The 124,855-nt window shown below is 35.4% G+C and overlaps 13 protein-coding genes and 1 non-coding gene across 15 annotated transcripts; 8 read left to right on the top strand and 6 right to left on the bottom strand.

Annotated features, from left to right (window-relative positions):
- Positions 1 to 17,901: 17,901 nt before the first annotated feature.
- Positions 17,902 to 23,128, top strand: LOC147298940 (Lecithin:cholesterol acyltransferase family protein). Its single transcript, XM_086240685.1, has 6 exons — positions 17,902 to 18,818; positions 18,944 to 19,166; positions 19,716 to 19,999; positions 20,471 to 20,810; positions 21,758 to 22,023; positions 22,264 to 23,128. The coding sequence occupies exons 1-6, from the start codon at positions 18,373 to 18,375 to the stop codon at positions 22,745 to 22,747; spliced, it is 2,043 nt and encodes a 680-aa protein (XP_086096811.1). The 5' UTR covers positions 17,902 to 18,372; the 3' UTR covers positions 22,748 to 23,128.
- An 11,137-nt stretch (positions 23,129 to 34,265) lies between these two features.
- Positions 34,266 to 39,950, top strand: LOC147298939 (threonine dehydratase 1 biosynthetic, chloroplastic-like). The gene is made up of 9 exons (XM_086229033.1): positions 34,266 to 34,775; positions 36,926 to 37,105; positions 37,218 to 37,487; positions 38,357 to 38,563; positions 38,695 to 38,943; positions 39,037 to 39,110; positions 39,256 to 39,373; positions 39,584 to 39,718; positions 39,810 to 39,950. Exons 1-9 carry the CDS (start codon positions 34,266 to 34,268, stop codon positions 39,948 to 39,950), a joined length of 1,884 nt encoding a protein of 627 aa, XP_086085159.1.
- A 1,897-nt stretch (positions 39,951 to 41,847) lies between these two features.
- LOC147298938 (GDSL-like lipase/acylhydrolase superfamily protein) lies at positions 41,848 to 44,751 on the top strand. The gene is made up of 5 exons (XM_086229023.1): positions 41,848 to 42,103; positions 42,239 to 42,369; positions 42,461 to 42,694; positions 43,245 to 43,500; positions 44,508 to 44,751. The coding sequence occupies exons 1-5, from the start codon at positions 41,848 to 41,850 to the stop codon at positions 44,699 to 44,701; spliced, it is 1,071 nt and encodes a 356-aa protein (XP_086085149.1). The 3' UTR covers positions 44,702 to 44,751.
- Positions 44,752 to 45,454: 703 nt separating this feature from the next.
- Positions 45,455 to 45,527, top strand: TRNAE-CUC (transfer RNA glutamic acid (anticodon CUC)). Its single transcript has one exon. It is a non-coding gene; the product is annotated as a tRNA-Glu (tRNA).
- A 103-nt stretch (positions 45,528 to 45,630) lies between these two features.
- On the top strand, positions 45,631 to 47,145 carry LOC147298936 (recQ-mediated instability-like protein). Its single transcript, XM_086229692.1, has 4 exons — positions 45,631 to 45,850; positions 45,936 to 46,047; positions 46,156 to 46,217; positions 46,793 to 47,145. Exons 1-4 carry the CDS (start codon positions 45,731 to 45,733, stop codon positions 46,904 to 46,906), a joined length of 408 nt encoding a protein of 135 aa, XP_086085818.1. The 5' UTR covers positions 45,631 to 45,730; the 3' UTR covers positions 46,907 to 47,145.
- A 429-nt stretch (positions 47,146 to 47,574) lies between these two features.
- LOC147298935 (ARM repeat superfamily protein) lies at positions 47,575 to 54,284 on the bottom strand. 2 transcript variants are annotated; one of them, XM_086256551.1, is made up of 11 exons: positions 54,080 to 54,284; positions 53,170 to 53,553; positions 52,625 to 52,690; positions 52,328 to 52,467; positions 51,769 to 51,895; positions 50,880 to 51,031; positions 50,330 to 50,465; positions 49,141 to 49,225; positions 48,790 to 49,028; positions 48,503 to 48,639; positions 47,575 to 48,388 (listed from the first exon to the last, which is right to left on the bottom strand). In XM_086256551.1, the coding sequence occupies exons 1-11, from the start codon at positions 54,179 to 54,181 to the stop codon at positions 48,382 to 48,384; spliced, it is 1,575 nt and encodes a 524-aa protein (XP_086112677.1). In that variant the 5' UTR covers positions 54,182 to 54,284; the 3' UTR covers positions 47,575 to 48,381. The 2 variants fall into 2 exon arrangements, with proteins under 2 accessions (XP_086112677.1, XP_086112685.1); XM_086256559.1 differs by lacking the exon at positions 47,575 to 48,388 and having other exon boundaries at positions 48,499 to 48,639.
- A 2,003-nt stretch (positions 54,285 to 56,287) lies between these two features.
- MGT10 (magnesium (Mg) transporter 10) lies at positions 56,288 to 60,898 on the top strand. Its single transcript, XM_086240356.1, has 14 exons — positions 56,288 to 56,741; positions 56,859 to 56,931; positions 57,149 to 57,219; positions 57,429 to 57,514; positions 57,622 to 57,712; positions 57,784 to 57,852; positions 58,263 to 58,343; positions 58,448 to 58,613; positions 58,716 to 58,761; positions 58,945 to 59,025; positions 59,302 to 59,384; positions 60,133 to 60,176; positions 60,273 to 60,390; positions 60,616 to 60,898. Exons 1-13 carry the CDS (start codon positions 56,379 to 56,381, stop codon positions 60,366 to 60,368), a joined length of 1,350 nt encoding a protein of 449 aa, XP_086096482.1. The 5' UTR covers positions 56,288 to 56,378; the 3' UTR covers positions 60,369 to 60,390; positions 60,616 to 60,898.
- Positions 60,899 to 61,046: 148 nt separating this feature from the next.
- Positions 61,047 to 65,295, bottom strand: LOC147298933 (uncharacterized). Its single transcript, XM_086240344.1, has 4 exons — positions 65,011 to 65,295; positions 63,439 to 64,422; positions 62,050 to 62,097; positions 61,047 to 61,899 (listed from the first exon to the last, which is right to left on the bottom strand). Exons 1-4 carry the CDS (start codon positions 65,200 to 65,202, stop codon positions 61,483 to 61,485), a joined length of 1,641 nt encoding a protein of 546 aa, XP_086096470.1. The 5' UTR covers positions 65,203 to 65,295; the 3' UTR covers positions 61,047 to 61,482.
- A 1,807-nt stretch (positions 65,296 to 67,102) lies between these two features.
- On the bottom strand, positions 67,103 to 70,346 carry LOC147298932 (E3 ubiquitin-protein ligase RSL1-like). Its single transcript, XM_086228849.1, has 3 exons — positions 70,052 to 70,346; positions 68,084 to 68,851; positions 67,103 to 67,294 (listed from the first exon to the last, which is right to left on the bottom strand). Exons 2-3 carry the CDS (start codon positions 68,698 to 68,700, stop codon positions 67,192 to 67,194), a joined length of 720 nt encoding a protein of 239 aa, XP_086084975.1. The 5' UTR covers positions 68,701 to 68,851; positions 70,052 to 70,346; the 3' UTR covers positions 67,103 to 67,191.
- Positions 70,347 to 75,742: 5,396 nt separating this feature from the next.
- Positions 75,743 to 85,783, bottom strand: LOC147298931 (E3 ubiquitin-protein ligase RSL1-like). Its single transcript, XM_086229011.1, has 5 exons — positions 85,427 to 85,783; positions 83,590 to 83,614; positions 80,051 to 80,230; positions 76,515 to 77,088; positions 75,743 to 75,845 (listed from the first exon to the last, which is right to left on the bottom strand). The coding sequence occupies exons 1-5, from the start codon at positions 85,781 to 85,783 to the stop codon at positions 75,743 to 75,745; spliced, it is 1,239 nt and encodes a 412-aa protein (XP_086085137.1).
- Positions 85,784 to 88,029: 2,246 nt separating this feature from the next.
- LOC147298930 (vesicle-associated protein 2-2-like) lies at positions 88,030 to 88,473 on the top strand. Its single transcript, XM_086229001.1, has one exon. The coding sequence runs from the start codon at positions 88,030 to 88,032 to the stop codon at positions 88,471 to 88,473; it is 444 nt and encodes a 147-aa protein (XP_086085127.1).
- A 377-nt stretch (positions 88,474 to 88,850) lies between these two features.
- On the bottom strand, positions 88,851 to 91,744 carry LOC147298929 (E3 ubiquitin-protein ligase RSL1-like). Its single transcript, XM_086228989.1, has 3 exons — positions 91,304 to 91,744; positions 89,628 to 90,391; positions 88,851 to 88,971 (listed from the first exon to the last, which is right to left on the bottom strand). Exons 1-3 carry the CDS (start codon positions 91,742 to 91,744, stop codon positions 88,869 to 88,871), a joined length of 1,308 nt encoding a protein of 435 aa, XP_086085115.1. The 3' UTR covers positions 88,851 to 88,868.
- Positions 91,745 to 101,695: 9,951 nt separating this feature from the next.
- On the top strand, positions 101,696 to 105,369 carry LOC147298928 (aspartic proteinase 36-like). The gene is made up of 10 exons (XM_086239554.1): positions 101,696 to 102,148; positions 102,628 to 102,757; positions 102,875 to 103,125; positions 103,226 to 103,453; positions 103,564 to 103,726; positions 103,916 to 103,989; positions 104,090 to 104,186; positions 104,566 to 104,632; positions 104,770 to 104,841; positions 104,927 to 105,369. The coding sequence occupies exons 1-10, from the start codon at positions 101,916 to 101,918 to the stop codon at positions 105,100 to 105,102; spliced, it is 1,491 nt and encodes a 496-aa protein (XP_086095680.1). The 5' UTR covers positions 101,696 to 101,915; the 3' UTR covers positions 105,103 to 105,369.
- A 1,156-nt stretch (positions 105,370 to 106,525) lies between these two features.
- On the bottom strand, positions 106,526 to 113,283 carry AGO5 (Argonaute family protein). The gene is made up of 22 exons (XM_086234874.1): positions 112,541 to 113,283; positions 111,888 to 112,105; positions 111,606 to 111,755; positions 111,372 to 111,505; positions 111,169 to 111,278; positions 110,691 to 110,791; positions 110,260 to 110,398; positions 110,054 to 110,170; positions 109,839 to 109,949; positions 109,676 to 109,747; positions 109,382 to 109,501; positions 109,130 to 109,301; positions 108,927 to 109,048; positions 108,708 to 108,845; positions 108,490 to 108,632; positions 108,336 to 108,398; positions 108,171 to 108,234; positions 107,728 to 107,863; positions 107,570 to 107,643; positions 107,318 to 107,412; positions 107,184 to 107,215; positions 106,526 to 107,071 (listed from the first exon to the last, which is right to left on the bottom strand). Exons 1-22 carry the CDS (start codon positions 113,189 to 113,191, stop codon positions 106,905 to 106,907), a joined length of 3,129 nt encoding a protein of 1,042 aa, XP_086091000.1. The 5' UTR covers positions 113,192 to 113,283; the 3' UTR covers positions 106,526 to 106,904.
- Between the last annotated feature and the right edge of the window lie 11,572 nt (positions 113,284 to 124,855).

Here is a 124,855-nt window from a genome sequence, read left to right as displayed (position 1 = left end):
CACTGCAACTTTAGCAAATATGACTATTACTCTCATGTCACAGAATCATTTTTTAGATCACTGTTGGGTCCTTAAATGTTTGCATTTTAGGCCCTCTATCTTCATGTATTTAGTACTTAGTCCCTATATTTTATGTTATTTATTTGTGTTTTTCTCTTTTGTAGGTGGAAAGCCCATAGGAATTAAATGGATGCAAATCAGCCCATTTTGAGCTTAAATGAATATTTGCTGTTTAAATGGAAGCCCAAGATCAAGAGAGGCTCCAAGAGCATGAAGAAATGGAAGCCCAGCCCAAACCACATAGGAAGTGGCGTGGTTGCTAGAAGAAAAGGGCTGGCCGCACCTTGCAAGGCTTTCCTTTCCTAATTGGGCTCTAAAAATCAGATTAGATATAACCGGCCTGATTTATTTCATTTTAATTCCTGATTTATTGGAGGCCCATTAGGGGAGGAAATCAGCTACATGCAAGCCCATAGGGGTCAGCTACACCATGCGCAAGAGAGGGAAACCCTAGGGCCTTGCGCAAGTCACTTAAGCCCAAAAAGCCAAGCCCATGCCGCATCTTCCTAGCTTGGAAACTCTGGCTGGCCGCACATCCTTCCTTCCCAAAACCCTAGCTGCTGCACACCCTTATATATACATCTCTTTCTATCATTTTAGGGGTTCAGACACTTGGAAAAATCAGAAAATAGAGGGAGAGAGGCTGCTGGAGGCGTGAGCTCTCCTTTGGGGTGTTTTCTCTTCTTCTTCTTCTTTTCTTGTAATTGTTAGATGAAAGACATGATTTCGTGGCTGTTCTTGTTTTCTAGCATGAACTAATCACGTTTTCTAGGGCCTAGGATTCAGCCCTAGGCCGAATTTTCAATGGATTGGTGATGTAGTTGCTGTTTCTTTAATTCCATGGATTTGATGATTTTGATTTCACTTTTATCATTGTTCTCTATGTGTTTATGATCCTTGATTGATCACCTAGGGTTATTGCATCTAGAATTTAATCAATTTAGGGTGAGGACAACCAATCAGCCCCTAATACAAGTGATAAACAACTTAGGATTTAGTAATTGGCTGAATTCTAATTGTGTGAAATCGATACTAAAGCACCTAAGGTAGACGCCATGCCTTAGGATTTTATTTGCATTCATAATCTCATTTGTGTGTTAATGGACCTTGCTGCGTTCTTAGGTAGATGCCATGCCTAGGTTGCATTTAGGGTACCAAACTAGGGTAGACGCCATGCACTAGTTTGTACATTTGGGGAATCATGCATTTCATGCTATGCCATAGGTGAATATGCGAATGCATTCATCAATAGAAATTAAAGGTTTCAGAAATTGCACCATGACATTGGATATGAGGTCTAGTGGTAAAGTCCTAGAGTCCTAGTTTCATCATCTATCTATTTTCACAAGATAATTTGCTGTTTTCATACTCTTTGCTAGTTGCGCATCTTAGTCTTTAAGTAGGTTTAATTTGCTGTTCTGAAGTCATACAAACCCCCTCCAATTTGTGTGTGCGTGTGTGTGTTTCATTTCAGTAAGTAGCTGCCCTAGGCGTGACAACTTGGGCAGCCACTTGTGTCTTATTTTCTTGTTTCTTTTTAGCATTTGGATTATCATTTAAAGATCAACAATAGTCCTCGTGGGATCGACCTTGCTTGCCATCTATATTATATATAGATTCGTGCACTGCGAGTATTAAAATTTAAAACGAACAATCACAAAATTACTTTCCATGCCACTTACGACTCTCAAATCAAATGACTATCACACTTACAAAATCACTGTAGATGGCCTTACAATGCCAATTATCAATTTGGCAGAAAATCAACCACACAAGCAAGTCCCACACAACCTTTTTGTGTACCAGTATTGTAACAAAAATTTGAATTTGTTTTTTTAATTGCAAAACCTTATACAATTATAAGTGTATTATGGTTGAATGAAAACCGAAAAGAGGAAAGTAAAATAAGTGTCAAAAACATAGATATATAGAGACGAAAATCATTTAAACATTTTTATCTAACTTTTTGTCTCCCTCATGTATCCATACCATTTATAGGATTTACGCGAACGAAAAAATTGACATTGATAGCATATCCCAAGTTCATTTTTTGACCAATTGGATAGCATATCCCAAGTTCAATTGAAACATCATCATCTTCTCTTCTCTTCTCTCTGCCCCATCCACATCACCTCCTCCATTATTGTTTGATCCATGGAACATGAAAATGTCTATATCATGCACTTTATAAACAATTAAAACATATGCTTTGCAAAAAAGAAAAATTAAAAAACATTTTCTGTAAATAAAACATGTTCTTTGTCCAGTAGTAGGTGAAATGTGAAGACTAAAAATGATAAAAATTAAATCATTCCTCAAAGAGTAAATCAATTAAAAATAGTTGAAAGAAGGAAGGACTAATAGTTAATAATAGACTAAATGGTAGTTTCCACTTTAGTAGTTGGTAGTAGTCCGCTTGTTTCTTTTACCCACGGGGCCCATACCCAATTACGGTCTGCATCGACACCGAAGGAAAGTGGTGCCACGCGATTGTCGAGCGCGTCGGAGAAATTTTGATTCTTCTTTTCCGGTGCATATTGATATTACATTATTACTGCATGCATGGCTGGCGCGCGTGGGTGTCGGGTATTTGGCAGCTTTCGGATATACGCGGAGTGTTGGGGTGGCAATCCAGTGGACCTTATGGATTGGGTATTTGTTTCGCTCTGAGTTTGTTGTAGGGTCAGGTGCTGGGCGGGTTTTTTTTTTTTTTTTTTTTTTCGGTTAAAAGTTAAAAGTTAAAACTATTGAATAATTCCGAGGGTAACTAAATATTAGAATAAATGTGATCTAAATAATTGTTCTTTTGTATTGTTTTATTCATTTTTCAAATGTATATATAACTAAAAAGACTAATACCTTTGAATAAATATTATTTTTTTATGATTTCAGTGTTAAAACTGTTCAATAGTTTCATAAAAAAAAACAAGCGTCGAGCGCTCGATTCATTAAAAGAAACCGACTTATAATTTTTTAACACTACCTCTTCAAAATCTCAAATCCTCAAACCTCTTGAGCAGAAATCAAAATCGATCATGAGTAAGAGAAATTATTATGTGTAACCGATACACTATCACGTAGTGTAACCAATTCAACGTGTCATAATATGAGTGAATGTTATTAATATTATATCCTACTAATATAAATATATCGTTCATTAATACATTTACACATTGAATTAATTACACTACATAATGATGTATCGGATACACCTAATAATTTTTCTAGAGTGCTTACTAAGTAACTAACTCGTGCTCTTAATTTTAACTTCAAATCAAGTTTTCAATTCAGCTCCCATTTAATTCAGCCACGAGTGAAGTAATTGCCTCGGAGTCTAAATTTCAAGCATTTACATAAAGTTCCCAACTTAGCTCCACTTTATTGTTATTTTAGGGCCCAAAAAAAGTGATCCACGTATCAAACTCCAACCCAAATATAAGTAAGGGGGGCTATTCAAACCATCCAAAACCACTCAGTTGACCACCCCATCATTTTCTTACCCATTTTTTTCCTATTTTGCCCCTGCATTAAAAAAAAACTCATTTCTCTAATTTTGGCCGACCACCCCTCCCCACCGCCAGCGCAACCCCATCGCCTCCCCACCGCCGGCGCGACCCACCAACCCCGATCTCTTTCTCTTTCTCTCTTCACTATCTCTGCCTTCTTCCCTTTCTCTCCCCTCTCTCTGCCTCCCTCTCTCATCGGACCACCCTGGGTGGCCGGCGTAACCCTCGATCTGGAGGTCTATGGGGTTGCGCCAGCCACCCATGGTGGTCCGGTGAGGGAGGGAGGTAGAGAGAAGGGAGATATAAGGAAGAAGGTAGTGAGAGGGAAGAGAGAGAGAGAAGGGAGATCGGGGGTGGGTGGGTCATGCCGGCGATGGGAGGGATGGGAGGGCTGGGGTCACACCGGCCACCCATGGTGGTCCGGTGAGGGAGGGAGGCAGAGAGAGGAGAGAGAAAGAGAGAGGGAAGAAGGCAGAGAGAGGGAAGAGAGAGAAAGAAGGGAGATCGGGGTGGGTGGGACGCGCCGGCGATGGGGAGGGGTAGGGTTGACTGGCGAAGGGGAGGGGTGGGGTCGCGCCGGCGGTAGGGAAGGGGTGGGGTTGCGCCAGCGGTGGGGATGGGTGGCCGGCCAAAATTGGCAAAATGTGTTTTTTTTTAATACAGGGGCAAAATAGGAAAAAAATGGGTAAAAATATGAGGGGGTGGTCAACTCAGTGATTTTGGGTGGTCTGAATACCCCCCCCCCCCCCAATAAGTAAATGCACATAGAGGTCTATTTTGATGGTTTGTTTTGGACTGTTGGGCCAGCCCAAATGTAAATGTCTCTACAAATGTCCAAATTAGATAAGGAGAAGTTTGTATAATTAAGGAAGTAATAAATACCCAGTGACTTATTTGGGCAAGAAAAGGTCCAAAAGTAAGGAGTTCTCAGTTCTTACCCTCTTTGAATCTCTGATATTAAATACAACACAATTTCTAGTTGTATGCACACCTTGTTTTTGGTCACCTTGTTTTATAGTCATGGGAACCATTACCACTGTCCATATGGCTTGGAGTACATGAGCCACATATACCATTGGATTGAAAGATGAGCCCTGAATTAATACATATGCAGACACCAAACCAAGGACCATCTACCCACTGTCCACCACTACAAGGTTAAAAGGTTCCTGGGCCATTTCCATTAAATTGAGGACAAGCCCTGAATAATTCGCTGGATCTTGCTTTTTCTGCACTTGTTTGTCAATGTTGGTCAATAATAAAAATGAAAACGACCTAAGATTATCATTCTGTTTGTTATAAAAATCCACGTGTCAAATTGTCAAAATTTTCCAAGGGTCATGACCTCCTTTAGTCTCCCACTTGGGTCCTCGCCTGTGACCATGTGTACGTCATGCATGTCAGGGGACTAAAGTGGAAAATACTCCAAATGAAAAATGATTCAAATGAAAATATATGGTCCAGATTACAGGGACCAAGTGGAAAATAGTCTAAATTATAGGGACCTTATTTAAAAAAAATTAAAAAGCCAATATTTCCTTCCATGTACAAGGCACGTGGTCATTCTATTTTCAAACAAGTTCTTTATTAATAAGTTACAGCATATAATTTTTTTTTTTGGTCATAAACCCAAAATTCTAATTTATTTACTTTTAAGCCACAAAAATGTTTCTAAACCACAATTCAGAAAAATCAAGTATGAAGCATTCAGTGAATCAGTGCTATTCAAACTCAAGCATACCTAAAGAAGGTATTTAAGCATATCCAAGTTTTAGTTAAATTAATTTTTAAATTCTTTTGAGAGCTTAGAGTTTATGGTATAGTCTTTAGAATTTAGGGCTAAAGCTCTAAAACCCTAATTATGAAATCATAAAATCTAAACTTTAAATGCTTAAAACCTTAAAACAGTACTACATCATTCAACAAAGTGTAATTATACGAAATTATGAATTACATACTGCATCATCTCAAAATAAAGTATAACTTTACAACATAATGCATCATAACAAAATAAAGTATAAATTTGTAATAATTACATATGGCGTCAGGAAAAAAATTTAGTTTTACAAAATTTAGTTTCAAAAGTACATAGATCTCTTATATGAGATTATGAGTACGTGAAACATAAATTTTTTTTGTGGCTTACTAATTTACTTCAAATTTAGACATAATTGCTAATTTGTCCTAAAAAAAAATTTAGTATAAAATACAATTGTGAAACCAAATAAACTAAAGTAGAAAATGATCCAAACCTTTGGGATGAAAATTGTAATTAGGCCTATTAAATATTGACATAAATTCAATTTAGACACATAACTATATATGCTATTTCAACGGAGTCCACAAATTTTCAAATATTTTAAATATACACCTGATTTATTATGTAAATTGAAAAATGAAAAATGAAATTTCGTCCATCAATTTATTGAGAGATCAGTTAAATGTCAGTTTGGCTTTTGCTAACGGAGATTAATTGGCGACGTGGCACCAACTTAGCATACATTTCCCGCCAAATGAGCAACACATATCCACTTGACACGGGCCCACACACCCATCACCTCTTTCCCGCTCGTTGAACGCTCTCCTGACTATTTAGTCTTCCAAAAACATCACATTTTTCCCTAAATTCAAATATAAATCTCTCACTTGTGTTCAACGAGCGAGAAAAAGATGATGAGTTTGTGGACCCGTATCAGGGGTTAGGTGGACTCGTGTCGCTCATTTCCCGCGGGTCCACCTAACCCCTGACACGGGCCGACAAACTCTCTCTCTCTCTCTCTATTATTATTAAATTGTGGGCCCGTATCGCTCATTTGGCGGGAAATGTTTGTTGAGATAGCACTATATAGCCAAGTAATCTTGGTCAGCAAAAGCCAAACTGTCATTTAATTGATCTCTCAACGAATCAATGGACATAAATTCATTTTTCAATTTAGATAATAGATCGGGTGTATATTTGAAATATTTGAAAGTTCATAAAACCCATTGAAATAACATATATAGTTATGTATCTAAATTGAATTTATGCCTTAAATATTTATTAAACCTTTTGATAAACAAATTTATTGAATCCAATGTGTTGTCTGTCTGCCTACTTTAAACTTTTTAGAGCTTCATAAATATTAGAGATTTCCATCACTTCATTTCAGTTGTGACGTTTTTGAGTAATGAAAGTTTCAATGATAACTAGGAGAAAAACTTCCCTACTTCTTAATAGTATGACATCACACATGTGAAAAAGAAGATTTGGGACATTAAAATTTGGAAAACAAATTTGGTCACTGCCTTATTTAGGTGGTAAGCATCACAACCTAGTTAACTTTTTTATAAAATTACTCACGAGTCATATTTTTGAAAGATTTTTAACTAAAAATACAGCCAAATAAAAAATTAAATTTAAGTCCAATTTATTTGCATATATGCGCTCGGAATGAACAAAGACACTAACGAGTACTCGGTGGATGCAGATGCATCTTGCATCTGCACATTTTTAGGTTTCAACTGCATCTTTTTAAGTTACAAATGACATGTTTTAAGTTGTAGATGTAAGTTTTAGATTGAAGATGCAACTTGCTGATAGAGATTTCAGATGCACGTTATGTTATAGATGCATCTACTTAGTGCTTGAGTTTTACTTAATTTTTGAGCCGCCTAAAATTTGAGTTAGATTTTTTTTTCTCATTTTAGATTTATAATTAAAGGCACCCTAACTTTTTAGTGAAGCTGGTGGAAAGATGAAGGGGCTATTAGAAAGATGAAGGGGTGGAGTTTCCTGTAGATAATTTGGGAAGCTGATGAGTTTTTTTTTTAATTATATTTATATATTAAATTAAATAATTAACTATAGTTAACTTTGATTACTCTACTAGCCACATGAAAGATTTATACTAGGGTAGCCATCCTCACCACTTAAGTAAGGTGGGAAGCAAATTTGCCCTATAAAATTTGGGTCCAATTATTCCCTCTCCCATGTATAATGCCATGTCACTATATAGGGATAAGAGAGTTTTTCTCCACACCACAAGTCCCATTTCACTGGTGGCACTTGAAGGCTGGGCCAATTCCCAAGCACTTTTCTCATCCTTTAATTACTCAATGGTCAAATGAACAATGGTGGTGGAAACTCATCCAAGTGTTATTTTGCTCTTCAATCTTGAATTCCACATACTGACTACACACTGTTCAAAAAAATGGCCTCTAAGATCCTTCTAGTTCTTCTTAACTTCATCAATTCAATTCCCAACATTTGGAAGGTGGGGAATATAGAGAAGACTTAGTTGATTCACATAATCTTCACAATGTTCAATTTGATTAGGCTCAGCATTCTAAATGACTTTTCCAATAAATTTAGGCCAACGTTATTAACACTTAGCTTCTATCACTCTACATTGTAAGTGTATAAAAATTATTAATATTAAATTGGAAGTGCTAGCTAGAAGCTTAATTTAGAATGCTAATAGCATCAACCTAAGTTTATGGATTTATAATTGGTATATTCATGGAAGTGATTGAAGGGGTTTGGATTTCATGCACTTCCTTGGGGGCTAGCAAATTAATGAAGTGCTTTATTTACAAGAAATCAATTGTGATTTATATGGTTTGCACACAAGCTAACCTATTAGGATTTTGTTATGCTAGTGTCAATATGCCACAAATTCTATTTTGTTTTTGGAATGGAACTTTTATCAAACACTTTTCTAAGAAATGTAGTCTTATTCCTAATGGAAGTGGTTTATACCAAAATATATATATATATATAGAGGAAATTACAGATTTGGTCCACTTATTTTATACCTAGTTCAATTTTGGTCCACGATCTTTTTTAAGTTCTGTTTTGGTCCACTAATTGTTTCATTTGTTCAATAAAGGTCCAGATTTGTGACTTTAAATCTTTTGGGTTGTGTTTTCTTCAATTATAATTGAAGTATAAGTTATATTTCATCATTTCTTAGTCATAAAAACAAATTTGGAGTATTATAATCTAAGAGAATTGAGATTTGGTGAAATTTGAAAAATTGGCAGTTTTGGGTACCCTACTTTAGGGTCAATTATCTTGAGTTTTAGAACTCCAATTTGAATGATCTTTATATGGTTGTAAAGAAGAAATGCATAGCTTTAAAACAAGTATATATTTGCTGAATTTGGGTGAGATTTGATAGAGTAAAAAGCAGACCAAATTTGAGAAAACAAATCTGGACCTTTATTGAACAAATCAAACAATTAGTGGACCAAAACAGAACTTAAAAAAGATTGTGGACCAAAATTGAACTAGGTATAAAATAACTGGACTAAATCTGTAATTTTCTCTATATATATATATATATATATATAGATTGGTTTGTTAGCTGTCTTCATATATATTGTTGATTTATTTTCTAACTATTTAAATTTTTAGACTTTGGTTATTCTTTAATATAGTATGGTTCCAGAAAATTCTAATTTCAAAATCTCCAACCACCATCTCCACTTATCATTTGTCATGTTAGCGAATATGGTAAAGTTACTCCTATACTGTTAATTTCTAGATGTGAGATTATACGTCACTTTCTCGATTGCTCATTCTCTAAAGAAGTTAAAGTGGGAAAAGATCAAAGAGAGAAAATTGGCCACACAACCAATTCAAAAGTAATTTGCTTTCTCCAAAATCAAAGAGAATCAAAATTTTGTTCCCTGGGATGTTGACATTCTAATACTCTCCATTCTTCCTTCTTCTTAGCCATGGCATTTTCATAAACTCATCTTTCTTGAAGTGCGTGAAAGGAAAAAGAAGGGAATAATTCATCTGTAAACTCCAAAGGGATTGGCAGTTCCTTCAAGAACCTTACTACAATTACATGCATCATGCATAATGCATTCTGATGCCCACTCGAATTTCTAGATCACTCTCTCCCTTATGATTGTCAAATTCTCTAATACATTCTAATGATCATGATAGTGAATAACTAGACTTCAAAACCTTATATGGTTAGAAAATAGATTAACAATATATATCAAATAGAGGTGACAAATGCATATGTAAACAGTATAGGAGTAACTTTACCATATTTGCTAATATGACAAATGATAAGTGGAGATGGTGGTTAGAGATTTTGAAATTAGAATTTTCTAGCACCATACTATATTAAAGAATAACCAAACTCAAAATTTAAACAGTTAGAAAATAAATCAACAATCTATATTAAGACAGCTAACAAACCAGTCTATATATATATATATTTTGGTATAAACCACTTCCATTAGGAATAAGACTACATTTCTTAGAAAAGTGTTTGATAAAAGTTCCATTCCAAAAACAAAATAGAATTTGTTGCATATTGACACTAGTATAACAAAATCCTAATTGGTTAGCTTGTGTGCAAACCATATAAATCACAATTGATTTCTTGTAAATAAAGCACTTCATTAATTTGCTAGCCCCCAAGGAAGTGCATGAAATCCAAACCCTTTCATCAATTCACAAACTGGTGCATTGTTTTGTCTTTGGCACAAGTAAAGAGAGTAAGGGCATGTTTGCAGGTAGACAGTATAAGGGGAAGGATAGGATAATATAGTACTTTAAAAATTAGCCACATGATTAAATTATCCACTCAACCCCTCTTATACAGTAAATACATGTTTAATTAATACACATTCAGCTCACTGTTTTATTTTATTATATTCATGTCTTTGTTTTCTTTTGTGTCATGAAATTCTGTTTATTGTCCATGATGCATGGTGTAGGAGAAAGTTCTTTTTATCCTTTGTGGATACTGAAAAATAAGTTTAGAGAATGAGAGGAAGATCACTGTATTTAGCTCATGAATAGAAGCTAGCAAAAGTAAAAATAATTAAGTTTAGAGTAACACGTACTCTTTGTAACTGTAGTTCGAGTAATGAACTGTTGATTGATTAACGTGTAATGGCATGTAGTTGAGTACAATCTATATTGTTTTTAGACACCAGGTTTGGAGAAGACAAACTTACTTCCTTCTTTCTTTGTTCCTTATAATTGACAGACTTCAAAAAGAGGGGGCACTAAAAGTTCGTGTATCCAAAACAAAAAGAGGAATGGCTTTGTTTTGGGTTGTGTCATTTTTGTTTTGTGGATGTCTAGCTAGCTTTAATTAATATATTGTAGGAAGAGAAGGACATGGGCTAATATATTGTGTGGGTACGTTGGCCTGGCTTTCATAACTAGCTTGCCAAAAGCTAGAGAATAAAGAGAGCAGCTAGCTTTAATTAATTAGTGAGTTTGTGTGTTTGTTTTAGAATCTCGAATATATATTGGTTTTGCTAGCTTGCATTGAAACTTTTGCTGATAGACCTGCCTTTGATTTGGTAAATAAACTTTTGCTAACATGTTTAAGAAATTTTAGCAATATGGATATGTTTTAGTAAAACTAGAGAAATTAGAATGACAACAAGATCAGCTCTAAACATGCATTCTACTGTACGTACAACTTGGATATAATGTAGTAATTAAAATATTTAGCACTTGATTGATTAATGAAGCTAGGTAAGTAGGGTGGGAATAAAGGAAAAGGCCAAGACATGAGCATTAAGACAAATATATTGTTCACTGTTGGGATTGAAAGAGTTAAAAGGTGCATAGGAGGCAGGTGGGGGCTAGCTAAGCTAGCTAAGTGCTAGACATGATATACTCATTGAAATGAGCTTGCAGATTGTTTATTAGAGTAATTATTGAAAAGGATTAAAATTGAAAAGGATTGATGTTCAAGAGTAGGTCGAGAGTAGCATCAAAATTGTGTAAACTTATTTTTAGAACAGGGTATTAGTGTGAACTGTGAAGTTGTTTGTTTGTTTGTTTGTATCATTCCAGAAAGGAAAAAGGAGTGGTTTCTTTTCTTTTGTGCAATGAGTAACAAATTCCAGAATTTTCTATGGTGTTGCACTTGTCATGCATTTTGGCCAAAAGACACATATGGTATCTATTGTTTGGTCCAATTTGCACTCATGCATCAGTTTTGGTCTAATAAAATGGTAGTGATATTATTCCTGATTACTTTTTCTTATCATGAGTTTTTTGTTTGCTATCTACACTAGCTACCACAGTACTTATGTCAATTTCATGGTTTTTTTTTCTTCTTATGATTAGATATGGATCAAAGAGAAATAGTGGCATACTTTATCATTCGAATGTGGCACTTGCATATTATGAGTTGGTGTATGATGTGGTACATGATGAATGTTGATTGGGAACAAAGGCGCAATGAAAGGCGTGCACTTAATTAGGAATTGTATATTTAAGGAAGTGGTCACATAATGGTTCAAACGAAATGACTAAGGTGTTTAAATAAGCCGTTGCTAAATCTATTGAACAACTCAAAGCCATCACATCTAGCTTTGTTAAGGGACCGAAAGATGGGCATAAAATACTTGCTGAGTTGGGAAAGATAATTTGATGCTTTGAATCTAATTTTGGAGAATCCACATAATGAGAGGACCTTCATGACATTGGAAGGTCTGATGAGAGAGGAGTTTTGTGATATGTTGCTTGCACGAAGGAGCCATATTGGTTGACTATGTTGATGTTTTAATTTACTGTTTTGGATTATTTTTTTTAACTTAGTTTTGGGGATTGAGACTATGTAAATGGTGTGTTATGGGTTGCGGTACCCTCTCATTGAGAACAAAGTTTGTTTCTAATATTAGTTTTTGGCTTTCTTATGGACGGCCAGGATAAAGATTATTCCCCTAGTTTTCACCTTTCAATCTTTCTTGGATTTTTTAGTCTTTGTATTTTTTGTTTTAGAAAGTATATTGATTGTTTGTAAGGGTTTTAGTCTCTGCAAGATTTGGGCAAGTGATGTTTCCTGAGAATGTTTATGAGCCAGCCTTAGAATGTGCAGAACTTTTGCTTGGAGGTGTTGGAAAAGGTTGGTTTATGTATATTCCTTTACCTTTTAGTTTTTTTTTTTTTTCTTGGATGTTACTGTCTTTGGTTTGAAAACACACTTACATTAGCTATAGTTTTGCAATGCTTTATCTTGTTTCTAATGAATATGTTAATTGAGGATGTGACTCCCTCTTTGATGCCAAAGGTACATCTATATTTTAAATTTTAAATATAGATTATAACAAAATATTGTGATTTATTTAAAAATATTTAAAATTTTTTATCCATATTCTAACATTTTCCCTTGGGTATTTTCCCATTTATATTTGGTTGGTCAATTTTTTTTTTTTTTTTTTTTTTAAAAAAGGATCTACAACAATTGAGATTGCATAAAAAAAAAAAAAAAATAGTTTAGTTGTGTGAACCAAAATTTTGCCTATAGGCCAAAATATATTTAGGCTACAATCTGACGGCTGGAGGGAGTTTGGGCTGCGATCATATGAAAGAGTGTAGCATAGATTGAAATGTATTTAGGCCACGATTTCAGGCCATCAGGCCACAATCTTAGGTCGTCACTAAGTTTAGGCCACAATTTTAGGGACGAGTTCTCGTACTCAGATAGCACTACATTTAGAATGTAGCCCGACAGCCAGATAAAGTCAGAAAATGGGCTATGAGATGATTTTTATAATTATTTTGATTCTAGTTAGACCGATCTCTATTTCGGCTAATTTAAGAAGTAAATTAATATTTAGGTTGAATGTTTTTACGGTCATCGATCGCATGTACGTATACGCATTACAAGCTCACCTAATTGATGGCCATAGCCAAACTAGATTGTGGTCGAGCTAGATTACGACCGAGTTATTCCAACTAAGCAGGGAAGCATCATGTGTTGACAAGGAGGCTTCGACCGCGATTTGTAGAAGTGATTCAAGAACATCATGGAAGTCCATTCAAAGCCTAAGGACGATGAGCCACGGTCGACAACCTAATTGTGGACTTCCATATTCTTTCAGTCTTTTACCAAGGCAAGAGTCCACTCAAGTTTAGAACTAGAAGCAAAGAGAAAGTCTTAATTTGAGGGAATCACATTAATTGCCAATATCAAGACTTACTCAAGAAAGATTTCCAAAATTTAATGCTAGAGATTTTATCTTCAAGCCCAAGTTTACTCCAATCCCATCATAGGAAGAGTTTGAAAATTTTTGGAGACCAAGTTGAAGATAAAGATCTTATCCCATCAAATCCCTAAGATTGGCTAGAAGTTTTCTTTGAGGCCAAGTAATGACCTGGCTCATTGGGGTTGTCTATAAACCCAATACAAGCATTTAGAAAAGCACAAAAACAACAAGAAGACCCCCCCCCCCCCAAAATTATCACCAAATATCATTCAAGCTTTTCAAGTTTCCTAGTTATCATGATTTATTTTTATTTTCTCTTTTGTAATAGTTGTGCTTGAGGGATTGAGGTTAATCTAGGCCTCACCAAAAAGCCCAAAGCCCGAAGCCCTATTTGGCCCGAAATTTGGGCCGGCCCAGCCCGGCCCGAAAGTTTCTTGGCTTGGGCTTGGGCCATTTCTTTGAAGCCCATGGGCCGTCCGAAGCTCGGCCCGTTTAGGCCCGCCCAAAGCCCAATTTGGGAATCATAACATATTTAATAGGTTTTTCGTTTGTTTACTCTAATAAATTATTAATATGCTTATTAAGTTATTATATAATACTATAATGTTAGTAAATAGTAATAGTGTAAGCTATGTAATACCATAAATAATAAAGTAATTAACTTTTAAAATTATATACAACATTACAACTATAATAAAACATAAATGTATATGTGTATATACAACTATAATTAAAGTTATTAAACCACGATCGTCAATTCATTAATTCAATGATCTGAACCGTTCATTTTCTATTTTCATAGTCAAATATCATACTTACAAAAAATCGGCTAAATCGGAATTCATTTACCCATTTAATTATCATTATAAAAACCATGATTGTTCATTAATTCGACTACCGTTACGTCACTTTTACATTTCCGATTAAGCTAATTTTTTACAAGAATTCTCTTTGAGTGGGAAACAAAAACTTGAACGGTTCGGATCGTTGAAAATACGATCGATATGTGAGCTTCTACATATAAATACACTTGAAGAGTATAATTCTAATAACTTTCTCGTTGAAACCTTGTTGTTTCCATAATTATGAAGACCACAACGTGATTTCAACAATCTAACCCGTTCATTTTCTATGTTCATAGTCAAAGATCATCCGTACAAAAAATCAGCTAAATCGAAATTCATCTACCCATTCGATTATCATTAGAAAAACCATGATCGTTCATTAATTCGACCACCATTATGTCACTTTTACATCTCCGATTGAGCTAATTTTTTGCACAAATTATCTTTGAGTGAGGAACTAAAATTTGAACGGTTCGGATCGTTGACAACACAATTACATCGTTTGTTTATAAAAATATGTAATAAAATATATAATAAAACATATGTACATTTATCTTTTATTATAGTTGTAATGTTGTATATAATTTTAAAAGTTTATTATTTATGGTATTACACTACTACTAACATAATAGTATTATATAATAACTTAATAAACATATTAATAATTTATTGAAGTAAACAAATGAAAGAGCTATTAAATATGTTATGATTCACAAACTTGACAAATAAACTAGTAAGCTTAGTTGGTTGAGGGTTAAACTTTGTTATGTAAGGTCCCATGTTCAAATCACAACATAGCCAAAATCCTTTATTTTTTTTGAAGATATATATGTGTCTAAACAAGCTTTGGGCCCATTTTGGGCCGCCCTAGCCCGATCCGGCCCTCCAAGCCCGCAAGCCAAAACCCGATGGGCGGGCCTTGGGCTTGTGTATTAAAGCCCAAGCCCGGCCCGGCCCGGCCCAAAAGCCCTATTGGGCTTCTATAATTCAAGCCCGAGCCCGGCCTGAACTCGAAAAATGCCCGGCTCGGCCCATTGCCGACCCCTAGGTTAATCCCATGATTAATCTCATGAACTTATTAGGATTTTAGTTTTCTTTTTAAGTAGTTTGTAGATCATTCTTGAGGAGATCTCATTGTTTTCCTCAATGGTTTAGTGTTCAAAACATTTGGTTTTTCTACAGATTTCTTAGTTTTAATATGAGTATGATATTTAATTTGCATATTGTTAGTTTAAGTTTTATTTTTCGCACGTAAATTAGGTTTATTGCTTTATTTATTTTCTGTACGTAATTAGGTTTATTGCTTTCTTTATCACTTTCATAGTTTAGAGTAGTATTAGGTTATACACTTTTATTGTTCACACTCATATTATTTCTATTAAATCTTCAGGATTACCTTTGTTTTAATTGCACTTTACTTTTTCTGCATCTACTTGTTTATTTTACTTTTTATTTTATTTTTATTTTCATCAATTTTACGCTCATCATCTATACATCCATAATCACCCACCAAATCACTTATATTCTATCACGCCCTCCCAAAAGTCCTTGCATCATCAAGGCAGTGAGAACCCTTGCGACTGAGATCGGTTCCTTCCTTGGTCCACGGTCGTTTGACCGGAAGTCAAATTTACGCTCATATCATCACTATTGTATGCTCGGCTCGCGGCCGTGTACTGGCACGGTCAATGCACACAAGAAGGACGCAGTTTTCTTGATCCGCGGCCTAGTCGACATGTGGCCGTAGAGATTTTGAGGCAAACAGCAGTACTACACTATATATTACAACATCAAACATAGTATAATTTTGTCTCTTAGTCATGTATAATACCAAACACTTAATAGTATTAAAGGTAATACTATACAATACAATAATATGTAACTATACAATGCTATACAATCATATACCATATTATACTATCTTATACGGCGTACCAAAAACGTGGCCTAACAAACACAATCCCCGTCAATAGGATTTTTTTCAAGCCTTCTACGGCTCTTCCAGTATGATTCAGCACAACCTTGGCGACCCCTCTCCAAAAGAAGGATGTGACTAGGGGTGTGATTTGGATTGGAAAATCCGAATCCGACCGATTCCAATCTGAAATTTTTTAATTTTGGAATGTCCGAATCAAATCCGAAATTCGAAAAAATACTGAATTCCAAAAATTCCGAAAAAAATTGGATTGGAATTGAAATTTATCTGTAAATTTTGATTTGATCCAAAATTTTCCAAAGACATTCCGATTTGATATTTTCGAAATTATGCTAATTTATTCCGTATTTATATTAATATTATATCATTTATTTAGTTTTTTATTATATGTTTCATTAATTTATTATTTGTTTCAAACATACACATACATATATATTAAAAAAAAATAACTAATACTATTAATATAAACATATGTATATTATAAATATACGTGTTTCATAATAACGTAAATGTTAACAAAAACACCCACATTTTTTGTACGTGTAATCACTAATTTTGTTTTTGTTTTTACTAATAACAGAAAGTAACGTAAATATTCTGATTTTTTATTTGAAAATTTCAAATTTTTATTCGAAAGTTCCGAAAATGTGATATTCGGAAAAAATCTGAAAATTCCGGGAAATCCGAAAATTCTGAATTGGAATAAAATGTTGAAATTTCGATTTTTTTGAATAAAAATTTCATTTCGAAATTTTTTAGATTGAAATTGGAACACCTTATTTTCGATCCGATCCATCCGAAATACACCCCTAGATGTGACCGATCATTTGGACACCCGATCTCCTTTAACACTGTGCCCTCTTTCCCCACAGACTCTCAAAATATATATACAGTAAAACAGATCTATTAATTGTGTGTTTCAAATTATAATATTAAGACAATTGATTAGGTAAAATTATGTTCAAATAACGCTTTTGATTTATTAATTGACAACATAACGTCAATTATGTCAAATGTCAGACACGATAACATTAACTTCCACACGTAATTAATTGTGCATTCTATATAAAAAATGTGAAGTTGCTTTATTATATATAATATTATGAGCTTTTCCACTCATTTCTACATAATTTTTGGGTTAGATGCTCGTACATTTACATAGTATCAAAGTCAAAAATACATGTGTTGAGCTCCTACATCATCCTATATAAATTATTAATCATCTTATATAAATTGTTAATGTATTTGGCTCTAAGTCACGTATGAGAGAAACCATTTAATTTTGAGTCATATGCACGTGCTTTTCCGCATACAAGCACATATATATACTTTGGGAGGATGTGTGCATCTTTTTCTGATTTTCATTGTGCACTACCAGCTTCACCATGGTCCATGGAAACATTGAGAGGCAATTTGGGTATCTGTGTTTTTCGTAGTGTGTGTACTGTTAAAACCCATGCTTCCTCTCTCTCTCTCAGCTCCACCTCCCTCCAAAACAAAACGCTACCCACCTCGGGACTTACCATTTCAGACCAAACCCAGAAAAAAGGCCTTCCTTTTTTGGGCCCTCAGTCCTGATGATCAGGGGTGGTGCAAAAGACCAAAAGGGTCATCCACGAGAAAAGCATATAGCAAAAGTCTGTAGCAAAATAGCGACAGCTGATAAAGCTCTGCCTGTAAACTGTAAAGACCAAGACAAGTGTCTTTTTAAAAACCCCTTTCATTCTGGGATTCATCACATGCCCATTTGCTCCAACACCCCTTCTTCTTATCAGCATGGTTATATAAAGGCTAAAAGAAGAAAACAGCTGAGTTTTCTTCTTGTCTTTGCTTTTGGGTTGTTTGTTTCTGGTTCGCAACCACGGACACACTACCCATAACCCATATCTCCTTCTTCACCACCTGGTCTATCCTTTTGTAACGGTTGTGCAAGCCCCATAACCTTATATCTGCACTATAATTCACCACCAGGGCTCACTCTGTGCCTCACAGTCTCTCATTTTCCCTTAATGGGTTGCTCTCGTTCTTGTTCATTGTGGTGAATTTTCTGTCCTCTTGGTCAGCCATGGCTTCCGTTCTTCGGTTCCGGAAGCTGTGCTATGTTGAGCCTGTGAGGTGTTCGTCATTAGGCTTTCAATCGTTTGAAACCCCACAAAATGAAAACAAAGACGAGGGTGTTGTTTCAAAGGTTGAGAAGAAGAACAAGAACAAGAAGCAGCTTAGGGAATGGAGGGGAATAGATTACTGTTGTTTGGCAATTGGGTACATGTGCACAACTTGGTGGCTCCTCTTGTTGTTGTACCACAGCTTGCCGGTTGCATTGACTGGTTTTCAGGTGCCAGAGTCTCCTGGGACAAGGCTTAAGCGTGAAGGCTTGACACCGCTTCACCCTGTTGTTTTGGTTCCTGGCATTGTAACCGGTGGCCTAGAGCTCTGGGAAGGCAGGCCCTGTGCTGAGGGCCTTTTTAGGAAGCGTCTTTGGGGTGGTAGTTTCACAGAGATCTTCAAAAGGTTTGCATTATTAGTAATTGAATTACAGTTCTTAAAAGATTTTAAATTAAGAGGTTTAGTTACTTTAGTATTAATGGACTGAGGAAGTTGTGAAAACCCAATTACAAATTGTGTTTGCAAATTAGGCCTTTGTGTTGGTTGGAGCACCTATCTCTGCACAATGAAACAGGGCTTGACCCTCCTGGAATTCGAGTCAGAGCAGTTCCAGGACTTGTTGCAGCTGACTATTTTGCTCCTGGCTACTTTGTTTGGGCTGTCCTCATTGAGAATTTGGCAAAAATTGGTTATGAAGGCAAGAACCTCTATATGGCTGCCTATGATTGGAGGCTATCTTTCCAGAATACAGAGGTGAATTTCATTTCCTGCAGCTTCTGTCATTCTCTGGTTGTACCACTATACCAATCCAAACCACACACCCTTTTTTGTTAGAGTTCACTTGATGCTGCATTTAGTATTTAGGTAAACTAATAGTCAAGTGGTTCCTTATGTGAGGCCTTAATTCTTGATTAATAGTAAGAATTCCTTAACATTGATTTGCACTCGTACAAATCTTGTTTCGAGCCATCATTAGCATACTTTGTTTATTATTATGATATCTGAAATTCATTTTCTGATTTCACGGGCTCTTATGAACTCCAGATTCATGTGTTTAAGGAATTAACTGCTGTGCCATTTGTCATATTTTTAGTTCCATATTATTGAAAGTTTTGCTTCTGAACACTATATGAAGCACAATTGATCATTTCATTCTCTTGTGGTGTCCAAATATGTCTTACTAAACATGTTCCCACTCTGCATATGCTCCATCTTAGCAAAACATGAGTAATGAGTATTATAGAAAAAACTGAAAACTCTAAGCTGAGTCCACTAATATATATTTTAATTGGGAAAAAGCAGATTCGGGACCAAGCTCTTAGTAGATTGAAGAGTAAAATTGAGCTTATGTACGTAACCAATGGCAATAAGAAAGTGGTTGTGGTGCCTCATTCTATGGGGGTTATTTATTTTCTCCACTTCATGAAATGGGTTGAATCACCTCCTCCTATGGGAGGTGGTGGTGGTCCAGGTTGGTGTGCCAAGCATATCAAAGCAATCATGAATATCGGTCCAGCATTTCTTGGTGTTCCGAAAGCCGTTAGTAATATATTTTCTGCTGAGGGTAAAGATGTCGCATACATCAGGTTTGTCTTTGCATTCTATCCCTCATGTGAATTGGCATTCTGATACTGAAATTTGGGTTACACAACATAAGATACTGGCATCTATTATATAGAAAATTATTTACTTATTTACTTTTAGGTTATGAAAAACAAATTCAATGCTTCACTAAAATTGAATGAATAAATTAATTTTGCCTCCAAATCCTACGAATATACAGAATCTTCCAACCAAGTCGAGTGTGGCTCAATATGATTGTCATCATGAAGGATGTTTAAGATTCAATAGCATGCAGTTTCTTGCAGTTGTACATAGTGATCCTACATGCAATGCATGTATTAATAAACTTCATGCCAAGGGAAAATCAATAAACTTGATGTACCTGCTATGCAAAAACAAATAAGATTATTCATTTCCATATTAGGTGCAAACTCCCCATGAGAAATTTGATAATATGCCTACTTTGTGATGGAAGTGACTGTTGGCCCTTGCAGAGCTATGGTTCCTGGTGTTTTAGACTCTGACATTCTCCGGCTTCAAACCCTCGAACACATCATGCGGGTATGTCGAACCTGGGATTCCATAATTTCCTTATTTCCAAAAGGTGGAGATGCCATCTGGGGGAACTTGGATTGGTCTCCTGAAGATGGTCATAGCTGTGACTTGGCAAAGAAAGGACATCTACAGTCCACTGCAGCTGGCACCAATTTCACCCACAGCAATGGAAATAGAGTATTCCAAGTTAAAAATCCTGTGGAGTATGGAAGATTAATCTCTTTTGGCAAGGAAACATCACAATTGCCTTCTTCACAGATTCCTAGTCTTGACTTAAAGGTACTCTCTTTAATTCTCTATTGTTCTGAAGTATGTAACTAATTATGCCACAAAGGATTGCAGCTAAAAATACCTACACCAACAAGATGATGCAAGTATGGCAAAATTTTGATGCAAGTATGACAAAAATTTTGATGCCAATTTTTCTTTTTTCCCAGTGATTTGACATGAAATCTCAACCAAAGAGCCCTGCTTGATGTTTGTGTATGTGCTTATATTAGTATTCCTCTTTAGCTGATGCGATTAGTTGTCTCTCTAAGTCTTTTTTTTTTGTACTTGAAGTTTGGATGTCTCATTAGAGTTGAACCTCTCTGTCTTGCTTCACAAACGTTCTATGCTTCACAAATGATTTAAATGACTTATCTATGGCAATTGAATCAACCTATTTGTTTCTATTATCCATCCCCTCTCTTCCAACTAATAATACAGAACTCTTCTACAAAAAGAAAAATGCATAGAATTTTGTAATCATGATTAGTTAGAAACATCCTCCTACATGGACCTTACTCTAGTTAGTGAGTGCTTGTAGATCCTTTTTTTTCCTTCTTGTCTTTAAAAATCTTTATCTTTTGTAGTGCATTCTTAATAGGTATTATTAATTTTCTTAGGTTGTACCTGTTCCTGAGAAAAAGGCAGCATGCACTTCATAACAGAACTCAATACTGATAGCTATATGCTTGCACACATATTACTTTAAACACACACAGATACATGTCAGGACCAAGTTCCCTTTGAACTGAAAACAACCTAAAAGCCAAAATGAGTTGTTTTGGTTTTTTTGTATAACTTTAGAGATAAAAAGTTCGATGAAGGAGATTCCATTTTCATGTATGGTGAATGCATATATACCCAACTTAATACCAGTGCTTTCTGATATATCATTTTACTCTATATATTAGTATGATGGTCTTCCTTAATAAGGAATATGTTAATAATTTGTTTAACAGGAACTTATGCATAAAGGTTCTGCCTCCAATTTCAACTCACAATGTGGAGAAGTATGGACTGAATATGATGAGGTAAGCAGGGAAAGCATCAAAAAAATTGCAGAAAATAAGGCTTATACAGCTCAAACTATTTTTGATCTACTACGCTTTGTGGCTCCAAAAATGATGCAACGGGCTGAGTCTCACTTCTCTCATGGGATAGCTGATAGTCTTGAGGATCCTAAATATGCCCATTACAAGTATTGGTCTAATCCACTTGAGGCCAAGTAAGCAGCAATATCCTTCAGTACTGTTCTGATAGAATTTTGCTAGCTCCCTTATGAAATGTATGTTGCCTTGCAAATTAATGTGTATTCACAAACCCTTTGCCCCCTTCTTCTTTATATACCTTTCTCAACATGTATGTTTCCTTTGCTGATCTGGTCTTGAATAGTTTGTTTGAGTATTTGCTTATTTTGGGTTCCATATATAAAACTTAATGCCGTTAACTTGAATACCTGTTTTAGGCTACCTGTTGCTCCAGATATGGAAATATACTGTTCATATGGTGTTGGACTCCCCACTGAAAGGTCATATGTATACAAGATGTCTCCTTCTGACAAGTGCAAGAGCATTCCATTCCGTATTGATAGCTCAGCAGTTGGAGAGGCAGGCAGCTGTCTGAAGAATGGAGTATATTTTGCTGATGGTGATGAAAGTGTGCCTGTATTGAGTGCTGGATTCATGTGTGCCAAAGGGTGGAGAGGAAGAACCAGGTTCAACCCATCTGGGATTGCTACCTACATAAGGGAGTACCAGCACAAGCCACCAGCTAGTCTGCTTGAGGGAAGGGGTATGGAGAGCGGTGCACATGTTGACATCATGGGAAATGTTGCATTAATCGAAGATGTTCTTCGGGTTGCTGCCGGAGCCACTGGTGCACAGATTGGAGGTGATAGGATTTACTCAGATATTTTGAGAACATCCGAGAGAATAAATCTTCGGCTGTAACCTGTAAGTATGCTTTAAAAAATGATCACCTGTACTATTAAGCAATAAGAGGCACACAAGGCATCCGGAGACAACAACTAACACAACTGTCAACTACCACAAATTAGAGAAGAATCGCTCCTGAACAACTACCACAAATGTCATAATTACCATTTTAGAGTAAGGCTTTGCTTTGTGAAAAGAAAAAACTAACTATTGGTAAGAAGGATGGGCACATAGGCATGCAGTACGTGTGGAATTAAGCCTCAAATAGTCATTTAGGAGCTTGTAATTAAGTTGCAATCTGGGGTGTTCCTCAAATCCTGTAATCAAATGATAATAAGACCTTGTAGTTGCAAAAAATTTTGTTTGCTTTATCTTAAACAATAATGCTAGAACCAAATTTGGTATCGCAAATGATGTGTGAGTATTGTTTACTTTTTGAAAATAAATGAATCTCATAATGGACACAAATACGAATTAATGAAACATTGTCATATAATTTGGTAAACAAATTTGGTATCCTTGGCCATACTCTATATTTAAATGTAGTTCATATCTTGTTCAAGTGTTGGCGAAAATCCCAGTGTACGTTTCTCAAGTATTGAAACTACGCCTCTTTGATTTGACTGTTTTGTTGAATCCACTTGAGGATCCACAAAATACTGAAATAACATACCATAGGATGACCATTTTGGTCCTCATAGTTTGGTGGTTGTTTCAATTTTTTTAAGGCTTTTTATACAAATAATTCCTCAATTTTCACCAAAACATCAATTTGGTCCATAAAGTGCATTTTTACTCAATGTCATCTCTTATCTTTGTCACCATACATCAATTTGGTCCCTAGATACACTTTAAAAATTCGCTAAATATAGCTCAGAATATGAAAAAATTCTTCAAAAATTTCTATGGACTCATCTTGACTATTACTATTTTTATATGGATCAAATTATCAAATTGACGTTTAGTATTTTTCAGAAAATCAATTTGATAATTTGACCCCATATAAAAATAGTAGTAGTCAAGACAAGTCCGTAGAAATTTTTGAAAATTTTTTTTGTATTCCGAACTAATTTTGGCGAATTTTTAAAGTGTTTTTAGGGACCAAATTGATGTTCGATGATAAAGATAAGATAAATTGACTGAAAATGCACTTTAGGGATCAATTTGATGTTTGAGTGAAAGTAAAGAGACTATTGGAGATAAAAAACCTTTTTTTAATCATGTCCTTGTATTTTAGATTTTATTACAATCAAGTCAAAAATTAAAATTTCATCCAAATTTTAGACATAATACAGTGAAAACTACATGAAATGTTAGCCTTTTCAAGTGTAAAAGAAAAACGGTCATAAAATTTGTATACTTGCACTCCCGTGTTGATAAAAATAAGGGTTTCACAATCTAAATTTGGACGAAATCTTAATTTTGGACTTGATTAACAAAATTGAAACAACAAATAAAATACTGAGACTAAAATAGTCATTTACCCTAAATAAAAAAGTTTATCTCTTTCTCCCTAGGGAATAATGAATGGGGTTTTGGGTTGTCCCATAATTTGGGAAGTTTGGCACAAAAATAAAAGGAACCTGATTACATGAACTTGATTACAAATTAAAATCACATGGATCTAATTGAAAAATATTCAAAATATAGCGACTAAATAGAATAATTTTCCCCCTTTTATTGTTTAAAGGAAATTTATGATTTAAGGAAACAAAAATTATAATATAGTTTGGCACGTCATATGTGATATATTTCTCACAGTATATGAAAATTTCATGCAAACATATTTTTGCCTACATCAATGAGGTCAAATTGAATTCTTGTTGTAGGTTTGAGATAAGTGCTCTAAGGTACACTAGAACTATGTTCCCGAGTTTTTAAATTTTATTAATCTTTATTTAGTTTTAACACTAAATAATGTGGCTAGATAGCATTGTTGTTTTTCCAATTATGCTTACCTTAAAAGACATAAATTGATGGACAATTCATTCAAAGATTTTTTTCAAAATATATATATATAAATTGAGGGATAAAAGACAAATGTATTTAATGGTTGAGTATATCAAACTCAACCATAAATGCATTTAATGGTTGAGTAAATCAAACTCAACTATTAAATACATTTGTCTCCCTCAATTTAAGTACTCCTACCTCTTTGGCCATAAAAAAGTACTTCAACCTCTTTCTATTTATTCTAAAGGACCCAAACACAGGACTACTAGCAGAGCCTGTGCCTCTTTCTATCTAACATTGGAGACTTTCTGCCTCACTCCTTCACCCTCAGAACAATACTACTACTCCAACACAAAGATAGAAAGTCTACAATGTTCAAAGCAACCATGCATATATGCATATCAAAGCAACCATGCCAAGTCCAGAGTGTCCTAAATGTTGCCATTCTTCATCTCCTTCTCCTGCTCCGCCTCGTCTTCCTCTAGATCGAGGACCAGAGCTAGAGGAAACCGAGGTTGGTGCTGGGGATGGAGGTGGACAAGTGACAACATATATATTAGGACAAGCTCCATCTCCATTTCCATCCTGAAATACTGGTCCTTTATTTTGGTAAGTTGATCAGAACTGACAGAACAGCTCTTATTTTTCACACAAGCATATTTTTTTCTTTCATCATTTCACTTTGAACTTCTTTTACCCTTTTTTTTTAGCAAACAAATGCAGGGTTATATACGGCAGAGCCTTTGTAGGAAATGTGTTTTGCATCTTTGAATCATTGACCCAATTGATAGCCAATAATCTAAGAAATTTTAATGGAACTGTCTATGTTTTCTCACCAATAAATTAATTTCTAGAAATGTCTGAGCAAATATCTGAAATGCAAGGTTATACTTTTCCTTCTCACAATATTTGCTTTTGAATTTTGAGGCTTATGCCTGCAGGTGACAAGGACACATTATGTCCCATTTTGTTATCTTCTTTCTATATGATTATTTTGATAAGTGTTGATGCTGGTGTTGATAGTACTCATGAAATACATTAATTTCTTTTTCTTTTTTTGGTCATGATCAGAATTTCTTTTTCTCTGTGTTAGTTCTGCAGCCAATGCATCCACTATGGTCAAGAAAGATGACTGTTGAAGCTCTCTTCATGATCTCTTATAAAATTGCAGTTCAGTCCCCATTTGGTGTTGTTGCATATATGGATTTGGGTTTGAATGTTCTTCCAAGTTTCCCAAGTTAAAAGAGTTTGGCAAACAATAAGGACAAAAAGAGTGTTCTGACTTCTGAGATAGCATGGTGATCCAAGTAGAAGATCATAGAGGAAGAAAACAACCTACTACTACAATGCATTGTTGAGCAGCAAAGAAAAGACACAAGATCATTAACACTTTTTGTATTACTACTGTCAATGGTATTACATACATATTAATGTTAGTTGAGATCATGGTGGTGATCAATGATGGGTTTTCTAACAATTAATATATGTTTTTTTCAATATTTCTTGGTAATTATTTGCCTTATTGTAGCTTAATTTGAAAACACAAATCTTGAAGCTATCACGAGAAAGTTCATTTGATTTTGACCATTTGGTAGATTCTCATATTTTTCCATTGCAAATTTTCAAGACAAAAAACTCATTATTGATATGTACTTCTGCCCAAAGCCAAAACCCATGTGAGATACAGAGGGTTTTATTTATTTATTTATTATATTTACAGCTAGTCAATTCAAATAAAAAGAACAAACAATGAAATTAAAAGGTTAATTTCAATTCAATACTTTAAGTTTATTTCAAATTTTAATTTAGTACTTTATTTTTAAAATTTTGTAATGTCATATCTTTTTTTTTTTTTTAATTTGTTGCAATATCATACCTCCGTCAATATGATTGCTAAGAGATTTGTTAAATGCATGCTGATGTAGCACTTACGTAGCACTCCCATAATGTGCTGACTAGATATCACGTGATCATGTCATATGACATAAAAAATAATTTAAAATCTAAAAATTGAAAAAAATAATAATTAATAATTACGTGGCATGATGTGCCATGTTTCTAGAGTTTTAATTATTTTTATGCCACGTGACATGATATGGCTTGTTATCAGATCACGTGACATCCAATCATTATTATGGGAGTGTCACGTAAGTGCCACATCAACGTTTAAGAGATCTCTTAGCAATCATACTAATAGAGGTATGATATTGTAACAAATTAGAAAAATGATGTATGACATTACAAAATTTTAAAATTAAATTAAAATTTAAAGCAACTTGAGGTATTGAATTAAAATTAATCCTAATATCAAATTCATATAACTGCTGGAACACTAATATATAAGTATATAACCGGAGTAAAGAAAATTGACACCCATAAAGAGAAGGTGAACAATTTTTGAGCCTCTCAGTCGATCTCCCGAACATTGCATGGTGGTGGTCTTGGGAACCCGCACAAGGAAACCTTACCTAATATTATGCTAATATTGCTGTCCATTGATATTGATTAGACGGTGTCATAATGAAAGACCCATGTGATCCAAAAAAAGAAGACGTCTTCATCAATAAGTTCAGAGACAAGCACCAAACAACAAATTAAGAAGAAATACTGCTTTGAGGCTCTGGAGTCTGCACTGTGTCATAACTATATTTACCATTTTAGAGTTAAGTCCACAGAAAAAAGAAAAAGAAATTACTCTGGGTAAGAAGGTGGGCACATGGGTGTGCAGTGTGGAGTTAAGCCTCAAATTGTCGATTAGGAGCTAAAATTGAATACCACTTGGAAATTTTATGAAATGGTCCGTTTTCATCCCTAACAAACTTGCTTGACTTTCTGCGAAAAGGAATTCAGTTTTTAACTTTTGGACTATTTTTGGACTAAATTATCCATTTTAAATGGTGATCGATATGGTGGTCAAGACAATGTTTGAGAATTGAGATGATGGTCCAGATAATGATCTTGATCGCATCTCGACCGCTAGCTTGACTACTTTCTCCAACACCACCGAAGGTGGGGTATTTCAGATTGATTTGGGCTGTACTGTGGGCCTATATTTTGTAGAGTTTGGCACTTTGGCACAAAAGAAATATCTATGGACTTTCTGGCCCAAAACAAATATATATATATATATATGTAGACTTTAATTTCAATTCAATGTAGGTTATGATATGTATGAACTTTGATTACAAATTACTATAGGTGAAAAGTGCTTATATTTTCCCTTGTTTTATTTCTTCACCCACCTTATTTTTACACCCATCAATAAAAATTGGAAAAATTATAAAAACACTTTTCCTGCCTCCTATTATTCATATAATATTCATTGATATACCAACTCAAACACTCACCTACTAAACACTCTTTCCACCCTTCTTAACTATCATCTCACCCACCCATCTTTTACCAAAACTCTTCTTTTCTTCCATAAACTCTAATTCTCTTCCGTTACCAAAACTTAATATCGATGATACTATTTGGTTGATAGTATACCCTAAACCATTTTTATTATTTATTATTTATTTATAGTCTCATATAAAAAATTCATTCTATTTTAATGTTACTTTTGATTTAGAAATTGAATATTAATCTTAGAGATTGAATTTGGAATTTATGAATGAATTATAAGATGGGTATAAGATTCTTTTTCTTTTATTTGGAAAAAAATGAGTGAGTGAAATAATAGTTAAGGGGGGTGGGAAGAGTGCATGTTTAGTAGGTGGGTGTTTGATCGAGTTGGTATATCAAATGGTATATTATAAGAATAATGAGAGGTGAGAAGAGTATTTTTATAATTTTTTCAAATTTAATGGTGAGTGTAAAAATAAGATGGGTGGAAAAATATGAAAGGGGATACGTGGAAATATAAGCAATTGCATGTTCTATATTGATACCTTGGCTAAAGGGAAATTTTGAATTAATTAGGATTACATTTATTTCCTTCTATTATAGAATTAAATCTCTAAAAGTTAAGCATTAAGATTTACCTCTTATCAATTATCAATAGTAATTAGAGGAGCCTTTATATAATGACCTATATATAGCCTTTATTTATTATCTAAATATGGTAATTGAAAGACTACAAAACAAAGTATGGACGTCCAGGAAGTTGCAAAGGGATTTCTGAACAACCCTGCAATCATACAGGATGTCAGGATAATGGGTAAGGAATTGGTAGCAGCTTTGAGATCAAAGGAAATTAATTTTTTCTTTCCTCTCAGGTACAGCACGGTTGGGTCTGGTTATAGGACCAACCATTTTTAACCTTTCCAAAACCGTCATGGCCCGATCAATAGGGAATAACCTTTTCTTCCCTGCTCCCTTGACTTCATTCCCATCCTGTGGGTAATATAAAGAGACTGAAGTACAAATAATCCTCCAAACAAAAAGAGTGAGTGAAAGGCGTGGCAAGAGAGCGGGCTAGGTGGTGGGGGAATGGTGGGCGGGGCTTGGTGGGGGAAGGAAGAGGCCTAATTTTTTTTCTTGTTTTTATTTTTTTACTTTTTAAAATTCAAATTTTTTTATTTTTTAAGTTTCTTTTAGTTTTATTTTGAAATCTTTTTTATGATTATTTTTTATTTTTAAATAATTTGTTATAATTAGTTTTATTTTCTATAATTATTTTTTAAGTAAAAAGACGTTTTGGCCTCTCAAAATTGGTATTTTTGACCGAAAACCCTTAATTGAGCAAAGTAAAAAGTTTGGAGTCCTTAATTAAAGCAAACTGAATGTGACATCCTCAACTACGACAAAAGATATACTTAAAGTACTTTTGCTAAAATTATCCATTTGTCAAATGTGAGAAGAACTTCCTTGTACTGTGATACTGATGTGGTATCACAACATAGAGAGAAGGATTTAGAGTGGTATCACAACATAGATGTGGTATCCAAAACATCCATTTTCTCTATGTTGTGATACCACATCAGTATCACAAGTGCAGAGAAGTCCTTCTCTTGTCAATGCTGCTGCCAATATTATATGAGGGGAAGGAGTAGAAAGGGCTAGATTATTCAAGAGGGTAAAATTGAAATTTAAAACTGAAATAAAGAAGCTAGGTGGATTAGATTAGGTGAGTACCTAATTAAATTTGGGGTTTAAATATAATTACTCATAAGTCAAATCCTAACGTGAGATACCTAAGGTCCTAACTCCTAACTCCTAAACTCCAAATTGGATTAGAGAAGAAAAATGCTCATCAATATTCGAATGTTTGGAATTATAATATAATAATTTGCCATTTGCGATAATAAATAGCATTACATATAAATTTTTCAAAGCCTGGAATAATAACTCCCAAATTCAACCTTGATAAAAAAATCAGAAATCGTTTGGTCATGTAAATGTTATTAAATAAACATATAGTCTAATTGTTACCAAAACTATCTATTTATTTCATAACAGTTACATAATCAAAAGATTTTCGACTTATTTAATTTTTTGTAGATATGATCTTTAAAATATGATCTATAAAAAATAAATTGTTCCAATTATGAAACTACACTATAAATGAAAATAACAAGAGAAAAAAGCAAATTGAAAAATGTAGTTAGCATTCAACAAATTTGCTGATTTGCATTTTACAAAGCTAGCAGGTAAAAAAAAAAAAAAAGGCCAAAGTTCATTTTTGGTCTTTGTAGTTTCAATTGTTATAATTTTGGTCTTGTAGTTTATAAATTGTTGTAATTCAAGGACATTTTAACATATCGTTCATCAAATCATCAAATTTGTTGTGCTTTTGGTCATTACTTTACAAACCATTTTGATTTTGATAATGTATTTTACATACCGTTAGTAATTCAATGACTAATTTAATAAATTAATTGACAAAAGTGTTAACGTGTTCTTAAATTGCAACAATTTATAAATTACAAAACTAAAATCATAACAATTAAAACTTCAAGAACCAAAGTAAAACCTAACTAAAATTAAAAAGACCAAAAGTAAACTTTGGCCAAAAAATAAAGGCATTATGCATGATACATTACCGGCCTCGACGGAATCTGGTTAATAATATTCCGTGTCTTGTCTAAACAACAATTATTCCGGCAATTTTGTCATCTTCCTTTGCCTCATTTTGAGAGCTACGCATGTATTTGGAATTTTCTCATATCTTGTTATTACAAAATTCGAAGGGTTCCCACTTGTCCACCTCAAAATTTTTGGTGTATCATTTCATTTGATTCTCAATTTATCATTGTCATAGTATAAGGCCATAAGCGTACAACAAACGACCCGCTCTTTTCTTGGCTCTAACTCACTATTACTAACCTCCTCAACCCAAAACGATAATAATAAGAAAAGACCCAACTTAACAACAAAACTAACTATACCATTCGGCATGCACAAAAAGATAAATTAAAAATCAGTGCACAAAATTAAGTCTACTATCTAAAAGAGCGATTGTGCCACAAATAAAAGAACCATCCACTTATCTGAATTCTTGCTTTGCCTTAATGGTTAAGGACTTGAATAAAACCAACCAAAATACAAAAGAGTGCAAAGAACTAGACTTTATTACTATAATTGCATAAAAAAGAACATGAAAAAGCTTGCATGAACGTTAGTACTAAGCAAATGAGTTTTTTTTTTTTTTGCCACTAAAAAAAATAAAAAACTGAGAGTCTTTAACAGAGCTAAAAGTAAAAGATTTAAAGAAGTAAATGAACTAAGGAATTTGTAATCTTTGGCATTATTCCATTCGTGATAGGAATTTTTTTTTCTCCTACAGAATAGAAATGGAGAGAACTAGAGAAGCGAGTTGTAAGGTGGATGGACAAGTGGGAAGCATAGGTGTGTCACTTTCTCCTATTTCACAGCTATATCATCTACTTATCTCTACCAACTTATCATTGTCATTGATTTATCACTTTGCTGTAAGACATGGAATTTTATCACCGTTACTAGTAAATCTGCTACTATTGGAAAACGTTGACAAGGCCCCTTAAAGCACTCAAAGATCACATGCATGCAAAAGTTGACTAGAAAAGCACTCTCATGGTTTTCAAGACTGCCAAACTATAAGTATAATCGAAGGGACTGCATTAAGTCAAAATTCAATCCATGCAATTAACTTCGGGTCCATGATTTGACAAATCGGACGCAATTCGTTCTAATATTTAAGCCACTAGTATGTTGAATTTACAGTTTGGGAGTCGGGACAACTAGTTTTCCACTTTCAATTCCTGCCAACTAAGTGGAAAAGAAAAGATGAAATTTTTACATTTAATGCACAGAGTGAACAGAAGGATCTCACTCTGATCAAACAGAATATTCAACCCTATATGCCATACTTTTTCCCATAATCAAATATCATTCAACTCTATCAAGCTTTTTATAGTTATCATGATTTAGTATTTTCTCTGGTTCTTGAGGGATTGAGATTAATCTCATGAACTTATTAGGATTTTAGTTTTCTTTTCAAGTATTTTGTAGATTGTTCTTGTGGAGATCTTATGGTTTTCTTTAAAGGTTTAGTGTTTCAGAATGTTTGGTTTTTCAATAGATTTCTTAGTTTTAATATGAGTGTGATTTCTAATTTGCATATTGTTAATTAGGTTTATTTTTTGCACGTAATTAGTTTTATTGCTTTCTTTATCGCTTTCATAGTTTAGAATAGTATTAGATATTTATGCACTTTATTAGTTCATACTCGTATTAGTTCTATTAAGTTTAGAGATTACTTTTGTTTTTATTGCACTTTACTTTTCCCTGCATCTACTTGTTTATTTCACTTTTTAATTTTATTTTAATTTTCATCAATTTCACACCCATCAACATCATCCATACACCTTTACCCTTAATCACCCACCAACCACCAAATCACTTTTATGCCATTACACCCTTCCAAAAGTCCTCGCATCATCAAGGCAGTGAGAACCTAAGACCGAGATCCTGTTCCTTCCTCGCGCATATCATCATATTGTACGCTTGGCCTGCATACTGGCATGCCCAACGCACATAAGAAAGACACAATTTCCTTGATCCATGGCCTAGTCAACAAGTGCATGGCTGCATAGATTTTGAGGCAAACAGTCTTTAACGTTAAGTACTGGCTGAAATTTCTGAATATGGACCTAATTTAATAATCAAAAAGTCAACTGTTAGAACTTACAAAAATAGAGTTGGAGGGGCCTAATCCAATTAAACCTTTTTTTTTTTTTTTTTTTGAATTTTTTATTAATAAGCCACACAACATACAACATTTTTTAGTTATAAACTCAAACTTCTAATCTATTTATTTTTAAGCCACAATTAAAAAAAATTAAGTATGAAGCATTCAATACTATTCAAACTCAAGCATACCCAAGTTTAGTTTATTTTTTTTTTAGAATTTAGTGTTTTTGGTATAGTCTTTAAAATTTAAGGCTAAAGCCCTAAAACCCTAAATATGAAGTCATAAAACTTAAACTTTAAATGCTTAAACCTTAAAACAGTACTACATCATTCAACAAAGCGTAATTCTACGAAATTATAAAGTGTAACTCTACAATAGTTACATTCTACATCGTAACAAAATAAAATGTAATTTTTTACATACTGCATCATAACAAAATTAATAAAGTGTAACTTTGTGACGGTTACATACGGTGTCAAGAAAAAAGTTTAGTTTTAAGTCACTCCTTATGTATTAAAAATAAATAAATCTTTTACATGAGTTTATAAGTAAAACTTACAATTTTTTGTGACTTTTTATTAATTTACTTATTTATTTTATCTTTTTGTTAACGAACATTTTCACATTATTTGCGGGTGTCATCACTAACGTCTAAAAAAGCATGCAACATGCATGAGAAGACGCCCATGTTCATATATTAATTTGGAAAATAAAAATATATAAATTTGGATTGACTGATGTAATGGTCAATATATATTAGTGCAACATTTTAACCTTTTTTCTGGGCATGTGGTTGTTGGGAATATTTAATTAAATTATATATGTGCAATAATATTCGATTTGTAGAATAATTTTGGTGAGACACTTGTTTTATTATTTTCTTGAAGACCTGCAGTGACTAGCAGTCTAGCACAACTGATGAGATCGATCGATCACATGTGAACTTGAGGTCAATTAATTAATTGGTTTTAAACGAAGCTGAAGAAATAATTGCTATGCATCATTTGCAAGTTGCAACCGAACAAAATCATGGTTGGTATTGGAAGAAGATGCAAGGACGCGCGTCACTTCATATATAGTTCATGGTACCCAAATCATTATTAGAGACAAAATCATGGTTGTTTCCCAATAAAACTTCAATTGTCACATTGCCATATATGTATATCCATATGTGATAATATGTATGTTATATAACAGTGTTTCATTGATTCATATGTAATTTATTTTAAATCTAATTTATTTTAGCACAAGTAAAATACTAATATTTGTAATGTCATATTAATTTAAATTTAAAATATAAATCTGAGATTTTAGTATTATTATTCTGTATATGATATATTTGATATATGATCCTAGTCTTTTCAGTCTTTGTTTTCATTTATTTAATTTAGCATATATTGCGTGGTCTTTGTTAACGTGGTACAACTAGCAGTAGCAGAGAGAGCACCTCGATCTGTCTAAAAGTTAATGGAGATTGCTCTCTCTCTGCGCTTGGCTCCTTCACCCTCACATGGTCATGATGGTCTGTTCCGTACAACACAGTACAGCAGTAGTAGTTCAACCTTCCCTGCAGCCCTGAGAACACTACTACCACTCCAACACAATATTAACCCAAATAACAAAAACAGTATTAGACCAAATTACAAACAATGCATCATCACTGCAACGTTAACAAACCCAGCAGAGCTCATCTCCCAGCATCTCAAAACGACACCGCATTATCATGATGATGAGTTGAAGAAAGTGTCGGTGGAGTCGTTACAGTACGAGAGTGGGTTTCTTGGCGCGGTGCCTAATCATAAGTTGGCCGCCGGAGAAGGAAATAATAATACTACTCATGATGCCATGAGTTACTTGAAAAAGATTCTGTCGTCTCATGTCTATGATGTTGCCATTGAGTCGCCCTTGGATTATGCTTCCAAGCTCTCTCAGAAGCTTCATCTTCATCTTTGGCTCAAGAGAGAGGACCTACAGCCTGTAAGATCATCCATATATCATTTTCTTTCGTAATTCAAATCCATCATTATTATTGTGTGCTAATATCATATTAATTAATATAAATTACGTTAGTTAGTGTAGGCTCGTGATCATAATTGTTTATTTTTTAATCATTCTTTAAAGCTTATCTCTGTAAAAAAAACAACCAAATCAAAATTTTTTTGGTTATGTATATTGTTATTAATTAAATATACACCGAGACTAACTGTTATCAAAAAATTAAGTTTGATATTAAAATTGCTTATTTCACAAATTTCCCTACAAGGTAGGCGTAGGGCTTTGGCTTGTGGTCTAGGTCTGTGGATGGAATATATTGTTGCTATTCTAGGCAGTACAGAATCTACAGATTTTATTTCGAGCAATAGGCAGTCGTGATTCACACACCTAAAACATGGCTTCTGTTTACCACATAACCGGAGTAGTTACATCATCAACAGTTCATATATTGTCTTTTTGTAACTTTATTTCTTGGGTGTAGTGTAATGTCTCATTGTCTCTTTTGGAAATTATACTTTGGCTTTTCGTTTCTACTTTTTTTTTTTGGCCATAGCTTTTCGTTTCTACTTAAAGAGAAAGAAAAGTAGAAAATGCTAGAGTACTGTTAGCATATTTAAATTTGTTTACTTGTTTGGATTTTTATTACAAGTTTACAACTCATATATGAATATACTTTAGACATATTTACTTACAAAAAAGTAAAATACTACAAGTATAATTGAAGAATTATTGTTACTTAAATTGGTTGTAATTAAGTAACACCGCCCGATTCACGACTATATTGCCAAGGGTTAGGGAATGGATTATTGAAAATGGTGGTTGGATTTGAGCCTTTAATTTGCTCACTATTTTTTGTAAGGGCTACTATATATACACTCTTTTTTCTCTCATTACACACCCTATTTTACTTTTTCATTTTTTAATTTTCTCACTAAACACCCCTAAAACTTCCAAATAACCTCCCCTATACAGAAAATAAAAAAATAAAAATCTAAAAACACCTCAATATCCGACCCACCCGCTGCACACAGTCGCCAGATGTCACTGGATTTGTCACCGGCACACCTCCTCCTCCCTCTCCATCTCTCTTTCGCTTTCTCTCTCACTTTCACAGCCCCCTGGCCGGATGGAAAGGGAGACCGGCCAAGGAGCTGCGAAAGTGAGAAAGAGAAAGAGAGGGAAGAGAAGGAGAAAGAGATAGAGAGAGAGAAATGGAGGAAGAGAAGGCAAGAGGAAAGAGGTGATGCGCCGACGGAGAGGGACCCGGCCGCTGGTGATGAGGACGGTGGCGGGTGGGAGGAGGCCGGCATGAGTGGTCCATTGTTTTTGGTTTTTTTGTCATTTTTTTTGTTTTTAGTTTTTTATGGTAATTTAGCTTTGGGTAATTTTGTCATTTTACAAAAAAGGTAAAAGGAGTGTGTAGTGAAAGGAAAAGATGTGTGTATATAACAGTTTTTTTTTTTTTTTAAATAATAAAAATACAGTTTTACTCTTAATTTCTTAACTTTTTAATTCCAAATCAGTTTCTAATTTTTATACATATTTATGTCCTAAAGTGGCTGTCATAGCAGCCATGGCCACCGATGTTTCTGGATGAGAAGCGCCCCAACAACACCTTTGTAGCACAGGCGTCGTTTGGGCACCTCAAATTAGACACCCTTATATTATATGATTTCTATAATTTAAAATCTTTAGATTTTAGGGTTCTTACTACTTAATTTGCACCTGACATTTTACAAATACTTAAAAATTTTAGGTGGTTTTTTAAAATTTTAAGCACAAAATCTTCTTAAAATTGTCACTACACTCAAGTGTTTGAATGCACATTGTTGTGTCACTACAGTATGGTTGTAGATGCAGTGACACTAAAGATCGAGACATCGAATGCAGTTATATAATCAATGATTTATTTTTTGTTATTAGGAGTTATTTGGGAATGTGAGAGTATGCATTAGTATAGTTTAAGGAATTTATGAATTTATGAGTTTATGATATGAGATTTATAGTTTTTATTAGGACTACATAACTGTCACAAAATTGGGTGCACATAATCTTATGTGAGTACATAAAAAGTGTACATGTAATTGGGGGAGTGTCACAGGCTCACACTTACAGTTAGAGAGTTCATGCAGGTTTTCTCCTTTAAACTGCGGGGAGCTTACAATATGATGGCCAAGCTTTCAAGGAAACAATTGGACAGGGGTGTCATTTGCTCATCAGCAGGCAATCATGCTCAAGGAGTAGCACTATCTGCACAAAGACTAGGCTGCAATGCCACCATTGTCATGCCCATTACAACCCCTGAAATCAAAGTGTGCAATCTTCTCTCTTTCTGTTTGTCGGGTTTTGCGTGTTTTATGAAATTTCAATTATGTTGTGAAATTTTCTAGAATCCCATTGATGGGTTTTGTGCATTGTGTGCAGTGGAAGACGGTGGAGAGGTTGGGTGCAAGAGTTGTGCTTGTGGGTGAGTCCTATGATGAAGCCCAAGTGTATGCACAAAAGCTGGCCAAAGACCAAGTACTCACATTCATACACCCTTTCGATCACCCAGATGTCATAGCAGGCCAAGGAACTATAGGAATGGAGATCCTGCGCCAAATTCAAGGTCCATTGCATGCAATCTTTGTGCCTGTTGGTGGTGGTGGACTAATTGCTGGGATTGCTGCCTATGTGAAGAGAGTTCAACCCCAGGTATGTATGTTGAATGGTTTCGCATGCGACCCAACCTCTAATGCCATAACGCCATTAGATAAGTAATGTTTTAGTGTTTCACACACAAACAGACTCGAAAGAAATTCTTTTATTATGGGTAGTAAATGTGTACATATAAATATATAATCAACACTCTTTCATTTTAGTACAATGTGCATACAGAACATCTTTGAGTTCAATGATGGTAACCCCATAAGATATTTTGTAGTCCCCTTCTCTTATAACATCTACTTAAGTGTTATTACACATGTACAACCAATGTTCTTCTAGTGCCTTATCCTTGAAGTCTTTGAATGACTTTGGTGGCATGTCTAGTTGCGCCGGAGTCAATTCGCCATTGATCCTCTGTTTCAGCAGTGAGTGCTTTGAAGACAGCCAAAACCAATCCCTTTGGCTTCTTCTTCTTTCTTCCTTCAGGACATTTTGCCTTGGAGTGGCCAACCTCTCCACAAATGGAACACTCATTCTTCTTTGCTTTGTTATGATTGCGGAATCTTGAGTGTTTGTCCTCAGCTAATAAGAGATTGTTCATGCCATTTGCTTTCTTCCATAGTCACTTCAGGGGGTTCCTCTCGTAGTTTGATAGAGCTAGATTTGTGGTGTTTTGTTATCATTGTTTAAGAGATTGTTGTGTTTTTTTTCTTTAACTGTTGTCCTCGTGTAATAAGGTATTGTTCTTGTCATTTCGAGGTGTCTCCTACATTTTTCTATTGATAACCAATTAACCATTGGCCAATTTTATGGTCCACACACTCAATCCTCTAATGTGAAACCACACTCATTTAACATGATGGTCATCATCAATCTTTGATGATTTACAACACTTACTGGTTTTCGTGATCATGTAGGTCAAGATCATTGGTGTAGAGGTATATGATGCAAATGCAATGGCACTATCCTTACATCATGGGCAGAGAATTATGCTAGAACGAGTGGGAGGATTTGCAGATGGCATAGCAGTCAAAAAAGTGGGGGAAGAAACTTTCCGATTATGCAGAGAACTAATCGATGGAGTTGTCCTTGTTAATCGTGATGCCATTTGTGCATCAATAAAAGTGAGTCTCTGATTTTCGTAGTCTTTCAAGTTCCAAACCTATTTTATTTCAGTATGTTTTACTTTGACAGTAAATAGACAGGCCAATTCTATTCTTTATATGGCTTAGTTTAAGTGGAACTTGTATTGCAGGACATGTTTGAGGAAAAACGGAGCATACTTGAACCTGCAGGCGCTGTGGCCATTGCCGGAGCAGAAGCATATTGTAAATATTATGGACTGGAGGGTGAAAATGTTGTGGCTATAGCCAGTGGAGCGAACATGAACTTTAATAGACTAAGAATGGTATCCCTACTAGCTGATGTTGGTAGGAGACGCGAAGTTTTCCTTGCAACATTTGTTCCAGAAAAGTGTGGAAGCTTCAAACAGTTTTGTAAATTGGTATGTCAAAAACTCACTTTCTATCATATAAAAGACAATATGTTAGCTCTTTGATCCATCAACTCTGAACTTGTGATCAACATTTGGCTACAGGTTGGTCCAATGAATATTATGGAGATTAGCTACAGATATGATGATAAACACGAAAGTGGTCTTATACTGTACAGGCAAGAACCTCTTACTCTTTATATTCTTTCTAATGTTACTTTTCCTCAGTACTATAGGAAATTAATTAAAATTTTGTTTGTAACTGTTAAATTTCATAGTACAATTGTTCCACATATTCATTGAGTCTTTCTGGTCATGTTGCAGTGTTGGCTTTCAAACAGTTTTGGAGTTGGAAGGTATGTTGGGCCAAATGAAGTCTGCTCAACTTCAAACAATTAACCTCACAAATAACGAACTAGTCAAAGATCACATGCAATTTTTGGTAATCTTAACAACCTCATTACTTTTTCTTTCTTGTTCCTTCTTAAAGTACATCAATTCAGCTATCAGAAGAAATGTTGATAATACATGATGCAAGATGTAACATGGGATTTATGAAATCACACATCCATATTTTGCTTCCCTTTATTTGTTTGCCCAAATTACCGCAAGGTAATGGTTTTGATTCCACATTTTTGGGTATATGCTTCAGGCAGGAGGTAGATCAAATGTTGAAAATGAGATTCTTTGCCAGTTCGTCTTTCCAGAGAGGCCAGGTGCTTTGATGAAGTTCTTGGATGCTTTCAGTCCCCTTTGGAACATTAGCTTGTTCCACTACAGTGGACAGGTTTGTACCTTAAACAGTCCTTTTGACTCATTCTAATAAGCTTGTTACATAAGGTTAATTTTCCTTATGTTGCTCCTTTTTCCCTTACCAGGGTGAAGCTGGTGTAAATGCATTGGTGGGTTTCCAAGTTGCAAGCTCTGAGATGGACAAGTTCAAGGCTTTGGCTGATTCTCTCGGATATGATTATGCATTTGAGACAAACAATGAGATCCTACAGCTGCTGTTGCATTAGTCAGACACCAATTAAGGAACTGTTTTAGAAGAGTGTTAAAAGTATTTCATGGGTAATTAAATCTGAGCTATTTAGGCAATTTATAATTACCAAGCTAACAAAATCATACAATTTTGCTTTGTCTGTATCACACTTGCAAAGTGAACCTCATTTGTGGCTGTTAGGATTGTATGTCCAATTTTAATTTATCAATATATAAATTATGTTTTATTATGGAAAATTCAATATATGAGCAGTACCAAACCAACCAAATGAGATATGCTGCAACTGTAATTGTACATTGTCAGTATCACTCTTGTAACGTGAGGTCTGCAGAAGATCTCCATGATGTTGCCTGAGGCTGTGATTGCAGCATTTTCCTTAGGAGACTTGTTCTTGGAATGTGTGTTTGTTCTAACCAGTATGGGTGTGTAAGTAGTCCACTATAGTTCTTGAAATGTGGCTACTGATTTGCAGCTTAGGGGTAAAATAGCTGTAGTTTGTAAAATATAAAGGCTTTAGCTTTAGCTACCAATGGGCTGAAATTTAGAAGGCCTCCTAATTGTTCTTGAAAATAAAGAGAGAGGAGCCTTCCATGGTAATTTATTGCTCATTTATATTTTTTCTGTAATATTAGACTAACCATATTCTCAATCTAGGACATGGGTACTACAGAGTGTGAATGAACCAAGAGTATCTCAGGCTTGCTGCAACATATATATGAGCATTTTGTTGGAGTTGCCTAAGATACTTTTACAAAACTTGTTTCTAAGATAACCTTCATATTTGGTGATATGATATTGTACCTCTTAGCACCATGTAATGTAATGAGAAAACTAATCATATAATCATAATAGATGACACACATACATACCTAACCAACCCTTGTTAACTATTGGCAATAAAGTATTCAAACATCACAGCCTAGATATCCCACCTTGACCAATCCCAAAATCTGCAAAAAGAATGCAACAATAGCTTTCTTAATTTGTGTGCTTTACTTTACTAAATCATTCTGTAGTATTGACACTACATTAATTAGGAGAAAGCAAAGCATCAACTAGATAAGAAAGCCATAGAGATATAAAAGCTAGAGGAACAAGAAAACAAACCAGGCCATGAAACCTAAAACAATTAGAGGTGCCCATCAATGAAATAAGTGGGAGTTTCAACAGCTTTGTTCCAGCTGTAGTAAGTTTTCATAGAAAATGGAGTTTGACAGTGATTGGAGATGGAAGTTGGTAAGGGCACACAATACAAGATGCCAAGAAAAAGAAAATGGTAAGCATTCAGCAACTGGTTGCATGCAGCTATACATGTGTTAGTTCAAGTGCCATTGTTCATTGAATTGAAGGTGTATTAGAAGCTATGACAGCTCAAAGAATATTTCATTAAGACACTCCACGAACCACCCCCCCCCCCCCCCTTTTTCTTTTTCTTTTTTTTATTTTTTTTTTTCAGTATATAGCTAGATAGCAGCGCATTCATTTTGGAGTTAAAAGACATCTTTGCCCCTGAAAAATTGTGTATCTATTAGGAATGACAAGAGGGCGAATTCGGTATTTCCATCGTCCCCAAATCAATATTTAATATTTTAATGGTAGGTGCATGCCCATACGTTACAGTATTGTCTAGCACTTTTGCCCTACTCCTAGCCCAAAAGTAATCCCACACTCCACTGTTAAAAATGCCACTTTAAAGCATTTAGCTCCTCCTGAGGCTCTGCTGTTACACTTTACCTATTCAATTACACAAAACCAAAACATTGTTTTTTAGGAACTGTAGTCTATTGCAGAACTTTAATTAATCCCCTCACTCCAAGCTCTTCATAAATTCTCCTTCTACATTAACCCATCTTCAGTACTCTCTCTCTCTCTCTCTCTCTCTCTGTGTGACCAAGTCTCACTTCTGAAAAAGGATGAATATGAAAAGTGTGGGCTCTTTTTGTTCTTTCATAGCTTCCTTTCTTCTTCTGACTCTGGTGCTCTCTGTGGCTCATGGGCAGCCTTTGGTTCCTGCACTGTTGATATTTGGGGACTCTGTTGTGGATGTGGGTAATAACAACCACATCTACACCATTATAAAAGCCAACTTCCCTCCTTATGGAAGAGACTTTGTCAATCACAAGCCAACTGGGAGGTTCTGCAATGGAAAACTAGCCTCAGACTTCACTGGTACCTAGCTATCTTAGAAACACCAATATTACTCTATCTCTTTTTAGATATTTTATATATATATATATATATATATATCTATCTTATGGTTCTCTAATGGGGTTAATTTGTTTGCTTTGTTTTCTTTAACTACAGCTGAGAACCTTGGCTTCACTTCTTTCCCACCAGCTTATCTCAGCAGAAAAGCCAGAGGAAAGAACCTCTTGATTGGTGCCAACTTTGCTTCAGCTGGTTCTGGTTATTATGACCCTGGAGCAAAGTTATATGTAAAATATTGCAATTCTAGCTACTTAAAACTCTCTTTCACACACAACACACAGATTGTCTTGTATCTGAGTATATATCTTGGTGTTGCAGCATGCAATTTCACTGAGTCAGCAGCTGGAGTACTACAAGGAGTACCAAAATAAGTTGGTGGGAATTGCAGGGAAAGACAATGCTTCATCAATCATATCTGGTGCAATCTACCTTGTTAGTGCTGGGAGCAGTGACTTTCTCCAGAACTATTACATTAATCCTCTTCTTTACGAGGTCTATACACCTGACCAGTTCTCTGACATTCTCATCCAATCCTATGCAAAATTCATTCAGGTACATCCAACATAGCTCTCAATTCTTATGAATTAGTAACTAAAATTGGTGACAGAATATGTGGTTCATAGCAGACAATCACTGGACCACAAAAACTTAAGCTGTTAAAAAATGTCAACAATGTATGCTAATTGTCAAGCTAACACTCAGCCCCATCCTACATGCAGAGAGATAGAGTATATAAATGTCAATAATATAAATGTAGCCCTTGCAAATTAATGAAGATTTGACTTTTCAAACCCATAACCTCTTATAATCAAAGACCTGATACCATACTAGGCAGCCATATACAGTAAATAAATGTAGAGAATATAGATGTAGTCCCACCTTGCAGATTAACATGATAAGTGATTAGTGTGGATGAGGATTGGTCGCTTAGAACCTAAAACCTCTTATAACCAGAGTTCTGATATTATTTTAGGCATGTATGTACATAATTTTAAAAACTTAAACTGTTAAGGAATGTGTCAAAATTGCATAAAAATTAATCGTTACACCAATTTATGTAAATACTGAACAGTAACAGACTAATTAATTACTTTTGTTACAGAATCTATATGCATTGGGAGCAAGGAAAATTGGAGTTACCACACTGCCACCACTTGGATGCCTGCCAGCGGCCATCACAATATTTGGGTCACACAGCAATGAGTGTGTGGATAAGTTTAACAGTGATGCAGTTTCAACTAATAACAAACTTAATACCACATCTCAGAACTTGCAAAAAAAGCTTTCTGGCCTCAATCTGGTCCTCTTTGATATCTACCAACCTCTCTACAACCTTGTCACAAAGCCTGCAGATAATGGTAAGTAAAGGCCCTTTTTTTTTGGTCAATCCTTGATTCTTCCATTTAAATTTAGTCATGCGCCAAAATTAGCTTTTAAGACTTTTGTTTTCATTGACCCCCTAAACAATGAAAATATGAATGTATGGCCTATCATAATGTTATAGTAAAAATACAAGTGCAAATTAATTACATATAGACCTTCAAATTATGTCTGGTTTTGCACTTTTATCCACAAACTATATTTTATGACATTTAACCCCCACATACTATTCCTTGTTAAACACTACTTCACTTCATTCCATCAATGAAAGTGCAATTTCCATGTGTTTTTGCCTACATGGCACCATGGGCACCACGTGCCAATTGTGGGATGATAGCAGAATACCATGATCCCCAAAATGCCTTCATAAAAATGGCTAAGTGGTGCCACCGTGGCACTACGTATGCAAAATAGATGAAAAATGCAACTTTTTTGACAAAATAGGTGAATGTTAAATATGGAAGAATCAGAGATTTGATGTCACAAAAAATAGTTTGTGGGGCAAAGTGCAAAACTGATCTTTATTTGGGGAGTGTTTATGTAATTAGCCCAAAATAGAACAAAGCTTAATTATGGTTATACACCTAAACTTGGCTCCATATCTCACTTTTGGCATCCGGAAACTCATTTTAACTCACTTTCCCCCTAAACTAGGTTTCGTGTTATAAATTGCTCCATTCCATTAAGTCTTTCATCTTTTTCGTTATCCAAATTGATGTGGCATTTACATGGCAAAATCTTGATGGGCACTACGACATCTTAGCTAACTGACAAGACGACAAAATTGATGAAATTAGACAGTTTAAAACACGTGGCATAATTTAGAGAGTAAAATGAGTCAAAATGAATTTCGATTTGCAAAGTAAGACACAACACAAGTTCACGGAGTATAAACATGATTAAACCAAAGATGAATTGTACAACTGGTCCTTACCTAGATGTTTGCTTATGAATGGATGTTAATATGTGTGATTAATACATACAGGGTTCGCAGAGGCAAGGAAGGCTTGTTGTGGAACAGGGTTGGTAGAAACATCATTTCTGTGCAATGCAAAGTCGGTGGGCACCTGTGCCAATGCATCACAGTATGTATTCTGGGATGGTGTTCATCCTTCTGAGGCTGCAAACAAAATTTTGGCTGATGATTTGCTAAGCAGTGGCATCTCCCTCATCTTCTAAATTCAACAACACTTCACTCCTTCCTTCAATTCCTTCCATCTCCTGCTTTAAAGTTTACAATTAATCATTTGTGTTGCCTGCTTGCTCATGTAATGTGTGTTAACATGTGTTGGTGTGCTTCTTTTAAATTATTATGAAAAAAAAAAAGCAATGGAATTATTGTAACAAAGTGAAAATTGTAGAAAGTAATATATTTTATGCAATAGTGTAATAGAATTAGTTGTTCTTATTGAGTACAAAAAAAATAAAGGAATAAGATTTGTTACAATGCTATTGGTATGATCTAGTGTGATTTTATTTTGTTTTAGTTTTTTCTTAAAAGAAGAATAAAATTCACTGTCAATCATGCATGCTTGCTTGACCATGACAATGCTTGCACCAACCTATAGCCTCTTGGTTAAAAGAGAATTTTTTATTATGAAAAGTATTGTAGGTGATTGTAACATTAAATGACATACTTACGTAATATAATAAATTCATTTAAATTATAATATGTGTAAATGTGTTCGATAATTTTGATTTAGGGAGGAGGAAGAAGAAGAAAGGATGGAGATACAAAAAGAAATTTAATTGTTTTTAGAATAAAATTGGAACTCAAAGTTTTTTAGTAATGGGTTTAAAACAAAGTAAGTTTTGGGTTCAAAATTCAAATAGAAATTATAGAATTATCTAACAACTAATTAATTTTCTATGATTTATGACAAATACGAAAATGAACTAATTATAGTTATGTAGTATGCTAGAGTAAACAAATCCGTTGTAGTCTAGTTGGTCAGGATACTCGGCTCTCACCCGAGAGACCCGGGTTCAAGTCCCGGCAACGGAAATACATTTTTTATTTTGTTACCAAAAATAGAAAGAGAAGACGAAACGACACCGTTGCTGTCTGTTTGAAATTGAATGCAACAATTTGGCTCTGAATTCTCAAACCGAAAAAGAGTGAGTGAGAGTCCAAAACGCAGTATCTGAAGCTTGCGGTGGCTGCGTTTTGGGGTTTTGAACCATTGCAATAGCGAGAGAGAGAGAGCTATGGACTACGAACTCGCAGCGCTGAAGCTGATGTGCGTCCAACTGAAAGACGCGCGCCACAGCCCTTCCCAGAACGCCATGACCCTTGGCGGCATCATCTTCCAACGCGCCTGGTTACAGGTTTGAGGGAAAGCTTTGTCCTTTTTCATTTCTTTATGTTCCCAAATTACCCCTCTCATTTCTCTGTTATTATCACCTCCGCCAGGGCATTTTGGTCAATGTCTCCGCCGACCGAGAGCGCTTGCTTCTGGACGACGGCACCGGAGTCGTCCAGCTATCTCTCGGCGCCGAGTTTCGTCGCCGCCCTTGGGATATCGGTAACTACCTCCCGGGCGCACTTTAGCATTCGCCGCGTTTCTTCCTTCTCATCATGCGCATTTTAGCACGTGGTACCCTTCCTCTCATTCTTTGTGTGCACTGTGCAGGAATGTATGTAATCGCTATTGGACGCTACATAGTGCGTACGGATGAGCCCCCAATGATCCAGGTAAATTATTTTTGCTCGTTAACTTTTAAAATAAAATAAAAATTACAATATGGGAGCAAAATTTAAGCTTTAGGTAACTTGTACCCTATAATAATATGTTTGATTTATACAGATAATTGAAAGATATTCACAAGGTGTGTATAGTGTATGTAGTTGCAAGGCATACCAAATGATAAACGAATTTGGCTAATAATTTGTTATATGTCCATTTATGCAAATGGGTTTCACACTCTCACTTAAATTAGATGTGATTAGTAATGTGTTCGGTAAATGTAATACATCTCTAATTAGATGTGATCGGCAACATGTTCAGTAAATGTGGACATATAGCTATGGTACATATAGCACTACTCAAATCCGATGTACTTGCTCGATAAATGTGGTACATATAGCACTCCTCAAATCCCTATGTATCACCCATCTTTGTAGTAATGCACCATTTGTACCAAAACCTTGAAGAAGCATGTGGGGTATCATGCATGAAGCATTGCACCTAAGTGGGCATTGCATACATGAGGCAATGTTAAATGACAATAACAACCGAAATTTAAATTGCCATTTTTTCTGAAAAGCAGATTCACAAGATGGTTGATCTTTCGGCTTACCCCAACCGAGAGGCAATGTGGTACCTTGAAGTTTTGGAGGCATACAAATTCTTCTATCAGGAATTAATTGGAGAGTTTTTATAACTTTTTCTTGGAGCATTTAGCAGAGACAAGAGAGATCAATTACTGCATGTGCAGTTCCAAACTAAGAAATTTTGTTTAATATATTGAAGAGTTTGACTCTTTATTTGATAAAACGTCATATGTATAGCTCTTTTTCATGTTTCAAATGATCAATAATGTTGTTTTAGATATTCCTTGTTTTAGGAAGGTCTAACATTTTTTGAGCTTTGGTGCACTCTACCAATTTGGGGGGGATCATATATGCCTGATATGTACATGCTGATTGTCCTCATTATGCTACTGCAGATTGACTGATGTGGATTAATTAAATTTGAACTTGCAGCCTTCAAACATTTTCTATTTGAAAAAGTTGATTGTAGAGATGCATTGTTGAATGGAGATATCTAAAATAGGAGAATTGGGGTTTGAAAGGGGAACCTTTTCTTTATTACTTATCTAAAGATAGTTTCAAAACTATTTCAATTGGTGGCATTTACATTAGCCAATTGTTTCTGGCATGCGTCATTCATGCCCCCATTTACAGCTACTCATATGCACAAAATTCAGTTTTAAATTCCATTTGTTTTAGACCTAAAGTTTCAGTGTCCACCCTACATCAAAAGTGGTTACACGAATTACAGATTTACCAATAACTTAAATGAGAGGTCACAAAACATGGAGTTGTCACTTTATTATCTCATATACAATGTTCTGTCCCAAGCAAATTAGCAAAGGTTGCTCACAGGAACGTTTGAAAAGGGTGCATATATATACAAAGTATAATAGAAATAAGTACATGGGAGTTTTTGAAAGCCTAATTCTTATTTATGAGAAAACAATGTCAATGCATATATGTTTTGTTTATCTACCCCCTCACATTATTTCAGCATCATAAAGGAGATGACATCCAACACCAGTGTTGAGCAATTAACAAATGGACCCTACTGGCCCTGGAGTGCCTTTGAAGTGTTCATATACACCATCCCATGTTAGGTGCCCCTGCTTAGTTTCAAGAACTTCGCACCACGAGGGGCCAGTAGGGTGATTGTGCAACAATCTGTCCCACCCCTTTCCTTAACTCAGAAAAACATGAATATGAGTTGCATTATGTACGTTCTATAAGGCACTTCGCGATTGAAAAGCAGCTTTGGTCTCACAACTTATATTCATTTTCCTGTTGGAGGTCCAAAGAAATTGTGTTCCTCCTAGTGATTTTCTGTAACAAAACTTCCTCTGCTGTGACTCTATTCTTTGAAGTCCACACCCTGAGAAACTGTAGATGGTACATACCAGAAAGTAGTGTATAGTAATGATTTGTCAACAAAGGTGAGAAGACCAGAAGATAGGTAGAAACCGTTGTCCGTATCCGACTATGGTGCTTACATTCTTGTTGGCATGTTTGCCTTCGTAAATGTCATACTAACATCTTCTACTTACCCAGAAAATGGGGCATAAAAAGAATGATGTCAAGTAACATTCTTAGACGAGAAAATACTTCAAAGCCTTCAGATGTACCAACAATCAGAAAAATAAATTAGTTTAAAAGCACGATGATCTTTGAAGTCTTAAAAGCGTAAAAACAAGAGTAAGATTCAAGAACAGAGAAACACAACTTACTCGCAATGCTTATGGCAGCAATCCAACAATCTATCAACATTTATATCATTTGCATACTGTTCTCCGACCATTTCACTCTCCTTGGCAAAATCCTTCAACGCCGTCCACTGATTTAAAATACTGATGATCCTTCTAAGCTGTAGCAAAAGTAAAGGAAAGAAAGAAAATACTGCAAACCATATGAACAGGGTACATGATACAGTACACTGATTTAAAATACTGATGATCCTACTACCAACTTAATTTCATTGTAACTGTAAGTTCAAAAACTTGACAGAACAGGATACAGCTGTAGTTCTAGCTTTTGATTTTAAGCCACCTAATTGGCAGTCAAGAAGGTCATCTTCAATCACATCGGATTTGCTAACTAGAACTGAAACATACTGCTGGAGAGCTGATGGGCTCATTTCATTTTCCTGAACTCGAACCAGTAACCTTGCAATGATGCTCCAGAGTGCACTCCTTGCTTCTAAATCATCCGAAGAAAAGGGAAATATATCCAGCAGACCCTGTAAGAAAGGCAAATCTGGATGGATACAAAGTGTCACTTCCACTTCATGAGGTGTTATTCAACCAAAAGCATATGATGATTAATTTAAAAAAACAATAAAAAGTGACAAGAAATATAAATAATTTACCCTGCAATATCTCTGAAGCTAGATTAGCTACATCTGAAAGAATATTTGCAATTAAAACTGCAGCTGTAACACAAGAATTTGCAACCTAAAGAAGAAAAATTCTGTGAGTGCTAATCAATAACCATAATTTTTTTTTTGCAGCATATCAAATGGTAAACTAGAAGGAAAACAGTACAAAACATTGCATTATGCTTCAACAGGAATCGCACAATGGTAGATTGATACAATAGAAACCTCCGGTAAAATGCCCACCCATAACCCAGCAAATAAAGTACATTACAAATTTAGACTGTTTCTGTTATATAATATGATATAGTGTGTCCTTCTCTTTTTTTTTTTTTTGGGTTCAACAACATTTGATAACTGCATTTTGAAACATCACATTCCTTCACAAAAACATTTTGGCTCCCACTTTGGTAAGAGATTCGATTATCACTTTGTCATCGGCTTCACCATACTTATGTTAGAATATGAATATCCATTAAATAGTACAGGAGATTCATAGTTCTCTATGCATCATTCATATCCTTGGTTATTTATTATATGTCAACAGAATCTTTTCTTTAGAAGATAAGTCAAAAGAATCTTTACAACACTACTTTCTTTCTTTTCAAAGTCCTCATTTTCTTGCTCATATTCTTATTCAAAGACATGTAAAATCACACTGTACACAAGGTTTTTTTTTTTTTTTTTTTTTTTAATTTGGAAAAATTACTATAATATCTATTGAATCAAAGATCCAGGTGCAGAGATTACGCACTACGTAGAATATCCTTTTCAAGAAACAGTAGCATTTGTAAGCAGTCACTTAGATATATATAGGCCCATTCAGATGCGGATGTTTGCGCCCAGTGCCGAGCGCTCAGTTGTTGTTAAAAACATGCTACCAAGCGCTCGGAGGCATGTTCGCATGTTCGTTCGTCCGCACCTGATCGAATATATATATATATAAATGATTCTTCCGTTAGACACTAGATTTCTTTAATACAAAGTTCCTGAAACATATAAAAATCTAAGAATGTTAATTCTATGTTAAATAAATGATTAGTTACAAACATTCAGCAAGTTGCCGATTGCCAGATCATTAGCAGGAGGCAGTGAAGAAAACAGCACCACCAAGAATTCCATAAATATGGACATTATACAGTAATACCCACAGTTTATAGTTTCCATGTGAGCTGAAATGTACCTCAACTTTATCAGGGAGTTTGACCAGGTCACAAACTAGTTGAAACAGTTCCTTGCTTGAACAGATCTCTTGGGAATGACCATCAATAACAGAAAGAGCTTCAATGGCACGGAGGATTACATCAAGAATTGGGTACCTGGAATTGTAGAAAAATGAACATCTATCAGAATAAACTTACAAGTTAGAAGTGCATTTTTTTTATAGACTTACAAATACCTTTTATATAGAAAAATTCACACAAGGCCATAAATTGCAGACTGACATGACCATATCAACAAAACTATAGCCTAAACTAATGCAAGACAATTATCTCCTCAGTAAACACTGGAATCTTCATTATCTATAATAAAACTGTAGTTAAAATGAAACATCAAAATATCATTAACATAAACAAAGAACCAATTTAAGACGTAGATAAGGAAATTGCTTCACTGCACAAGACAAAGTACCCAAAAAAAAAGTGGAAGTTCTCCGTTCACATAAGAAAAATAACTACCAAACTTGTATTCATTTTGTTAGCCCTTCAACTGCAAATAGAATGTCTACACACCTTTCAGGTACTCTTTCAGTCATTAATTTGCTCATTTCAAAATCCAGGAGATTAATTAATAGACTTGCTAGACCCAGCTTCATTAAAGGTGGAAGGAGAGTATGCACAACTTCCTGTGAACTTTCAACAGTGGCTAACAATAGTTCAACACTCTGTTAAAAAAAAAAAACAAAACAAAATCAGTTAGACACTTATTAGTACTTTAAGATTCGAACTAGTAAAACAGACTTTTCATGATGGGAAAAGTCTGTTTCATTTAAGATTCAAACTAGTAAAGGTTATTTGGTCAATAGTCCATTTCATCATGAAGTCCTCTGGACAAGTTATTATGTTAAACATCAATTAATTATGCTCTATCCATTAAATAAAAGTAATAGTATATTAATCATATAAGAAATTGAAATAAAATAATTAAAGCTAATTATTATAGAAAAAACGTTCCCACTTTTCAGTTTTTTATTTTATTTTATGAGAAACAGACTTTCATTAAATGAAAATAAAGTAGTGCATACTACATAGTACAACAGTGGACAAGATGTTCCCACTTTCCAGTTTTTTTCATCCATATTATGATTAATCAAGCAGTCCTGCAGCCAGTACCGACCCCAATTCGGCAATTCCCACACCTTAACACAGAGTTGGCAGATAGACTTTTCGACTTCATAGTCCATGATACTCTCATTGGTGAAGCCCATTTGTACATTATTCTTAAGACTGCTGTTTGTTCATCAAAAATAGAGAAACACCACAAGCTCCGGGCAAAATTGCAATGATATAAACAAGAATAACCAAAGGATTTACTTAGGCAAACTTGTCACATATTAGTGTATATAAGGTAATTATATACCAAATTCATATAGGTAAAAACTGAATATATGATATCTGCTACCTTTTCTATAAGATGTGGATTTAAGCTATTTTCTGTAATCCATAAAATGCGGCTCAGGTTTTGTTCAGACTGCAATGCCTTGGCCCAAGTAATACGTTCACTACTTTGAAGACCCACAGTTAATAACCTGTGACAATATAATAATTGTAAGAATAGTTCACAGCTTTAAGTTAGTATGATATAGTACATGTTAGGGCATGAAGGATATACAGGATCCTACCTAACAAAATCACTAGGAATCTTAAAGGCATTGGAAATAATTTGTAAAATGACAACATCAAGCGATAGATACCTGATATATCATTATATCATAACCACACAAATATGAAAGATAGAGTATGGATTGATTTCAAAGTGATAAATTTCCTTGACAAACCAAGGAAAATACAATAAGCATTTCAAAAGAGGAATTCCGACTATAATACATACATAATACAACATATTAGGACATGAAATAAGGATAATACAAGATATCATATACAACTTAATACCAAATACGATAAAACCAGATCTAGAAAAAAAATATAAATAGGAATCGTAGATGAAACTTGCATATTACCGGCAGGCTTCACATAAGCACTGAGCATCATCCAAAAACAACTGATCCACAATTCTTTCAATTAATCCATTTGTAGAGACTACATGTTTCATGAGAACTTCATGACAGGCAAGGTTTCCGATAATTCCAAGGCTAATTTCCTGGATTAAGAAAATCAAATATAGTCACATGCATTGAATGAGAGAGAGAGAGAGAGAGAGAGAGAGAGAGAGAGAGAGAGAGAGAGAGAGATAAAGAGAATGAATTTCAACTCAAAACGCAAAAAGGATGTCATAGCATAAGAGGAATTTGTCTAACCGTAGCACGCACAGACTGTGAAACCATAAGATTTGCTAAAAGCACTTCAAGTACAAGGTTTTGCACCTGCACAGATAAGTTTATGTCCAGCCCAGTGAATACAAAAGAATGCAAGTTTAGACAAGAGAAACAATAACCAGATAGTCATAGATAAAGCTAAAACAAATCAAAACTACAATTCTAGCCCCAATTTTTTCTTTTTGAAACGTCGACATTCTGGCCATTGCATATGATACTCTTTCCAATAAATAGTTCTAGTAACGACAAGGAAGTTGGAAGCTATGTCAAAAATCATAAACTATAAATTGGCTTTATCATTGTCAAATGTCCTCAATCATCATGTCATATTAAGAATCACTATGGAGATAATCTAAGGGTTAGGATTACAGTTTCCAGTGTGTACTGTGTGCATCTGATGAGCATGTCTTTAAATCAATAACTTAGACTCCACTGTATCACAATTGAGAATTCTGCATCCAAACATATTCAAAATAAACAAGAAACAATCAAGAGGAATCAAAAGCTAAGAAAAATATCCCAAGCACCATGAGTTCTGCATGAGTTTTACTTGCAGCCAGATCCCATAATATGCAACCATACTCTTCCCAAGCTTCTTCTCCCACTGGGACACCATGACCAGGCGGTTCAGATCCATGATATAAATCTTCATTTTCTCCTGCCTCAGGAGCATTTTTATGAAAATCATCAATGATCTCCATGCTCTCAGATCCATCTGTTGATGAGTGCAGAAATCTATCTCTAGATGGAGCGGGAGCACTTTTTCCCATGTGATCAGTAGGTAATCCTTGCACGGGGGCATCAGTAACATCACTATGTGAGTCGTGATTATTACTTGCATTAGCGGGTAGAAGTTTCCGTATCAGAGATATCACATAACTAGGATCTACTGTTGTTGAGATGTCAAATAACTGCAGTTGGAAAAACATTTTGAACTTTAAATTATGTTGACCAAGTATGCATGAAATCTTGCTCTTATACAAGTCTCTATGCTTTATATGTGTTAGCATGCATCCATGTATGCTTGTGTTTACGAATGTGTTCAGCATGTGCTTCCCATCAACAAAAATTTGTTTGCTTAATCAAAATATGATGGAATACACATATATACTAAGTTAGGTGGTAAAGTCTCTTTGCACAATGGACAAAAACTTGGAATCCCAAACCCACTTTACCCAAGTAATGGTTTACCATGTAACGGGTCATTACTATTATGTAAATTAAAACAGTTCTCACGTCGAAATCAACATATATCTAAGCTGCATACACATTTAACAGTGAATAAATTGAAAAGCATAGAATACCCACATCCCCACTCGATGTTTCCAATCAAAAGAACCTTAAGAACAAGAATCTAAACCCAGACACCCAAATACTTCGAAACCAATAGAGGAGAGAAAGAGAAATTAAGATGAAACGACGGCCGTTGATGGTTACCTCATCGGAGGGAGCAGAAGGGTGATGTGCGGGTGCCTCATGGTCGTGAATTTCTCGTTCTTCTTGGTCTTCTAGAGGTACTGATTTTGAATCCACAGCCATTACCACCAGCTTTAGACGAGCGTTGGTTGTCTGCTAAGTGCTAACCGCTTAGGTTTCCCTCTGTTTTCAAATTTTCTGGGGAATGAATTCCTCTCTTTTTCTTTTCTCTCCCCGCTAAAATACATTTCTTCATCCTTTTTATATATATTTTTTTCTTACACTAACTTAAGAGTAAGGTTGGGCATTAAGACCGAAAATACTGAAACCATACCGTTCCGTGTCATTCCGTATCATTTGATCTCATTTCGTTTTTTTTTTTCAATCCCGTACCGATCTCAAACGGGATGGGATCAGTCATGAAGGTTCAATACCGGGATGGTCCGGTCTCGTACCGATTAATTAAAATTTAATTAAAAATTTATTTATTTAATTTAATGGGCCCAAATATCATTAAACCCATTTCATTTTTTAACTTTCAGTCTTTTACCCAAAAACCCAACCCACACCCGTGAGGCTCAATGGCCCATGACTCCCAAATGGCCTAAAATCCTAAATGCCTGAATCGTCTGATCCCTAAATCAATAATTCCAAATTCCCAATTTTGAAATTCAATCGAATCACTCTTAGACTTCAGTTCAGACTTCCCAATTCTGAATTTCCCAACTTCAGACTTCATTTCAGACTCCCAACCCTCTCCCAGCGGCCACTCTCCCTCGTATCCCACTTCAGATGAAGCCGTCGTCGTCGCACCAGCTTCTCTGGCCATCGCACCAGCTTCTGTCGCCGTCACCACAGCCTCTCTCTCCCCCGCCGTCGCCACAGCCTCTGGTCATCGAGTCGCATCGCACCACTGCGCCAGCACATTCGCACCAGTCTGGCAGCCTTTCTCCCTCTCGCATCGCACCACTGCACGTCGTCGTCGCCCAACTTCTCTAGCCAGATAATTATTTGATGAATGTCTGGCCAAAGAATTATTCAAATTGAATAATTGAATTTTTATTATTTTTTTGTCTGGAATCGGGATGGTATCGAACCCGTACTGAATCACTTTGGTACGGGACAAAATGGTACCATAATCCCAAAACCCCCATCCCACCATCCTGTACCAATTCCGAACTCAAATCATGAGATGAGAACGGGATAAGGTAAGTCTCATCCCCCCATCCCGTGCCCACCCCTACTTAAGATACATCTCATTTCCCACCCTCAATGATTTACTTTTTTATTTTTAAAACCACCGCATTCGTAATGTTACTCAAACTATAATTTATGACCCGCAATGGGTCATAGTTGCAATATTATAGCTAATTAAGACGACTTGTTAGAATTATAATAGATCATGAATTTAAGCTCTTCTAATGTAATAAAAATCAATAATTTAAACAATAATAGAAATAAAGACATTTTGATTGCTCTTTTTCTAAATTCAATAATTTTTTATTTGTTTAGTTTTTTTATTACATAAACTTTTTATTTTGTGTTGAGCCGATTTGATTTTGGTAATTTGATATGATATTTGGTTGGCTTGGAAAGGAAAGAAAACTAAGAATTTGACCTTAGTTGATAGAAATCTAGCTTTTTTATATATTTTTTGTCCAATAATTAAATCTTATTAGAACTGCGCAAGTTGAGAAAGATAAATTGAACAAGTAATACCAATTTATTATCTTTTCAATAAAAATGTCAACAATATCCTTATTCGAATTTCAATTATGGAAATGTATAGGGAAGTTAAGTAAAAGAAAAAGGATCAATGATATAGTAGTCTTAGATTGCACAGCTAATTGTCCAAAAATGCCTCACATACTAAAAAAAGAAATCACATTGGCACCATGTAGCTTTCTATTTGAGAGTATTTTCATGTTAGTCATCAATTGAAGCCGAAGATGAGAAGACGAAAACGGTCTCAAGTAAAAGGGTAGTGCCAACATGGCTATGTGCGCAAAACTAATTAAGAAATTAAATTTTTAATGGTTTTTGGGTGTAGTGTCCAACAAAATTGAGTTTTTGGAGTAAAGTGTCAAACAATTTTGTTTGTGAGACGAATGTCAAACAATACATAATATCGGGATGAATATGTAATTAGCCCTTATTTTTATAACTAGAAAAACTGTAATAACCCTAAATGAAAATAAGTATATGAGAAAAAGAGCAAGATTACTAAATGAGGATAATATTAAAATATCTGCAATAATCCACTGTTGGTTAACCCATCCTACCATATGCATGGTTGCAAGCAGAGCTCTCGGACTCTGCAATGGCTCTGACTCCATGGCCGCACCTCCTTCAACTCCCACTTCACTCTTCAGCCCTCTCCTCTCACCTCTTTTACTCGCAATGTTCACTGACGCCGATTGGGCTGCGAAAGACCGAGGTCTCTGCACTCTTCTCTCCGATTTCGGTTAACGTCGTCTCGGTCTCGCCGAGACCCAAGTGCTTCAGATCGGCGACCGCGGAGGACCGATTCAGCGAACCCGAAACCATATCCGATGGCGAAGACAACGACAGCATTAAGGCCCAGACGACGACGACGATGACGAGTGGTGGTTCGTTACGGGTTACGACGTCGTCCACCACCAGTGACTCTCTGTCTCTCGGGATTCGAGAGCCAGTCTACGAGGTCCGTTGCAAGCAAGCAAATTTCGTATTAGTATTTCTATTACCGCTTAAACACTGCGATTAATGCATTAATCCAAATAATTAACCAATAATATGTATTTACTTATTTATTTTATAGGTGGTAGAAGTGAAGGCTAATGGGACGGTATCTTCTAGAAAAATAAACAGACGTCAGCTTTTGAAGTCAAGTGGTGAGTGAAATATATCCCCTCTATAATTTATTCATTTAATTATAGGAAACTACTATACAATTTGCTTATTCAAGACAGTTGTATTTATTGCGTAAAAAGCTATGTTTGTAATGCATACAATATTGCTCATTGAAATTGAAATTGCTAGCTAGCATAGCAACATGGTTTGGATTATTTCTTTTACTGTTTCTGGGATATGAGTGTTTTTCACCCTCAGGTCTTCGTCCGCGTGATGTCCGGAGTGTTGACCCTTCACTGTTTCTGACAAATTCGATGCCCACTTTGCTGGTATGATGCCAACTTCCATTTAGTATTTCATGTTAGCTCTTGTAAGTTGTAATGTTGTTGTGTGTGAGAACATTTATATTCAGAATTTACCTGTATAAACATTTGAAGTATAGCTGCATAGATAACTTACTTTGTTTTTGTTTTTTGGTTTTTAAATATGGCTGATATTGATATCATATTTACAAGACTTTTCTGAATCCACCTCCTAGGTCCGCGAGCATGCTATTCTGTTAAATCTAGGCTCATTACGTGCAATTGCAATGCAAGAGCGTGTCCTTATATTTGACTACAACCGGTGAGCTTTGTATTTTGGAGCACACTAAACTGCTGTATCTAATGACTTTCAGTTTTTGCTTAGGCAGTTCAAAGCAAATAACATTGGAAAATTTGTTGCATGTGTAGTAAAGGAGGGAAAGCTTTTATGGAAGCATTGTTGCCTCGACTGAACCCCAAAAATATGAATGGAGGACCATCTATGCCATTTGAACTTGAGGTTAGTATTCCGATCACACAATATCTTCATACTGATGCAGTAAGGCAATTTGATCTTTGTGGTATTTTCAGGTTGTTGAAGCAGCGTTGCTCTCGAGAATACAGCGTTTAGAACAAACATTAATGGATTTAGAACCTCGTGTGAGTATGGGAACATAGTGAGTATTTTAATTATTTTGCTATGGCTTTTTAGGTACCTTTTTCTTCTATTTGTAAAAAACTGTAACTTGGCAAGAAAATATCTTTGGGTTGACCAGTCTAAACATCACGTGTCAGTTGCTGTTGCTACGCAATCTACTGGTTTACAATAGTACTCTGAAAAAAATTTGAGGTTCTGGAAAGATGTTCCGTACAAAATGCTTCATTTAATTGTTTATATGATTAAATTTATGTTGATAGTGGTCAACAAAAAGGAAAAAAAAATTGTTGATCAAATAATATAATAGTGGTAGTTTTATCTACTTATATGCCTCTCTCTCTCTCTCTCTATCTCTCCCCGGAATGCACTGGTCAATATAGACTTATGATTAGTTTTCTTCAATTTTCTTCAGGTTCAAAAGTTACTTGAGGTTTTGCCAAACCGGTTAACTGCTGATATACTGGAGCAACTTCGTATTAGCAAGCAAACCTTGGTATAGTTAATGCTTTTAACTCAAATGGTAAACCTGGTTTTAGTGGCATATTGGCATTGACAAGCATCAGTATTAATATTATTACTTTTCTTTTGTTATGAAAGGTTGAATTGGGTTCAAGGGCAGGGGCTCTCAGACAAATGCTGTTTGATCTGTTGGAGGATCCCCATGAAATACGCCGTATATGCATTATGGGGAGAAACTGCACAATCAAGAAGGGAAATGATGATGTGGAATGCTCTGTTCCTTTAGAGAAGCAGATTGCTGATGGTAAGTTTAAGTTGTGATTACTGCAATTTACTTAGAAATGTTTAAATTGCATATGCAATCAATGAGTATAAGTTTATATTTGCTTTGAATTTGTTATTGCAGAAGAGGAGGAAGAAATTGAGATGCTTTTGGAAAATTATCTCCAAAGGTTAGAACCCCCCCTCCTCCCCCTTTTCTAAGAGAAAAGAAAATATCATCTTGCATAGATGGTATACTGATGCAGTTAGTTTTCTCTTATTCTTAGTTCGTACAACTGAAAAGCAGCATTGTTTGAAAGTTGTGCTATGGTGTTCACCATGAAAGTTGACCTTAGTGCTTCTTGCATTTGCAGATGTGAATCTTGTCATGGCCAGTCTGAAAGGCTTCTTGATTCTGCTAAAGAAATGGAAGATTCTATAGCTGTTAATTTGAGGTCTGAAACGTTGTTTTGTTTTGTTGATTTTGATTTGTTTTATAGCTCTAGAGTTTCTTCCTCAATGTGAAACTTTTACTGATTTTTTGTTAGACAACCATGGAACTCCAAAAGCTTAAGTTGTGTTAGAAAATAGGGACAACAATATATATATATATATATACATATTATACATATTTTCTGTAAGAAGGGCCAACAATGTATATCAAACCAGCATCCTTCTTCACAAGCAGCCTCATTTTTCTAATGCTAATTTTAACTGATTTCATTAATCAGTTCTCGGAGGCTTGAGGTTAGCAGAGTGGAATTACTCCTCCAGGTTGGGACGTTTTGTGTGGCACTTGGTGCTCTGGTTGCAGGTGTGTCTTTAACATGCTTCAAACCATGTCTCATGCCTGTATTAGTCAAGTATAATACTTCTGCAAGTTTGGTTATTTATTTGCAAAATCTGTTCAAAAGCGTATGGGATTCTATTGTATCCATAGTCTTGCACATCATCTTACTACCTAGGAACTTGCCATGTGTTTTGATGTCCACGATAAAAACTATCCAGGTTAACCTTAAACAAGTTAATAAAATCCCTATATGAAGATATCTATATTTTCGTCTCCTGAATTTTGAATCAATTACAACATCTAGTGGCACTGACTGGATTATGACTTGTCTAGGCTGACTATAAGAATCTCAGTGGCTACTTCAGGTTAAGAGACTATAAAAATTAGTGCTAAAGATGGTGGATAACATAGATTCCCTGTTCTTTCTTACAATATAAATGTAGGCATATGTATTTATTTATCTTTTGAAACTTTCACAACTGAAAGTGGCCATATAGCTAAAATTTGGAGTCATCTCGAAAAAAAAGAAGTTGGATGATATTAATGCATGTGTGTTGTGTCTCATTTATTGAAATCCTATTAATTGTCTGTACATCACAAATATAATCTCAGTTCAACGCCATGAAAGAACAACTTAAGTTTTATTTTGAAATAGCACATTTTTGTTATCCAGCCAAATTTGTTGTTTGACTTCTAAGCCGATGTTCTGTATTTTTGGTAATGGGGCCATGTCAAGTCTTTTTTTTTTTTTTTTTTTTCCTTCTAATTGCAGGTATCTTTGGCATGAACTTGAGGTCCTATCTTGAAGAACATGTGGTATGTTAGTTTTCTGAAGTTAACTTAATGTGACTGACTCACTTCCCATTCTCGTTGAGGTGATTGTCACTTGACCATGTGCTTGACTTGGTGCAGTTCGCATTTTGGTTTACAACAGCTGGGATAATTGTTGGCGCTGTTGTGGGATTTTATCTTATGTATTCATATCTCAAGACAAGGAAAATATTGTAACTAGAAATTGTTCCGAGTATAGGTAAAAGTTAGTCCCTTTACTTAGCACTGCCATCTCTTTGGTTTTGCCTTATGAAACTTGGTCTACAATGATGAGTTATAAATATAGAGTCCAGTGTATAGGTCCTTGGACTTACAAACTTCAATTCAGGGATTTGATTTGCTTATTGCAAAACTAAGACCGTGAGATTCAATTGTTTTTCTTTTATGACTTATGCAAACTTATCAGCATCTCATCATTTTACAGGTGATTTCATAGGTCAAGAACATTCAGCTGCCAATTAATCGGTAGGATTTTCAATACCATTTCAAGGGCTATATGAACTTCTACCCAATTTCTCGTACAAGATTGCAGCAGTCGACATGAGCTTTAGAATTCGCTCTTGTATACGCAACAAGTAGTCAACAAGTAGTGTGGTATTTTGTGTACGCAACAAGTGTTTGTGGCCCTGTATATTTTGGCCAAGCTGAAAGCTGGACTGTATTCTTGAAGGGCTTGAGCATTAAGAAGTAGAACTCATTTCATAGCACATGAGGCATTGATTTAAGGTGAGAATTGAAATTCGAGGTGACAATATAAGACAAAGGCAATAGCACATATGAGGCATTGATTTAAACAAGGACCGGATGAAATCACCCATGAGGTTTATGATTTAGAAGAGACTACCACCATTAAACTGTCACAAAAAGAAGCAATAGGTAATAGAAAGAGTTCATATCTTGACCTCCCCTTTCCCGAATCAAAAATGAAAAAGAAACAATCCAATTGAAATGTAACATTCCCAACCCAGTAAATTTGCAATAAAATGAAGCCTAGTCTAGCATAAAGGTTTGACAAGAAAACCCCTTCCAATGAACTGAAAATTGTACATAGAGAAACATTTGATCGGATCGTTTGAACTAAGACAGAAGGCATGCCCCAGAGATGTATTTAGAAATTTGGGCATGCTTGATGATCTTCCATACTAGAGCAGACGACTGGTTAGCTACTAATCAAAGTCACATCCCCCCATAACACAATTGAAAATCAGGTGAAATGTGGAAAGCCAACAAAGCTCTATACTAGAAGGACAACAAATTGAATGTGAAATAGCAAAACACTTGAACCAACCGATCATGCCTGTTGTGATGAATTTAGTGCACGTTGGGATTCTTTCACAGTTTTTGAAGATTCATCAATGGCTATATTCTCCATCCCAACCTCCATTGCTTCCCTCTCATCCTTCTGCCTCTTCTCAGAAATACTCCCATTGGAGGCCTGAGGTTGCATACAAGCCACAGAAGGCTCAAGAAGTCGAGGACCTGCACTGATCCATGGATGACTGAGGTATTGTGCAGCTGTTGGCCTCTTTTCAGGGTCAAAATCAAGTATGGGAACAATGAAGTCAGTCATGTCATTTGCATCTTGCTCGCTGAATCCGTACTTCTCCATTAGGACCTTATTAAGAGGCCAGAAACGCAATCGACGGATATGCTTCAAATCCAGATATCGGTTAAAGAAGTTTCGAGAATAGCGACCACCTAATGCAATCTGCAGAAAATATATTATAAATGTTATTATTTAGCCAGTCTTATTGTCAAGCTGTAGAAAAATCCTCACATTCTTGATTCTTCAAAATAACTGTATAAGCATTCCATACTAATTTCACTTCTTTTGGCGAGCCATTTATCATGCTCATACCTTGCGCGGAATTGTTCCGAGAAGTTCCATCATCAATGCCAGGTGGTCCTGCAAAGTAAGATTTAAAAGTCAATCTATTGCACTTGAATTACAGAAGGGAGGATTCTGATGATAGTTTGGAGGAAATAGCAACAGCAAGAATCTATTTGGCAAAGGGAAATCATCACTATTCAACACTTCAGAGTTACAATGTGTTTGCATGTTTCATGGTTACAAGAATCTATCAAATTCAAATGGGCACTAGAGCCGACAGTGTATACACGTCATTTAAAGGGAAAAGATATATCAGACACCTATGTTAACCAAATCATCACAAAATTCCTTAAGTTCTCAAATTGCAAGTAAATGATAATTTAAGTAACATTCAAGCAAATTCAATAATGGCTTAGCCAAAAACAAAAAATGTATACTCAGTAATGTTTCATAACTCCTATTCACTGGATGGTGCTTATGATGTTATGAATAGAAAATCATAGGCAAGTACTTATTCAAGAAACCTAGAAGAAACAAATACCTTCACTGGCACAATACTACTCAAACTTGGATCACTCAAGGGAATGCACATCAAGAATGAGAAAAGTCAACGTAAATATTATTTATAACCTCTTAATACTACACAAATAGAACTAGTCAACAAAAGAAAACCAATGAACATAATTATTCTTATATGACCAAACCCACTCTTTAATCAAAGGAACAACTAGGCACCAAAGTTGTCCACAACTTAAAAAGGGAATAACTATGAAGCTGCTCCTACAACAGTGCACCAGAAAAAAGATGACCCTCAAAATTTCTTTTATTGGGTTCCATCAACAATGATAATAGCTTCTAATGGCATCAGGTTCATGATCCAGCCTAATTAGAAATGAAAGTTATCTACCAAGGAGGAACTGAGATAAGGTGATTGCAAATTTGCAACTACAATGACCCCCCACAACTGTAAGTGCATCAGATAACTGAAATAAAGAAACTGTGTTGTGTGTTGTGGGGGGGGGGAAATAGTTGCAAGGGGTAAAATACTAAAATCAAGTGTTCCAATATGATCACTGAACCATACAACATAAAAAAAAAAAAAATGGTTCACCATAAGGTGAAAGTTTTAATATTTTCATGAATTAAATTAATTGTATAGTCTGTGGAGACTGTGGACGACTGAACATGGATATGATCATAAAAAGCATAGGCAACATGCATAAAGTTGGACTATTAAGGCATTCTATCTTGGTGGCTATTCATAAAAAAGATATACTTTGGTGAATTCTAGTATCCGTCAATATGAGATCTGGAAAATCAGACAATGCAGTACTGCAGAAGGAACATAGCCTTTAAAAATCTTACCAAATATTTCTTTAACAATTCCCAAGGGAGAAACCAAGAATCTGAACATACCTCATCCTTGTCATAATTGTCACCACTGTGTGGATCAAAAAGAACATCCCCAGTGGCTAGCTCAAAGCAAACGCAAGCAAAGGACCATAAATCTGCTGGAGTTGAGTATTTAGCTCCAAGAATAACTTCTGGGCATCTGTACTGCCTTGTCTGAATATCACTAGTAAATTGCTTATGCGTCCAACAAGCATTTCCAAAATCAACTATTCTGCATTTAAGGTCAACAGCTGCAGTCAGCTTCTGCCTTGTGGAACGGCTTGCTCTTCTTTGATCCTTATTTCCTTGGCGAGTGTCTTTTGTTTCGTCACCCTTTGTTGATTTGTTTTTAACCACAGAATTCTTCACTTCTTCTCCGACAGAATCCCCATTTGATTTCACTTCATTATTAGAATCTTGTAAGCCAACTACTGTGGAATCCGCCTCGATATCCTCAGAAGTTTCCCTCCCTGCACAACCCTCAACTGCCTTCTTAGCCTTTTTCCGGATCTTCTTTTTCTGGTTCTTGGTGAGATCCCCATTGTACTTCTTAATGTCTTTTGAAGCCTCAGAAACAGACACAGGTTTATCCTTTTTGGTTGGAAGGATGAGAGGAGCACCTGATTTCCTGGGATCTTTAGATGGATCAATCATCGACAAAAGCAAGACGTTCTCTGGCTTCAAATCAGTGTGTATGATTGAAAGTTGACTATGCAAGTAATCCAAACCCACTAAAATATGGAAGCAAATTTCTTTAACCATGTGCAGCGGAATCCCTCGGTAATCATTATACTTAATAAGAGTCAGAAGGTTATCTCCCAGGTACTCAAAAACCAGACAGACATGCTGGCCATTTGGGCCTGAATGCTTAAAGTGATCCAAAAGCTTCACAACACACTTCTTGTCACCAGGGTCTCCCTCAGCAATCTCTTTGAGAATCTTTATTTCATCCATTGCAGCTTCAGTGTAATAACGAGCACTCTTTTGAATCTTCAAAGCTACATAACGCTACAAACAATGAATTTCTCATGTTGTTAAAGATTTGAACAATTATATCATACGTAAGTTCCTCACTAGGTTTCATACATGTGGACGAAAAATGTTACACACATACACATGCAAAAAACAGAGAATCTTCAATTCAAATGCTAGGTGAAAAAATTCAGATAAAATAACTATGACAAGAAACTAAATACACGTACAAGATCCTTATTCGACTAAGCCTAACTCTTTTCCTTGTTTGGACAAAGATAAATAATATAGTGTTGAACAGATTGCACCATACCCAAGATTTGTTTTTTCTTATTATTCTCTTGCAATTTTCATAGGGCACGGCTTGAATGAATTTTGTCTCAAAATTTTCTTTACCTTTTTCTTTTCTTTCTCTCAGTAATCAAACATATGATTTTGTATTATATTCACTCAAAAATCTATACCACTCCTTCCATTGCCTAAAACCCACTTTTCCCAATAACCAAACAAAAAACCATACATTTACATCAACAATCTTTCAGTTTCTCTACTCTCTCGTTTTCCCTCAATTTCTAACCAAACAAATATGAAGCTTTTCCAACAACAAATACAAACATAACATACCAAGCTCCGAGTGTCCCAAGCAAGCCAGACAGTGGAGAAATGACCCCACCCAAGCTTGCTCTGCACCACATAGCAGCCATTCTTGAACGAGTCTCCGATATGCACCGCGTGGTACCCTCCTTGCTTGTAATCCTCAGTGCCCTCGTCCTCCGAAGAGTAATCGCTGAGCTCTTCGTTCCGATCATCCGACATTGAAATTGAGAATTGGGTTTGATTGGGTCTTTGGGAATGGGGTTAAATCTTAAACCCTAGTGAGGTTTCGTTTGGTGACTGAGGAAGAAAATGTGGGTATTGGTCTGATTAGTACTAGTCTATTAGACCAAACCGTGAAAGGAAAGTTTTCTTTTTTCCTTTTTTGTTGCACCGTAAAAAATGTTCTCTTTTGTTTTTCGAAGAAAAAAAAGAAGTTAAAAGCAGTTGACATAGTAGATTGGTACAACTGTACAAGTAGGATTTTTCAACTCATAAAAGCATGCATTAAGCATAAGCATTTAAGGCTGGTCCTAGTGCAGTTCAACTGTTCAAGTGGTGCAACTACATAGGACCCCAAATATAACATGCCCTCATTGATAAACATTTTTGTTTTGGAGTTTCTAAATGTAACCCCCTCCAAATACTTTTCCTATTCACCTATATGTTCTTTCCTCCAACTCTTTCAACTTTACACTTATTAGGGTCTTTTTGATTCACGAAATTCTTTTGCATTTTTCAGGGGAAATAAAATGTAAAATTCTTTTTCCTATGTTTGATAAGCTTGGAAAAGTAAACTAGAAATTGGAAATAAAAAATGTCAGTTTTTCAAGTATACCCTCATCTTTAATTTATTTTGAAATAATAACAGGATTAGTTTTGTCAAAAAAAAAAAACAATAAATGTTTTTCTAAGAGAAAAAAACAAAACACAAGCTGGAGCAAGGGTTTTATTTTCTCCTTAATAAAGGCATCATATTCTCTTGGGTTAAAAATTGATTTTCTTTCTTTGTACTTACCAAACGTGAGAATGAAATTGATTTCTCATTCTCTGACCTCTAAAATTTGAACCAAACAAACTCTTAAAATTAATAAACCCAAAGAGAATGGGAAAGAGAGAGAGAAGAGAGGGGGAGGGGGGCAGCGTCACCAGTCACCAGACAATGAGGGTGATGGTGGGGTTGTATGTAAAATTGACATAGAAGACTTTTTTTTTTTTTTTTTTCTTACAGTTAACCTATTTTTTTGACGAGTGGTGGTTAACTGTTAAAAAAAATTAGTTTGAAAAGTAAAGTGTAAATCCCCTAATATTTTGGGGGGATAAATTGTAATTAAAAATGCTTATTGCTCCAACTAATTTTCTGAATTTTGATTTCCCAATTTACATGATATCAACTATTTAACTGGGCTTATCTTTTTCTTAGTTTTTTATTTTGTTTTCTAGAATTTAATATCTGAATGCCATATAAATTGAAAGATAATAATTAAGAGAAAAAGTTGAGACAAATAGCATCTTATCTTTAAAAATCATTATATGTAGGGAAAATTTTAGTAATGCCCCCTGAACTATAAGCCATATTCCACATTGCCCCCTAAACTTTCAAAAAATTCTAAAGCATCATATATCCTTAATTCTATCAAAATTTCTATTACTTTTCAGCACATTATGCATGCCTTATCTTTTTTTAGGGGTTTTTTTTTCTAATGGTCATGTGCACATCACGCATTCCATTACAGAAAATCAAACGGATTCAACAATAGAGGGCACATTAAAACTTTTTGAAAGTTTAAGAGTGTGAAAACCAATTTAGTGTTGAGGGTGCAATGTAGAAACCGACCTATGTTTGAAAGGTATTGCTAAACTTTTCCAATATAGGTATTTTCCATCACTCTAAAAAATAAAAAATAATTTACAATATAAGTCGAATGCAAAGCCTAATATGCCAAAAGTTAGCAAAAAGCTGGGCAGTGGTTTAACATTACCAGCAAATCCTTGCATAGCATCTATGAAGTTTTCAGTATAAAAAAAAATATCTATGAAGTTTGATCCTTCAACATCCTTCCCACCCCATCCCTCCCTCACAACCACCTTTCTCCATAATAAAGAAACAAATAGTCAAGGAGAGAGCAAAAGATGACTGGACAAGTCTAAATCTGTTTAGCTGTAAACTTGTAACCCGATAAGAGTAATGTTAGACTATTACACTCATCTTCATGCCCGTAAAATGTAATGCTCATCCCAGAGACGGCAGGAACATGTTGCTTTGTTATTTTTCCATTCAGCTCCACAAGTATAGCAAAACTGATATCCACATCTAAAAAGACAACAAACATGGGACAAACAACAAGGATTGGTACAAAGTCATGAAAAGAGCAGCATCCAGAAAAAAACATGTGAAACAATAGGTAACCTTATAAATTGATGTATGGCTACTTCATTTTAGGTGATAAGGCAATACATATTGAACCCAAAAACTTCAACTTTTATGTGCAGTGAGCCAAACAAGCATATAGATAGCTTTATTAGACACTTAGACCAATTAATGCATGACTGCTGCTTAATTTTATTCTCCTTCACGTGGAACCCCTCTTTTAGGTGGTTACATACAAGGACAAGTGATCCCTCTTTTGGTTAACAGGGGAATCTTATTTGTGGCCCAAGTTAAGGTGAAAACTTAGTCAAAACATCGTAGGACTAGTGTTCAACAATGAGCAGTACAATAAGGTCCATAACATAGACATCAGGTGGAGAACAAAAGCTATCTAAAGGGAAACTAAATATGCAAGACCCTGTCATGAGATCTGTTTTATAGATCGTTAATTAAGGTTTCATAATTTAGTTGTTTAACAAAACAAAAGCATAAATTACAGTGTCAATGCATATCAACGTGCAAAGATTGGCTCTTTTGGTGGCTGGATGGTAACAATGGATCAGTTTTCAAGTTGCTACCAGTTAGATCATCTTTTTTTCACAAGTGTATATTTCACCGGTCTTTTGCTTGTTCATTCTTCCATATAAAGAATTGCAAAATTTGTGTAGAGATGAAAAAAGGCAACACACAACCAAAAGAATAGTCAAATTGGAGGGGAAGAGAGTAAATCACCTGCAAATGATGTGGTAGCAGCCACTATCAAGTTCAATCATATGATTGCACTTGGAACACTGGCGCCACCGTTTCTCTGTTGCAAGAGACTTCAGCACTTGGTCTTCTGCGCCGGAACAGGTTTCTGATCTTTGGTAATCATAGCAGTTCATTCCGTCGTGCCAAGGAACCTTGCAATTGATACAGAAATAGCAATAGCATTTCATGCATTTCCTGCCTCCCAAACTAACCAAAGAAGTCTTGGTATATTCTAAGACCTCTTGTTTGGACATTAATGCAGAACACCTGGGATATGGGCAATAGACTTTCTCTGTAACAGGAATAGAAGATTCCTTGATTCGCTCACTCATAACCTCAACTAGTTTAGGTGCCAAGAAGTTTTTACAACTATCAATGTTCACCTCAGACTTACAGTCTTTTTGAGGACATTGTGGCACCATCTCATTTTGCAACTTCACTTCCACATGCTGTTTCACACAAGAAGAGCAATACCTGTGTAAACAATGAGCAACTGAAAACATTTGAGCGATATCAGTGTCTTCAAAACAAATTAAACAAGCCTCCTTCAAACTCTTGGCTTTGCTAGGTTCCGCAGGGGAGGTGACCTGAGTAGCCATAGCATCAGTTGCAAATTTAAATGCAAACTTAATGCCACCACTTCCCACAAGAAAAGAGCTGCAATATTCAATCTTCCTTTGTAGTAAGAATCACATGATTGGCTAATGCGGCAATCTTTTTGCTCCTGGGAACCAGTCCCCTCGTGGTAACCTGTGTATACAAATGTCAGTCACCAATATCAATGGCATTAAACAAAATTTTCTGTGCCACTGAGCATGGTTTGTTAATAAATATGAACTACAATAATGATGATCATAATGAAGATAAGACTTACATGTACTAACCAAAACAAGAACAAAATGAACAAGAAAACATGGCTTTGATGAATATAATTTGAATCCTTTGGAATAGAAAGGATACATATAAATCAGTTAACACTATTGAAAAATGACAGTTGAATACATCGGCAAGAATTTCTCGCACAGACAAAATGGTATTAAATGTCCATACATGCATCATTGCTCAAAGTGAAATGGAAAATTCCAACATATTCTAATAGTTTTCCTTGTCACACAAGCTAGCAAGCGCACTCAGAAATGCTTTAAACAGAAACTTGGAATCTGGGAACATGTTTAATAGGAATTAGAGGATAAGTGTAAATTCTCCCAAATTTCAAGTCATTTGGGTCTGAACAGTGCAGCATCTGCATGAAGCAAAGTTAACAAACTCCAAGCAATGCCACAATCAAATGACATAAACTAATTATCTTGCAAAACATTCGCATAACTCATCAAATGCTTGTTTGAGTAAATACATAATACTCCTCCTGTTATTTAATTTTCGTTCTAAATTATAATTAAAGCTTTACTAGCTACCTCGCACTTCAACCACTTAACCCAACACTTCTGCCCAAAAAAGACCAATTAACCCAATCACTGAACCAAAAATCAACCAACCAACTTAGACTGATGTCTAGGCTTAATAACTATGGTTTGAGACTATAATTGTAAGTTATATCCAATTCAATTCCATTTGTCACACTTCTCATGGTTTTCCAAGTTCAATTGTCTTCCCTACAAAACCCACATGTAGTAAACGCATTACTTTTATCCTAAACCTAGCCAATTAAAGAGCCATTAATGTTATATCTATGTACTGTTTGTGTCTACAAAAAATACCCAATAGTTCATACAACCAAATATTTCCCTAAACATAGCACAACATCAGTCAACACTTCTATCATTAGCATAAAAACAAATCACACCTAAGATTAAGAAAACCCCGCACCAAAAATAAACAAAAATTCAAAAACAATCATACATTTAATAATAAAATAGATTGAAAAAGAAATGAAGCTTAATTAGTGCTTAAAAAACCTAAAACATCATCGGATCAGAGAAAAGATGACACCTTTCAAGTTCAAAGTGAGAGAGAGAGCCTCAACTTCTCCGCAGCCTTCCAGCTCAGCACCGGACCGCAAACAGCCAAAGCCTTCAGATTCTTCCTATTCTCGAATACCCTACACTGTCTCTGCGAACAGAAATCGCAGTCCCAGCACACGAGCCAAGAGCACCTTCGTAGCCCTAACCTCTCTTCGTCGCTCACCAAATCCCAAGAAGGTTGGAAGTAGTAACTTGCCTAAGAAGAAACCAAGGGTCGACTCCCTTGGATTTCGCAACGCAATAAATCAACCTCATGAAAAGCGGGAAAGCTGCTGACTGCTGTTCCTCCTAAAATATCTTTCTTCATTGTCGAAGCTTTGGATTAAAAATAGTAAATTTGACGAGTTAAATAATTAAAAAAGTTGTTTTGGCCAAATAATTAAAATAGTAAAAGAAATAGAGCCAAACCATAACCCATATGCGATGGATTGGTGCCAATAAATCTTAAGTTGATTGACATACATTTACTAATTGATTGAGTAGTAAGCTTGAGAATAGTGTCAGATTTATTGTTACTGTCATGGGAAATTATTGTCACATTCGAATAATAACCATAAGTATAGTTTTAAAATATAATTGATAAAATGCAAGTGAATATGTAAGAAAAACACAGGATTGTAGGTTTATAAATATCATTTTTATGCAATTTTTTAAATAATGACTATGTTTGTTGTTGTGCAACAATGACTATACTGGAAAAGAAAAAGAAAAACGGTGAGCGCTCGACTCATTAAACTAGATTGGCCTATCACTATATTTTTTAAGGTAAGCCATTTTGTCAGCATAATATTGATTTTGACCAAAAAAAAAAAATCCTTACAAAATATTGAGTTTTTATATTAAAAGAGTTCTTTTAGGCAATTTCAATTTTGGTGAACTTTTAAGGAAAAATGCAAGAAAAATGACATGGTATTACTATCCATTCGCAGTTGAGATACGACATTCAAAGTGTTCCAATTAAAGATTATACTTTCACTTACGGTCAAAGAATCCCCATCCCAGCCTCCACCAGCGTTCGGACCCACACCAGTGGCGGCTCTTCTCTCCCTTTCTCTATTTCCTTCCTTGTTTCTTTTCCTCTTTCTCTTTCTCTCTGTCCTCCCCGTCTCTCTTTCTTCATACCCTTGCCGAGGGAAAGGGAGGCCGACGATCGGGGATGAGCGGCCTCTGATCTAGAGGCCAGCAAGGTCGTCGACCTCTCTTTCAATCGACAATGATGTGAAGAGAGAAAGATGGGGAAGGAGAGAGAAAGAGAGAGAGAGAGAGAGAGAGAGAGAGAGAGAGAGAGCAGCCGCTGGTGTGGGTCCGACTTCAGGTGAAAAGGGTGGCGGCAAAATGGTGGCAAGAGGCAAGGTGGGGGTTGGGATCTGTGGTTGCTGTTTTGTTTTATTTATTTATTTTTTTCAATTTTTTTTGGTCTGATGAGGACATTTTTGTGATGTAGGAAGTGCATAAATGAGAAATTGTGAAAAAATTAAAGTAAAAAGGGTGTGCAGTGAGTAAGGGGTGTGAGGTGAGAAGGAAAATATAACATAAATGATTAATTATGATTAATTATACGGTTACCTTTGCCTTCCATAAATGATTAATTAAACTTGCCTTTTTGTGTATTTTGATGCCACAGGCCCACAACTATCACATGTATATATTTAGGAACTGGATCCCCTGCCTTGCTTCCCTGTAAGGCTAGTACCATGCTCAAGTATGAGCCCTTGAAGACAATTTATCTCTCCCTACTCTTTCTCTTTCTACTATGTCTTCAAAGGCTCAGATTTGAAGCTAGTACCAGCCTTGTAGGGAAGCAAGGCAGAGGATCCAGGTCCATATATTTAACTCCTCTGTTTCTTTACAATAGAAAGATAACGTTAACATAAATGATTAATTATGGCGGGTAGACTTGGATCCTTTGCTATAATTTTTTGTGTAGGATCTGCTATAGCCTTTTAATATAAGGTTGCCACATCATCTCAATATTTTATGTGTAAATAGCCTTATATTAAAAGGCTAGCAGATCCTTGCACACAAATTTATAGCAGAGGATCCCGCCACAACAGTGCACCATGCACCGTGATTGAGCATTGAAATTTTATAAAACAAGAATGTGTCTTACAATAATTTTGTAATTACTAAAAATTCTTTCAGGTAATAACAATTTAACAAAACAACTACGCAATAGGAGTTTGAATATTTAATAAAGACAACCATTTTATGCTGTTCTTTTTTTGTGTGTGTTACAAACTTACAATCACACACAAAAATTTTCCCAAGAGTAGGTGGTACATATCTAGTCTAGAATTAAGCTTTGTGGTTCTCTCTCGCGTGAGGTAGTCGATATCAGCCAGTAAAGTTTCCCTTTGGGCTACCAAGACAACATGGAAGAGAACTTAACAATGTACTCCAGAATTTTCTTTTTTTGGCCAGATGTACTCTAGGATTTAAATGCATTGTTTTGCATGATACCTCAATCACATTTTTGGGTTGGTTCTTGGGTTTTTCTCTCTCTTTTCTTTCCTTACAAAGAGAGAGCTTATTCTTTCGTTATTATCTGAAAACATTTATGTTTGTGAATAAATTCACTTGGTTTCTCTCGACTAACCATATGCTTACACGTGATCTGATAAGGTCTTATGTGGGGTATTGACTTTTCAACGGTTGACACGGTCAAACACATCATCCACATCATCACTCCAGCTGACAATGATGCCCTGCTCTGTCCCCCAGTTAGTGATGCTTGGGTTGTACCACACTGTATCGAGTTGATCACGATTCTGTACCACCAGACATGTGGCTGACTCAACCCATCTGACTTAGCTAGAATTATTGGGTTCAGTTTGGTGGCGCGTAACATCTTTTTGATCCGACCAGTCAAGATATACTCATCCTAAACGACTTGAGTAAACCGCAGATTTGACAGAGTATGTTGCTCGACTCGGATGCTATCTGAGCACCACTCCCAGCAAACTGCCATCTCAAAAGACTTGGATATTATTTCTAACTACACTCAAGTGCCAATGACTTGGCACTCTACACGATTTGACACCCTAGCTTCAGATGGGACATTTGGGGCTAACTACTCTCACATGAGCATGCCTGCATTGAATGCAAACTTGCTGGGTAGTTGTGCATGACACTATTCTAAACCGGTGACATGTCCTCATCTCCATCGTTCATCTACATGCAGGTATATATATATATATATATATTTTTTTTTTTTTACCTCTTCCCGGCCTATATATATTGAACCCTCTCAACACATGAGAAGGGTTCACAACCCTAAACACTTCACACAACAACACAAAAAAGAATACCCAGAAGTTCTTACCTTGTTCTTGCTTCTTCATCCTTACTTGTTCACCCCCGACTTAATCATCAAAGCGGTTGACTGGTACCACACCGGTGCTACATCTGATGATCTTTGCTCACGCAGGTAACCTTCATTCAAGTCCATCAGCAAGCTGGTTAATTCATCCCAAACACTCCAATCATCCATAAAGAGACCAAACAAAAGGCTAGTCAGATCCACTGTTTGAAGTTGATTGCATTGACTCACCAATTTTTGCATCAACAATTTACAAAAGAAACGCAAGAGCTTCATAGCTTCCATGTCATATGCTAGTTTTAAAGAAACAGAGGAGTTAAATCTAAACACGTGATAGTTGTGGCATCAAAAAACACAAAAAGGCAAAGGTTTAAAGACCTGTCGAGTTTGTGTTGAGCTGAAGGAAATAGTGTTAATGATATCATGGCAGTTTGAGATTCATGTGTGAATACATCATATTGGACACAGATAAATTAATGATCCATGAGTAATGAGACAATCGTACACTGGACCTTCATACCAATAATGAAACTATTCCAAGCCTTAAATCCCATAGAAGAAACACTATTAATATTGTCATTGTTTCTCATCTTTGTTAATTAAGTCAAAACGTTGAACAATTCAAGACCCTTTTGATATTATAGAGAAAAGAAAGAGAGAGATGGAAGAAATGGAGGATAGATATATAGAAGTATAGAACTAAAATAAAAGGTTTTAATTTTCAAAATCATTATATGTATTTTCCATGAAAGAGAAGAAAAAAAAGAAAAGAGCCGAGAGAGATGAGATGAGGGATAAAAAGTAAACACATGCATTTCCAAATGGGTCATTAATGATTCATATCTTGGCCAAAAAAAAAAAAATTAATGATTTATATCAATGTGGCAAAAGTTACCATAACCAGAAAATCCTTGTATATTTCATGCATTTCCCAAGAGTCTGGGTTGATTGGTGCTGGGGTCTTGTTAGGGACAATGCTGGTTCCTGGATTAGTGGTTTCACTGTTAAGTTGGGTGTCTGTTCAGTTTTGGAGGCTGAGCTCTGGGGTTTATATTGGGGTCTTACTCTTGCTAAGAATCTTCGATGTGGTTCTCTTGAAGAGTTTTGGGTACTACTTCTGCTGCTGTACTGCTTGATGATGCTTTGGGTCTCTCTAGGCCCAGAGCAGTTCTAGTCTAGTTTCTTTCTTTCTTTGCGTTTCTTTGTTTAGGCTCTCATTGATTAAGCCCTTCAATGAGAGCCTCAAGCTCCGTAGCCTCTCTGCTCAGCAGTCAGCACCACACTGCAACCAGTCAAAGCCTTCAAATTTTTCCCATTTTTGAATACCAGATTGTCTCTGCTATCGCAAAACGCAACCCCAGCAGCAGCCAAGGGCACCCTCGTTCCCCTGACCCTCTCCTCGCTCACCAAACCCTTGCAATAAAATCTGAAACACTCGCTCTCATCCACAGCTTTTGATGATTATGATGATGATGATGGAGGTGGAGCGTGCGACCTCGAGGGTCTGAAAGCGAGAGTGGTGGTTGTGGGCCTCATTGCTAGCGTGAGGGAGGTGCGGGAAGAGGTAACTTGCTCGAGAAGAAACTGAGGGTTTAGAAATTAGAAGGGTTTAGCTTCTTTGGGCCATTTCCTTCATGGTTCTCGTTGGTGGGCCAATTCCATTTGGGCCCATATTTTCTCAGCCGTTTAATTTTTTTGTTTTGTTTTCTTAGATTGTAGGTGTTTTTATTTCTAAACCTAAAAAGACGGTGGGTTTAGAGTCTAGAGTCCTTTGAATTAAGCTATGTCAAACAGTTTCCCAAGAGTGATTTTATGGGTTATACTTTTGCAGTTTAACTACAGTCTATGGGTTTCATCTCATAATTGAAATGCAACAGTACTGTCTGGCTTCCCAAGGCAGATCCTCTAAAAGAGGCCGCTCACAACAGAAGGGGGGTTTTAATGTAATTTTAATTAGAGAGACAGGGAAGAGAAGAGAGAGAGATCATGTAGATGAGATGAGGAATACATCTGCAAAGTTTAATTTAATTAAAGAGGAAAAAAAGTACATTACCAATAAGTCCTTAATAATTTACAGTATAAGAGGAATGCAAAGCCTAATGTGGCAAAAGTTAACCAAAAGCTGGACAGTAGCAAATCCTTGAATAGCAGCATCTGCACAATTTGATCCTTCAACACCCTTCCCACCCCCTCCACTTCTCTTACAAGTACAACCACCTTTTTCCATAATAAAGGAACCAAAAGAAAAGGAGAAAGCAAAAGATGACTGTGTTATACCCTAAATTTGTTTAGTTGAAAACTTGTAATATCTGATGAGAGTGGTGAGTGTTACACTCATCTTCATTGCCGTATAATGTTACGCTCAGCCCAGAGTGGGCAGGAACATGTTGCTTTCTTGTTCTTCCATTCAGCTCCACAAGTATAGCAAAATTGATGTCCACATCTACAAAGACAATGCAAACATGAGGCAATTAAACCACAAGGATTAGTACAAAAGCTAGTCATGATCGAAATAGCAGCATCCAGAGAAAGACGAGTGAATTAATTAACCTTTTTTTTTTTTACTGGTAAAGGGAAGAAGGTGAAACGAAAGAAGTAATTGTGCCCAGTACCCTTTTGCAGCTATTAAAGGTAATTAATGCAATTATGCACAAAGAACCATAAGGTCCATATATAACATAGAAGAAGACATCAGGTGAAGGACAAAAGCTTTCTGAGAGAAACTGTGTAAGGCACTATCATGATCTGTACGTTTTATAGATCAGTAATTAATTAAGATCTCATAATTAACCAAGTTGTTTGCATTTTGATGAGAATAATTAAGTTATTTGATAACAATTAACAAAACAAAAGGCATAAATCTGAATGTCAACGCATATCAACATGCACCAATTGGCTCCTTTGGTGTCCGGATGCCTGGTAACACAAGATCAGTTTTCTCACATAGGAACTCAAAGGCACTTGTGTCCCAACAGTACAACTTTAGCTATGCCTATCCACTCTGGTATTCAAGTTGCTACCCGTTAGATCATGATCTGGTTTTCACAAGTTCATGTAAAGACCAAAAAAAAAAAATGGCAACCCAAATTGGAGGGAGAAGAGAGTAAAGTACCGGCAAGTGATGTGGTAGCAGCCACTAGCTAGTTCAACCATATGGTTGCACTTTGAACACTGACGCCACAGTTTCTTTGTTGCAAGAGACTTAAGCAAATGATCGTCTGTTTGGGAATAGGTTTTTGATCGTTTGTATTCATTGCAGGTTTCGTAGTGCCAAGGAACCTTGCAATGGATACAGAAATAGTTATGACATATCATGCATTTCCTGCCTCCCTCACTAGCAAAAGAAGTCTTGGTATATTCTAAGACCTCCTTCTTGGACATTAATGCAGAACACCTGGGATATGGGCAATACACTTTCTCTGCAACAGGAATAGATGATTCCTTGATTCGTTCTCTCAGAGCATCCACTAGCTTAGGTGCCAAGAATTTTCTACAGCTATCAATAGTCACCTCAAACTTACAGTCTTTGTGAGGGCACTGTGCCACCATCCCATTTTGCAACTTTACTTTCACATGCCGTTTCAGACAAGAGGAGCAATATTTGTGTCGACAATGACCAATTGAAAACATTCGAGCAATATCAGTGTCTTCGAAACAAATTAAACAAGTCACGTTCAAACTCTTGCCTTTCTCCTTCAAACTCTTGCCTTTTACCATCAAGCTCTTGCCTTTCTCCATCAAACACTTTCCTTTCTCCTTCAAATTCTTGCCTTTACAAAAATTCTTCACGCCAGGTTATGAGAGAATTTATACCATCTGTTTCAAATTTAATGTCACCACTTGCCACAAGATGAGGGCTGCAATATTCAAACTTTCTTTGTAGAAGAGTAACATGGTTGACTAATGTTGCAACCTTGCTGCTTCCAGGAAGCTTTGTGCTCATAACTTGTGTTTTTAAAATGTCAATCATCTATATCGACAACATCAAACAAAATTTACATAGAGCCTGATTTAAAAATGTAACAAACTCCGAAGCAATGTCACAATTAAAAGACATAGACTTGTCATCTTGCAGAACATTCGCATACCTCATCAAATAGCCCATTTGAGTAAATACATAATTTTCCTGGTATTGGTTTTCCTAAGAAGTTTAACTAGAAATTAGAATCGAAGCGTTACTACCTTGCACTTCAATCAATTAAAAACAACCACTGAACCAAAAAACTACCAAACCAAACAACTCATATATTGATGTTAAGGTCCATAATTCACTTTTGTCACACTTCTCATAATTTTCCAAGCTTGTCCTGCCCATTGTATTGTCCCTAGAAAACCCGCATGGACAAAAACCCATTAATTTATCCAACTTCACACCTACCCAAATACTCAAGAAAATACTCAATAGTTCATACAACCAAACAATGCACACAAGTCAGCACTACGTAGTATATCGTTAACATAGAAGCAAACTACACCCAAGAATACCCGCCAAAAAAAATTCAAATACAATCATGGGAATGAGTGAACATAAAAAAGAATTCATAGAAGTTGAAACTGTTGAATTCGATCAACAGTAAAATAATAAGATAGATAAACTAACATATGGATAGTCATCACAGAAAAAGGTGATTCTTTTCAACTTCAAAGTGAGAGCTTGATTCCTGCAATGCAATCTGAAACACTAGCGAGGGTCATGGATTCCTGCTTTTGGAGAAAGAGCAGAGCACGAAAGGTAAGGTGGTTTGGTTTATGGGGCTAAAGCGAGACAAGGTGGAAAGTGGCGGAAACAAGTAACTGCTATATATTTTGAACCAGAAACGTCAAGAAACGGAGGGTCGACGAGTCCTTTGGATTTCGCCACCGCCACGCCACGTCAGACAGTTTCCCACGAATATGATTTTATGGGTTCCATAACTTCCCCACTTTCATAAATTTACATTTCTCATTTTTTGTAAGAGAATTTCTCTATATTGATACCATGAAATACACAACACAAAAACAAAATGTTTGTTTTGCATGATGACATTTTCTGAGCTCATTTCTCAAAGGGAGTGCTTATTAAGATCATATAGAAGTTCATACACTACCAGATGCTCTCTCGCTCATGCTTATCTAATAATTCACATTTTTCATGCTTACAAGAGAGTTTATTTTGTTATTATATTTTGAAAGTATTTTCTAAAAAATGCTAGAGCTAGGTAGTCATCACAAAATTTAATAACAATTATATGGTTTTTTTCACCCCCTTCTTCCATTATGCCAATTGCAAGTTTTAAAGGGAGGAATTTAAACATAGTGACGTGGCATTAAAAAGGACAAAAGAGGCCAACAACTTTAGGACGTGTGTACTAATTAGTAATCGGAATGGGAAAAAAGAAATTGATTCCAATTCTCGTTTATTCTTGAGTATAAGAGGATGGAATGAATAGTAACACGGGACCTACACAAAATCTAATATTGGGGGAAGGCAACAATGTCAGAGGACGAGATTCATGTGTAATACATAATGTTAAAAGCTTCTCATCCATGAGTAATGAGACCACTCCCTTAATGCCCATTTTCTTGTAATGTGATAATATTTTTTTTTGGTCAACGATAATGTGATAATATTTGCAAAAATATTCAAGGCTTGCAACTGAATCATCATATATACCCGATAATCAAAAAATTTCAAGTTGAAACCCTCGCTAACTTATTAGATACCATTCAAATACCATCATTGTAAAAAATCAACAAAATCGAAAATCGTTTAGTCAACTATTAGTAAGTTAATTATACTCATGTAAATAGACGAACACAAGTTTTTCAATAAAACATGAAATGAATGTAATGATAATCAAATGGTTAAATGATTTCTAATTTGGTTGATTTTTTACAAAATTGATTTTTGAATGGAGACCTAAAATATCAATAATTTAGATCATGAAATTACATTATGTAGTGAGTTCAAAATGGTGGTTAACACTGTATTATCTTACTAACACGTATATATCTCTTGTTTTAACAAGTGTATATTTTATATATCTTTTGCTTGTTCGTTCGGGGAAAGAGAGAGAGTAGAGCACCTGCAAGTGATGTGGTCGCAGCCACCACAAAGTTCAATCATATGATTGCAATTGGAACACTGGCGCCACCCTTTGTCTGTTGCAAGAGACTTGAGCACTTGGTCTTCTGCGCCGGAATAGGTTTCGGATCTTTGGTAATCATAGCAGTTCATTCCCTCGTGCCAAGGAACCTTGCAATTGATACAGAAAGAGCGATAGCATTTCATGCATTTCATGCAATTCCCGTCTCCTTCAACAAACCAAGTCTTGGTATATTTTAAGACTAATTCCTGTTTGGACATTAATGCAGAACACCTGGGAAATGGGCAATAAACTTTCTGTTTAACAGGAATACACGATTCCTTGATTCGTTCTCTCAGAGCTTCAACTAGTTTAGGTGCCAAGAATTTTCCACACCTATCAATGTTCACTTCAGACTTACAGAACCCTTTATGAGGGCACTGTGGTACCATCCCATTTTGCAAGTTTACTTCCACATGCCGTTTCATACAAAACGAGCAATACCTGTGTCGACAACAAAACATCGAAACCATTCGAGGAATATAAGTGTCTTTCAAACAAATCAAACAAGTCTCCTTCACACTCTTGGCTTTGCTAGTTTCCACAGGGGAGGTAATCTGAGAAGCTATAGCATCACTTGCAAATTTAAATGCAAAATAACTGCCAGTACCACTTGCCTCAAGACAAGGGCTGCAATATTCAAACTTTCTTTGTAGAAGATTCAGTTGATTGACTAATGCCGCAGTCTTTTCGCTTCCCGGAAGCCGTGAATTCGTGTTAACCTGCGCATGTAAATGTCAACCGCCTCTATCAATGGCATCAAACAAAATTTTATGTGCCACTGAGAATTAATGCTTTGTTAATAAATATCACTACTACAAAAAATGTAATAGACATCGGTCAATAGACAACGTTTTGTATTTTTTCCGTTATCTTAATTTACCACACAATGGTTTTTAACAAACCGTTATATTAATGTATATTATCCCATGGTATTTGGTTTGATAATTTTTCCTAACAATTAACAGACAATAGTTTTAGGGAATACCGTTGTGTTGGACAAGTTTCACAAAAATATAAAATTTTGCGGGTCTTTGTATTTGACAAGCGCATGACTGCGTTAATGAAATATATCGCGCACCTTAGGTCTTTTTGGGTCAAAGCCCTCTGACTTCACCTTTCAGAAACTCACACACACTTAGCCCACAACTTAGTCCTCATTGATCCATCGATCTTCCCTCCTCAACTCAGTCCTCTAGCTTCACCGATCAATCTTCCCTCTCGCGCATCAATCTCCGTCCTCATCGTGCGTCAATCTCCATCTTCGACGTCGTCCCTCGCTCTCCATCTGCACGTCTCTTGACGTCACCGACCTCCATCTCCGTCTTCATCGTCTCCGCCCATTCCTCATCGCTCGGCCATCTCTGCACTCCCCTGAATTATCTTCGCGCATCTCTGCACTTTGGTTCAGGTACAGTTGGGTTAGGGTTTGATTTTGGGGGATTTTTTCCTCATTAGATTTTGTTCTTTCTTTTTTTGTGCATTTCTGATTTTTGTTCTTTGAGGTTCTTCTAAACCTTTTTGTTTTGAGTTTTTGCTCAAGGTGAAGTTCATATTAGTGATATTTGGTGATATTGTTGAGCTTGGGGAAAGAAAATAGCTGGGCTGCTGATTGGATTGGAAAGGTGAGTTCATCAGGCCTTTTTTTTTTTTTCGTTTTGTTGGTTTTGGCATCTTGTTTTCTTCTGTTTTGGTGATATTATTGAGCTTGGGGAAAGAAAATAGCTGGGCTGCTGATTGGATTGGAAAGGTGAGTTCATCAGGCCTTTTTTTTTTTTTTTTTTTTTTTTTCGTTTTGTTGGTTTTGACATCTTGTTTTCTTCTGTTTTGGTGGTAGGAGTTTTATTTGTAGACTTTTGAAAGGATTATGTTGATTTCTTGATGCTATTGATTAACTTTTGTTACTCATTATAATGAATGTTTGATTTTGATGAGAACAATAGTTATGAGTAAGTAATTGTGTATTGAAGTGGAAAGTTGTTACCCCTCCCCTACCCTATAGAAATCATATAAGTTAATTCACTCCATTGTGTTTGCTTTATTTCAATTGAGGAAATTACTAAGACTAAACTACGTGTATAATTTTTATGATGCATTGTGCTAGCTTGAAATACCTAATTTAGATCAGCCTGCAGGTTAGTGTTCATTTCCTCTCTCTCACCTGCTCTGTCTCTCTTATTTTTGTTTTGGTTCTGGGTGAAGTTATTGTGGCTCGATAAAAATTTGGGGTATTTTTCTGGGTTTAGTTAATATTTATGGGTTGTGTTAAATTCTCTGGTTTGTGATTGATTTTACTGATATGAGGTTTATTGGGTTTACTAGGTTTACTGATATGAGGTTTGTTTATTGATTTTGTAAATTATATGGGTTTACTGAAATGTGCTTATTTATTTTGCTTGATCTTTATTGATTTTGTTTACTAATATGAGTTTATTGATTTTGTTTACTGATATGGGGTTTGTTTATTGATTTGGTTTTAGTTGAATGAGTATTTTGGTTGTTCAAAATGTTATTTCCTTTTGTTTAATCTTGGTTGCTCAGCTTCATATTGTCAGAAAACTGAGATCGCCACTGGAAGTCCGGTTCTCAAAGGAGAGGTTAGGTCTCAAACACCAATCTTACTGGAGGTCCGGTCCTTAAGGGTGAGGTCCGGACCTCAAGCCTAGGTTTCAAAGACTAATCTTACTAAGATCAGTTAGTTTTCAATTGCATGCCCATGTTCAATGGTATAGTGGTTGTGTTTAGTTTGTCTTTGTATTTGTTTTGTTTCACTAGAGTCAATATTTGGTATGATTTTATAAATGACATACATGTTTGTATGGATAAGTCAAAGATGGACAAGTCATGAATGTATGTGGATAGAAGATTAAGGGCATATGAGTTAGGGATTCAAGAATTCTTCAAGTTTGCATTACAGCATGCTAGAAACCCAAACCTCATTCATTGTCCTTGCCAAAAATGTGGAAATATGAGACAATTTGGAATTGGAGTTATAAGGGATCATTTATATTTTAATGGGGTTGACCAGAGTTATCAAAATTGGATATGGCACGGAGAAGTTTCTAGTACATTTGCGAATGAGATTTTTTTGATCCCTTACAATTCCGGGTAAGTTAATCATTTATGTGGTCATTGTAAATACTGTTTTCCAGCCATATAAGGTATTTAATGAGAATTATAAATGTGTAGAAATCATTGGATGCTGACTGTTATCAATCCGGACAAAGAGATTGTTTATTTCATGGACCCAATGAGAAGACGTCTGATCGGTGATGAATGGAAAACTGTGGTGGACAAGTAAGTTGATTAGACTTCTCATCAGTTTATAAGTTCATTTACATATATCAGCAAGTGTTAAAATCATTTGGTTTTTCATGCGATAGTGGAATTAGAATCTTCAATGCTCAAGGGAATAGGCAAGGGCGTAAGGCAATAATCTGGAAAAATATGGCGGTATGTTGGCTTGTTTGTAGTTTGCTTTAAAACTCAAATAACAGATTGCTAAGTGGACTGTATATGTGCTCATTTTAATTAATGTTTATTTGCATTTAGGGCATTCCTCAACAGCCAAGTGATAAGGAGTGTGGCTATTTTATTATGCGTTTTATGAAGGAAATAATTGAAAATGAGAGCTTAGCTTTTGTGACTAAGGTTTGCACTAGTGAAGTATAAGTAACTTGACATTATGTTGGTCATGTGAACTTTGAGCAGTGATGTGAAAATTGTCTTTACTTGAAAATGTTGAAATTCTTTTATTTGTTTTGTGGCTGAAAAATTGGAAATGTAGTAAAGGAATAAAAGGAAATAAATTAGCTTGGGGGAGTCTGTTTTGGGTGCATGCAGATTGAGAATATTGGGTGGATTCTTTCAAACTTGTGGAAGTAGACATGTTATATAGTAGGCCCCTGTTTGATGATCACTTGTGTGAATTTGAGGTTGATTTCAGCTTGATTCTAATTAATGTAGTTATGCACTTATATTATTAATAACAAATTCATGAGTGGTTTGGTGCAATTTCTTTAGGCCATTGGGGGATTCTGTTTTGGGTGCAGTTAGCTTAGGACATTTTGCTGGTTATATATGTGTGCTTGATTCTTAATTAATGTAGTTGTGCACTTATATCATGAGTTGTCTTGGCCTTTTTTACCTAAGGGGCATATTGTTTATTTCTTTTTTGGATTCATTATGTTTTCATTTTGGGTTGAATTTTCTTTTTAATTACTACTTCATTTTTGCCTTGTTTCAGTGGGAGCGAAGGAAGGACAGCACTTATACCCAAGAAGATATCAATGAAGTCCGGGCTAAATGGGCAAACTTTGTGGGACAGTATATGTAGATCGAGTAGAAGGTGAATTTTTTACGTATAGCATTTTTGAACTTGATTTTGTAGGCCATGTGTTTAGCTAGACTAGCTTGGGGTATATATATATATATCATTGATCACTTTGCTAAATTCTTTTGGGTGTTGTCAAGATTGATAGCTAGGCTTAATTAATTGCTAGATTAGATTGATGGCAGCAAATTGGTAGATTAGAAACTTGATGGCTAATTTTTGTGTTATAGATGGTTTTTGTGTACGGCATGGCTGGTTGTGTGAATAGCATTGGGTTAAGAGAGTAAACTACATATATACAATTACTAGCTACCTTGAAATTCCTTTTAATATTTGGTACTTTATCAATTCCAAAATCCTTATTTATTGTGGATTAGTTTAAATTTGAGTAAATTGTGATTTTGTAAATTAATGTATAATTTATTAAGAATGTTAACATTATAAAGGGAAACATGCTACTTGGAATAATGGTGTTGTACCAAAAACACCTAGCTAGCTATTTCAGGTACTGCGTGCCTATGTGAACCAAATGTAAATATGAACATTTTACAACAATTTTTCTGACGAAATCGTGGTCTGTAACATTAACTTACAATGGTTCAATATCAGAAACCGTTGTATAATCCATAACAATACCGCACAAACCTTAAAAACCCGATGTATCTAATACCTATAGACATCTAATTAAACTTGAAATTGGTATCTTACACAACGGTTATATAGTTAAAACCCGATGTTCTTAAATTCATAATATAACGGTTTTATATAAACACCGTAGTATGAAAGACATATACACATCTCAAACACCTACTTTTAGAATGACCTATACCACGGTTAGGATCCAAAAACCGTTGTTGTAAGGAGTATTTCACCTCGTGTTTATAACTAAAATAGTTGTAAAATGTATTAGTAAACGTAACTGTTGTCTTGAGAACATAAAACAATGGGTTCGAGGAGAAAACCGTTGTGTAGATATATACTCAACAACAGTAGCCTTTAAACCATGAGATTTTTAGGATGTATATACAACGGTATTTCTGTCATTACCATTATGTTAATGTAATCAAGACAACGGAAAATAACCGTTGTGTAATGGTACCCCAATAGACGTCGGTCGATTAGACGACGGTATTTTAGCAACTTACACAACGGATTTTATCCGTTGTGTATTATGTTTTTTGTAGTAGTGTATATGAACAACAATATTAAACGATGACCATATATATATAATGATGATAAGTATTATACATACTAACAAAAAAAATATTGTTTCTGGCAACAAACAATTAAAACTACCCAATGATCAAAAAATTCACCAAACAAAGCACACTATGCAGTTGTTGGGATAAGTTGGGATAATCAGTTAAAAAAGTCATTGAGTTTGTCCTCTGCAACGTACCAAGTACCCCCCCTCCCCAAAATAAAATAAAAAAAAAAACGAATTCCCCCAAAAATAAAAAACATTGACATACAATCATGTGAATGAATGAACATTAAGAAAAAAATTGAAAAATAATAATAATAAGATAATAAGATAGAAAACTAACTTGTGGGCGAACCAAGTACGTAGTTAGAGTCTTCACAGAAGAAGGTGACACTTTTCAAATTCAAACTGAGAGCTTCTTTAAACCCTATAATGAGAGCCTGAAGCTCCGCAGCTCTCATGCTCAGCAGCCGAGGGCAAGCATCCAAAGCCTTCAGATTCTCCCTCTTTTCGAATATCAGATTGTCTTTGTGATCACAAATCGCAACCCCAGCACCAGCCAAGAGCACGTTGCCACTACCCATGACCGTCTCCAGCCTCACTACAGCCCTGCAATACAATCTGAAACACTCGCTCGCCGCCAACACAGCTTTTGATGATGATGGTGATGGAGGTGGAGCGTCCGAGCTCGAGGGTTGGATAGAGAGAGTGGTGGTCATGGCTTCTGCAGTTGGAGAAAGAGCAGCACGTAAGGAGGTTTCTATATGAGACTAATAAAGCAGTAACTTGCACAACAAGAATAGAAGGGTCAAGCCCTTTGGATTTTTTTGGGCCAAATTTTACTTTGGTCCTGTAGTTTAGGCCAAGCTCTACTTTAGTTTTTATGGTTTCAATTGTTCGTTCCGATTTTAGTTATATACTTTACAAACTTTTGCAATTGAAAGACACATTACATTAGAATTTTTATTCATTAAATCGTCAAGTTTTTTTTTTTTTTTTTTGCTTTTTTTACCTTATTACTTCATTTTACAATTTTATTCTTACAAAATATAGCTTTTATTTACAAATTGTATTAAGAAAGAGTATCTCAAGTAATTCCATATTTGATGAAGCATGTAACACAACTCTTCTTCTGATTTTGTAATAATATAGATGTCATAAATTAATCTCTTGAGGCTCTTATCTTTATGGAAAAATTCTTTTATAAAAAAGAGAAATGTTAACATATATAAAACATAATAAAGTGATTCATGAAATTGCAAAGCGCGCATATTTTAAAAGTTTAATGACAATCCAACTTATGGAAAAGTCATATGGTCCAAAGGAGAACTTCTTTTTGCCTTCCACGGTTGTGTGTGATGTGCAAAAAGGATGATGAGAGTATGAATTTTTTTATATTTTCTGCATTATCCGATAGCTTTGGCTCTTTAGTCTTTATTGAAGTTTTTAAGGGAGAAAAATGTTGTTGGGTTATTCCAGCTACATGTGTGGCTTTATTTTGAGAGAAGCATAAGTTTTTTGGAGGTATAAAGAAGGGTTTGGTGCTGGGAAGATGTGTAGTAATGGCTTAGAAAAAAAAATAGACGGAGAGGGTTTGGTTATGGGCATCTCTTTGGGCATCAGTATCATCAGAGTTTAGAAAAGCTCATTTGGAGTATAGAAGCACGTTTTAGTGTTTAATTTGTGGAAAAAGATGGGTGTTTCCTAAGAAACGCTCCCAAGTGAATGAGACCACATCCGTAATGCCCATTTTTCTTGTAAGTGATAATTATTAATATTGGAAAACAGCCACCGGTACGAAGCACCTTAGCATGTTTTCCGCTCAGGCTTCTTATTGTTTTAATTAGTACTATGCATTCCGTCAAATGCCCACTATCAAGTTAAATTTGAAGTTGCTTTTTGCCAAACAAATACCAACAACCAAACTACTGAAATCAAAGCAAGCATTCAACTAAAAAAATGAAAACCCAAACAAAATAAATATTATGGTCGACGTCGACTCATATAATCGAGTTGGGGCAGATGGGTTGTTCTCAGAAGATGGTGCATTAATTCTCCAGAGCAGATGATCACAAAATAGTTTTGGAGAAAGTTGATGTTGTCTTGGCTGAAATTTTATGGGTCCTGTCTTCAAAAGAGCATTGAGGCTCTTTTTTCTTCTTGTTCGTTCTGCCCAAAGACATATCCAGCGACATTATCTAAGCATGTATTTTCTTCAATCTCACTGACAACGATGAAATCTGATTTAATATTTGGCGATAATCCTGTTTATACAAACAAAGGTGCGGTGGGTGGGGTGGGCTGATGGTTTTTAATTTTTTCAATATTATTTTTGTGGTTAAACATGATTCAATGGCAAAAAGTAATAACAAGAAATTCAATGGGCATTTGACACTTTTACCGTCCAAAAAGTGCTATTTTCTGTAAAAATTAGTGATAGTGCTAAAATTGTAAACGGATCATGCAAAAATACTACCGGGTCTATTTCCCATTAATATTATTTGCAAAAATATTCAAGATATATATAAGCTAGCTTGCAAAATAATGAATCCTCAAACCAATAATCAAACTTTTCTCAGCTAAAACAAAAAAGCAAAGAAAGATTGGATCGATCGTGTTAGGAAGACCACATAAATGTTGCCTCCCTAACATTATTGTAAGGAGGTAGTAATCACAATGATTTCTTTGCTTTTTTGTTTTTGGGGAACAATGCTTTCTTTGCTTTCACTGCTCTGGTTCTTCACCTTCACTATCATCACCTTCACATAGTCCTCCTTCCCATCACCAACACACCAACCATTCACACACTCTCAGAGACTCAGACCCACGTTCTCTCTCCCTCTCTGGCTTTGTTCTTCAACTGGGTTCCTCATCTCCACCTACATTCTCTCAAGATTTGGGGGGGGGGGGGGGTGACTGGTGACTGGTGACTGGTGACTGGGTGACTGGTGAAGTAGAAAGAACCATGGCGACAACAGAGCTCTTGGATGTTCAACCCCATGAAGTCAGATTCACATTTGAGTTAAAGAAGCAAGCACATGCTCCATTCGAATTGGCAATAAGTCACCAGTATGTTGCTTTCAAGGTGAAAACCACGTCTCCAAAGAAATATAGTGTGCTGCCTAATGCGGGAATCATACAGCCCAAGACAACATGTGATTTCACAGTTACTATGCAAACTCAGCGTGTAGCTCCTCCACCTGATTTTCAGTGCAAAGACAAGTTCCTGATCCAAAGCACAGTTATTCCATTCGGGACAACGGAAGAGGGGATTATTAAATCTGACATGTTTGCAAAAGACAGTGGCAGCAAATACATTGAAGAGAAGAAGCTAAGAGTGGTGGTCATCAGCCCCACCCCTTCCCCTGTACACGAAACCAAGTGTTTGTTTGGCAGGATGAAAATTTAGAGTAAGGTTTTTAAAAACTTATGAAATGCAACATTTTCATTCTATCTACCTCTTGATGACATGTTAACAAGTGTCACTGGTATCATTCCACTCTTTATTGATGCCAGTAGCTTCAAAAAGTAGAGATTTTAACAAAACTTTCAGTAATGTAAATAGATATTACTGAAATCCTTAGTAGCAAACAATTCTTCTTTGCACAGTTTGAGCCTTCAACATCCTTCCCACCCCCTCCTCGCACCTCCCTTACTAGTTTGAAACCACTGTTTTCCCTAATGAATAAAGATAATAAACCAAAGGCAAAAGAAAAGGAGAAAGCAAAAGATGACTGAATTAGCCTAAATGTGTTTAGTTCTAAACTCGTAATCTCATAAGAGTGGTAAATATTACACTCCTCTTCATTGCCATATAATGTTAGGCTCAGCCCAGAGTGGGCATGAACATGTTGCTTTCTTGTTCTTCCATTCAGCTCCACAACTATAGCAAAACTGATATCCACATCTACAAAGACAATTCAAACATGGGGCAAACCACAAGGATTAGTACAGGGTCATGAAATAGCAGCATCCAGAAGAAGAAAAGAAAAACAAGTGAAATTAACCTCTTCTTTTACTGGTAAAAGGTATAACGAAAGAAGTAATATTACTAGTTGATTATGGCCAGTACCCTTTTGCAGCTAGTAAAGGCAATAATGAACAAAGTACCATAAGGTCCGTATATAAGGCAATTATGCACAAAAGCTATCTGAGGGAAACTGTGTAAGGCACTAATTATAATACTATCATAAGATTTGTTTTAAAGATCATTAATTAAGATCTGATAACTAAGTTGTTTGCATTTTGACAAGAATAATTAAGAATTGTTTGCTAACAATTAACAAAACAAAACCATATATATCAGAATGTCTACTCATATCAACATGCACAGATTGGCACTTTTGGTGGCTGGATGGTAACACAAGATCGGTTTTTTCACAGAAGAACCCAAAGGCATACGTGTTAGCTATATCCACTCTCGAATTCAAGTTGCTACCAGTTAGATCATGATCTGGTTTTCAAAAATGTATATTTATTTGTTTTTGCTTCTAAATTCTTCCCTAAAAAATTTCCAAGTTCATTTAGATAAATCAAATATTGGAGGGGAGGAGAGTAAAGCACCGGCAATAGATGTGGTAACAGCCACTAGCTAGTTCAACCATATGGTTGCACTTCCAACACTGGCGCCACAGTTTCTTTGTTGCAAGAGACTTGACCAAATGATCCTCTGTTTGGAGATAGGTTTGTGATCGTTTGTATTCATCGCAGGTCATATCGTAGTGCCAAGGAACCATGCAATGGATACAGAAATAGTTATGACATGTCATGCATTTCCTGCCTCCCTCACTAACAAAAGAAGTCTTGGTATATTCTAAGACCTCCTTCTTGGACATTAATGCAGAACACCTGGGATATGGGCAATACACTTTCTCTGCACCAGGCATAGAAGCCACCTTGATTCGTTCTTTCAGAGAATCAACTAGTTTAGATGGCAAGAAATGTTTACACATATTAATAGTTGCCTCAGACTTGCAGTCCTTGTGAGGGCACTGTGCCACCATCCCATCTTGCAACTTTACTTCCACATGCCGTTTCAAACAAGAGGAGCAATACTTGTGTCGACATCGAGCAATCGAAAACATTCGAGGCATTTCAGTGTCTTCAAAACAAATTAAACAAGTCTCTGTAAAACTCTTGGCTTTGATAGCTTCTGCAGGCCAGGTGATCTGAGAATTTATAGCATCTGTTGCAAATTTAAATGCAAACTTAATGTCATCACTTGCCACTAGACAAGGACTGCAATATTGAAACTTCCTTTGCAGAAGAGTCACTTGGTTGACTAATGTTGCAACCTTACTGCTTCCAGGAAGCTTTTCATCCATAACCTGTGTTTATAAAATGTCATTTCACCTCTTGTACTGAAAAAAATTGACAATCACCTCTATCAATGGCATCAAACAAAATTTACAGTCTAATTTAAGAATGAATTTGAACTAAGATACAATAATAATGATCATAATAAAGATAAGAATATTACTAAGTTACTAACCAAAAACAGAAGAATAAAATGAGCAAAAAAGTTGGCTTTGTTGATCAAGTATTATTGCTCAAGTGAAATTTGAAATTCTAAAGATATTAATCCTAATAATTTTCTGTCAAACAAGTGAAGCAAACTCAGAAAATGCTTAAACAGCAGTTTCAAGTCGTTTGGATCTTGCAGCATCTGCATGGAGCAAAGTGTATAAGCTCCAAAGCAATGCCACAATTGAAACACATAGACTTATTATCTTGCAAAACATTCGCATAACACATCAAATGCTTGTTAATTTGAGTGAAAACAATAATTCTCCTGGTAATTAGTTTTCCTTAGAAATTTTAATTAGATTTGAAGCTATCCTATTCCTACCTCGCACTTCAACTAATTAAACCCTAAACCACTGAACCAAAAACCACCCAACCAAGCCAAACCACTTATATATATTGATGTTTAGTCCAATTCAATTAATTCCATTTGTCACACTTATCATAATTTTCCACCAGTAAATACAACTTCCAAACCAACCCAAATACTCAAGAAAATACCCAACAGTTGTTGTTGTTTTTTTTTTTTTGGTCTGAAATACCCAATAGTTCATACAACCAAACAATGTACACCAGTCAACACTACATACTATCATTACCATAAAAGCAAACTACACCCAAGAATGAATGAACAATTAAAAAAAAAAAAAGATAGATAGATAGATAGATAGATAGAAATTGAATTCAATAAATAAATAATTGATTGATAAACTAACATATTGATAAATCAAAATGTCATCACAGAAAAAGATGAGGCTTTTGAGCTTCAAATTGAGAGCTTGATTGAGCCCTTCAATGATGGCCTCCAGCTCCGCCGCTTCAGTCTTAGCACCGCTTTCCGAAACCCCGAGGTTCCTCCGATTCTCGAACACCAGATTGTCCCCTTGATCGCAAATCGCAACCCCAGCCGCAGCCAGGACCAAGTCCTCGTCCCTAACCGTAAAATATCTCACCAAACCCTTGCAGTACAATCTCGAACACTCTCTCGGCGGCGCCACCGCGGATTTTGGTGGCGTCTGCGGCGGCGACGGAGACGGAGGAGCGTAAGCGGGAGAGGCGGCGATGACGGCCTCCTGGGTTTCGGTCCCCATGAGCTTTTTGAGCTGTTTGCCTTGCTCGGAGTAGTCGAGGTCGTCTCTGGCGCTACGCTTCGCCATGGTTGGGGTTTTCTATTGTTTTATTATTATTATTTTGTTTTAATTAATCGGGGGAAGAGGAAGAGCAGAGCGAAAGGTGGTTTATGAGAGACTGGGACTCAACCGAGTGTAAGGGAGAAGAAAGTAGCTTACAAGACAAGTAACAAATTTCCAGATATTTGGATTAACCCACGTCAGCATACTCGTGTTTGCATGAGGTATTGCCGTATTGTTAAAGGTTTTATTTTATTTTTTTCTTTTGCACTTTTGCTATCCAAACTCCAAAGTTTAGCCCGTCTTCTAATTTGGTATCTACATTTTTATTTGATCTTATTGAGTATCCAACTCCTTATTTTTATGTCTAATTAGTCTTTAATACATTTCCTTCAAGAATTAATTACTCTAGAATACAAGATAGCCATATCATTTACCCTATAATACACCTATTTTTAAAATGTAATAATAAGGTTAAAAATTTAACAATCAAGTTTAGGGCAAATTTTCATTGTCGAATAGTGGCAATTAGTAATAGTCATTTTTACATTATAACATAAGTAGATGTGATTCCATAAGCTTGAATTTTGTGTTTTATGTTAGTTTCATTATTTTTTGATATACTTATGTAAGAAAAGACAAAGTATATCTATAAGTATTATTTTTATATAGTTCAAATAGTTATTGTTGCATAGTGACAATTGCCGAACACTCGGTAAACACTACCGAGCGCTCGGTAGGTTTCGCGTCATGCACATTTCATTAAAGTGGATCAAGCTAGAAATGCACTGTAGCACGTGGGCTGAGTTATCAGCCTTATTTTTCAATTGAAATTTAAAGAAAAAAAACCCTAAATTATAATATATGAAACATGTTTCATTATTTATCAATTATAACTCTTAATATAAGGTCGACTTATGGTTAAAAAAAAAAAATGCAAGGCTTATACCTTAACCTGTTTACAAATGGACTGGAATAGGCCTACCCATATCATTGGGCCGAACCGGCCCATCTGACTTGAGTCATTTTTACGGACCTATTCATTGTTATTAAACATAGTAAATTACTAATAGAATATTGTTGATTACTTTTAGAAGGAAATTTATTTAGTTGTTACATTGTGTCAATTAATTGAATATGGTTCAAGCTTGGTCAATTTTCTAACAAGGTGGGTTTGTTTGTCTTCCCAGTTGTGCTTATAATATGTTTATCTAAAGTCTTCACTCAGATTCAGGATATTAATTATATAATAACACTCTCCTTCAAGGTATGCGTGCCTGATTTGTTTGTACCATTTCTAGGAAGAATGTTAGGAAGCTTCCGTCTCTATTTCTTGGTTCGTACACAGCCAAAATGACAATGCTTGTCTCCAATAAATAAATGCAAGAAAATTAAATAAATTAATATACTTTGAACAATATATGAAATCTATTTTGTAATAAAGAAAATGTTTTTAAGTATGAATAAAACCTTCATGTAATTATATAAGTGATAGGAAGCTTTTTTTTTAAGTATATATTCAATCTACAAAAATTATTTTATATAATTGTAACATTGCCACGTATATAATAAGACACATGCTATGGTCACACTTTTTTAGAAAAAAAAAAAAAAAAACTAATACAACATAGTCCATAACATGATTGTCCCATATTAGCCTACCATATGAACTCAAAAAAAAAAAAAATGTTAATAAAATTGTGTTTGGATGGAGAAAAAAAACTTGGAATTTAAACAAAACTCAGCATTTAAGAAATTACATGCTCTAATTTCCTTGTTTGGGTCCATAAATATAGAATTTCGTAAATTCTATGTGGAAAAAAACTTGGGATTTGAAGGCTGTAAATTCCAAATTTAAATTCCACCTAAATTTGTGTCATTTGCAAAATTCCAATTTTTATAAAAAAAAAAAAAAAGTTGTGTCCACCCATCACCTTGTCAATTAATTACAATACCACCACCACTACCACCATGTCGCCGCTACCACCACCACCATCGTCACCACCACTGCCACCGCCACCGCCACCTCTGCCGCCACTATCACCACCGCAACCACCGACACCACCTCCGCCGCCACCACCACCTTTGCCACCACTACGACCACCACCGCTGCCACCTTTGCCACCACCACTACGACCAACACCGCCGCCACTGTTACCACCACCATCACCGACACTGCCACCATCACTACCACTACCCGCTGCCACCACCACCAACACCACCAAAGCCGCCACTATTACCATTACCATCGCCGCCACCGTCACCACCACTGACACCGCCATCACTGACATTGACACCGCCGCCGCCGCCTCCATCACCAGTGCCATCACCACCACCATCGCCGTTGCCGTCGCCACCACCATCACCATCACCGCCAATGTCTCCATTGCCACCACCTCCAATACCCCAATTTTTGCCACCACCATTTTTCCCCTCGCCCGTGGGCCATCACCCCTACTACCATCATCAACTTACCACAAACATCATTTTTATTGTTGCCACCATCACCATCACTTTTTTATAAAACTACTATAAATTTCATATTTAAATTCCATTATGATTACATTTATCCAAACCAGAGAATTTACAAATTCTAGAATTTTAAATTACGTCATTTTTAATTCTGTCATTTGTGAATTCCTTAGTAGTTTCAAATTACTTCATCCAAACGCACCATAAAGGAAAAAGAGAACCTGGCATGGCATAGTTTTTTCTTTATGTATATTATGTTATGTATATATGTTGATTTGTTATTCTTTTAAGAGATAATTAGACTTATGTTTTTTAGAAAAATAGTTTTTAGATAGAGATTGAAGGTTTTTAAAATTTATAAAAAAATTATTTTAATTCATAATAATTTATAAGAAAATTCTTTTAATTCATAATAAAGTATTTCCTCGATTTGAAGAATATTTTCCCTCCTAGGGTGTAAAGTGAGCTTTGTAGAGGGTTTATGTTAGGTTTTAACTGCCCAAAATTTTGGAGTTAAAACCTAACGTAAAGTCATAAAAAAAAAATAAAAGAACTTAATTAAAAATCCTAAATCACTATCGATTTTAGTCTAAAAAAGACTCATAAAATGGACTACACTCTAAATCTCCCTTATTTTAATAAGAAAAATATTTTCCAAACGAGGTATCAAGACCTACCTACACACACATACCCATGGGGGAATGTTAATGGTAAATTCATTCGCACCATGCTATGTTGCCATTCTTAGGTGTGGTACAAAAATATGAAACATCTAACATTAATCTTTTTAAGTTCTATCTCTCATTATAATTTTTTTAGTCAAATACCTCCGATGGTATTGCAAGACATTTTTATATATTTTGAGAAAACTTTGCATATAATGATCACATATAACCAGTGGCAGAGCCACATAAGGACAAGGGGGACACAGGCTCCCCTCACCTCTAATTAATTGACTTTTTTTGTTAATTTTTCTATTATTTTTTTTAATATATAACATATATTTTTTAAATAATTATTTTTTATATTAAAAATGAAATAGTTTCTTGTGTAACATGTGTAAATCCAGATATTCATTATATTTTTTTTAATAGTAAAAGTTTATCTATCTTGCTCATTTTATAAAAAAAATAATCTTTATTTTTGTTGAAAATACTTAATGATTAATTAATTTAAGAACAAGTTAATTCTCTTAAATTTTTTATTTGTGAAAGTAATTCTACTTATGTAAAGATGATTTTTATTGTTATGAATGTATTGAGAGAAACAATTGTACATTTAAAACAATGACGTTATCATACAACATTCTTAAAATTTGAATACTCATAAAAAAAAAAATATTACGCTTATAACACACAAAAAAAAATTATTAATCAATACTAAATATTTTGTGTGTTCCAAAAAATTTATATAGTAAGTGTCCCTTTTAGATAAAGATACTGCCTCCGCTAGTGCATATAACTTCTCTCGTACAAAACATGCATGTATATAGAACACATCATATAAAAATGAATTTCACTTATATATACGTCAAAGAAATTACATATGACTCTCACATATAATTATTTTTCAACTTTAATTTTGGTAAACTATGTTAATTTTATATATATATAATTTACATTAATTCTTGTTTGAGTAATTGATAAATCTGTAACCAAAACTAAAAATTGGCATTTCTTATTTACCAAAGGAAAAATAATTGATATATTGTTGACTAGCTTGATTCTTTTTGAAGTGATACTGGGTACAGACCCCTAAAAAAAAAAAAAAAAGAAAAAAAAAAAGTGATGCTGCGTAGTCGGCAACAGACAGACAGTGGCCGCTTCTGTTCCTCTGGCGGCTTGCGGTCAAAATCGCTGCCTCAAAATCTGGAAAGGAATATCAGACTGCCGACTGCGGAGTGACAAAAGATCAAGTGTCAATTATGTCCTCGTTCCTTTCTAGTCATAAACATTGTCTATATTTTAAAATATCAAAGACAATTTCATGCATGCACTCATTTATCGTCAAGGCGTTCCAATACTTTATTGACAATGTGTGAATGTTTTACTATCATTATACTCATTTATACTTAAATTGTCATCCTTCCCATTTTTACTTCGATGACTCTTTTGTATAACCAATAATTAGGCTTAATTTTTTTATAAAAATAGTTTTTAAATGAAGACTGTGGGTGTTTTAATATTTATAAAAAAAAATTTAATTCATAATAATTTATAAAAAGAGTCATTTTAATTTATAATAAAGTCCTTTTAATTTATAATAAAATATTTTTAATTCATAATATAGTTATTTCCTGATTTGAAGGGCATTTCTCCCAATTTGAAGGGTTTTCCCCTCCTAAGATGTAAAGTGGGTTTTGTAGAGGTTGCAGAAAGCCGTCAAATCAGAAAAATAAAAGGATTTAATTAACCCTATATCACTATCGGTCTTAGTCTAAGAAAGACTCATAAAATAAACTGCACTATATATCTTTCCAAAAATTATTAGTCACAAACCATAAACACATAGATTTCATAAATCATGCTAGAACATATTCTCGCACATGCAAATAATCCTTAATAACTTAAAACACATTATTGCTGCACCTTTTTTTAAATATATCAATTACAATTGCACTACAAATCTGCAATGACCCAAAAAAAAGAGAGTCCATTAATAAACATGTACTGACAACTTTTTTTCTTAATCAAATACACCTAAAGCTCCATTATTTCTTTACGGGTCACATTCTATAAAAATCCAACAGCTCATTATTCTTTTGCGGGCCACATGCTACAAACCTACTAGATCCCCGCGCAACTCTGTTCTCATAGAAAAACCAAAAATACCAACCATGTCCTCACTCCTCACAACTGTAATAGGCACAAAAAAAAACTACGAGACCCAAAAACTTAAAACACTACTAGCCTAAAATTATTGTTCACCATTATTTAACTTTGGCAAAATTCACAACAACAATTGTTCATGTTCTCTACTGCATTTACAGCAACAAACTAATGAATATGTAACTAATGCATTTGTAGTTTCACTACTTGATTACCTCCATTTATACATGATCTGTAGTTTCACCTGCATCTACACCTGATCTGCAGTTTCACCTGCATCTACACATAATCTGCAGTTTCACCTGCCTTTACACATGATCTGCAGTTTCACCTACATCTACACATTATCTGCAGTTTCACCTGCATCTACACCTGATCTGCAGTTTCACATGCATCTATACATGATTTGCAACTGCAAGTCTACAACTCCAATAAACTGTAGTTTCATTTCACTTGCAGTTAGTAACTGAAACTGCAGTAGTAACTGAAACTACAGTAGTAACTGCAACTCCAATAAACTGCAATTTTAGTTCACTTGCAATGTTCCAGAAATTACAGTTTCAGAAACTAAGCTTAAAAAAAAAAAAAATCAAGAACCTTCTACTGATAAGAAATCAAAGTAGGAGTCTACCACGAGATGTGATCATGCCCAATCGAGGAGAAGCCGAAGTGGTCAAAGCAGATCTAGAAGGCTTCGATCGAGCTCGGAGCAGATCCATTGCTTCTTGGAGGTGTTTGCTCTGCGAAGAAGAAGAAGAAGAAAATGATGAAGAGGAAAAAGAATAGAGACATAATGGGGGAGAAAGAGAGAAGATGAAAGTGAAAAAAGAAGAAAGAGAAAGACAAAAAAGAAATAAAATGGCAATTGACCAGATTTCAAGATAAGCCAGCTAGCTGCAACTTACCTTGTTATTAAATAAAATTAATTGGTGCATTAGAGAGTAAAAACAATAAGTAAAAGTTAGCTTAGGATAATTAATTCAAAAAAAAAAAAAAAGCATTCCAAGAGTGTTCAAACACTCTCATGAGCATTTGAACTCTTAACACAAAATTATGGTACATCATATATCAAATATACACATTAGCGTGTGAGATAGATTAAAAAAACTACCCAATGTGTGATATGTATAATAAAAGTGGATAGATAAAAAATGAGGTGATTGAATTGCCATATTATCATTAATTTTTAAAACTATTATTAGGATTGTGTAATATAATAAGTAGAGATCACATTTATTTAAGGGAGACTTAGAGTGCAGTCCATTTTATAAATAATTCTTAGACTAAAATCGGTAGTGATTTAGGGTTTTTAATTAAGTCATTTTATTTTTCTTATTTGACGGCTGCATATTAGGTTTTAACTCTGAAATTTTGGGCGGAAAGCTCACTCTACACCCTAAGAGGAGAAATACCCTTCAAATATGAGAAAATACCCTTCAATTCCGCCTAAAATTTTGGAGTTAAAACCTAACATGCAGCTTTTATAAAGCTCACTTTATACCTTAGGAAGAGAAATACCCTTCAAATCAGGGAATGACTTTATTATGAATTAAAAAGATTTTTTTATAAATTATTATGAATTAAAATGATTTTTTTATAAATTTTAAAACACTCTCGGTCTTCATTTAAAAACTGTTCTTTTAAAGGACCTAACCCTAATTATCTCTTTATTTAATTTCCAATAAATATTAATCAATTTATTATTACAAAATTAATCGATTTTTCAAATGAATAATATTAATACCTCAAGCAAAAAGTATGGGGTAAATTAGTCATTTGGGAAAAGGGAAACCCTGCTTTGCTTTTAACAATTGTTTGTGGACCGCTTTTAGCTTTGAAAACCGACCATGTAAAGGAAAATGTGAAATAATTGTGCATTGGGTTCTGCTAAAGCTCACAAAGAAGTGCTACATGGCAATTCATAGAGATAGTGGAACCTTGGAAGATTTGGCTTTTTTGAAGGAAATAATGGGCTTGGTCCTTGGGCACTCTTCTGCTCGCTAAGTCGCTAGTACAGAGTATGACACACAAAGGGTTAAGGAAAATGAATTTGTACGGTCAACAAAAGGTCAATTTTTTATGGAATTAATTGTAGGAAATGCTTGTGGAATTCATGCTTTTTATAGTGTACTTCTTGTACTCTAGAATGCATTCATTCAAAACATAATCATATGAGCTTTACTTATATAGAAGAATGTACACATTAGTGCCACAAATCCCAAATCACCGATTTTCTATTAATTGGTTACAATACTAGAGATATTAAATTTGTTTATGCAACTCATCATTTCTTGTCATTTTTAAACCTAAAATATAAGCTCATAAATCATTTTCCAAGCTTTGCTTATATTTAAGGGTTTCGCTCCTTTTTTGTTTTATTATTCCCTCTTTGTATTTACGTTTTATCAGAGTTAATAACACAAGAATTAAATTTAAATTCTCTCACAATCTTCTCCCGATCTTAAATCTATATTTGATCCAGTTTATGGCCGGCTCCTTAGTCTGATCTTTGCATCAATCAACCTTTAACTCTTGGAATAACATGTGGCTCCTACATGCAAGATTTTGCATATGCAGAACTTCTAGTTAAAGTGATTGAACATTTCTTGACATCATAGCAATATTTTGATTCTTATCCTCCTTGACTCGAATAAAGTCATAAACACAACGCTAGGTTATTATTTTTTTTCTCGGTTAGTTGGGTTCAGACATAGTCTTAACCCTTTAAAGCATGTTGCAAGTCCTCCTTTAACTTCATTTTCTTGGGATATATCATATATTTTTTGCATGCCAAATTCGCGATACTTCTAAAGGTCATCTTTATCAATTATCAATTTCAGAACTTTGGATTAAAGTAACAAATCGAATTTAATAATAACTTGATGAGCTTTTGAATTAAAGATTGAAGGAGGGAAACTTTGACCGAAAAAAGAGAAGGATGAAATAAGACAAAAATCAACCAACTTTTATATTATCTTAGGCTCCGTTTGAGATTATGGTGGAGGACCCAAAAGTTGCTGTGGATGACAATTCTCAATCATCTATAGTAGTTTTGGTGTTTGGTAAAAAAATAAAAAACTGCTTTTTCCCATAATTCTCAACTTCCCACAACAAAAACAGAAAGCAAGTTTTTAGGTGCTTTTGAAAGCTGCAGTGACTCACAGCAACAATGAATATTTTATTTTACCCAAAATACCCTCATTGATTTCTATAATTTTTATTTGTTTATTTTAAATTAAAAAATATGTCCATTGTTAGTTACATTTTATATTGTGATAATTAATTATGATATTTTATTTATAGGATTAAAATTATAATATACCTAAAAAAATAATAGGCATACTTATTTAATAATGTTGTTCTTAGAAAAATTATTGCTAATAAAAATTTGTAGTAAAAAATTTCAAAAACAAGTAAAAAAACATATTATTTTTACCAAACAAATAAGTGAAATGCACTTTCAGCATCATGTTCATTTTAGTAATTATACACAGTCACAGCATTTTTATATTAACATTTACCAAACACTTTGATACTGTTTTTTGCACTCACAGCACTTTTGAAAACATAATTTATCAAACACTCAACTGCTTTACTTTACAGCTGACTTTATTTCACAGCTGTTTTACTTCACAGCTGTTTTTTCTTATAGCAATACCAAACTGGCCATTAGTAGGATTGTATATGGTTTAAGTTATGGTTGGGTGTAAGCCAAAGTTATGAAACAAAAATGACAAGTAACTTCAAAATGCACATATATCTTCATCTCTTTTTTTTCTTATATGAACAAAAATCTTATTTTTAGTTTTTGCGCATAGTTGTGCAAATCTTGAAATCGACCGTGATTAATAGAATGTCTATGAGTATGATCATTGTGAAAAAAACAAAAATAGGCAACCATTAATAAGTGTTTTTTAAAGATTTGTAACGCAATCCTCAACCATTATTAATCTTACATATCCGTAATAGTTGGTCTTTAATAAGTACTCGTATGTAATATGAACAAATACAATAATGTTTTACAAAATCTAAATTTTACTATTAAAAAGCCAATCCGAATTATTCAAAAGCTAAACAAGTGTTTATATGATGGAAAAATATGTATTCTCAACTTATGTTTTCAAATTATGTAGCATCAATTTATTTGATGGTGTTGATTTTTAAATTTTTATTTTTAAAATCAAATGTATGAATATCATATAACTTAAAAATAAATAATTGAAAAAAAACCTTGGAAAATACTACAAAATTTTCTTAGTGACGAAGTTAAGCTAAAGCTTGGCAATTGGCACCATATTATAATGATTAATAGCGAGTGTAGATAAGAAGAGGATTCAGTCCTCTGATTTCGCATATATAACACATGGAAAAAGTTCTGATAAAATAAAAAAGAAAAAGAGAACAAATAAAAAAGGGAGCGCGTAGTTGGTACGCGCCATGATTTTTGCAGTTCACCAAACAAGGAAAAAGCAAGAACGAAGTCTCCACTTCCCATAACTCCATAAGTCATAACTCAAACTCAAAATTCGTACTTGAAAAAACGAAATAAAAATAATAATTGCAAAAAAGAAAAGTAAAACCGTAAAAGTAAGAAAATAAATTAAAAAAGAACGAAAATAAGTAGTAAGCAAGTATAAAGCAGGAAACGTAATCCATTTCCATGTTTTTGAAACTTCTGTTTTGTTGTCAAGGAGGACCCTTCCTCTCTCTCTCTCTCTCTCTCTCTCTCTCTCTCTCTCTCTGAGGAAGACTCTTTCTTTCAATATTTCCATAAAAGATGCACAACAACAACAACACTTGTTAACTCAATCTTTGCCTTGCAATCCAATCAAAACCAAAACCACTAGGAACATTACTAAACTGTTAAATCTCTGTTGTTGTTTTCATTTATTAATTCAATGGGCTTTCCCGCCGGAATTCTGGTCGCCGCCGCAATTCTCATGTCGGCAGCCACCGTGTTTTCTAGTTTTCCGGCGACCCTCAGCCTCGAGAGAGCTTTTCCCACCAACCACCTTGTGGAGCTGAGTCAACTCAGAGCTCGGGACAGAGTCAGGCATGGAAGAATGCTGCAGTCCTCAAACGGCGTCGTTGATTTCCTTGTCCAGGGGACCTTCGATCCGTTCCGCGTTGGGTAATCTCTCACTTCCTCTGTTTCTCAATCACAGTTTTGTGAAATGGGTTTTCTTTGATTTCTGTGTTTCTCACTTTTTGTTCTTCATGTGATATTTTTGTGTGGTTGTGAACGTTATGTGGGTTTTGATTTGATTTTGTGGATAATGGTTTCCATTTTTAGATTCGTTTCTTTCTTTTAAATCAGTTCCCTTCTGTGGTTGATTGATTGTTTATTTTCTCTTCTATTTCTTTATTTGTTTCCTTAAAAAGTTCTATACTTTTCTTTTGGTCATTTTCTCAATTATTTTCTGGGTATGCTCCTTATTTGCTGTTGCTGTCTATTGTCCATAGTGCCATAGTGGTCACTAAAATTTTGCTTTGGCTTCAGTTCAGTTTCAAGCTTTATTTTTCATAACAGTAATGGGCATTTATCATCTTAAATTTTGGAGGATTCTTACTAATTCTGATGCTTTCTTACAATTTATTCTTCTCTTATAGGCTTTATTTTACAAAACTGCAATTGGGTTCTCCTCCAAGAGATTATTATGTGCAGATTGATACTGGAAGTGATGTTCTGTGGGTCAGTTGTGGTTCCTGCAATGGTTGCCCTGAAACAAGTGGACTCCAGGTAAAACTCACATTTCCTTACGAATTCCTTTGATGGTTTCCATGATTTTGAGTTTGTGAAAACTTGGGAGCCATATGCTGATATATTTTTCAAAATGATTGCTTGTAATTCTTACAGGTTGAGCTCAATTTCTTTGATCCTGGAAGCTCCTCAACGTCACAATTGGTTTCGTGTTCGGATCGAAGATGCAGTCTTGGGATTCAATCCTCAGATTCCGAATGTTCCACTCAGACTAACCAGTGTACATACACATTCCAGTATGGAGATGGCAGTGGGACATCAGGTTATTATGTATCTGACTTGTTGCATCTTGACACAATTCTTGAAGGTTCTTTAACAGCAAATTCTTCAGCTTCCATTGTCTTTGGGTGAGCTTATAACTAGTCTTCGCAAGTTAAATAATTGATTTATAGTCTTTTGTACATTTTGCTCAACTCTTGGAAGTCATTCCTTGTATGGTAAAAACAGGTGTAGCACCTTGCAGACTGGAGACTTGACAAAGTCAGATAGAGCAGTTGATGGGATCTTTGGGTTTGGCCAACAGGGTATGTCTGTCATCTCCCAATTGTCCTCACAAGGAGTAGCACCAAATGTCTTCTCCCACTGCTTGAGGGGCGATGATGGTGGTGGAGGTATATTGGTTATCGGCGAGATTGTGGAACCAAATATAATCTATAGCCCGCTTGTCCCATCACAGTACGTTCCTTTCTATTATAGTTACACAGCACATCTTACAATATCACCCCCGAAATTTTAATCATATAATGCGGTGTTTTGACTAATCATTTGGACATTCAATGTTTCAGGCCACATTATAACTTGAATCTGCAGAGCATTTCTGTCAATGGGCAACCTTTGCCCATTGATCCAGCAGTGTTTGCAACATCAAGCAACCGAGGAACCATAGTTGATTCTGGTACAACTTTGGCATACCTTGCAGCAGAAGCTTATGATCCTTTTATCAATGCTGTAAGTCTTAGTTATGCGATTTTCTAGTTGTAATTAGTCTGTTTAGAACATCATTCTGATGCTTCAAGAGAAAAAAAAATGAAAGCATCATGCTCTTTTAGATGTTAATTTAGTCAATCTTTCTGGTGATGAGACTAAGTCTTGCATTTCACAAAGTTGGAGAAATTTGAACTATGTTTTTTTATGCAGATTACTACATCTGTTTCACAATCTGTACAGCCTGTTGTTTCCAACGGAAATCAGTGTTATTTAATCCCATCCAGGTTCACTTTCTGGATTGATTTATCTCCATTCTTTCTTCACTCAGTGCTTTTCTCTTTTGTAATGATTTTACTCTGAAATGTATGCTTATTTGTTGTTCAGTATCAATGATGTATTTCCTCAAGTGAGTTTAAACTTTGCTGGTGGCGCATCCCTGATTCTGAGACCTCAAGACTACCTTATACGGCAGAGTTCTGTTGTAAGTTTTCTTTTTCAGTTATTTTCAGTTACTGGGGACATGCTTGGACATTCTATTTCACACAAAATGTTGTTGAGTTGGAGTGAAATGCATCTGCCTATTCTAATGAACAGTCCTTTTAATCCATTCTCCAATTGCATATATGTCTTCTTGACTATTCCTTAGGATACATTCTGCTGCTTTTTCTTCACCATTTCCTCCATTAACTGTTGGTCTCTACTCATCAGCACTGTTATTTATTTGAAATGGGAAAAGATTTTTTTCAAGCTATAAGCTTTACACTATCCCTGCATTGCTTGTTCTTTTTTTATAACCTTGTGTAGAATTTCGGTTTTGCGGTCTGAATCTTTAGCTGAGATGGGAAAACTTCTTCTTACAGGCAGGTGCTGCAAGGTGGTGCATTGGCCTTCAGAAAATTCAAGGTTCAGCAATAACGATTCTAGGAGGTACGGACACCAAATTTGGATACTTTTCATTGACTAATATATAATATAGATTCTAGACCACTTCCTTCCACAGTTTGTTGCACTCGTTTATGCATATTGGATATACATTAACATTAACATGATCTTACTTCTTCCAGACCTCGTCTTAAAAGACAAAATAGTTGTTTATGATTTGGCTGGTCAACGAATTGGATGGGCTAACTATGACTGTAAGTTTCAACATTCCTACCTGAAAGCAATTTTATGCAATCCTTCCTTTGTATCTGACCCCTTGTATTATATATATCTTATTAGGTTCAATGTCAGTTAATGTCTCTGCAACTAGTAGCTCTGGAAAAAGTGAATATGTCAATGCAGGACAGCTTAGTGACAGCACTTCTCTGCATAATAATGATCAGCTGATACCAGCAAGTATGGTGGCTTTCCTTGTGCTTATCATATCCATGCTAGGAAGCTTCATGTTTTTATAGCATATAGTTCAAATTATCTGGGGCTACCATTCTTTTTCCTTTTCCATTGTATATTTATTCTCTTGCTGGCTTATATTTATAGCAACCAGCAAGACCATGTGCTATAATTTCCATAACCCCCTTTGGCTGTTCAGTATGCAATAGGTTTGTGGCTTTTTTTTTTCTCGAGTTCTTTTTTGTTTTTTTTCATCAACCATGTAGAATTACACACATAGCTCTGTTGACGTTGTAAATTAATACATTACTTGTAATTGGTTCAATGAGATATTAGTTTATACAAAACTTGCTTCGTGTGGGGCCTTAATTGAGCTCATATGTTTTTATTTTCTGTATGCTAAGTTTCAATTATTATGAAGTTAGTTTTGGCTACCAAAATTTAGATAAAATTACTAAGGTAGTAACTATAAGGATAGTAATAATTGATTATAAAAGAAAAAATAGGTCCCATGAATTTAGAATAGGAAAACCACTGGGGGTGGTCATCCATTAGTCCATAATCCATATAACAGCACTCCCTATTTAGATTTTCCCCCATTAGGATAATTGCCTCCTTAAAACTTTGTTAAAACAAAAAAAACAGTGAGAGAAAACCTAATAAGTTAGTCATATTACCACTCAGAGAGTGGTGTTAGTCATATATGGGAAATACTTGGGTTCTTAGTTTTGAGGACTTTCTTATCCTCAGTGCCAATAATTTTATAACATGTGCCATTCCTTTTAAATAAGTTTATTTCATAATTCAATAATTGCTATTATTTTTTCAAGATATTGACATATGTTACAACTTACAGGTTTATTGGTCCACATCAGAAATTGAGAATGAAAAAGTCTTCAAAACTAAGGACTTAATTATTTTCCGTTGCATATTATAAATTTCAAACACAACAAAGGACATGAAAACCACCCCTATATAACACCCCACCAACCTATGGAAAAAGATATACATTCTCTATTCTCCAAGAGCCAAAATTATGTCAAATTCTCTCTGGAATCAATTGGAAATTGGAGGTGGTTCAACAGTTGAGTTTCAACGCCAGCAATTAACATATACTGATGCTTTATAGTACACATGAGAGTGTTAGCATATCGTCTTCTTTATCAATACTCACTGAGACTGTATACAACATTTGTTTGGGATGTTCACTTCGTATAAGGTATAATACATATTCACGTATAAGGTATTTTTCTCCTCGCCCTAGCTATAGATGGAAGGTAGGGATTCTAAGCTGTCATAAACTCATAACGGACTTGCAAAGTCCACACCAAGTAACCCTCAGCTTACGCAATATGAGTAAACCTTGATATGGGTTCTGAATACTTGCGCAAATAGCAAAGTAACTCAACCAATGAAACCTGCCCAGAGTGGCAGTAGCACAAAAGTGTTCTACTGGTGCAAAATAGACCCACTTGAAGAAAGAGAGAGTTGGCTTGTAATGTCAAGCTAGAGAAAATCAAATTATAATCATCTTTTCTTCTGGTCAAACAAAATATGTCATCTAAATCTAAACTGATTTTGATAGAATTCACATCCAGCGGGACTATAGCAGTCAATAGTAAGCAAAAAGTTAGGGTCAAGGACTGACCCACAAGATAACTATCCCGGGGACCCAGTAAGATAAATTTACAAAAAAACCATATGAATTTAAGATGTCTCATTCTTCAGAAGAACCAAAATCAACTTCACGTCTGCTGCGACTTAATTGTATGGATAGAACACCGCTGGTAACAAAAAAAGGTGCCTCACAAAGACCCATCACCAAAAAGAAAAGCCAGTTTCATCACCACAAAAGTAGAGAGTTAGCTCAGCAGAAGAACATCACATCCTGCACATTTCCTAGGATCTTGGGAAGGGGTCGAACAATTGTACTCCCAGTTGAAGAACCAGTTACAGAACCTCCATCTGACAATTCCCCCTCCATGTAATATCGTGCTCGGAAAGCAGCCAGGTGAGCATAATAGGCAGGAGGCACTGCATGTACAATATCATTGCTCATCAGTGGTGAGCAATCATCAAATGCATAATTTATGGGAAATTGAGAACAATACAAGGGGGGGGAAAAAAAGACAACAGAAGCTCTCACCTATGGAAACTGAACGTGTGCACCTTGCATACCTGAAAAAGTATTTGGCATAAAATTTAGTAGTCAAACATAAATGTTTCCAGAACACAAGGCACAAGCGCAAACTAAATCTATTGAGATCATTGTATACTTACGTGTAGCACAAGTTGTTTGTTAAAATTTGCAGAATATCAGCAGTGAAATTGTTTTCATCAAACAGGACATGATAGTGTGTTGGACGGCTAGTCCCCTGCATGCGCAATCGACAAGAAAATTCAAATTATACCACAACAACAGATTAAACAGAAGATGTTCATATTTAGCTGAGCAGAGCATAGCACCCAAATACATCCCCAGAAGGGAGCAGGGGATCTTCCAGCAAAATATTTTAGTAGCAGAAGTAGTACCTGGATTCCAGCATGACTGTTGAGATAAAAATCAAATTCTGTCGGGTGGCAAATCTTGGTGTCAACAACAGTGCCTAAACACAAAAGGTACAAACAGTTAATGCTCAAAAAGGGAAAAATATATATTTATTTCATCACAAAGCAGCTAAACTCAAAACCTGGCAGAATATTGGAACTCCTATCCATCTCATTACGATTTCTGTAGTCAGCAGGGAATAGGCGAGTATGATGCCTTTTCTGCACCACCACAAAAGTAACTGGTGGAAGATAATTCTCCTCCAGAGAGGCACAGGCCTGCAAAAATTTGAGATAATATAATGATATACACACATATATATATATATATATATATATAGAGAGAGAGAGAGAGAGAGGTCTCTCTGTTATGGTAGACACTAGACACATCTATATTGCAACAGATTAAGAACATCATTAGATTTAGTCAAATACCAAATAAAGAAATTTTTTTGTTACATAATAATAATAATAATAATAATAATAATATTCCTTTGTAGTTCTTCTATTACTTTAAAATTCTAATTTCAATCCGTCCCACTTCAACTCCAGAAATAAGACTGAATTCTAATATTCAGGAAGATACCTTTCTTATGGCATCAATCTCATACAGCAGAACTTGATTGAATTGGCCTTCACTTACTCCATCTCTGTCAGGTAACATAAAAAACAGATATCAGCAACTGTTCCTTTCAAAACAAAGATATCAGCAACTGTTGTGTAACATAATTGATTACATATGAAAAACTACCTGTAGAAGATAATTCTTTGTGGTTTCTGGCCAGTTGATCTTCGGAATGCAATCAAATGCTCTCTAAAGAAATGACAACAAGCAGGCATAAGAAAAATACTTGTTACCAGAAAAAAAAAATATATATATATATATTACAAGTTGACCTCCTTACCTGATCATTCCTTCATGAACCAAACCCCTCACAGGGTCCTGACGGGTCTTGTATAGATCTAGGATTATTTCTTCACGATGAGCTTGTGCTGAAACAATTCCCCTGTACTTGGTGACCTCCGGCCAATCCATTGAGGCCACCACCTGTTAAGGGTAAATTAACAGGTAAACACAACAGCAAGAGTTTTCATTAATGGAATAGTAGAAGACTCAGTTTACCGCTGCTATAGATGGGCTACTGTCCTCCCCCGGTTGTGGGTGAGTAACATCCGCACCAAAGATAATAGTGGGGCGATCAGAAACAAGAGGAATCCTCCTTTGAATGGCGTCATTTAAAACAGTGTTTCGACCGCCAACCTACAAAATTTTAAAAACTTTATAAAAATTTTAATGGCCAAAAGACAAGAAGTGGTCAAGCACAAGGCATGGAGAACAAACCTTCACATTAATTTTCAGTGCCAGATTCTCCAGGTATTGCTTACTAAGCTTCCCTGCTGCCTTAGGCTGACAGCACTGAGAGACAATGCCCAGTTCTGTTTCACATATTCGTTTTATCATCCCTGCAATCAGCAAGACAAAAAACTTTTAAGCATGACTCTACAGCAAGACAACACAGTATTGGGTCCTGGTTTGCTACTCACCATAAGATCCAGTTGCATCAGGCAAAATGATAATTAATAATTGGAGTTGCTTCCCCTTTTGCCCCATTTCTTCAAATTTCTGGACAGACGACTTGTGAATATCTCTGAGCACCCTCTCAATTTGCCCAGGATGAGCTGACTGTAAGGGAAGTAAAGGTCTGGAAAAGAATTCCTAGAAGAAAAACAATATGATCAAGAAATTCAGGGCAGAAACAGCACACAAAGGAATCAGCTTTGGAAAAAGGCACATACCACCCCCTTACTGTTACACATATTGACCAAATCTCCACAGAATTGAGAGCTTAAGTCCTGGGGCCATCGGGAGAAATTGACAAACGCCCAGAATTCCAATTTGCCACCATTAACCATTTTCTGAAAAACCAGAATTACAACAAAAAAAATCCGTAACTAAGCTTTAAGAACAAATACTACATGAAGTTGAGAAAAAATAAATAAAAGAAGAATTGACACACATGCATTGTTGTTCAGCATACACATAATTACCAAATTCAACTAAAAAATGTGAAAGCCACTACCACCCCCCACCTTGTTCATCATGTTCCACGCCCCATTCAAGGGATTTTCTTTTGGTTCACGCCCAGTTTCATGGTACTTCAGCTGTAGCCATCCAAATAAACATTCAGTGCAAAATACGGAAGATTATTATCGCTAGTACTTCTGCTCAAAAGAAATATGAACCCATCATTACCATTGGAGCTGGCAAAACTCGAGCATCAACCATTGTCATTTCTTCTCTCAGTTGTATTCCAAATTCCTCCTTTATCAGGACATCCCTGTTATAATTGTTTTGTCGAACCATCTGCATAGATGTAGCAACATAACCACAATAAACAAGATAAAATCCATCCATGATCAATATTATGTACAGAAATGCATTCATTGTCAAGAAAAACATAGGTATACCTGTTTTATATTATTTTCCCTTTCTGCAGGACGTTGACAAGTTGCTCTTAGTAGGGCTGTTACTTGTTTCTCATTAAGTTTCCTGGTGTATCTCTGTCCAGGAACAATAGAGCAAAGCTGTACAATAGATAAAAGTCAATTTATCTTGTTACAAGAAAATCAGTATAATAGATAAAAGTCTTATAAAGTCAAGAACAAGAGATAACCTCCATAGGCAAATAAGCAGGTTTAGAATCACTCCCAGCTTTGAGGGCAGGAAGAGCCACATACTTGAGTCCAATATTGTACGTGTCACGGAAGTATTGAACAACTGACATTTCGGTTTGTTTGCCTTCATGAGGAAACCTAGAATGCAAAGTTGAATAATAAGTTGAATCAAACAAAACGTGTACCTATATATAAAGAATTTGCCATTCTATGTCACTTCCACAAGCAATCCTAACATAAATACATTTTACTTTTTCCATTCTTCTGCGTTGTATTGATCACATTATAAATTAAGTAAAACCACTTCAAACAAATACTGATATATTAGCATAAAAATTCTGATACTCTAATACTATTTTTCAAGCTCCTGGTAAACTGCCACACATAACATCTACAAATAAACATTTATGCAAACAGGTTCAATACTCACGTCAGTTGGCTCAAGGGTCGTGCAGAAAGACCTGTGATTCTGTAAGACCCATTTTGCCTATAACTAGGTACCACCTTTACCCCCTTCAAGACTTTCTTCACCTGTAAGTATTAGAAGGTCACAATCAGTTTTGTCAAAAGAAAGAAAGATACACAAGTAAATATTTCTGGACAGACAGAAGTGAGAAGATAGCACAAGGCGAGAATATTATTTTCGTGGACATTTGCAATGTAAGTCACAGGAAGTGATATCCAAAAAGGCACCAAGTCAAAATCATTCACAATAAGAGGTTTGCACTCACAGAATAGCCTTGAAGACAAAATGCATACAACAACCGATTACATGTTGAAATTCAATATATCTTCATGTTAACATATTCAGCTTATAATATAACCTATACATGTTACGAATAACTTGTGCTGCACATTCAGAAAATTAGCAGCCAATTTATGGTGAGTGACAGGAAAATGGTGAATACCTTAATACAATCACGCTCAGGCAAAGGCCTCGACAGATCTCGATAGTGAAAATGCTTAGCAAGAAATTCAGTCACCAGGATGGGTTCATAAAAAGATCTGGCAGACACATCTGCAACATTGAAACAGAACATGAAGCCAAGTCATTTTTATTGCTTGACTTAGAATAATTCTTAAGACAGGGAAATGTAGGTAGAAGCCTTACCAACATTGAGCGACAGCCCCATCTGGGTTGGCCTCAGACTTTGGTAAAATCCTCTCCAGTATTCTAGACCATCCCCAAGGTCGCCTGGCTGCCCAAGCTCAGTGGAGAAAAATGACCTCCCGACAACAGTGTACCTGTGCAAGAAAATACAAAATTCAAACAATAGTGAGAAAACCAAGTCATAAAAATTTAAAACAAAAAACTATACACATTTTTAACAGATAGAGACATTACTTTTCAGATGGTGTGGCCCTAAGAACAACATCAAGAACTTGTATAGCCTCTTGAGGCATTTCGAGGTGTCTGCTGCGTAAGAACTGTTGTAGTTGATAAATGTCAGGCTTATTGGCCAATTTGACAGCCACCTTAAACTCTCTATCCTTCCTGCAGGTTTAAATGAGTAGAGCAATCAAATACAATGAAGTTCAAAACCCAGAAAGAACTATAAAAAAATACGTAAAGTAAAACAAAAAGACAAACATGCAGTGACACGGTGACACCTCACTGGGAAAATACCTCTTTGAACCTGATGGCCCAGTACGACCATCTTTTTCAGGTAACTTAACCAAAAACTCCTTTGAATCAAATGGAAATGACCCAGCTGTATATAGGCTTTTCCTGCCATCATAGGCCGGCATTCTCTTGCCCAAATGTGACTCAGAGTACAAACGAACAAGCTGATTAATGACATCCCTGTTGATCTTTTTTGAAGTAACTTCTGGGGTGATTGAAACCTAAGGCCATCAATTGAATTTGTCAAATACCCAAGCAACCACAACAATATGGCAATAATAACATGAACACAAAGAAAAAGCAAGTACAGGAAAAAAAAATCCGAGAAAATTCCCCGACTACTGTCATTTTCAAAATATCAAAAGAGTTTCAAGGTTCCCAAAACAACTTTCTGAGTCACAAGCACTGAACCACAAACTAATTTATTCACGACAAAAAAAAAACAAACTAATTTATTTTGGCTCCAACAAATTACAAAAAAAATTAGCAACGACTATTTTAGAAAAATAAGTAAAGAAAAAAAAAGGTTATGTGACAAAAATAAATTATTCTTTATGCAAAACGACATTGAACAGTACAAATACACATGAATAGCAGCACAATCACATATAAATGTTAAAATTCACAAAAATAAAATAGATGAACTAAGAGCTCACATCGTAATGGTGGAGATCTCTGTCCGCAACCTCGACGAAGAAGTGGTTGGCCTTCACGGTGATTCGCCTCCCGACAGTACCAAAACCCGGCCTTGCCGGAGGCTTAACAGCCTTGGACGACGCCGGAGGTGGGGCCGAATGAGTAGCCGACGCCGGAGGTGGGGCCGACTGAGTAGCCGACGCCGGAGGTGGGGCCGACTGAGTAGCCGACGCCGGAGGTGGAGCCGACTGAGGAGCCGCCGCCGGATCCTTCAATGTGAGTTTCTGCTCCATCTCGGCGTTCAACGAAGCCACCGCCTGAGGCGTCGAAGCCGGAGGAGGAGCCGAACTCGATGAAGCCTGCAGAGCCGTCGGCGCAGGAGCTTGAGTACGAGCCGGCGGTTGACCATAAGTTTGAGCCGGCGGTGGACCATAAGTTTGAGCCGGCACCGGAGCCGGAGTAGGAGCCACGCCCGATCCTCCGGCTCTTCCTCGACCGCGGCCTCCGCGGCCTCGCTGGCCTGAGCCTACGTCTGCCTCGTACGGCGGGTTAGAGCCACCGCTTCGTCCGCGTCCGCGGCCTCCGCCGCGTTGAAACGATCCCGCGTCTCCTCCAAACGACGCGTCGGAATGGCGACCTCGGCCTCCTCGGCCACCTCGCGACGACGACATTGTCAGTCTTTAGGTTGATAGCGAGAGAGTAAGTTAGAGAGGGAGAGACTTTGTTGATGAAGAGAAAACTGCCAGTGAGAGTGAGAGAGAGAGAGAGGGCGAGAGAGTGGGTGGGGGAATGTTAGTGTGTGTGCATGTATTTATAGAAAAAGGCGGAGACGTGCAAAGGAAGCCTTCCGTTGAAATTACAAGGAAAGCTCTGACGGCTCAATTCCAATCTTTTAGGACCATTTTGCCCCTCCCCTTCTCACTCACAGTACGGATATTTGTCTCATATGACGATTTTGCCCCTCCCCACTCGTAGGGACCGTGACGAAAAACGCTAAGGCCCACTACAAATGTGCACAAGTTTTTAGGCACAGAATTGGGGGTTATGTTCCAAGATATGTTTCAGCTGGAAATAATGAAGGGCAATTAGGAATAAATATTAGATTATTAATATATTAAAGAGCAAATAATTAGGTTTGGGTTTGGTTGGGCTGACTGTTATTCGAAGACGAGAGACGCTTGATTTCTGTCTCTGTTGTAAGAAATACCAATGGTTTGGCGCGTCATTAACTTGAAATTTTCACTTTAAAATTGGGACTAATAATAAAATTGGTAATTGTTCAAGCTTTTTTATACTAACCTCTTAACACTTTTAACACGTACTCCAGACTTTTGTTCGTATCTAAAACTATGAATTTGGTTTAGGCTAATTAGGATTTACATTTTTTGAAGTTTATTTTCAGGTTCATTGAAAAAAATTACATTCCTAGTCAAAGAAGAAAAATCTTTTTTTCGTAAAATAATAATTATACGTTTGGACAAGGATTTTCTGATATAAATTTTGAATTTTGGATTTTCTTGCCATATATTGTGTTTATAAACAAAACAGCACCACAAAGTCCATAACACAATTTTAGGTAGGCGCATTATGTATAACCGTAACATTGACACGTGGTATAACTAATTTATTTATTATCATATGAGTGAATTTTATTAAACTTATTCCCTAAAAATATTAATTTTTTTAAAAATCTACATCCTAAAAATATAAACTCATTGTTTAGACATTATAACACGCGAATTGGTTATCAACAAGTGTGGCACGCTTCTCATTAAAGTGGATCGGGCTAAAATTTTTTATAGTAAATAAGCTAAGTTATTAGCCTAATTTCTGAACTGGACTTTAAAAAAAATAACTTTTGTTTTTTCTTATATTTTTCTACTTTTATTTTAAATTTTTAAATAAATAAAATAATATAAGTGTATTTTCAATGTATATAGAAACCTAAATTACTTAAAATGTGAAAAATCAAGTATAAGTAAATCACAAACAAGTTTGCCAAAAGTAAGAGCAGGCAATTGGAAGAATGATATAAGTATTTTGATAATAAGAAATTAAGAATTATCTAACAATTTATAAAATATTATGAATCGTGCCAAGTGCCAAGGTATATGGATGCATTGAGTATTAGATACTCGGAGAATATGAGAGTGACAGTGTTGTAGGTGCTTTCTGGAAAGTGTTTTGACACTCGCTTGAACGAGTGAAGAGGAATAAACCAAAGATGTATAATACACTAAAATTTTAAATTTAGGATCTATTGATCCTTTGGTGATGATGCTTTAGCAACCCTTTAGGATCTGACAGAGAAAAACAATTATTCACTATCCAATAAAAACAAATGAAACCAATAGCCTTATTTTTTTTGTGGAAAAAAACCAATAGTTAAAATCGGGGTTAAATTGTCAATTGCACATTGGGCATTGTAATAGTCATGTCACCAATTTTCTTGTCATATTTAATTATTACCACTTCATTTAGTATTTATGTATTGGCATTTAATATGTGATTAATGGGTTGTCTTGGTGAAATGATTAATGTGTTCACTATTCAGTATGATTATTTCCCTTCTTTTTATTATGTCTACGCGTCCAGCTGCATTTATTCAAATTATTTAACAGATAACTCTGTATAATTAATAGGGACAAACTGGACAATTCAGTTGTTCAGGCTGATAAGCCCTGCTTGTTTGAGCGCAGGGTCTAATTATGGCAAACTGTGGTATAGACTGTACGAAAAAGGAGTTTATAGACTGAAGCGCGATCATTTTCGTGGCAATAAAAACTTTAGCGACGGTACGCTGCCGCTAATTCTGACGGAGATTTGACGGCAACGTCAGAAACATTTTGTAGACCATCTAGGCTGCAAGTCGCGGCGTGAAAATCAAAACCGGGAAAAAGGCTGAAACGACGATCCCATAGGATCATTGTTTCTTTCCATGGACCCCACTGCAGGAGATCATTATTTAATTAAGTTTATCCAAGAAAAACCAAAGAACTTGGAAATTGATTTTTGTGGTGGGACCCACCCAACGTCCGTACAGATACGGGGCCCACTGGGCCAATGGTTGCCTAACTTGCCTTGCCTTCACCTTGCGCTGGCAGGTTACCCTTCAGGTGAAGCAGCGTGTCGCGCGCTCTGCGCAAGTTAGCGTTCGCACTCTCGCAGAACCTGCTGCGTGGGGGTCCCACAGGGGTTTTTGGGACAGTTGTCACGTGAGATCACTTGCTTTTGTCATTTTTACACGTAGGAGATACGAGGAAGTTAAAAAGAAGTATAGAAATAAATTAAAGATAATAGAACAAAGGAAAAAGTCGAAAAGAGAATAGAAAAGAAAAAGTTATGCTGTGACTTGTGAGCCTGTGATTGAACCTTTTATTTTTGGTCGAAATATTCCAATTTTAACCTACAGATTCTATTATATGAGAGCGGAAATTTACAAAATATTCAATTTGAAGATGGATTGCATGAGGCTAAAATTGAAATAGATATAAAAGGATGGAAAATGAAGAAGCATTGTGTGAGGTGCAAAATTCTTGAAGAACATACATAGTGTAGCCATTGTATGTGATGCAAATAAATTTAAAGATGGACAATTTACGAACTCAACAACATCTAAAAGTAAAAAAATATGATTGTATGATATGAGGTGGTTATGGTGTAAAACTTTTTCCACTTTTTGACTTATGGTTGCTTCACATTACTATTAAAGTAGGTACTGTATAAGGGTGCTTATGCCTTTATTTATAATCTTAACATGTAACTTATTAACACATAAATAAGAGACGCACGATGAATGAAAATGAATACATGTTACATTATTTTATATACACATATATATGTTTTATTGGAAAGAGAGACTATTTTAGTCAAAAGAGAAAGACTATTTTTCAAACCAAAACATAAAAAAGGAAGGACTATTTTAGTCAAGGTGAGCAGGAAAGGTCGGTGAAGGAAAGGGGGAAGCCTAATTTCAAATTTCAATGTAGGTGCATGGATGTTGCAACCAACAAGGCACGTGGACCATATGGACCATATGGTAGGGCCTAGCTAGCTAGGAGCATCGATGCATACATTGATACATATACCAAAACCCTTGGACCTTATCCTTTTATGTAGTAGTGGTTGTTCCTTTTACACCAGCAGTTTTCCTCAGTACTCTGTCGAGGTAACCGCCATTGTGCCGGAGCTACGTTGCTCTGAATTAAAATTGTAATGATGCATGCTGCAACTGACAGTACGTATGTTGGGGATATATACAATATTACAAAAACACCCTTATACTATTCTATAGGCAATACTCCCCTAGTCCCCTTCATTTCAATTTCGGGTCAATTAATTAATAATTACATATTCACTCTAATAATACACTTGCTTAAAATTCATCTTCCATCTAAACTCTAAACAACTCTATATTATTATGTATTTAAGTCAAAAATGATTTGGAGATGTTAGAAAAAGAAAAAAGAAACTGTAGATGCATATTATCTAGTATTCTTTGCTTGTTGCTTTTAACTATGGCGTAGCCGCGTAGGGATTACAATTTTATTCAAATTATGATGAATATGCATGTGTAATTGTACTCAATATAAAAGGTTTAAATAATTAATTATGAGTACTAAATTCTCCTATATTTTTTGGATTGGTAATAATGCACTCCACGCATAATATGGTTAAGGACTGTCGCCTTGTGGGCCAATTTACTCTTCAATTATAATGGTTAGCTAACTATTCTTAACCATGAAGAATTCTTAAAGGAAAAAGTTTGATTCCGTTTCTCTTTTGAAAAGTCAATATATATAAAATTATAATTATTTTTTAACAAAGAATAGTTGTTTAGAAGTAAGCAACCATACATTGTTAAAAAATGTCTATTAACTAACATGTGTAGAAGTAAGCTACTTTTACTTTACATAAATTGTTGAAAGAAAGAATTAAGAGAACCCAATATTTATGTTAAAAAGAATTGAAATTTGTAAAGGACATTACTCAATTTTTTTAAAAAAAGTAGTTCAAATTGGCGAATGGGGCTAAACGACAAAAGCAAAGGCTTAGGGTTGACGCTTGACCTTGTGATTGTGCGGATGTGGATGAGGTGGACATGAGAAGACGCGTGGACGTGATGTGAGCTTTGTTTTACGAGGGGAACAAAACTAAAGAGTGAGGGTCTGCGATTTGGAACTTGTCCTTACGGACCTTACCTGAAGATAAAGCCTAGAATATTAATTTTATATCCATCTTTTGGAACAGTGGGTGGTCATTTTACAATAGAGACATGCAGAGTGGTTGTGTATGGTACAAGAGTCTATGGAATAGAGGTCTACCAAGCATTCTGAAAATTTCTTTGTATCGGAATATGTGTTTGGTTTTTATTCAAAATCACAAACTAAACTAATTTAATTGGTGTCAATTTTTCCCAAATCAAAACCGATCCACTCATATATTAAACTCAACCAAATCAATACATTTATCGTCGGTTTGAGCAATTTGAGGGTTTGGGAGACAAAAAATTAAATTAAATTAAGAGATGAATATGGAAGAAATTAAAGAAGAGGATGAAAAGAAGTTCAAAAGAGAGAAAGGAGATCAAGGCACTGACTAGAAGAATGTTGAGATTGAGAGGAAATAAGGAATGAGAGGATTCACAAAAAAATAAATATGCATTTAGTATGGTAATCTTAAAAAAGATCATATTCGGTTTTGTTTGATTTAAGTAGTTTACAAATAGTTCAAATTACTTACCGAAACGCAAATAGCAATTTCGTATTATATATGAATTATTAAACTTTTTTTTTGTATAAAAACCAAACCGCTTCTAATGATGTCGTTTTGTCAGTTTTATTGATTAAGATATTGACTCCTAAATATGGAGTGTGACTAGTACTCAACACCCCTAAACACTCTTGACTACATGTAACAAAGCTTTTTCTCTCTAGGGTTGTTGGTCTGAGAGTTAGCCGACACCCCTTTTTCCTCTTCTCTTTTCCCTGCATGTTGTCCTTTTCTCCTCCCTATTCCCTTCCAATCACCCTTCGCCGCACCACATCCCCCCGACCACACTCCATGTTCCCTCCTCACCCACCCCATGTCGCACCATCTCCTCCCTGCCACACTCCCACCGCCCCGCCCTGCCCCTCCCCCGCAACACGCTCGACCCACCCCCTCCCCCTTACGTAGCCTTGCCCCACCCCTTATGTCCTCATTGCCAGTTTTCCCACTTTTCTTTTTTTGAGAGTTGCTTCACCCTCTTGTGGTGGTTTGTTTTGGAGCTTGATGCTCAGATTTTGAGGTTTTTCCTCTATTTTTTCTCAGTCTCCAACCCTTGTCGTCAAGTGTTGGGTGGTCGCTACTTCCACCGATCCCTACCTCCCGGCATGTCATCTTTGTCATATTTCTTGAATTTTCGGCGATGATGGTTGGATCGTGGTTACAAAAGCGATTTAGTAGCTATTTTATTGGAAGATGTGCGCTTCGACACAGGTGTCTGCACCTCCATCTTCCTCGGCTCCCTTTTGTTCTTCGATGCCTCGTTGGCTCTTTTTGGTGGTTGTAGTTTATGCTCGATGCCGCTGTGATGAGATGTTGGAGTTTTTGTGTGCTTCTATACTCCCTTCCACCCCACGGTGGTCTTTTCTTCTAATTCTAGGCAGCGTTTCCTTGAACCACCCCTTATGCCTAGGGTTAGAACTTTTATTTTGTTGGGCCTATTTGATTAAGCTTTTGCTTTGTTGTGAGCTTTTGTTTTGTTATGAGCTTTTGTTTTATTGGGCCTACTTACTTGGGCTTTTGTTAAGTTTTTGTTTTTGTTTCTGTTGTGAGCCTTTCGGCTCTAGCTTTATATTTTAATATGTCTTTTGGGCTGTTTTAATGCATTTCTATTTCGACCAAAAAAAGAAATAGACAATCAGTAGTGCTAGATATACCACATTTTTATACCATAATTTTATACCACCTTATGTGGCAACTTACATGGCATTCATACATTGGATACTAAAAAATAAAAATAAAAACCCAAAAAGAAAAAGAAAAACTCTGTCCAATAAAGTAATGACACGTGAGATGGTATAAAAATGTGGTATAAGAAATGTGGTAAGTATAGCATTATTCATAGACAATTGAGTGTGACTATGTGAGTAAAGACGAATAATGCTATATTTACCACATTCTTATACCATATTTTTATACCATCTTACGTGTCATTATTTTACTGGACAAAGTTTTTCTTTTTCTTTTTCTTTTTGGATTTTTGTTTTTATTTTTTAGTGTCCAATGCATGAATGCCATGTAAGTTGCCACATAAGGTGATATGAAATTATGGTATAAAAATGTGAGATGTCTAGCACTACTGGAATAAAGACTAGAGTCATAAGGCTTTCTATTTGTGTATAGTAGCTAGTAAATATATGTGAGTGAGTTAAAAAAAACTTTATAAAGAGGAAAAGAAGAATAATATATGAAAATAGTGAATGATAATATGATATCACTAATATACAAAAACCCTACATTTTTATTAAAGATGTGATCCACTGGTTTAAACAATTTTATGAGGAAAAAGAGCAAATGCAAAAATTTGATTTGTACCCTCTCTTGGCCTTGGTGTTATTGCAAAAGTTGAAAAATCATGCGTCCGCTATAAATATTCATAAGTCGGGTAGAAAATACTAATACAAAAACAAATTTCATCTCTAATAAATATGTGATTTGTAATAATAAAGTTTTTTATTTTTATGAGAGGTGTATAGTGTGGTTTTTCTTTTTGAGAAATTAAAAAAACACTTATGATGCATGTGAAGACTTAGCATTATTTCTCAAAAAAAAAGGACTTAGCATTATTTTTTAATTTCCTTCAATAAAACAAAAGCAAAGTGTAAATGCATGTGAAGCCTTTTAGCCTGGAGGCTATAGCAATTGCCAAAGTTAAAAAATAATTCAAAAGATGTCAGTTTATACTTTATATATGTACGATATATTTTTTTTCCTCTGTAAGGTAGAAAAATATAAAGTATATTTTCCAGTTCTAGCATAAAGAAAGAGAAAGAACAGAAATTAGAATTACAGATCTCAAGATACAGGGCAATTTGATTGAAGACTGTAAGCACTGTCGCTATTAAATGGGATTGTTTCTTTTCTTTAGTTTCTTTCTCATTTATTGGGGTTTGGCTCGGGTCAAAGGCGTTCAAATTCAAATATTTGGTCAATTAAAGTGAAAATTCTTTAGTGATACATAAATATATTTACTTTATTTTTCTTATCACTATTTTGTTATTTTAGAAAACAAATATTATTGTTAGAGTACTGCTATTTGTACACCTCCATGAACTTATTTTGTGAAATTACTTAATTGACACAAAGAGAAATTACCTTAAAGAACAACCTAAATCATTTGAAAATAAAATAAAAACTCTCCTCACACACCCCACTCTCTACCTTACCTTCAACCACAACCAAAACACACCCCACCCGTGACCCCACCTCCATCCCAAAATTGCCGACACCAACCTCTCGCCATCAACCCGCTTTTCAGTTTCGTTTAGTAGTAAGTTGTCGAACGAATCAGTTTCGTTCGACAACTTACTACCGAACGAAACCGAAATGTTTGGTAGCTTACTACCGAATAAAACCGAAATGTTCGGTAGACCAATGTCGAATGACCTGTGAAAGTGTGAAACCCTATAACTCATACCCGAAATTTCAATATTGAAACCCAAAAAACCCGCACTCTAAATTATCTCAAACAGAAAAAGAAAAAAAAAAAAGTCTTGGGATGGATTAACCAATTTAAATTTGATAAAAAACCTAGATTTGCATATGAATTAAAAATAATTTAGCTTAAGGCATAACTATGAATTGACAATAATGGCTATAGTGTTGTAGTAAGGTGTTGAGACCACCAACGGCGGATTGATAGTAGTGAGTTGACGGCGACTTCGACGGCTGAGTTGACGGCGGTGGTGACGGCTCCGATGATGATGTTGGTGTACAGGGGTGTGTTCTTGGCTAGGATTGGGTGGCCGTGAGGTTGAGGTTGGGGTTCGGGGTGGGGGTGTGTATTGTCTGAAAGGGTTGAGTGGGTGTGTATTGTTTGAATAGATTAGGTGGGGTGTGTAAGAGAAATTTGGTAAGATTAATGAAATTGAAGGTATTTTGGTAATGAGAGGGGTGTGTTAAAGAGAAATTTTACATTTTAAAAAATAATAGGAAGTGTGTAGGAGAAAAGTGTGTAAAAAAAAAAAAAAAGGTGTGTAAATAACAACTCTCTATTTTTATTTTTATTTTTATGTCTTTGACTCTTGACTCTTGACTCTTGACAAGTACATTTGAATAAAGATAAACACAACAAAGAGAGAACCTTGTTTTTTTTTTTTTGGGTGCTGAACTCAATTTTTTTATTAGCAGCCGCAAAACACATTTTATACTCATTTTCAATTTTTCATTTTAAAAAATATATTTCCGTGTTCTCTGCCTCAAATGATCATTTTTCTTATTCAATTTAGTTTCTAGTTTCTTGCTACATTCTTACCTAGATGCCAAGTATTTCCCACTCTATTTTTATATGCGGATGTTTGATATTGGACCTTTTTTTATTGTTTGGGTTGATCTTTCTATAGCTTTGTGAAGTGCTTTTTTATATTCATTATTTTTTTTCCCCTAGTATTTATATTCATTCTTTAACCATTGCAAAAATGGTGTAAGCATTTTAGTATTTCATCTTCATAGAAAACAACCCAGGTGTCTAAAATTAAAGCACCAACAATATGTGTCTAATAACCCATTTGGTGCTCTGAATTTGTTGAATTTTTACATATTCTAGGAGTAGTAGGACTAGGACTAAGCATATATGCCTTTCCTATAAGTTCGATTAGGTGCTCAATAATTTTTGAAACTAAAACCAAATAAAACATACTAAGGCAAAAATGTAATAGTGTTTGCTCAATCTATCTAAGATTTCTCCCAACATACTTATGATTGACATGAAATGATGAAATTAATAGAAGTTTTGAACAAATAGAATACAAGTAGAGAGAGAATGTTGTAGATGAAAATTAATTAATCAAGCGATGAACATAAAGAGATTTTCTAAAGAAAATGAAGTTGTTCACGAAATAAGGTCTATGGGGTAAATATAAGACTTCACTTAATAAAATTATATGTAAAACATTTAAACTATAAAATGAGTGCAAGTGGAGAAAAGTGGAGTGCAAATATCGCCTCCCAATATTAAAAGTTATTAGTATACCCAATATGTTTTCCTAGATTACCCATACTAAAACCCAACAATTAAACTCAACATAACACTCATCAATTCTACTTACCATACCCAACAAACACACCAAACCCTAACATCATCACCACTACCTCTCAAACCCAACACCAACACAATCACCACCACCTCTCAACCCCAGGTCCCCAACTCGGCCAACACCAACACCATCACCACCACCTCTCAACCCCAGGTCCCCAACTCGGCCAACACCAACACCAACACCCACACCAACACCAACACCATCACCACCGGAATAAGCCCCTTAAGCTGCTTCAATTCCCCTGATTGGAGAAATTGGAGAGACCTATCAGTATAGTGTATTTTATTCACAGTTTGAGGCAATTTCAACCCGAAATCACCAAGAAATCGATCCCAATATCCCAATACGTTTCTTCAAAGCACATATGGTTTATTAAAAATGGCCATCTTCAATATTGCGTGAGACTTAATAAATCTTCTAGCACGACTATTTCACATCAAAATGTATTTCTTAAATAGTTCTATGATACAGTTAGTCACATCTTTTTTTTTTTTAATCTCTTTTTGTTTTTGTCTTGTGGTTACCGATGTTCATGATCAGTTCTCTATTTGTAAATTTGTTGGTACTGAGGCTGTGTTTGTTATATAAGGCTAGGTGGGATTGTGTTAAATAACCTATTATCTTGTGTTTGGAGACACACTGGATTGCATTTAAGTGAGACTACGCAACACCAATTTTCTTAAAACTCTTTACTACTCCTTCTTACATAGCATGGTTGAAAATGAGCTCACTACACAGCACGCCTTGTTAAGTCTTCTACATAGAAAGCTGCAGCACATAGCAAGTGTTCACGAGAAATGTAGTGTTAGTTTTTAGAAGACCAATGGTGCAAACCTTGTATTTTTTGGAGTTTGGGAGATTATCTTATGAATTTTTAAAGAATTCAGAGTATTTAATTTTTTAGAAATAAATTTGAACTTCCTAAATTTTCTGGAAACTCTCAGAGAGCAAATTGATAATTTGACTCCATAGTAAATTACTATTAGTCAAGACGAGTCCGTAAGAATTTTCCGTGTATTTTTCTGAGTCTGGAACTATTTTTAATTAATTTTTAAAGTTTGTAAAAATAGGAAAAGAGAAATAAAAAAATGGTTGTACATGTGGCCACTTATAATTGGTTGGGCTTTGCCACTTAGCATGGTGAGGTGGCAAAAGCTTCCCCATCCAAGTTCTTCTCTATGAAAAGACCAAAAAACCCATGAAGATTTAGATGTAGGTGGTAACATGCAAATAGAGTCAAAGTTCAGGTGGATATCTTGCTAAAAAGCCTTAAAAATATGGTGTGATCTCAACTACACATTTTGTTTCAATGGTTGAGATTGAAAATTGAAAATTAAATTTTTTTATTAATTTAAAAATTCAAATAATTCTAACTTAGTTTGGCCATATACCAAACACAAGACAATACTATTTAAATTATCCAGCTTCCGACATAACATCAAATATATGATAATATTTAGTCGATCTTACTTTGGTTTAACACAGTCTAGCATAATTCATAAAAATAGTCTAATCTAACATAATTTAGCGTGTCAAACGTAACTTAAGTGTACCCTCTGTTTCTTTAGTAATTTAATAAAATAAAATTATTCATAAAAATAACTATATTCAACAAGGAACACCGAAAAAAAAAAACAAAAAGGAACACCTATAGAGCAGCTGTTTCGGTTTACTAGCAAAAATGGCGACTTTTTGTTGTTATTAAGAAGTGTCAAATCATAGCTTCTAGATGGTGATTATAGCTAGATGAAAGGTTCTTCTACCGACAGAGAAATGGCAAATGGAATGATTAAAAGTTACTAATGTTCTCAATTTCTCATTCTGTGTATGCAATCAGATGCTTCTCTTTTTCTTTTGTTTTATCTTTAGATGTGGAGCGGTCGGAGAAATAAATGGAGATGTTGGATATAGACTTATAGTGATGGTATTGGGTATATTTTAAATTAAATATTTGTTTTTAATAGTTGATTTATATTGAGATAAAATTAACAATTAATATATTATTAAATCGTTAGAACTATTGATAACAAA

This window comes from Dryas octopetala, chromosome 1 (genome assembly GCF_963921425.1).
Source record: "Dryas octopetala chromosome 1, drDryOcto1.1, whole genome shotgun sequence".
Classification (NCBI taxonomy): Eukaryota; Viridiplantae; Streptophyta; class Magnoliopsida; order Rosales; family Rosaceae; genus Dryas; species Dryas octopetala.
The sequence above is the reverse complement of the archived record's forward strand: the minus strand, read 5'-3'. Positions and strand labels throughout refer to the sequence as shown.

Coding starts and splice junctions, on each gene's coding strand:
- LOC147298940 (XM_086240685.1), top strand. CDS start 18,373: ATGGCTTCCGTTCTTCGGTTCCGGAAGCTGTGCTATGTTGAGCCTGTG. Junction 19,167..19,715: donor TATCTTTCCAGAATACAGAG/GTGAATTTCATT, acceptor GGGAAAAAGCAG/ATTCGGGACCAAGCTCTTAG. Junction 22,024..22,263: donor TCTAATCCACTTGAGGCCAA/GTAAGCAGCAAT, acceptor TACCTGTTTTAG/GCTACCTGTTGCTCCAGATA.
- LOC147298939 (XM_086229033.1), top strand. CDS start 34,266: ATGGAGATTGCTCTCTCTCTGCGCTTGGCTCCTTCACCCTCACATGGT. Junction 37,488..38,356: donor TGAAGAGAGTTCAACCCCAG/GTATGTATGTTG, acceptor GTGATCATGTAG/GTCAAGATCATTGGTGTAGA. Junction 39,374..39,583: donor AAGATCACATGCAATTTTTG/GTAATCTTAACA, acceptor TATATGCTTCAG/GCAGGAGGTAGATCAAATGT.
- LOC147298938 (XM_086229023.1), top strand. CDS start 41,848: ATGAATATGAAAAGTGTGGGCTCTTTTTGTTCTTTCATAGCTTCCTTT. Junction 42,370..42,460: donor ACCCTGGAGCAAAGTTATAT/GTAAAATATTGC, acceptor TTGGTGTTGCAG/CATGCAATTTCACTGAGTCA. Junction 42,695..43,244: donor CCTATGCAAAATTCATTCAG/GTACATCCAACA, acceptor CTTTTGTTACAG/AATCTATATGCATTGGGAGC.
- LOC147298936 (XM_086229692.1), top strand. CDS start 45,731: ATGGACTACGAACTCGCAGCGCTGAAGCTGATGTGCGTCCAACTGAAA. Junction 45,851..45,935: donor TCCAACGCGCCTGGTTACAG/GTTTGAGGGAAA, acceptor CACCTCCGCCAG/GGCATTTTGGTCAATGTCTC. Junction 46,218..46,792: donor ATGAGCCCCCAATGATCCAG/GTAAATTATTTT, acceptor TCTGAAAAGCAG/ATTCACAAGATGGTTGATCT.
- LOC147298935 (XM_086256551.1), bottom strand. CDS start 54,181: ATGGCTGTGGATTCAAAATCAGTACCTCTAGAAGACCAAGAAGAACGA. Junction 51,896..52,327: donor TGCTTATGTGAAGCCTGCCG/GTAATATGCAAG, acceptor ATATTGTCACAG/GTTATTAACTGTGGGTCTTC. Junction 49,029..49,140: donor AGCTTCAGAGATATTGCAGG/GTAAATTATTTA, acceptor GTATCCATCCAG/ATTTGCCTTTCTTACAGGGT.
- MGT10 (XM_086240356.1), top strand. CDS start 56,379: ATGGCTCTGACTCCATGGCCGCACCTCCTTCAACTCCCACTTCACTCT. Junction 57,515..57,621: donor CTTATATTTGACTACAACCG/GTGAGCTTTGTA, acceptor TTGCATGTGTAG/TAAAGGAGGGAAAGCTTTTA. Junction 59,026..59,301: donor TCTATAGCTGTTAATTTGAG/GTCTGAAACGTT, acceptor TTCATTAATCAG/TTCTCGGAGGCTTGAGGTTA.
- LOC147298933 (XM_086240344.1), bottom strand. CDS start 65,202: ATGTCGGATGATCGGAACGAAGAGCTCAGCGATTACTCTTCGGAGGAC. Junction 62,098..63,438: donor ACAATTATGACAAGGATGAG/GTATGTTCAGAT, acceptor CTTACTTTGCAG/GACCACCTGGCATTGATGAT. Junction 61,900..62,049: donor TCGGAACAATTCCGCGCAAG/GTATGAGCATGA, acceptor TATTTTCTGCAG/ATTGCATTAGGTGGTCGCTA.
- LOC147298932 (XM_086228849.1), bottom strand. CDS start 68,700: ATGGCTACTCAGGTCACCTCCCCTGCGGAACCTAGCAAAGCCAAGAGT. Junction 67,295..68,083: donor TGCTACCACATCATTTGCAG/GTGATTTACTCT, acceptor TTGTCTTTTTAG/ATGTGGATATCAGTTTTGCT.
- LOC147298931 (XM_086229011.1), bottom strand. CDS start 85,783: ATGACCACCACTCTCTCTATCCAACCCTCGAGCTCGGACGCTCCACCT. Junction 83,615..85,426: donor TCTGTGAAGACTCTAACTAC/GTACTTGGTTCG, acceptor TTAAGAATCAAG/CACACATATATAACCAGCAA. Junction 80,231..83,589: donor ATATATAACCAGCAAAATGT/CCTAAGCTAACT, acceptor CGAATTCACGGC/TTCCGGGAAGCGAAAAGACT.
- LOC147298930 (XM_086229001.1), top strand. CDS start 88,030: ATGGCGACAACAGAGCTCTTGGATGTTCAACCCCATGAAGTCAGATTC.
- LOC147298929 (XM_086228989.1), bottom strand. CDS start 91,744: ATGGCGAAGCGTAGCGCCAGAGACGACCTCGACTACTCCGAGCAAGGC. Junction 90,392..91,303: donor ACATTTTGATTTATCAATAT/GTTAGTTTATCA, acceptor TTATAAACACAG/GTTATGGATGAAAAGCTTCC. Junction 88,972..89,627: donor TGTTACCACATCTATTGCCG/GTGCTTTACTCT, acceptor TTGTCTTTGTAG/ATGTGGATATCAGTTTTGCT.
- LOC147298928 (XM_086239554.1), top strand. CDS start 101,916: ATGGGCTTTCCCGCCGGAATTCTGGTCGCCGCCGCAATTCTCATGTCG. Junction 102,149..102,627: donor TTCGATCCGTTCCGCGTTGG/GTAATCTCTCAC, acceptor CTTCTCTTATAG/GCTTTATTTTACAAAACTGC. Junction 103,990..104,089: donor TGTTATTTAATCCCATCCAG/GTTCACTTTCTG, acceptor TTTGTTGTTCAG/TATCAATGATGTATTTCCTC.
- AGO5 (XM_086234874.1), bottom strand. CDS start 113,191: ATGTCGTCGTCGCGAGGTGGCCGAGGAGGCCGAGGTCGCCATTCCGAC. Junction 109,748..109,838: donor GAGTTTTGCCAGCTCCAATG/GTAATGATGGGT, acceptor GGATGGCTACAG/CTGAAGTACCATGAAACTGG. Junction 107,216..107,317: donor ACAAACAACTTGTGCTACAC/GTAAGTATACAA, acceptor ATACTTTTTCAG/GTATGCAAGGTGCACACGTT.